Source organism: Xyrauchen texanus, chromosome 12 (genome assembly GCF_025860055.1).
Source record: "Xyrauchen texanus isolate HMW12.3.18 chromosome 12, RBS_HiC_50CHRs, whole genome shotgun sequence".
Lineage (NCBI taxonomy): Eukaryota > Metazoa > Chordata > Actinopteri > Cypriniformes > Catostomidae > Xyrauchen > Xyrauchen texanus.
The window spans coordinates 4,125,533-4,247,428 of NC_068287.1; the positions used below are offsets into that span (position 1 = coordinate 4,125,533).

The 121,896-nt window shown below is 38.9% G+C and overlaps 6 protein-coding genes across 6 annotated transcripts; 3 read left to right on the forward strand and 3 right to left on the reverse strand.

Annotated features, from left to right (window-relative positions):
- Window positions 1–16,694: 16,694 nt before the first annotated feature.
- Window positions 16,695–47,890, forward strand: otop2 (otopetrin 2). Its single transcript, XM_052139105.1, has 8 exons — window positions 16,695–16,699; window positions 42,759–42,860; window positions 43,943–44,337; window positions 44,513–44,649; window positions 44,740–44,798; window positions 45,236–45,384; window positions 46,149–46,960; window positions 47,232–47,890. Exons 2-8 carry the CDS (start codon window positions 42,817–42,819, stop codon window positions 47,400–47,402), a joined length of 1,767 nt encoding a protein of 588 aa, XP_051995065.1. The 5' UTR covers window positions 16,695–16,699; window positions 42,759–42,816; the 3' UTR covers window positions 47,403–47,890.
- zgc:112148 (uncharacterized protein LOC550424 homolog) lies at window positions 21,037–23,802 on the reverse strand. Its single transcript, XM_052139109.1, is given in 6 exon segments — window positions 21,037–21,212; window positions 21,301–21,429; window positions 21,521–21,646; window positions 22,790–22,879; window positions 23,502–23,613; window positions 23,711–23,802. Coding segments are annotated over 5 exon segments (420 nt in total). The 5' UTR covers window positions 23,550–23,613; window positions 23,711–23,802; the 3' UTR covers window positions 21,037–21,185.
- amn (amnion associated transmembrane protein) lies at window positions 27,326–28,579 on the forward strand. The gene is given in 4 exon segments (XM_052139108.1): window positions 27,326–27,740; window positions 27,743–27,802; window positions 27,805–27,951; window positions 27,954–28,579. Coding segments are annotated over 4 exon segments (966 nt in total). The 5' UTR covers window positions 27,326–27,328; the 3' UTR covers window positions 28,301–28,579.
- Window positions 31,622–39,290, reverse strand: ush1ga (Usher syndrome 1Ga (autosomal recessive)). The gene is made up of 3 exons (XM_052139107.1): window positions 38,179–39,290; window positions 34,625–35,075; window positions 31,622–33,807 (listed from the first exon to the last, which is right to left on the reverse strand). Exons 1-3 carry the CDS (start codon window positions 38,340–38,342, stop codon window positions 33,001–33,003), a joined length of 1,422 nt encoding a protein of 473 aa, XP_051995067.1. The 5' UTR covers window positions 38,343–39,290; the 3' UTR covers window positions 31,622–33,000.
- A 28-nt stretch (window positions 47,891–47,918) lies between the features above and the next one.
- LOC127652751 (protein HID1-like) lies at window positions 47,919–97,301 on the reverse strand. The gene is made up of 19 exons (XM_052139104.1): window positions 97,162–97,301; window positions 95,317–95,466; window positions 94,340–94,510; window positions 91,279–91,401; window positions 90,607–90,713; window positions 87,289–87,405; window positions 83,254–83,461; window positions 83,029–83,085; window positions 80,115–80,255; window positions 79,937–80,027; window positions 66,874–67,025; window positions 65,230–65,308; window positions 64,769–64,933; window positions 63,549–63,776; window positions 60,009–60,154; window positions 59,840–59,929; window positions 56,728–56,819; window positions 56,488–56,646; window positions 47,919–48,972 (listed from the first exon to the last, which is right to left on the reverse strand). The coding sequence occupies exons 1-19, from the start codon at window positions 97,225–97,227 to the stop codon at window positions 48,909–48,911; spliced, it is 2,406 nt and encodes an 801-aa protein (XP_051995064.1). The 5' UTR covers window positions 97,228–97,301; the 3' UTR covers window positions 47,919–48,908.
- Window positions 97,302–99,735: 2,434 nt separating this feature from the next.
- On the forward strand, window positions 99,736–104,907 carry LOC127653114 (protein FAM104A). Its single transcript, XM_052139644.1, has 3 exons — window positions 99,736–100,228; window positions 100,506–100,617; window positions 102,802–104,907. The coding sequence occupies exons 1-3, from the start codon at window positions 100,212–100,214 to the stop codon at window positions 103,033–103,035; spliced, it is 363 nt and encodes a 120-aa protein (XP_051995604.1). The 5' UTR covers window positions 99,736–100,211; the 3' UTR covers window positions 103,036–104,907.
- The last annotated feature ends 16,989 nt before the right edge of the window (window positions 104,908–121,896 follow it).

Genomic DNA, 121,896 nt, shown 5'->3' on the forward strand with positions numbered 1-121,896 from the left:
AGAGGAAAATGACTCACTGGAAATACGATTCATTAAACTGACTCAGAGTCGACTCCTACTTTTGAGAGACAATAACTTTTTTTATGGTGAACTTTCATATATAAAATTTTGCAGGATGTTTTTGTTCACTTAAATCTATGTTACACACTACATGAAAGGTAATTTTCAAAATTCCATAATAGGTGCCCTTTAATAGATATATCTTATGAAATGATTGTCTACTAGCAGTGATGTGCGGTGATGTCTTAAAGAGGCTAGGCACTGAGTTATGAAAGCCAGATTACCTGATTTATTGTTTAAGCTAATAATACGTAATAACAGTGAACGTTACGCACAAGCGCGGCATATCAAGAAATGTACAAATCAATGTTTTACATATAATATATACGATTTTGTTAATATATCTTCATAAGATATTATTATACAAAATTCAGTAGTCAAAGCACAGAACATATAACAGAACATAAGTTGTTTATTTATTTTTTATGTGCAATCTTCATCTTTATAACAGAAGATACAATACAACAATCTTCAAGATACAGTAAATCTTCAAATGTGTAACAGATTGTCACCTTAAAAACAGTCATTGCGTGGTGGTGAAACAAGCAATGCTATATAGAAATATATAGTTAGCATATTAATTTAATCTTTGTTTTATTGTTTTATTAGTTCATTAACTAATTGGTAACTCAAGTTAGGCATGTACGCTAGCTGTGGTGTAATGACGTTAGCTACGCAAATGTCCAGGAATATCTCGATTTTAATTGGTCCATGTCTGATACGTAACGGAGATGATTACGGGCATAACATATTTACGTCAAAAGGCACAGCAGATTTGTGCTTTTTGCCGTACATGTTAAAGAATACAGGATCGAAGTGCGCATGCGCAACATGGGTTTTCCGCTTGTCGTCTGCAATGAATGGACCGTAAAAGCACTGCTTATTCTACCATTTGTTTTTAGTTGATTATGCGTAACTGCTACATTTGTCATCATAACGTCTAAACAATTGGAATAACACACATATTGCATATATAAATCACAAGAATAAAAAGTAAAAATACAAATACAAGTTTATTACTTAATAATATGAATTTTGGCAGGGTAGGCAGTGCCTAGTTTGCCTACCCAGACCGCACGTCAGTGTCTACTAGCCTACATTGGTTGGTCTTTCAATATTTTCTCAGACAATAATGCAAATAAAAAAAAAATAGTTTTATTTACACTAGTAGATTCTTACATTAAATAAACTTTAAAAAAAACAAGCTTTGTCATCATTACAGCAGAAGTATCTTAGGAAATATCTTATAGATGTATCTTATGAAATGAATACCGAAAAGCCTACATTGGGGGCCTTCAGATATTTTCTCAGACAATGGGAAAAAAGGTTAAGAGCTACAGCTATAAATGACAGAATTGTCAAGAGACAAAACAGGTAAAATATGCACAGTCATGTAAAGTAAATGAGCAGCTAAGTAATGTACAATGAACAAAAACTTTCAGGTTTCATTTGGCCTGCATTATAAATGAACATACCTTGCTTAAAAATGAAAATACATTTGAATGGTTTCCTCTATAAGTAGCATTGCATGTGTATTGTGTTTTGGGCCATATTACATTAGGATTTAATGGTTTGTATTGGTTCATTTACAGAAATGTATTGTCTCTATTGGTATCCAGTAGACATAACATGCCACCAACAGAAGCAAAAACATTACCAGTAAAGACCCACAGGGTCCATTATTTTAGTTTCCATTAAAACCAGTACAATTCCCATTATAACCATTAAAACTATTTCTGTGAAGGTTTCAATTGTTTTGTTGTTGGTTTCTAAGCAGGGTAGCAACAGCAGCATTTTGCAAATTTTTAAAAAATGCATTTGTCACACCGCAGGACCTTTTAAAATCAACTAGTGAAGACAAAAATTGATTAAAAACTGTGGTGAATTTTAAAGAAAGTTGACTAGTTACAGAACTTAAAATATACACTTTCTCTTATACATTTGTATAAATTTCATGTACTCGTCAACTACCTTAACTTTTTCCAGAGGTTAGGGTAGAACAGGCAGAATAGCACAACGTAAAACTTCATCTCTGATTCACACCTGGATTTAATTGTACTATGACTCCAACCTACATTGAGCTTCTCAACTATAACATTTATCTCCTGCTTTTATTGCAGACATAGACATGCAGGGAACAGTTGCCTTGGACTGCACTTAAAGAAAGAAAAATGATTGTTGATCAATGTGGTCGTGCTATTATTCCAACATTTTTATATAAGCCTTAGTCAATGAAACACTCACCTTTTGACAAACATCACAGTGAATAGCAAAGGCGATTTCCCATCTCAATGCTGTTTGCATTTGCTTTTCTTTAGAGGACAATGTCGGCATTATTCTTTGAAGAAAGATAAGATCAAACTATTTTTGTTCCGTTATGTGACAATACAGCACAGTCATGGCCAACACTTTGAAAAACAGGCTAAATTTAAGCATTAAGGACCCTTTTTTTTTTCATATATAGTCTAAATTAAAATGTGTTTAGCATAACATCACTGTCACTAGTAATGTCTAAATGATTTTCTGTGAAGTTGCCCAATACGCAAAACAACGGATGCCAATAAATAAATGCATGTAGCACTGGACAGCCTTTTCGATTTAAATCTGTTACTAATATCAAAAAAATAAAAACCAATCAAACAAAAAAGGAAAAGATAATGAATGACTTAAAAGGTGGAAAACCATGTGTTTGAAAACTTAAAATGACACTGTATAAAGATTGTTGGAAAATAAACACTAACTTACTGGCCACCAGTAAGTTAATCAAAAAGTAGTCCAGTACAAATGACTAATTACTTCTCTAAAATTGTAATCAGATTTTCCTGATCTAGCCCACATGGCGGCCTACTCGGAAGCCGATAAGCAGTCCAGATCTTTCTCTCTCTCACTCTCTCTCTCTTGTTTCTCCTCCTCCTCTTGCCCCTCCCTCTCCTCCCTCTTGCCCTATACCCACTCCCTGGAAACGGGGAGTGGTGCAGCCCAAACCGGTGCCCCACCTTCGTGGGCTGCACTACACGCTGGCCCCCTCCCCTACCCCTCTCCGTCATCCTTCCCAGGTTGATGTCTTAGCCGCAACAAGTGCAGCGGGGAAGCCTGGGCCAGTCTGACGGAGTTGCAGGGAACTGAGACATGTCCAAAGCCGGTGTCCAGTAAGGGAGGCAGAGACATGCCACAGACTGCCCCCGATCAAGCAGGGACATACCGTATACTTGTAAAAATACATACCAAACCCTGATGGATTCAGGCTGTAATCAAACCTTGATCCACCACGGCTTGGGTCATGACAGGGCTTTGGGTACAAAACACAAGGTGATGGTGCATGTGGATGTTCACAAATATCCGGTAGTGACTACCCTTATTCAAATTCGGGGAGTTAAGCATAGAGTGGAGGCCATGGTTAACTCCCGTCTCACCAATTCACTGATTCCAAGTCCGTAGCCAGCAGCTCCAGCCGGACATCGGCCGCACATATCCGTACATTTCAATTATTAGGGGCCGGTTGTATCGTGTGATGCAGGACAATCAAACCCATGAAAATACAACCCAGTTATTAGTCCCGATGAGCAGTCGGGAAACACTTTTCCAGGCAGATCACCTCAATCCTATGGCGGGTCACTTAGGACCAGAGCGAACACTGTACCGTCTAATGACCCATTTTTATTGGCCAGGCATTCACGGGCATGTACTGCGGCATGCAGAGAATGTCAGTTGGTGAATCCACTGGCAACCCCAAGAGCGCCATTGCGCAATCAAGGCCCCCTTCGAAGGGCCATTAGAATGGCCAGCATGGATTATGCAACACAATATCCAGAAGGAGTGCCTCTACGCAATATCTCAGCATGCAGTGTTGTGGAGGCACTCTTCAAAATTATCTCCCGGTGGGGATTGCCGAAAGAAATCCTCACGACCAAGGCACAATGTTTATGTCAAGAACATTACACAAATTTTAGCTGGGCATTAAATCGATTCGCACCAGCATTTATAACCCACAAACTGACAGGCTGATGGAACGATTTATTGAAACCCTGAAAAATATTATTCACAAGTTCATGCACGAGGACGCTAGGAATTGGGATAAATGGCTGGAACCCCTATTATTTAAAGTCAGGGAGGTCCCACAAGCCTCCACAGGGTTTTCCCCTTCAAGCTCCTGTATGGACACCGACCCCGTGGGGTGCTTAACATCATACGGGAGGCGTGGGAGGAAGGACCTTCCCAAAGCAAGAATGAAATTCAATTTGTCCTTTATCTTTGAGCAAAGCTATACACACTGTGTCGGTTGTCACAACAAAATTTGCTCCAAGCTCAAGAGACACAAAGCCATCTGTATAATAGGGTACCCTATATGGGAATGGGGGTAATAGAAGAATCACACAACGATTGGGCCAGCCCGGTCGTTCTTGTACCTAAGAGTGACGGGTCAGTCCGGTTCTGTGTTGATTACCGGAAAGTCAACGCGGTGTCTAAATTTCACACGTACCCGATGCCAGTACTCAATTGACAAACTGCTCGATCGGCTGGGTGCGGCTCAATTTTATTCAACACTGGATTTAACTATGGGATATTATCAGATCCCCTTAACACCATTATCCCAAGAAACAGCCTTTTCCACACCGTTTGGATTACTCCAATTCGTCACTCTTCCACTTGGTTTGTTTGGAGCTCCCGCTACATTCCAGCACCTCATGGATAAGATTCTCTGGCCGCACACTGTGTATGCCACCACCTATTTAGATGATATCATAATATACAGTAATGACTGGCAGAGGCATATGCAGTATCTGAGAGCCATCCTGAGGTTGCTGAGGCAGGCAGGGCTCACAGCAAACCCTAAAAAGTGCACAATAGGGTGGGTGGAAGTACGGTATCTGGGCTTTCACTTGGGTCATGGGTAGGTACATCCCCATATTGATAAGACCATAGCAACTGTGGCCTGCCCACTTCCCAAGTCCAAAAAGGAGGTGGAGGGGTGGAGTGCCCCATGCTGTACATTAGTCGCAAGCTCCCTTTGAGAGAGACTAAGTACAGTACCATTGAGAAAGAGTGCCTTGCCATCAAGTGGCTGGTCCTAACCCTCCGCTACAACCTGCTGGGGCGGACCTTCATCCTCCACTCGGATCACGCCCTGCTTCAGTGGCTCCACCACATGAAGGATACCAGTGCGTGGCTCACTCGTTGGTACCTGGCACTTCAGCCGTTCAAATTTAAGGTGGTCCACATTCCTGGCCACAATTGGTTGTGGCTGACTTCCTCTCCAGGAATGGGGGTGGGGGAGCTGAAGTGTATATTTATCGTGAAGCTAAATTGTATGTTTGTTGTGAAGCTAAAGAGTATACTTCGATTGTGAAGCTGAAAAGCCAAAACTCCAATTGTGAAGCTGAAAAGCCAGAACTCTGACTGTGAAGCTGAAAACGCTGAATAAAAAATTACTTACCTGGACTGCCACCCCAATTCCCGCTTCCTTCTTGCTGGAACTTTTACACTTATCCAGTAATTTTTATTTTATCAAGAAATACAGAAAACATGACAGCAATATAATGTAAACATGTTCTATAGTAAGACACTGAATATAATATAAACAAAACTGTTACAAATCTAACAATGCTTTCTATTGGCAGATTTTCCTTCCCCTAAAATGATTACAGGTTAATTGCAGTATGGCTGTATAAGTTGCTTCATGGTTGTAATATGCACAAATATCATAAAAAAAAGAATTTGGTGACGCATTGTGTCTGATAAACATGAGGAAATAGCAGCAATGTTGCCACATATGGGAAATGTGGATTTATACAAAATAACAAAATGACTAAATGACAAAGGAGGAGCTGCAGGTGTTATACACTGTCAGATTGTTGCTTAGATTCAACTGAGAGTGAACTGTCAAATGATAAATATAATTCTAATGAAGATGTCTTCCTTAGAATTGACTTCAAAAGAGAGAGACTGCCTGACAGATGTAAACAGGATGAATGATTCAGTGGAACCACTACATAGTAAAATCAATAAAAATTAATGATTAATTAAAATCAAGGCCAAGTAATAATAACATCAATAAAAAAGTTTGCTGACTTGATAATATATATTAGCACTAAAATCATCCCTATGAGCAGTTGTTAACTTAAGGAGTCATTGGTACATGATCTATCCCTTAAAAATTACTTTTGAAAGTGCAGACTGATTACGTTTTATAAAGTTGTATTTTGAATTTGATAAAACCAGTTAATTTACATTCTACCATATGGTGATGCATATTTAAGGGTACCTGACAAAACATTTTCGCAGTGTATTAATATTTTTATTAGTTTAATTAGTTTGATTATTTTAATTTAATTAGCATTATTCAGAGTTGTGGAGCTAATAAAAGCATTCATGTTCTTATTTAACTTTCACCTATACACCAAGAAAATAAACTCCAACTAAATCACACAGAGCTTGTAGCAACTAGTATAACTGTTTACAAGGGGCACTCCTTGTACACAACTCCCATATAAGCATGAGGCTGCACTTATAAAAGCCCTCCTGTTATGGAAATCAAAGGAATTTGGCTAAACATTTTTTAAGTGGTCTGATTTCGCCTTGTCTTGTCCATCCAAAAAGTGTGCTCAAATCAGAAAGAGACATATCTGAACAAGTGTAATCACCTGTTGAAAAGCAGGGCACAATGCCGTCTGATCTCGTTTCCACAGAAGACTGTCACTGGTTCCACAGAAGACTGTCACTGGTTCCACAGAAGACTGTATGTCAGTGGTTCTCAAAGTGTGGGGTGCGCCCAGTGGGAGGGGGGAGGGGGGTTGTGTTCTCAAATCACACAAACAGAATTAGTGACAATACCTTCTCAGCAGGAAACCGATGGAGTGCGTACTCCAGGTAGGGAAGGAGGTATTGCCCCAAGTGAAGGAGTTCAAGTACCTCGGGGTCTTGTTCACGAGTGAGGGAGCGGGAGGCGGTATGCCGGTGTTAGCCAGATAATCGGGGCAGCGGGGGCGGTATTACACTCGCTCTATTCTAGTATTCAGCGACCGCTATCGGCCTTTCAATAACATATAACGTGGAGAAGGGCAGTTGGTGGACCTTTTGGTGTGGGCTTAGGCACATACCAAGGGACACCACATGGCTTTGGTCTCAGGTCTGTTTTTATTTCAGGAGTTATTAGAGTTTTCAGTTTCATTAATCGGGGTAATTCATTGTCCAGAGGTCCGCTTCCGAAGATGGCACTGTCACATTTTCACCTGATGGCACCTGTTACTTTTCTCAGTGCTGGTCAGTGCTTAAAAATGGTTTTATAGATTCTGCTGAGACGTATTTCCATTTACAAGAATTAATTCTTGCAGTTATTCGTTTTTATAAAAAATATCTATACAGTGTAAAATGTAAAAAAGCACAAAAGTTTTTCTTGTTTCAAAGGTGGGCTTGACCAAAAACTTTGAGAACCGCTGCCATGCCTTTGCCTAGATTTCTCCTCAAACTAATCCTAAACTAACCCTATCCCTTATTGTACTCGTGTACAGTGCACCCACCACTCACCATCCAAAACAAAAAAGCATCAACATGCACTTCCATAGGTTATTCAGGATGGACTACAAAGACACTCAATCATTAATCTTACAGTTCAGTCACAATCCTTTAGCTTTAAATAGGGATGTCAAATTAACGTGTGGGCAGTGGTGGTTCAGTGGTTGTGGCTCAGGGTTACTGACCAGATCTGGATTTGCACTGTTAAGGGCCTTGAGCAAGGCCCTTAACCTTATCTGCCCCAGGGGTGCCGTATCATGGCTGACCCTGCATTCTGACCCCAGCTTAGCTGGGATATGTGAAAACTAATACATTTCACTGTATATATGAAAAAAAAAAAAACTGTGTGTATAATGTGTGACCAAAATAAAGGATTCTATTCTATTGTAATTCAGTGCGATTAATTATATTAAAAGTAAAATTAACGCAATTAATCATGTTTCTGGACCATAATAAGGAAAATTCCTGAGCAATTCAAGCTTCAAGTACCACCTGTTTTCTCCATGGGGCAGCTTATGCGGAAAACAAACCAACCATTCAGTAGACAGCTGAGCACAAGGAAGCATTCTTTCGTTAAAAACACATCTTGATGGAGTGCAATTGAATTGATTTAAAATTGTAATCGATTGACAGCCGTAGTTTTAAACATTGCCCAACAACCTCTACTCATATTCATATATTCATGCTGTATAACCAGAGGAGAACTGGCTCCTCCAGCTGAGCCTGGTTTAGCCCAAGTTATTTTATTTTCTCCAACTAACATCTTATGGAGTTTTGGGCTACTTGCCACAGTCGGCCTTGGCTTGCTCACTGGTGGCATATGGAAAAATGTGAACGAAAGTAAACAAATAAACCTCACCCTGTGCCAAAAACATGACAATTATTTTATGACTTAAAAATAAACCATCAAATTGTCCTAAAGGACCAATCTCCACTAGGTTTGCAGTGCTTCCTTGTTTAGAAAAACTTCCTTTTGAAACCACAAGTTAAATAATCCAGAAATAGGTAAAATAGCATAGCACAGAAAAGTATTTATTTCAATCAAAGTCCACATATGCCTTCGATATCAAAATTAGACTTTTAACAGGTAATTTGAAATTTGCAGTCTCTCTGTACCTGGACAAACAATTATGACATCATCTTGCACTTACAGGTATGACCAGATTTTTGTCTAATCAAATGCTCTCTAGAATAAGAATGTCCCTCCCCCTAAAACAACCTGCCTTTGACAAGCAATAGCAAGTAGCAAATCATGATGCATAGCTGTAAAGGGACAAGTCTTTCGATATTTCCCTTTTAGGTTTAGCTGCAGAGGAACCCAATCGCAGGCAAGTCATGCAACAGAAACACTTTATTATTAGAAAAACAAACAAACTGGGAACAGGGAAAGAAAACAAAAGCCCAGACTATAGCCAACAGGAATGGGAAAACAAAAGACCCATTAGACGGCAAAACCAACAAACATAAACAATACTGAATAATAAACAAAAGTAAAAAAACTGAACAGGGAGCACTGGAACCAAATATGGCAGAACAACCAGAAACCAGTACTAACAACTGCCGACAAGGACCACAAAACAGAGAAATGTCAACAATCCAACACAGATAAGAAACCACAAGGGGAATATAAAGGGAAGAAAATGAGGAGGGTAATGAAGAGAACAGGTGAAGACAATGAACTAATAATCAGACAGATAACCAGGCAAATGAGGGAGTGGGGTAATCACAAAAGACACAGACAGGAGTGCACATGGCCATGAAAAAGCACAAAGACAAGTGAACTCACACAACACTAGTGTCAGGAATCAGCCGCAAAACTATTAACAAACCAACTGAATTAGTAGGATACAACAAGCACTTGGGTATCTTATCGCATCAGGTTCAGGCTTAATCATAGTAATAGACAAACTAAAGCTCAGTGGTTTGTGAGGAATAGTAACATCTGTCAATCTGGTTCATGTGATAACATGCACTGAGGTTTCTGCAGAGATCTGAAGCATTGAGTGTCTAAGCTGCAAACTAAGAGGGTCATAAAACACCTTGTGACACTGAACACGCCATGCACATGTAAAATTAGTTTGAGAACTAGTCCTCGAATCATCCTCGTAAATCATAATTATAATTATTTTACTCTAAATCTTAGGGAACATTTATGTGAATTAAATGCACATGCAAATAATGGCCATGAAACCACCGTCTGTGGTGATTCTGAAGTTACACAGGACTAAACAAGGATTATTGTGTCACGGAAGTGCCAGAGTGTTTCTTCGTAAACAGTACCTTCATCTATTGCATAATAATATATAATAATATATATTATATTACTACAATATAAAAGTTAGCTTGTTTCCAAACATAACAGGGTGAATGTAAATGAACCAAGACTAAAGTTAATCATAAAGAGAAACATTGAATTCCTTTTTCTATTTCATTATATTATTATGAACTTAAATATTTGTTTTTAGGTATGGCCTATATGAAGCTAAAGATTCATAAACGGCCTCATCTTAAGGTTTATGTCAGGGATGTCCCAATGCCATTTTGTTGAGAACAAGTATGAGTACCGATACTATTTACTACGATGTATTAGTTTAATCAAATGAAGTGCTTTTATACAGAACCTTACAGCAAAATCCAAAATACAACATTCAAGTTATTTTGGTCAAAAAACTGATTGTGAGATATTGCATAAATATAACAGAATTATTATGAATTTATTATTATTACTATTAGTAGTATTAGTAGTAGTATAACAGTGAATATAACATAACCATATACAGTAGTAAAATATTCCTGATATACCGTTTTCCATTTAAATTGAGCTTTTATTTTGCCGAAAGCTTTTATTTTGAAGTCCTTTACGTTTCTGTGTGTTTTGACAGTAGCTTCTTACCTCCAGAAAAGTAGGTCGCTATGTGACCCAATGTGATTATTAAACCTTAAATTCTGCTATTTAATTAAATATGTAGTCTGTGGTCAATGTTGGGGTGTTCCTTCTAAAGTCCACTATCATCTCCACTGTTTTTGTGATTCACTGTGTTGAGAATCAGGTTGTTTTGACTACACCAGTGAGACAGCGGTTGAACCTCCCTTCTATATACAGACTGTTTATCATCTTGGATGAGGCAGATAGATACAGTAGTGTCATCAGTAAACTTCAGGAACTTGACAGAGGGGTTCTTGGTGGTGCAGTCATTGGTATACAGTGAGAAGAGTAGTGGGGAGAGCACACATCACTGGGGGGCACAATTGCTGATCGTACATGTGCTGGACGTGAATTTCCCCTGTTTCACTGGCTGCTGCCTGTCTGTCAGAAAGCTGGTGATCCACAGACAGATAGACACAGGAACAGAGAGTTGGTGTAATTTAGTATGGAGAATAGCTGGGATGATGGTGTTGAAAGCCACCCTAAAGTCCATAAAAAGGATCCTTGCATATGTTCCTGGTCTGTCCAGATGTTGCAGGATATGATGCAATTCCTTGTCATCCACAGACCTGTTTTCTTAATAAGCAAATTGAAGGGGATCTAGAAAAGGTCCAGTTATGTCCTTCAGGTGGGCCAACACCAGTCTCTCAAATTACTTATTGACCACAGATCTCAGAATGACTGGTCTGTAGTCATTAATTTCTGTGATTTTGGGTTTATTTGGTATAGCCTTGGATGGTGGAGCGTTTGAAGCAGCAGGGAACCTTACTCTGCTAAAGTGATGTGTTCACGATCTGTGTGAAAATGGGGGCCAGCTGGTCAGCACAGGATTGTAGACAAGTAGGTGAAACACCATTTGGGGCCTGTGCTTTCCTTCTCTTTTGTTTCCAGAAGACATGGCAAACCTCTTCTCCACAGATCTTAAGTGCAGATTGAGTAGCAAAAGGTGGAGGAGGGGGGTTGCAGGAGATGTTGATTTTATGTGAAGTGAATGGCCAGTGTGGTTGTGGGGTGAGAGACTGGACCTTATAAATCTACAGTAATACACATTCAAATCGTCAGCCAGTTGTTAGTTCCCAACAGTGTTGATGGTTGGTGTCTTGAAGTTAGTAAAGTCTTTCAGGCCTCTCCACACTGATGCAGGGTCATTAGCGGTAAACTTGATTTTCAGCTTATCAGAATAGCTTCTTTTAGCCACTCTGATTTTCTTATTCAATGTGTTCCTGGCCTGAATGTACAAGATTTTATCCCAACTTCTGAAAGCATTTTCTTTGGCCTGACGAAGCTGCCTGAGTTCTGCTGTAAACCATGGTTTGTCATTGTTGTATGTTAAATAAGTTCTAGTAGGAATGCACATATATTTACAGAAAATGATATATTATGTCACAAAGGGCTCATCCCTTTTTATGGTACAGTAATATACCTTACCCATAATTTGCTCCATGCTATTGCTGGTGTGTGGCAGATGATATTATGAGTAAGGACATTCTCATTTTAGAGAGCATATTATTAGACAAAAATGTGTATACAGCCATGCAAACAAGATGAGTCCTAAACATTAGGTCTTTTTGGTCCAGAAAGACTGTAAAATTAAAATCTGGAGTACACTACCATATAGATGATGGATGACCTGTAAGCTAACACATATGTTAGAATTATAACTAATGCTGTTAACAATTATAATAATAACAATAATGTAAACAATTAACAAGTGCGGAAATACACTTGGAATGTCATGTGAAAATCCCTATCTAGTTAACTGATCATAAACATAATGTTAAACATTCACTTTTAAGCAAATAAAATGCATCAATGAGTAAATGTTTCAACATTACATGATAATAAATGACATTAAAAGACTTCTTGTTGTCAGTTTATGTACAAATATAACGGTTGCGTTGCCCTTTTAAGCAATCTTCCGAGCACCATGCAATGGAATGCCTTCCTTATCAGAATTAGGATATATCATGTAGTAATTAACACACTTAACACACTTCTAAAGCCTGAGAGATGTGGAATATGAAAATTAAAACTACCATCAAACATGCAATATGCATCTTTCCTGCATAAATGATTAACACACATGATAAATAATAATAATATTTGTCATCATATTCCATGTTCACACTTAATAAAAGCTATTTTTAATTTAACAGTTTTTACTTAGTGCATTTAAAACAAACGCAAAGACATCATTTTAGCAGTATGACATTATTTTTATTTGCATCTACTTTTTCAAAGAGTAGCCTATGCGCCGCGTTTGAGGAGATGGGATTCCGTTCCTACCGTTAGATCTTCCATGGATTTTGTTCATATATGATCATCATTGGGTCATATTTGGCCTTATATCTTTCACAGCGGTTCCACTTTGGAAATTCAAAACAGCAATAAGTGCGATTTCCTTGTGAATAGTTCAAATCCACCAACATCAGCTGCGGGTCAACTGGGTCTAATGGAGCAGACAATGACTGTGATTGCTGAAATAGCATGGACTGATTCATGAGATAAGGGATAAAACATGTTTAAAATTTTAGTTTTCATTTTTTAATAATGAATACATTTGAAATGTATATATTTGGTCTCAGCCAACAAACCATGTGGGAACAGGTTTTTATAAAAAAACGCATTTATTCACTTTATAACTTACATCTTACTTTAATATCTGTCAACTCCGTCAGATCCACTAAAAAGGATGCTATTTTAATTTGATCCATCCAACAAAGAGTGTAAAGTCTTTCATTATCTAATAATGATGTTCAGTAAAGGTGTTAAGTAATAAAATACAAAATTCTGTTTTCACACTATAGAGTTGACAAAATTGATTCCATCTTAAACATGTGTTGTACCCTGGAGCCATTTTGTTTTTTCTCAGTTGAAGCTGCCTAAATAACCTAAACTAAAATGCCAAAATCATCACAATGTGATGACTGTGTTGACATGTTTAAAATGTTGCATTTTAAAACGCTTTGTTTGTCACATTGTGACCTCTTGCTGAGGACAGGTTCATTACATGTGCTTCCAAGTACAGAGCATGCATTTAAAAAAATTCTAATGAAATTATTACAAAATATACAGTAAGTAATAAATGCCCTGAGTATTTACATTTCCTTTAGATTTAACTTTTTCACTATTTGTATAATCATTAATTTTTTGATTTGTAAACACAAAGAAGACTTTTGTTTGTAGGACATGTTTTGTCCCTTATCTCAAGAATCAGTGCATGATTCATGTCAAATTTGAGTTTTTCCTGATCTAATGATCCTGAAGAAAATGTAAAGAAACCCAAATCTCCAATAATTTGTTTTAATCCCAGAAACAACATATTTAGGCATTTTCAGCACAATTTGTGCAAAGTGCCCCTTGAATGCAGCTTTTTTCTGGGCTACTAAAAGAACCCAGAATTGGCAGAGTGGTGTGTTCATCTACAGTTGTAATGCTACTGACAGAGGTCAACATAGCTGGTGTGCAAAAACTGAGCCCCGCTCTGGGTAAAACTGATCATTGTGTTTCTACTGCCAGGTAAGTAAACTGATGAGCCAAAACATTTTGACCACCTGCCTAATATTCAGTTGATCCTCTGTGTGCCGCCAAAACAGTGCCGACCCTCCAAGGCATTGACTCTACAAGACCCCTGAAGGTGTCCTTTGATATATGACACCAAGACATTAGCAGCAGATCCTTCTGGTCCAGCACATCCCATAGATGCTCAATCGAATTGAGATCTGGAGAATTTGGAGGCCAGGGCAACACCTTGAACCCTTCATCATGTTCCTTAAACCATTCCCAAACAATGTGTGCATTGTGCATCCTTCTGAAAGAAGCCACTGCCATCAGGGAATATGATTGCCATGAAGGGGTGTACCTGGTCAGTAACAATGTTTAGGTTGGTGGCACGTGTCAAATTGACGTCCACATGAATGGCCGGAGCCAGGGTTTCTCAGCAAAACATTGCCCAGAGCGCATTACACTCCCTCCACCGGCTTGTAATCATCCCACAGTACATCCTGGTGTCATCACTTCCCCAGGTAAATGTCACACATGTACAAGGCCTTCCACGTGATGTAAAAGAAAATGGGACTCATCGGACCAGGTGACCTTCAACTGCTCCAAGGTCCAGTTCAGATGCTCACGTGTCCATTGTAGGTGCTTTTGATGGTGGAAAGGGGTGTCAGCCCCATATGCAGCAGGCTGCAATGCACTGTGTGATGTGACACATTCTTCCCATAACCATCATTAAAATTGTATGTGACTTGTGCCACAGTAGATCTTCTGTCGATTTGAACCAGACGGGATAGCCTTCATTGCCCTTGTGTATTGATGAAACTTGGGTGCCCAACACCCTTCCGCCGGTTTGACCACTGTTGTCAGGTACTCACCACTGCTGACCAGGAGCAGCCCACAAGCTTTGCCGTTTCAGAGGTGCTCGGACCCAGCCATCTGGCCATAAGAATTTGTCTCTTGTCAAAGTTGCTCAGGTCTTTACTCCTGCTCATTTCTCCTGCATTCAACACATTGACTACAATAACTGATTGTTCACTGACCATCTAATCTACCCAGACCTTGACATGTGGCCTTATTAGGAGATGATCAACGTTATTCACTTCACCTATGACTGGTCATAATGTTTTGGCTCATCAGTGTGTATGGAATACAAAGAAAATCGCTCTTTTGAAAAAGTCCTGTCAAAAATAGTTTGCACACTTAACAGTTTAAAAAATGTCACGTTTCAAGATAAAAAATGGATGGGAAATGCACCTGCAACTTTGTGCAAACAGTAATCATAGAATTTCAGCTTTTATTAAGTCGGTTATTTCACTACATTAACAATGTGTACATAAAGCTTAACAGTGTACACAAGATGAATGAATAGCACATTTAAAAAAAAGTCAGGTTGTTTCATAACCATTTTTTATGTAAGACCTGTAAATTTAATTTGAACTTATCTTGCACCACTTTACAATCTGATATTTCCAATGGATTTGTGCAGCTCATCACCATAGTGAAAACCCAAAGGTCCTGCAAAGGATGCACGCAAAGATAAGGATGCCCTTCAGATAAATAAAATATGCTCATCCAAATTGGGCACACCCAAAGAAATCTTATAAGACTGGCTAGAGATAAGCCATATCATCTCTGATCTGTCAACTGTGATGATAAGATATGAAAATTATCACATCTAAATTGTAAACAGTAACAGATCAAAAGATTGGAAGGACATCTCCATAAACCCAAAAACCCATTACATTTGCAAATACAGGACTCAAGGTACACTTTAAAAAGCATAATAACTCATTGTTAATCTGAAAATGCACAAGGACTCGATATAAATGCGCAAATGCAAAAGGACTCAATGCAAACTTGAAAATGCATAAAGACTCAAAGTAAATTTAAACATGCATAAGAACTCAATGTAAACGAGGAAAAGAAAAACGACTAACTGTTTGGAAATGAATAAGGACTCATTACAAACAGCAATAGATAGGAATGTCTCTAATATCTCTCTATGAATCTTATGCATTACAGTTGGAAATGCATAATGACTCAATGCATGGTGTGTTCTTTTTTAGACCTTTTAACAGAACTGCAATAAGGGTCACAAATGACTGATAAGTGTGGAGGCTAGTGTGCTTGCTATAAGGTACAACAGCCATGACAACTGAATAATGCTCTCTGTGCAACTGTCAATGAAGAAGTTAACATTATACAGTAAAGATTTAATAATTCTATATTTTAGATCATTCAACAGTAAAATTTAGATTGACAACAGTAAAATTAAAGTTGTTAAACCAGTTCAGATTGTACGACTGGAAGTGAGCTGTGACTGGCCTTTGATAAAAGACAGGATGACGCACTCGAAGAGTTATTGACTTTATGATGCAAGACATTGCTTCTTTTACAAAAATGAACAGTACAAAAACTGTTACAATGAAAGAACTTGACTAGGAGTGTATTCAAGGTCTTATAAACAACCTGTGTTGTAAAAGAGTAAAATGAGCTACCCAGTGAGATCACTTCTCGGAATGTCACCATTTGCCAAAGAGGTATACAGAGATTGTTGAAAGGATTTAATGCCGAGATTCTAAGAAATCTGACTGACCCTAGGGTCAAAGGTGGCTTTGAATGTCTACGACTCACCTATAAGAAGGCCTTTTATGTCTCTTAGGTGTGGATTTATACACCTGTTGGGACACAGAAGAGCTTGTAAGTAATCTATTTTCATTACTTGGTCCGGGTGTCAGATCATTTTAGCCTACTTTATTAAGACATATAACAGAATGCAAATTACTCAACTAATCAAATGTAATGACAGCTCTCAAACTAGTTGATTCATTTATTGGATATGCGGTGGCCCTAATGTATGTGGACAATTTTGAAAACTTAAGTCAGACTTATATTGTATGAATTTAAGCGGTTATTACAAATAAACAATGCTAGACATTTTCTCAAAACAAATAACACTTTTCATTTTGAAATAAAGGGGATGACTTCTAATCAATGATTTGGTGTCAAAGTTATTTTTAGAGGATGTACGAAGTCATTTTCCCTCAAGTTCACACAGGAATATGACACAATGTTTTTTGTCTTGATTTTAAACAATGTAAATATTGTTGTATCATTTGAAACCTCAGAAATGTATTTTGTGCGATTTATGTATTTGTGCTGAATGACTTTTAAAAACACCAACATTTTATTTGATTGAATTTGACAACTGCTTTAATATTTCATTTTCAAATGCAATGATTTTAAGAAATGTTTCATAAAAGTGTGAAGGTAGGGTCTGGAAGGTAGTTGTTTATAGGTAATTCTGCTTTTGACAGTGATATGGGTCCCCCATCCACACCTCTGAGAATTCAAGTTAACCAATGTGTCATCAACAGAAAACATACAGTCTTCAATATTTCTTCATGCTAGCACTAAAAAAGCACTTATTGAGTAAACCAGGGCTGTAAATAGGCTAAAATAGATGTGCATATGCTTTGTTGAGTTTTCAGTACACTTTTTGTGTGTTTACAGGATGCTTTTATTGAGTAGGTTACTTTTACACACATAAAATTGACTTTTTCACATTACTGGACCATAGTGCGTACACACTCAAAAGGGTCTTAGGTAAAACATTTATGATTCTGACAAGACAAGAAGACTTTAACCTCAACTTCATCCATAGCTGTGTAAAAATTCAACTTAATAGCCATCTTTGACCTATCATTAACCATTTTAAACCTGTTATAACTCAATAAAACCATTGTAGGGTTTACTGTAGATTTTCCGAACTCTGGTAGGATGGTCCTGGTTTAGGGTGCCAAAAAAACAGTTATTTCTTAATTGCTCTCAAGCAGTTACTATGCCTTCATTTAACATAGATTTATCTTAAAGATATCTATATAGCTCTTCACTATATGGATATAGTCTTATTTAGATATGACAGATAAATAATGGTGATAATAGATAAAAGCCAATTGTGCTGTTGTGCTGCATACAGTGGTTTATAAGTTGATTAAAGTGCAATTGTAGTCCGAAGAGGCAATTGAGTTGATACCATGATAGCAGTTGTTGTCCAGTAGCCACCTTCAATTGCTTATGACATTACCACTTACTTTTCATTTGATGTTGTGTGGTGGTGTGTACTAATCAAAACATCTCTCTTGATGTCACATAATTTCTTAGAGCCTTTTTGATGTTGGGTGTGGTGATGTGTAGTTCTGGTTTCCCATATCCCACAACTGTTTAATCATGCTTCGTTGTGGTTAGGGATCAACTCTGTCACTACTTGATCTGGACACACCTACTCATTCTTTACTATTATTATACACAATATTACAATTTTCCACATTTTGAAAAAAATTCATTATGCATTGAGCAACTTCATGAGGTGCATCCTGAGATGCTTATTAAACAGTATTGTAGGTGTTCCTATGTAAGCCGGACACCTGTGACTGATCCATTTTAAATAATAATGTTTTGTAAAGAAATTCAAATGTAAATTCTATTTCTTTTTGTCTATAAACTTATTTTAAGTATTTAAGCACAAGCCTTTAGTTAGAAAGGTTTTTAAGATCATGAGAAACATATATTCATGTATCTGTTTCAAATAGCCATGTTATTACCTGGTTGATGTCTTTGTGTCTAATGTCCACTCAGATATATATTGAATGTCCATCATCATATCTGTGTTTGATGTGGTCAAAGGACCCTGACAGGATGCAGGGCCAATAAGGGTTCTGGAGCAGCGAAACAGAGATCTCAAGAATTATGGAAAGCTTAAGGCAGCATGTCAGTAAATACAACTCATGTCTATTGATTTCCAAAGATATGGTTGAACTTTTCCACGGATTAAGATGCCATTGTCTTTTAGGTGTTTTAATTTTTGAAAAAGTTGTGAGGGTCAGGTAGGAAAAACACCCTGGAGACCAATGTATTTACAACAAAAAGTCCTAGGACAGACACTGTTGACACCCGTCTGCACAGCTCATACCTGCTGATGGCTTCAGGCTGTCTTGAATGGAAGCATCCAAGTGAACATTCTAAGGGTGTTTCTCAATGCTAAGAACACAGGGAACGAACTTGCGTTCTTTTGAAGACTAGTCTTGCCAAGCTAACTTGGAAGAACAAACAGGCGAGCAAAGACTTTTGTTAGCTTACAGCAGGATACTTTTGAGGGAAAACACAATGATATGTCCTTCGTCAGCCACCGTAGTGCCGCTATGACTTCAGGGACTTCAAATGGGTTCTTGTAGAGATTATGTTAAAACAACTGTGGTTCTATCCATAGATATCTATACATAGATACCTCATTAGCAGCTGTTTCTATGGATCACGATTCATCAGCGTGTCCGCCATATTGGATAGGTCAGAGCTGTCCGTCAACACATGAATGTAAATTGACAGTCTGTCTTTTCCAGACAACTTTCAGATTATCTGAATTTCCATAAACACTGGACATTATTTTAGATGATGAAAAGAAATCCCCCATAACAAACTGCAAATAATGCCCTCTACAAATACATAATACATTTACATTTATGCATTTGGCAGACGCTTTTATCCAAAGTGACTTACAGTGCACTTATTACAGGGACAATCCCCCCGGAGCAACCTGGAGTTAAGTGCCTTGCTCAAGGACACAATGGTGGTGGCTGCGGGGATCGAACCAGAGACCTTCTCATTAACAGTTATGTGTTTTAGCCCACTACGCCACCACCACACCATACTAAGGCAAACATGCTGAAAATTAGCACCTTGTCAATCAATTCATTACATGATGAACGGTTTCCACAGAAAAGCAGTTTATGCAGTGGTCTGAGGCTTCTTCTCCATTCTTTTACATTCAACAGCTCTCCATGATGGCCGTTCTAAAATGCCAAAGGGATAATTTGCCGATCTGGTCCCGGTCGATAATATGAAAATGTAGAAAACATGTAATAAACCATTAAAGAGTCACCTGGTCTCTAAAGTGACCAAACAAAATAAATTAACCAACTAACTAGATTCCTAACGTAGCTATTATTGTGCTTAAAATAGAACTTCCCTGGTTGTTTGTCAAGCACTACACGTTTGAATTAGCAGTATTTTACTATTAGGCTACTTACTTTAGAGGCACTTTAACTGGCTGCACATAATGTCACCTGATGATTGTGCTTTCTCAGGATTTATAAACCCATGAATGCTTAAACATTTACTATGACCTAGTGTTATATTGCACCAATCTAACAAAAGTTGTCGTGTGGAAAGTCATATTTTATTGTGGGCGGATGTCATTACTGATTTGGTCAAACTCCAGTTAATGTCATTATTGATTTGGTCAAACTCCAGTTATGGACTGCAAAACAAGTACAATAATGGCCTGTACGTCACAAATCTGGCAAGCTACTGTGCGGCCCGTGCCGTTGTGTAATGGTGAAGTATAAAATTCAGATATGGGCAAATTCAGATAAGCTCAAAACGTGACGATAACTTTATGAGAGCAAAATTCAGCAGATGACATATAATTTTGACTTCTCACCTATTTCAGATATGCCATCCTTAAACGTCTAACGGGGATATTAAATGGTTTTGACTCTTTCCCCTGACTAATTGAAATGTTTAACTGTTGTCAGCATACCGTACTTACCTGGATGTGTCAGTCTTTCTATTTTGTGGCTGAACAATACTATTAAGCGGTGCTAAAGTGCTTGATATACTCTAAATATTGATATGCTGACATATCATTTCTGGTTTCAAATGTTAAGTAATGTTTAGTCATTACTTATGTTTGTCAAAGTATCTTATTGGCAAGTCAAGGTCGTTGTGATATTAATAACAAATACATTTGACTCATACAGTCTAATACTATTGGTGCCTGATTTTCGAGAGTGGCACATTACTTTCTGAGTAGAACAACTGAGACATCTATTGACCAACTGAAGGAATGCACATACTGAGTGTGCACTGCTTCTTCACAGTATTGACTACAAGATATTTGAAGGCATTTTTAATCTTAATTATTAACAGTTTTTTATCTTTTCTATAAAAATGTTATACAAATGTTGACAGAAAGGAATATTAAGGGAACAAAAAGTGTACCACTCTAGAAAAACTGAAAAGCTTGTCAATGGAAAATAAAAGAACAAAGAATAATTATAATAAAAAAAATAATAATTAGGAAAAGGAAAAGGCTTCTTTGTCAATAAATTAGACATAGGCAGTCAAATTAGGGTCCTTCTGGTTTATTTAGTACCTGTAAGAGAAAAAAGAACAGTTAATATAAAGTAGTTTAGCTTATTGCGGAGCAGGCTGGGGCATGTTGAACTCAATATAAATGTTACCCTTTTGAAGAGCTGAAGACCAAAGTAGTTGGTTGCCACATTTTTCAGTTTGGTTCTACCACCAACTTTGCATCGCACATACCCATACAGGTTAGCCCACTGCAGGACAACTCCCATGATCACAACCACCTGCACACATTACAGGACGGTTACGTGTCACTTACATAACCGTTCAGTAATTTTATACAGCAAACTGACACGAGAGCGTTTCAACACTCACCTACCATTTTATGTTGAGGGCCAAAAGAGTGCTAAACACAAAGAAAACCCAAAACACCAGACACACTACCAGACCAAACCAAAAAATCCGTAACTCCGAGTTTGAGACAATGTTTTTACTTCTTTCCTGTGGGCAAATATCAACAGAGCATTAAAGCAATCGTTTGCCCAAAACAGAAATTCGGTAATTGTGTATTCACCCTCATGTCGTTACAAAGTGTAACCTTTTATTTTGACAGACATTTATTATTTAGAGACATTTTGGGAACACTTTACAATAAGGTTACATTTGTTAATATTAGTATCATGAACTAACAATGAATGATATCTATTTTTACAGCATTTATACATTTTTGTTATTGTTATTTAATATAAATACTATTGTTCATTGCTGGTTCATGTTTGTTCATTCATAGTGTGCTAAATACTGTTAACAAATACAAATTTAGATTAAAAAAATTAACATTGTAACTATTTGTTGAAATTAACATTAACCAAAATGAATAAATGCAGTAAGCGTATTGTTCATTCCAAGTTGATGTTAACAAATAAAATCTTATTGTAAAGAGTTACCGAAATTTTTAAGGATCTTCACGCGCTCATGCCATTCAACGATAGCTCATAGTGACCACGTCTGTGGTCAAAGCTCCAAAAAGGCAAAAAACTAAAGTACAGTAAACGTGTCATAAAAGCACACAACTTGTGCGCTACGTTCCAAATCTTCTGAAGTCATATGATAGCTTTGTGTGAGGAACAGACCTAAACTTCAATATGTTATTTTCAGTGGATGATATGTTTACATTTTGTTCTGTTTCTCACACCAATTTATCGAATAACTTCAGATCATACTGTGGTACGTATATAGAGCACAAGTCACATGGACTACTTTTGGAATATGTGTTATGATGCTTTTATGGTGTATTTTGTTCTTTTCAAAGAACAGTAACTATAACGATTCAATGGAAACAACATTAGGGTAAGTACTGACATGGCAGAATTCTTGGAAAAACTATTCCTTTAACATTTAAACATTAACATAAAACCCTCGGACTCAAAAGAGCAAACATCCGAGTAAAATAATTACACAACTCAATGCATGTTTTTGCAGACAGTGAATAAACATGATCATTAAACTTTAAACGACTTGTGATAAAAGCTATAAAGTTTGGTAATGTTACTTTCATCCTTAAACATTACTTTTATGGCATGCTCACCTTCCAAAGTGGCAAACATGTTTATTTCTTGCAGTATTGTAAAGTTGTTACCTCACCGTTCTGGATTCAAACATCCAGCGACTGCGTCCATCTTGATTTACCTGATTCCACCATCTCAAACCAACCAGCAGCCGCCCCGTCACATTCTAATATAAAACCGCAGGAGAAAATACATAATACAACTGTACATTATAGATTGATGGAGTTTGACTATTTCATATTCACAAAATCTTTTTTACAATAATAATTTAAAAAAATAATTATTTCAGCGTTATTTTTTGCCATGAAACACAAAATATTTTTCAAGAATCTTTGCACAGATCTTTAGTATACAACGACAGTTCACAGTGAACACAGATATGCCAACCACCATAAAAGTACAGTATCATAAAAACTTGACTTGAGTGCTATATTGCAAGTCTTCTGAAGTCACACAAAAGCTTTGTGTGAGAAACAAATGGAAAAAATGTCTTTCTGCCATAGCTTTCTAATCAAATACAGTGTTGGGTATTAACACGATTAATGTGTCCCTCGTCAACGCCCTGAAGAAAAGTGACTCATCTTCACACACGGCTTTTATAAGACTTTGTGGAGGATGAAATATACTGTCACTTTGAGCTGTCATTGAATGGCAAGACCTGCCTAAATATTCTTCAGAAATTCTCCATTTGTGTTCTACAGAAAATATAACAGCTTGCGGTTTGAAACATCATGAAGGTGAGTAAATAATGACAGGTTTGTTTATTTTTGGGTAAATGTAATGCTTACCTTTACTGTCCAGAAGTCACATGACAAAAGTAAAATGATAGTTACCATGTTGGCGATGAAACTTCGATTTAGTAACTCACAGAAGAGATGAAAAAAGCAGGCGAGAGGGTGTCTGTAAAAAAATTTAAATAATAATTTACTTGATTCATTTAAGATGATTGAAAAAATCATTGTAAAACAAGAAAGTTTTCCAAAATCCCCAAACTTACTTGATGTTTGATTTACTGGATGCACTTTCATCCTCATGGAATAATGGCACTTCACCCTGAGAATCCTTCAAAACAAACTATCTTACATTATAACTTCAAATAATCCAAAAGCTTTTTTTTCTTCTTCTTTATTATTCCTTCTTCCACAAACAATGTAGAAAGATGCACTTACAAAATACACACACAAAACAACATTAATATGATTGTAAGATATCTACAAGATTTCTTTAGAGAAAAAAAAGTGTAAACTCACTTGTCTGATCATTGTGGCACGGGTTTCTTGCTGACGTGTACGTCAATACAAGCATGTCCACAAAACAAAAGTCTTCCTCCAGGGGGCGCATAACGGCTCTTAAAGCCAAAATATTTGCACTCTAAAAAAGGCTGCATTTACACTGCAGGTCTTGATGCCCAAATCCGATTTTCTGACTATATCCCATTTTTTGGACGACACGCTTATCATCTTTTAAAAGTGACCCGTATCCGATTTTTGCATTTACACATACACTGCTGAAACTACCAAATGTAGATATTCTGACCCGGAAAATGAAGTAAAACAGCACGAAATGCAATGGATTTAAGACGCAAATAAAATTATCCAGTGGTTTGCTTTCCACAGTATTTTGAAAAGTCATCAAAAAAGTCAGCAAAACATTGGTCTCGTACAGCGGAGAAAAAAGAGGAGAGCCCTTGTTGCAGCCTGGGCGAATTTAGCGATGATCGCTGCAACATCGGTTCAAAGGGAGGTTTGGATGCGGCAAAGGACTAAAGACTGCTGGGATCGCGTTGTTGGAACCTGGGGTCAAGAACTGTGGATCAGCAACTTTCGTATGCGACGAGAAACTTTTGAAATGTTGTGTGTGCGGTTGTCACCAATGCTCTCATACGAGGACACAACATTTCGCCAGGCAATCTCAGTGCAGAAGCGCGTTGGAGTTGGACTATGGTGGCTCGCAACAGGAGCTGGTTATCGAACACTGGCACATCTGTTTGGCATAAGTGACGCATCAGTATGCCTAATAGTCTGGGAGTTTTGCCATGCCGTGCGAAATGAGATGATGCGCGAGTACATCAAGCTGCCAGAAGGTGAAGAGCTCCAAACCGTGCCTCCCCATATCTCGTGAAATGTCTTCGTAAATTGATTTATTTCGATAACAGCCCTGCGTTTTTGCCTGCACTGTCTCTTCGCCCCAAACACTCAAAAGACATGAAACCTCCGCATTGCTCCATCGCGCCTATGATAAGTCACGTGATCTCATTTGGTGGCGTCCACCTGAGTCGACGTCACTTTCATGACGTACGACTCGCATTTACTGGGGAATATCCGATTTGTCTGCTTACATGACACACGCAAATGCACGTATCCGATTCATATCCGATTTATTACCACATATGAGTGAGGCCCGAATGCGATCTGAGAAAATCGGAATCCATGCGGTTTTTTCCTGCTTACACGTTCTCCGGTCATATACGATCTGTGCCACATGAGAGGAAAAAATCAGATTTGGGTCACTTGAACCATGCAGTGTAAATGGGGCCTAAAAGTATAACATTTTAAGTATTGTTGGTGCACATTAAAGTTGTTTTGCACGCATGTTGCGGGCGTGCTGTTTTCTTGTGGCTTAAAATAGTAAAATAATAAAAAAAAGTCTGAACTTAAAGTCGGATATGCCAATCCATTTATTAACATAACGAAAAATAAAACATTTCTTCAATAATAAAGTTAACTCAAGGTAGTCTCCATGATTACACGCCGTGCCTCACGGTCAAAAACCATGCACCTCCCTGTGCGCCACACCTGCACTAATTAACCCGTCTTAAGTAGTGGCTCGTGGCAGAACAGCACCACCCCATCCCAATACACAGAATGGCTCCAACAAGTATATTAATTCAAAAGAATAGTATGGATAACAAATAAATAAAAAAGAAATTCGCCACATTTGTCATTTATTTAAAATGGTTATTAAAATTATTTTCAAATCATGGCAAATGGACTGTGATTGTATGGCAAGCCATTTAACTTTTATTCATTTCCAGGATATGAATTCTTGATATCAACAATTCAATTTTCACTAGTTAAAATGATAGTTATTGATATCAGGAATTCGATATCTACTAGTAACAATGGCAGTTTTTGATATCAGAAATTACATTTCCACTGGTAACAATGCTAATTCTTGATATCAACAATTACATTTTTACTAGATAAAATGCTCATTCTAGATATCAAGAATTGTATTTCAACTAGTAAAAACTATCATTCTTGATATCTGTAATTGTATTTTCACTAGTGAAATGTCACCATAGGCTGCCATTCAAAATCAATTGTTGATATCAAGAATTTATTTCTTGTTGAAATTTCAATTTCACATATCAGAAATACAATTCGTACTAGTAAAAACCTTTATTTTTGATATCAAGTATTCAATTGTCACTAGTTGAAATATCTATTCTTGATATCAACAATTTAATTGCTATTAGTAACCATGTTCATTTTTTATATCAATAATTCCATTTTCACTAGTGACAATGTTCATTTCTGATATCAGGAATGTGATCGTTACTAGTAAGAAAGCCATTTTAGATATCTGAAATTATATTGATATCAGAAATCAATTTTCAGATATCAAAAATTAACATTTTTACTAGTATCAATTCAATTGTTGATATCTAGAATAGACATTTTTACTAGTAACCACGTAATTCTTGATATCAAAAATGATATTTCTACTAGTAAGAAATACAAAGCTGATATGTGTATTCGGAATTATAACTAGTAAGAAATCAATTCTTGATATCAACAATTGATTTTGAATGGCAGCCTATGGTGACATTTCACTAGCGAAAATACAATTACAGATATCAAGAATTATAGTTTTTTACTAGTTGAAATTCAAATCTTGATATCTAGAATGAGCATTTTAACTAGTAAAAATGTAATTGTTGATATCAAGAATTAGCATTGTTACTAGTGGAAATGTAATTTCTGATATCAAAAATTGCCATTGTTACTAGTAGATATCGAATTCCTGATATCAATAACTATCATTTTAACTAGTGAAAATTTAATTGTTGATATCAAGGATTCATATCCTGGAAATGAATAAAAGTTAAAATGGCTTGCCACAGTGATTGGTCCATCCTGACACCAGTGGTCTGAAGGTGGATCACCCATGATATTGAAGCGGCCACCCACATGGCCTTTAATTACCACCATCCTGAGGTCTTATTGTCTGTCACCCGGAGATCTTGAAATGAACACTCTCGAAGTCTTTAATAACCCCACACCTTTTTTGTTCAGATGTTTCCATCAGATATAAAAATTAATAATAATAAAACAAAAATTGTAAGGAATGTAGTGGAATGCAGTTTTTAGCTTCTTTAGTGAAACAAACAACAGCAGCTCTTGTACATAGGGTCAACAATTGACCTGTTACATCTTTTACAGTTGTCCTAATGAATGTCTTTATTGTCATTGTAGTAGATGTTTTACTCACAAAATTGCTTTTGTGAATTATCCACTAAGTTTAGTAGCTTCGCCACTCATGTGACAGTCCCCTTGTTAGCGACAGACCAAAGGTCAATCTGTCTGTCTTCCTTCCAATTCCTCAAAGTTTCATGATGTCTCTTCAACACAACATCCTGCTTGTTCTTTGTATTTTACCCTTTGCTAATGTGCTCTACAAGCAATGGATTCCAGACACCAATTTTGAAAATGCAACCATCTGGGGTAAAGGCTCTATACCACGTGGCAGTGACCAAGTGGCATTTTTAGCTCAATGGATATTTTCAGTGTATGTAGAAAGAGCTCACACTGTCACTTGATTGAGCTTGCCAATGGACGGAGAACTGATTCTGGTGTCCGGAGCTGGATTTTCTGTTTGAGAGGGTGGAGAACCTGGTTGTGGATCTGGTGTTACAGCAGAGTTTAAAGACTGGGAAACTCTCAAATGGTTTGACCCATTGCTATGGGTGGCTGCCTCCACTTTAGATGACCTGCACCGAGGTACACATCAGTTTTCGGTCCATGAGGATGCCAGTTTGACAACGTTGTATTTCAGGAGGCCACCTCATTCTGTGTGGACATATCTTCGATTTGAAGAGTGTGTCTGTACCAGGAAAGAATTTCATCAGCAATTCTGAGTTCTCTCAGTACTTGTCATCCGCCTTCGGCAAGCTAAAGTTCCATGGTTCTTCATCGCTTAGTGCTGGCGGTCGAGGTTGCGTTGATGCCACTAGATTGTCTGTGATAACTCCAGAAATCATGACAAGATCTGCGCAAATGTCAAATGTGAGTCATTGGATTGCATGAAACCGCTTCACCCAGTGGGACATTGCTGCGATGTTTGTGGCACTGTTGTAAACGTTCAGTTCTCTTAAAATTTTACTTAAGCCATACCGGTAACGGCTTTAGCACCTCTTCTCTGCCTGCACAAGTATGAATCTATACAGCTGGCCATGTCAAAAGTGTCCAAGGAGCAGAGGCTATTTGGATTGATTCCTGTTGGGGCCACTGAAGATATTCAGGTCTTGCTTCTAGACCAGAAAAGGGGTCAGGAAGCTATAAACTGGCAGAATCTCTTGATTTAATCTTGATTTTTATCTCTTGATCTCGATTTAAATGTGACATGACTTTTTTATGACAGGGAAATAAATGCTTAGGCACAGCATGATAATCACTGATGTGTTTAAATCTGCACATTTGAATTCAAAGATTTCAGATTTGAATTATTATCCTGTTGTATAGGCACTGCAGGTGTCCTTCATAACATCTTGATTTACTTCTATTGCTCTGATGTTTAACCCCACCACCACAGTTGACCTCGCAGAACAGCCTTGTACAAGAGCACACCTATAATAAAATTATGAATTGACCCCTACCTACATGACCTACAGTATATGAGTTTGTACAAAGTGCAGCAATGAAATTCAGTAGTACTAGGCAAAAGTAGATAAGGTTTGTTAATATTTAAAAACAAAAAGTAACTGTCCAAAACAAGTGTCGAACCATTTTCTTTGACATCTCAAAATCTCGGATATAACCTGCATTAATTAGAGCAAGAATACTCAGTCTAATGCCACATTGGATGCAATTGGGTAGAGGTTTGTGCTTGCTTCATTCATTTTTTTGTCAAATTAAAACATTCCGTCCACTAGATGAAAAACAAAAACAAATTAAAATATTTTGTTAACTGAGATGAAAACTAAAAACTAACATTATTAAAAAAGCTGCAACATAATAAAATACACAATGCCTTGAGATAGCATTAACACTAGGCAGCTCTGGGAAATTTAACAGCACTAAACATATTTAAATAATATCAGTTAATTCAAGAATTTGGCCGCAAGTAAATATGCTGAAAAACTAAACTGAAACGTGAAAACACTTAATACAGAAACTACTTTAATAGAGTGGAAAAATACTGAAAACACATCTAAATTGCAATGACAAATAAAAAATTTAATGTAAATTCAAAATAAAATGAAAACTATAATAACCTGTGAAAGCAACAAAGTAAAAAGAGCCGTTAACATATTAAATCTCTTCAAATAAATGACAAACACAAAAATTGACAGAAGCAGCAACATAATACATTTATTGTTTTTAATAAGTTACATACATTTCATTACATTTAAAGTAGATGTATCCGTTATATAAAACATGGCTGTAAATGTTGTTTGCGGTAATAAATATGGAAGGAAGACATTTTTAAAAACTCATTGACTGCAGCCCTGTGCATGAACCATTTTGTTTTCTGACAATATTGTGTGCTTCAGTTCAACAAGAAACAACTGTTGTATTCAACAAAATGAGCGCCGCAAGTTAAAGCACCAGGATCGACAAAGCTAACTCACCAATGAGTCACACATCTCACCCATTTACTCATGTTTCTCAAACCGAGTTATGGCAAGACACATGCACTGTAAACATAATGTGCAACATACTGTGACCGCATAAACAAATGCAATTATCCTATACAAAGACTCCATTGCTACATGCACTATTGAATTCTGATTCCTTTAATCCATTTGTATTTCAAAATGTATAAAAAAAATGTTTTAGGTCACAGTTGCAGCTATCCAACAACTAGACAAACTGTAATTGTGTATGCAGCAAAAAATCATTTTCTTATTCAGTTTTGTTGTTGTTTTTCAGTAAAAATACCTTAACATACCTAAAACAACATACATTTCATTAAGAAACAAAATTGAGTGTTTTGTTTTTCAGAGAATACATCTTGAATCAAGTTTGCCCTATTGGCAAATCTACATATTAAAAAAGTAATTATTAATTGCCTATGGGGTAATAAAAAATGTACAGTGAGGAAAATAAGTATTTGAACACCCTGCTATTTTGCAAGTTCTCCCACTTAGAAATCATGGAGGGGTCTGAAATTGTCATCGTAGGTGCATGTCCACTGTGAGAGACATAATCTAAAAAAAAAATCCAGAAATCACAATGTATGATTTTTTAACTATTTATTTGTATGATACAGCTGCAAATAAGTATTTGAACACCTGAGAAAATCAATGTTAATATTTGGTACAGTAGCCTTTGTTTGCAATTAAACGTTTCCTGTAGTTTTTCACCAGGTTTGCACACACTGCAGGAGGGATTTTGGCCCACTCCTCCACACAGATCTTCTCTAGATCAGTCAGGTTTCTGGGCTGTCGCTGAGAAACACGGAGTTTGAGCTCCCTCCAAAGATTCTCTATTGGGTTTAGGTCTGGAGACTGGCTAGGCCACGCCAGAACCTTGAAATGATTCTTACAGAGCCACTCCTTGGTTATCCTGGCTGTGTGCTTCGGGTCATTGTCATGTTGGAAGACCCAGCCTCGACCCATCTTCAATGCTCTAACTGAGGGAAGGAGGTTTTTCCCCAAAATCTCGCAATACATGGCCCCGGTCATCCTCTCCTTAATACAGTGCAGTCGCCCTGTCCTATGTGCAGAAAAACACCCCCAAAGCATGATGCTACCACCCCCATGCTTCACAGTAGGGATGGTGTTCTTGGGATGGTACTCATCATTCTTCTTCCTCCAAACACGGTTAGTGGAATTATGACCAAAAGTTCTATTTTGGTCTCATCTGACCACATGACTTTCTCCCATGACTCCTCTGGATCATCCAAATGATCATTGGCAAACTTAAGACGGGCCTTGACATGTGCTGGTTTAAGCAGGGGAACCTTCCGTGCCATGCATGATTTCAAACCAAGACGTCTTAGTGTATTACCAACAGTAACCTTGGAAACGGTGGTCCCAGCTCTTTTCAGGTCATTGACCAGCTCCTCCCGTGTAGTTCTGGGCTGATTTCTTAGGATCATTGAGACCCCACGAGGTGAGATCTTGCATGGAGCCCCAGTCCGATGGAGATTGACAGTCATGTTTAGCTTCTTCCATTTTCTAATGATTGCTCCAACAGTGGACCTTTTTTCACCAAGCTGCTTGGCAATTTCCCCGTAGCCCTTTCCAGCCTTGTGGAGGTGTACAATTTTGTCTCTAGTGTCTTTGGACAGCTCTTTGGTCTTGGCCATGTTAGTAGTTGGATTCTTACTGATTGTATGGGGTGGACAGGTGTCTTTATGCAGCTAACGACCTCAAACAGATGCATCTAATTTAGGATAATAAATGGAGTGGAGGTGGACATTTTAAAGGCAGACTAACAGGTCTTTGAGGGTCAGAATTCTAGCTGATAGACAGGTGTTCAAATACTTATTTGCAGCTGTATCATACAAATAAATAGTTAAAAAATCATACATTGTGATTTCTGGATTTTTTTTTTTAGATTATGTCTCTCACAGTGGACATGCACCTACGATGACAATTTCAGACCTCTCCATGATTTCCAAGTGGGAGAACTTGCAAAATAGCAGGGTGTTCAAATACTTATTTTCCTCACTGTATATCTATCTTACTTCAAGGTATATTCTCATTAAATCAATATCTTACATAATTTGATCTAGTTGTGATGGGTTTTAATGATAAGATATGTTTAATGGAAAACAAAAATACTGTTTAAGAAAATTATTTTTGGCAGCGTACATTTTCTATTCAAGTCTCCTGTGTATTAGCAAGAACAGCAAGTGCTACACTAGATAAAAAATACCCATCATGTTATGTAGCATATCCTGAGCTTTGTGAGTTTAACAAAGTATTAAGAAATTTTTTTCAAATTATATACATATGTTATGTCTTAAATGACATTTTGTATAGAAATATGCAGGCACAAGCACAGGCATTTAAATGTATGCCCCACAGGGGCAGAATTATTACTGGACTAAGAGTGCGTTCAGTACTGCCGCTCCCTATACGCATACTACGCAGTCTGCGTAGGGCACCAACTCCCTAGGGGGCACAATCTTACCTTTGGAGGGCACCAGAAAGTCCAGCAGCTGCTCTTACTCGCACGTTTCAAGTTATTCAAGAACCAAAAGCAGTTGCGGAACACAGACGATCGTTTCACGCTCATATCACACGAACACCCCCCCCCCGCTTTTGCCACATGCCACACATGTAAAACTTTTGTAAAACTCTAATATCTTAAACACTATCCATTCATTGAGGTACTCTAAAGACCCCGTTTCCACCTGGTATGAATATGCGTTTTGGGTGATCCCATCACATGTGGTCAGCCCTAAATATAGGTCTAAAACGTTTTGTGATCAGATCATAGAAACCACATATGAATGTAGTCAATAATGCATGTGTCCACATAACCTTTGAGGTGTAAACGCTAATCCGTCCTGAAAGCATCCTTGCGGCAGTGAAGCACGACCCCTTACCTGTCAATCAACCGCTGTGCTAAAACAAGAGTTTAAACCATAATAACTGTCCGATCAGAACATTTTAAAAGGCGGATACATAAACAATCACGAGAGCTAAACGGATCTTCTTTAGTGTGTCTGATATGAACACAGAAAACAAGCAAGAACACTTAAAGCTCATTTAATACAGGTAATCCACTAAAATAACGCTTGACATGTTGCGTTTGTGCTTTGATTCAATTTCAACCGCATCTGGGAGAAACAGTGCATTGTTTTTTAGCGCTTTCTTTGTCTTTTCTGACTTTGTTGTGCTTTAATATCATACAGTAACACACTGACTTTGTGATTGATGTATGTCGTCATTAAACAGAGACCGTCCCCTCCAAATCCAAACATAAGTGGTCAAAGGAGATGCATTTAAGTGGCCAAGTGTAAACAGTGATGTGTCTCACCTGACCACATGTGATCGGATCACCCGAAACGCATCTTAATACCAGGTGGAAACGGGGCCAAAGACAGACTTCACAACTGAGTGTCCTCTATGCTCCCTGGGTTTTCAATAGTCTCCAATCGTTGTTGACAGGCACCTATGATCTTCTTGCGAGGCCCCAGTGGAATATGAATGCTCTTTAGGTCTTTGTCTGAGCAAAGCAACAGGGCCTTAAGGTCAATCTTCTCTTTTTTGAAGATAGGAATGAACTCGTTCATGCTTTGTGTGGCCAGAAACACTTCCAGTGGACTGGTGTTGGGCTCATTGTCATCATCCAACCCCAACTCTACCTCATCCCATGGCAGCTCCTGCACGTTCCTCTCCTGTAGGCTACGGGCACTTCCAATGCTGTCGTAGTCCAGACTAGGCGAGCGTTGCATCCGACTCTGCAGGCGCACATTATTGACCCGTTCGCTCCCAGCAAGACTACCTTCATCTCTGCTGCCAATGCCGAAGAGTCCGCCGCTCACATAGTTGCGTCGGAACACCATGGTGCCCAGGCCAGGGCGGTTGAAGAGTGAGTCGTGGCCTGAGTCGGTGCTGATCTCTGAGTAGTCCACGTCTTGTCCATGCAAGTCGGGCTCACTGATGGCATGTGAGATAGCATCCTCGTGGTCACTAGGGAACACGTTACGTATGTTGCGACGGGACCGGTCCTTGGGATTGACGTACGTCCCCTGCTTCAAGAACATGACATCATTGCCCAGTTGTAGGCCAGACAAAGAGTGGACACTCTTCCTGCCATCTTCGTAGATTTTGAAGGTCCCATCACCTAGCTTCTTCTTGTCAAGCTTCTTCTGGATCTTAGTTTTGCCCCTGGCTGTAGCATGAAGAGTAGCCTAGAGGAACAAATTCAACATCATCTCACAATGAAGCAGCAGCACTGTTGCTGCAGAAGCGCTGAGGTTAAATATCATTAGATTTGAGTATGTTGAAAGGTCTTCAGCTTCAGTAACTAGGGTTTTTCTCTTAACATCAAGGGCAAATGCTATTTTTTTTGGGCTGCATTGGTTTATTACCAGATCTACTAAAAGGTTCTGTTAAGGAAGCCCACAAAATTTGTGCTGAACGCAATTTGTATCACATAAATCTATATCTTGCAGGCAAGTTTTGAGTGCTAGGTTGTAAAGGAGGCAGAAAACTACAAAAATCTTGCATACTTTACTGGGACTGTATAGCATTGCTCCATAACTGCAATCCAGGCACCTGAATCAGCTCTTTAAATTCTGAAAATGTGCTTGACTACACTTTGTGTCTAGAGCTATGCCCGGTTAAAACATTCTACTCTATAATTTTACTGTATTTCTGCAGCCATGATCAATAGAAAATGTCTTTTCAACAAAATACGGTTTACCACCTGCTTTTCGTGTGCAATAACAATGACAATCAATTTGTGAATAATTGATAATAATAATAATAATAATTAGGTGCAATCTATAAAAAACCATATATACAAAGAAAGGAGGCAATATAATTAATTTAAATACGACGCAGCTCTATTTCAGTGCATTTAGCACCTGGGTAAACAAGATTGCGGGTGGTTATCGAATAAGACTTTTTTTTTGCTCTTAGATGTCACGTGTAAATTGCCGTAACTGTTTAATGAATTCACCCCCAAATATTTTTCATTTGAGAGCAATTCAAGAAAATTCTAACCTGGGAGTATGGCACACTAGTGGCAGTATTAAAGTGGTGTAACTTGCGACTCAAGGTGCTGCTGGCATAGCTGGAGAAGCTCATGGCATCAGAGACCGATGCTTCAGTTGACTCTCTCTGGAATTTGCGCTCCAGGCGCCGGCGGTGCTTTTGCTGCAATTTAACGCATTCATTAATGCGTCGTTCGGCATCACGAAATGCTCTGTCCTTCAGCTTGCTCACTAACTTGGGATTGAGGGCAGTCTGTTTGGCAGCGATAGAGTCCAGGTAGCGCACACAGTCCATGTGGTTCTTGGTGGCGGCCATGTCCAGCGGCGTGTGGTAGTCGTTGTCCAGGCACCACACGTTGGCACCAAACGACACCAGAAATGACAAGCAGTTGAGATGGCCTTTGGCGGCAGCCAAGTGGAGTGGCGTGTTCCCCCATATGTCACTCTTATCTGGGTTCCCCCTGAAAGTAGAGCCAGGAAAGATCCATATCAGGTGTGGCATCTAACTATGACCTCTGGGAGACTATCAACCAGAACCTATTTTTTCAAATTGGTACCACTTAAGTTACATATTACAGGTTATATAATACTTGCTATTTATTTTTATACTTGTTTTTTTGGGTGCAACTGGATAAGGCTTGTTTAAGCTGTCATTATGGCTTGTTTTAGACCCAAAGAATAGCAACACTGTCAAGCCTATAATTATTTGATTATGTATTCAGCACTGTCTAGTCATCCGTGAATGCCATTAGGATGCATAATTCTATGAAATCGAAACAAAATGTGATGCATATTACAACATCAACAAATGTCATCAGGAAAAACAGGTTTGTTATATAACTCATACAGTCTCAAAAATAAGCCTATTTAAAAAAAAATATTCATGGAATGAGGACGATATAAAACAGTAATCCAGGGTCATATGTGCATAATGTTCGTCCAGAGGACTGGATCTGTAATTTGACCACCTGCTTGAATAAGTGGTATCCTAACTCTTTGGGAGTCACCTTACTAGGAAGAATTATTGGGTTGCACTGGTGATGTCACACTAAATTCCTGCATTCACAATGCAACCACAGGCCAGACTAAGAAACAAGTATATCAGCAACAAGCAAAACAAATAAAATTATATTTGACTTTTTAGATGTTACCACTTGAATCACATTTTTAAGGGCACCTGACAAAACATTTTTACAGCGTAGGGCTGTTTATTGCCAACCACTTTGGCATACGATACACATTAAACACAACATGATTTTATTTACTACATCATGAGTCACAGCGCATTATCACAATATCATTGATTTACAATGCAACTGTGACTGAAACTTTACTTTTGTCCAGTATGACACCTCCTAGATGCAACTCTTTCAGATTTTCAGTTATTAAGACCTGCTTTTTCTTTAATTGAACTGTTGGAAATATGTTAATGCATACATACATTAAAATATTGATTTTTGAAAGACCTCAAGTACTGAAGAAATATCGTAATAAAAACGTTTCTTTATATTGCTATATTCATAGCCATAGCTACTTCAGCCTATTACACAGTGAAGTATTTCTGCCACAACTGAGCTGTATCTTTCTGTCTTATGTGGCTAGCTTTGGCTGAGCCCGATCAATATTTGATGAGAGACAGGTGAAGCCTTGCAGTAATGCATTATGAATGAGAAAAGCTGCAAGGTTTTCACAGTTAGCAAAGTGAGCTGTGTGCGCAACTGGGTCAAGCCAGAATTTGGATAATGACCCGGTAACCACCTTGACCTTGATTTTTGGCATGCCAACAACTTCATCATATGTATTTACTGTCCTATAATCTAAAAGATCCTTTAAGCCCCTTATAAAACCCAGTCAGATATGAACAGAGATTTCCACTGCTGTCCATGAGTTATGAACTGTCATTTAAAATCACTAAAAGAGGAGTATTATATAATATCAAACACAGATCAGCCACAACTTTAAAATCACCTGCCTAATATTGTGTAGGTCCCCCTCGTGCCACCAAAACAGCGCCAACCCGCATCTCAGAATAACATTCTGAGATTATATTCTTCTCACTACAATTGTACAGAGTGGTTATCTGAGTTACTGTAGACTTTGTCAGTTCAAACCAGTCTGGCCATTTTCTGTTGACCTCTCTCATTGGAAACAAGGCATTTCAATCCACAGAACTGCCGCTGACTGGAGTTTTTTTTTGTTTTTGACACCATTCAGAGTCAAATCTAGAGACTGTTGTGCGTGAAAATACCAGGAGATCAGCAGTTACAGAAATACTTAAACCAGCCTGTCTGGCGCCAACAATCATCTAATCAGCCAATCGTGTGGCAGCAGCGCAGTGCATAAAATCATTCAAATACGGGTCAGGAGCTTCAGTTAATGTTCACATCAGAATGGGATGTGATCTTAGTGATTTGGACCGTGGCTTGATTGTAGGCGATTGGATTGTCCCTGTTTCTTAACTTCTTCTAATAGCATGATTCATGATGTGACTGACTCTTGAAAAGTCTCTTTTGCAAACGCCGAGCATTATCGTGGGAAATTATGCTATAGGCATCCATCATTGCCATGCAATGCATTATCTTAATCACTAAGGAGGAGAAACAATTAGAGGATTAATTATGTTTACATGAGCGTAAGATGGCTCTAACTGTAGAAATGCAGTGCTTGCTTTGCTTTTTGTGCAGGGGATCACACGATAGCCAGTGGCTTTCAGCATGTCAAACAGACCGACTGCCCAATAAGGCCTTCTGAGCAGTGGCTGAACTTTTGTCAATTAAGCGCTCTCATAAAAGGGCCTGTAGGTCTGAAACCAGGTCAGATCTGATAAAAGCCTTTATTTGTCGCTGTTATCAGCTTTCAATCATCAGTATTAATGTAACGGCCTTAGATTGATTAATGTACAATTGGATTTTTTAGATAATTAATTAGTAATTTATAGTGGATTAATTATTTTGAGTAATTTACCCTACACTGATCCTCAGTGGCAAAACAACTCAGATAACATTGCAAATGAGTAACAGCTACAGAGAATAGCAGTCACTTACAATACATTTACAAGTATGCATTTGACAGACACTTTAATCCATATTGAATGGTCAATCCACGCATTTGCTAGGAATCAGTGCTCTACAATTTGAGCTATAGGAACACAAAAACTCAAAATATATAACTACTACAAAAAACAAAAAATACTACTTTCAGTCAGAATTTAGTTTTCATATTTGATGTTGCAAAATGCATACACTGTAAAAAGTCAAACTGAGCTTTTATACCTGATCTGAATTTCATTTTGTTAATGTAACATAATGGTTGTTTCGTCATAGTATAAAACATTAAACTGAGAAAACTTTATAGCCTACTCACAATATCAGGTGAAAAACACAACCGCTGTGATTATATCAGTATTATGATGTGACGACATAACGGTAAGCACAATGATGCGCAATGGGGGTTCACTGCGTAACGCTGTCTGATGCGATGCGTACACACAGAAACGACGGTTTAAACTTATGTTAAATCCAAGAACAAATCGTGGAAATGTGTTCTTGTCGCATTCGGTCTTACCCTCTCCCCGCGATCAGCCGCAGCGCGTCCAGGTTGCCGTGGTACGCGGCCCATAGCGTCGGTGTCATGCCATCCTCATCCGGAGCGTTCAGGTCCTTCTGCGTCGCTTCTTTCAGCAGGTCAAGGTAGCCATCGCGAGCTGCCTTGTGATATTTGTCATTCATGGTGATCCCGAACCTCAGCCTCCATCACTCTTTCACGCGTGCTGTGCATAGGCTCTGAACCCTGTCCGATCGAGCGCGCGCTCCAGGCACATGATCTATGCCAGGGCTAGTATAATGGTGGCCCCCAGATCATCTTTATCTGGCCCTCCAACTGTTTTTTTATGTTTAAAAACCCTCACAATCTGATATCAAAGTGCCCTCTTAGCAAAGGTTTAGCGCGTTCATAGGCAACCGCATTCATCGGTGAGTTTAACCGCATTCATCGGTGAGTTTAACAATATTGAAGTCTATCGGACTACCCTGCACGTTGAAAAATGACGCCAGTGCGTCAATAAGTGACGCCAAGGGGTCCTGGCCAAGCGTCCATATTAGGCGGTGGGCCGAGTCCGTCTATCTCGTTTAGTTTTTGATTTGATAGTTTTTTTATTTGTCTGTATGAATAATTCACAAAAAGATTACCGATTGTTTCCAACGCCAATTGTTGCACATTAAAGTATAAAAACAGATTTAATTTCGCTAGCTGATCACAAACGTTGGCCGGAGTGAGATCCAATCAACGCTTGTGTTGTTACCTTGTTGAATTGATTTGGCCAATCACGTTATTCGTTGAACCGGCGTCGCGTGACTCGCGTCAGTCTGAAGCCAAATGAGTCTACACAACCCAACCTGGAGAGACCGGTGTGTCTCGGCAAGACAACGTCAAGGTAAGATTTGTTTTACAATGATTATACACCCCTGTATCTTAATGCTTTTCATATAAGTTGTATTTAAGACTGCAAGCTATACTTCGTCGTGAATATATGCGTTGTCGTTGATGAGAACAGTAGCCACGAAAGAATGTTGGTAGTGGAGCAGTAAAGCTAGGTCTAACGGTATGTTGCTTAGGCTAATCCAAATCATTCGGTACATACACAATGAACTAAGCAAAGAGTATTCAAATACGGGATAATTACGGGTAAATATTTAAACGGGAAGACAGTAGGAAATAAGTTGACAGGTATGTCCAGGTTGGATTGGTTTATAGCAAGCTACCTAGGCTACAAGTAAACTAGACTAATTATCAGCTAAAAAGAGTGCAAAGCAAAACAAAGATACAACTTTATAGTGGTAGTCATGGAGTTATATAAGCCATTTATGGTTGATTGTCACAGTTTATACAATGAGGCAGTGGTTCAGCTACATCTGTCAGTGGTTGGGCTTCACCTACATAACAGAACAGGTATAAGATGGAATATGGTGGAAAAATATTTTATTTAAAGATGGCTGTTTTTGAGCTATTTAACAAAATTATTTGTGGTCAGAATTGCAGTAGTCTTGTCAAGCTCGTTTAAGATGGTTAGCATCTTAATACAAATGTCAAGATGAAAAATGTGATTTAAAATTATCTAGTAATGTGTGCTTTCTGTGTTTATTTATCTGAATATAATTCAGTTGTTTATCTAACACACAGACACGGACAGGACAACATCATATCTCTCCACACCCAAATGACTACAGAGGTGATCGTTTACAATCATCACATCAACAGCACCATGAATGGAGCAGGTCAAGATCACGGAGTTGCTTAGTATCCACATCACAGATGACCCATCTTGATCTATCGACACCACCAACAGAACCTGGCCAAGAAAGTCCAAAAACCTCTGCACTTCCTCCCACAGTTGAGGAAGGCTCATCTCCCACAAATCCATCCTCTTAACTTTCTATAGGGGAATCATAGAGAGCCTCTTCCTTCCACCCCCACCCTCCAATAACCTAAGGGCAGCTGATTGACTCTTGCACAAATACACTGGTAGTTTACACTATGATGCTGCTACATTGGTTTATTTTTTTATTTTTAAATTTGCTATGAACATTTGACCCCACTTACACACATATTGCACTGCCTTTTGCTACTTGTCATGTCATCCACTTGCACTGAAATACTATATTAATTAGGGATGAGTCACGATTTTCGAATATTCGATAAGTTTATTTTATTATAGAATATTGAATAGGATGTGCGGGATGATTGTCTTTAAAAAATCCCCATGTTTTAGTTGTGGTTATAAGTTGCAATCCTAAATTCACATAATATTTTTATAAATTTTATTAATATATTCTTAATATTTGTTGTTTTTGTTTCTATGTTTGAGCTTATATATCTCAATATTAATAACAGTCTGGTTAATTTTGAGTCTTGAAATGTAAACTCTCAAGGGTTGGCTTTCTAAATATATGTTGGTTATGTGTATATTCAGAATGACTTCTGAGCAGCAACCTTTTTATTTTGGGGATGTCATGAATGCATCACTTGCCAAAATTGGGGCTGACTAGTAAGGGGTTAAATGTATATAAATGAAACGTTTTATATAAAAATTATACATTTGATACAAACCTTCACTGTTGTTAGCTGCATTTTCTATCTTCTTACGTGCTCTTCTTATGTGTTCTTTGTTGGTGAAGAGCATGTAGCATTCTCTGTGAAATCCAACATTAGCCGGCACATCTTGGACGTCTTCGGAATTTAAGTTAAATGCCAATACGGCTTTTTCAGCTACTGTACTCTCTGTGGTTTGCAGGTTCACCCATAAATTTGTACATTGAACAATCTTTGCCCAACTTGTCTGGGAAAGGGGGGTTACAGGGCTTTTTACATTTGAGGCTAAATGGATAAAACACCTCATTTTTACCTCAGTATTACTGAACTACAGAACTAAATTTACATTTTTAATGATTTACAGCAAAATTGTAATTTCAAGAACGCAGCTTCCTGGTCATCTGTGTTCATTATTTACATTGGTTGTCAAGGAAACGGGAGGTTTTCTAACGTTATGATTAGTACGCCTGCTTATTTGCCGGTTTAAAAAAGTAAGAGTTTGTAAGGACATTTTGCGTCAAATGTGCAAACAACAAAGTTGGAAACAATGTCTGTAGTACTTATACGATTTTATTACATGACCTCAGCAAAAAAAGACTTACACAGCTGTGAGGTAAGTATTAAATTCATAATTTCGAGGTCCGGCCCACCGCCTATATGTGACGAGTTGGGGTGTGAGAATGTGTTGCTCGTGAGGGTGTGGCTTCAGCCTCATACTTACAATTAAACCCAGCTGAATATTTTTCCTTTACTTCTTTTAAAATGAGAAATAATTTGATCTTGTTCCGCAAATCCCCCTCAAAGTTTCTGAAACGTTCCGTGATATTTACTTAAAGTAATTTATTGTTATTTATGACCACACACAGCCTCCCTCTCTAAATATTCATAATTAGACTTATAACTCCCATTAATAGCCTTAAAAGATTATATTATAAAATGCCAAATAGATCATTGGTTCTTGTGCGTTCAAAAAGTATTGTCATTAAACCTTTTTACCTATTCATGCTGTATCATTTTTGAATATGCACTGTAAAAATGTATTGTTAAAGGGATAGTTCACCCAAAAATGAAAATGCATTCATTGGTTACTCACCCCTGTGTTGTTATAACCCTATAAGACTTTCTTTCTTTTTTTTTAACACAAAGGGAGAAATTGTGAAAAACATTTTGCTCAGTGATGTCATGCAATGGCAGTTTATAGAGATCACCTCTTCAGGCTTCAAAAGAACTCAAAAGTATAATTGAGAAGTCTAATAAATTACGTCATGAAACTCACGATTGTTATAAAAGCATACAATAAGATTTGGTGAGAAACAAACTGAAATCTAATGTATTATTTCATGAAAATGTTCACTGTCCGTTGATCAGGATAGGGCACGAGAGTAACAGTTCACACAGCGCCCATCATGACATTAACTATCCTAACATGCAGTTACAGCTCAATTAACTCAAAAATATTATTTACCATGATTAAATCAACCTGACTTAAGGGTAAGGCCAACAACTGCACATTTTATTTAATTTATTTTTTTTACAGTCTTTATGATCTATTAATTCGTAAATCATCATCTAATGTTTGTTAATGACTTATTAACTGGCTCTTTTAAATCATTTCTTTTTAAAGTAAATTCTTTGAGTGGCCCCAAAAGGCCCACTTAAATTGTCTGATTGTCATTGCATTACATAATTACAAAATTCTGTCCAAAATGAAGACAAAATATATTGTTAAATGTTGTGGTTGTGAGATGTTAGTAGAACATGTTCATAGTTCATTTAATGAAGTACATTTGTGGTTACTCGGCTGGTACACATGTGTGAACTTGAGGTAAATGAACTTCATGCAAGTTATGAGTATATTCAGTGAAGTTATTTCTGAGAAAATTTAAAGAATTATTCAATCACATAATTTGTCACATATATATCATCCCATCCCATCAGAGTGTCATTATGCCACAGACCTGCCCTGATGTTTCATTATTTATGTATTTACAGCATAGAGTATGTTATATGTCAGTTTTGAAACATTTTGTTCTAATAATGTGTATTTATTCTGACAGGTTGTGTTATCTCTGTGAATTATTCGCTGTGAGTTGTAGAGTGAATAAAATATACAACATGAGGTGGAACGCTTCACGGAAGTCCAGCAGCTCCTTCTCATGGTGAGTTAAGGACACTGAACGACACATATGAAAATCACTTGTTTTGTACTACTCTGTTCTAAGTCTTTTTTTAATATATATATCTTAAACCTGAATTGAACATATAGGTACTTGTTTTATGACATGCTCCATTTAAAACTATTTTAAACAGAATTATGTACATTTTAAAAGGGTTATGGCTTTATTACCTAATATTAATTGATACACTACTTGGTTCAATATTTGTACATTGTCACACTGCAAGACAATGTACAATGAACTAGTAAAGGCGATAAAAATGGTAAAAAAAAAAAAACATTACAGGTCCTGAGATATACAGACAATTTCACCGTAGAAATTAACATGTAAGTTTAAGTTATTACTCTGTAATAAGTATTACTATGGTTTAGTCTTGAAATGTTGTATTGTGGTGCTTTTAACGTTGTCGGCACCTGCATGATAAATCGCTTGTCTGTTAAATAAAGGTATTCATAGAAATGTAATACATAAGCATGAATAATGTTGCCTTTGATAATGAAACAATGCACAATTCAATTGTTCTTTATTCAAATATTTACAATTAAATTGGGAGAGGTTCAATATCACAAAGATTTTGAAAACTGATATAAGCTGAGTAAATAAAAGCTAAATATCTGTCAATGACTCACAGCTAAGTGTGTCTGATTAGTACTGTACGTTTCTATTGTCACCAACAATGGAACAGAACACATGCAGGTAGCCTTCCCGTCAAACACTGTTATCACAATAACTGAGAACTATTGGCTGGCTGTGATCCAGTGCAATCAAACGTAAAATCTTTTTAGACTTTCAATATTGCCGAGTAAGATTTGAGGATGCAGGTCCCTTTAGATGTGGGCTACACACAGTGCTAGACGTAAGCAGACGGTGATTGGTCGGACACTGATGCAGGTTCAAGTATTTATACACGTAGAGGAAGCTTGACTAGTTCTAGTTGTATTGCGGGACAGCTGTCCACTTGGAGAAGTTCTTTACGTGGTTCACACTCGTAATCCTGTTCAGTTTAAACGCTTCGATTCAGAGGTAGAGTTTCAAATTAACTTGTGATTTTATTTTGCGGCCAGCTCTTTGGACTTAAACAACATGACACCAAAGGAAGACTTAGAGGCCAGTGAGACCCAGATATCCACTATCCAACTGGGAATGCAAGGAGAGACACCACGGAATGGGCCCAGCCCGGAACAACCCCAACGTGGGTTCAAAGCGAAGGAGAAGGTCCGCAACTGGGTCTGGCTTCTATCTGGATTCATCTCCATGAACATTCTCCTTCTGGGAATTGCTTTACTGAGCGGAAGTGTTTTTAACAAGATCCAGATCTCGTCTGCTCACCTGCAGATCTTCCTAATCTTACTTGTCTTGCTCACCACCATATGGATGGTTTACTACAAAGTCCATACTTCTAGAGTACACCATGCAGTGCTTTACAAAGATAGCCATGCTGGACCAATTTGGCTGAGAGGTAATTCTTCATTCTTCCAGTCAAGCCAATTCCTGATTTGGCTGGTTGCAAATGGTCTTGAAAGCAAATTAATTCCATTAAATCAAAGTTAGACACATTAGGTTGTACACGTATATAATCAAGTAATGACAGTCTACAATCATGTACTTATATTCTACCCGTGTGTTTTCATAAGGTGGCCTGGTTCTGTTCGGCATCTGCAGTGTTATCATGGATATTTTAAAGATAATTTACTATGTGGGTCACGTACATTGTGAGTCACCTGTGAAGATAGCCTTCCCTACTGTGCAAGCCGTGTTTGTCATTGTCCAGGTAGGTTCCTATAAAAAAAGCTCTTCAAATATCATTGGGTTACATTTTCTTGTGTTTTAAATTTTAAATATACCCTCTTGTGCATTTCAGACATACGGCCTTTGGGTTCATGCCAAAGACTGCGTACAGCTACAGCAAAACATCACACGGTAAGTCTGACTTTCCAACATGTTGCAGATAACATTAAGCAGACTTGAGTAAATAACTTGAGTACTCAAGTTGTTTTAGTCAAAGGATTTTCTTGTCTTTGATATCTAGACCACGTTGTGTAGACAGGAAGTGAAAGGTGCTGGAAAAGACTGACAAATGTAGGCAAATGATCACACTCTTTCAGACATAATACTATAAAGGAAATTAGGCGTTTGTGAGCACAGGGCAAGTCCATTGACTATTTGTCTATTGACTATTTGGAATTGTGTGACATCTTGGTGTGAAGCAATGAACATTTGCACAAGTTAACACAAGGAAATGTTTGCCAGACTGATTTGATAGGAAACCAAGATGTGCCTTGAACGATGAGTATATATTTCTTAGAAACGGGAGTGCAAGCATCGCTGTAATTATAATATTTACACTATCTTTGTAGATGTGGACTGATGTTGACTTTATCGACAAACCTCATGGTGTGGATGACAGCCGTGACAGAGGAATCGCTCCATCAGACTGTGATTCCAACCGACACTTCATATAACGGTTCCTCTAACACTCCTCACAGCTTCAACGTCACATTACAAGGTGCATAATATAAAAGCATACTAGACAATAATGCCTTCTCATCAACTTGAGAATTGTGTACTTAAGGGTTTATTTTGTAAGTTGATTTGTGCCGCCCAATTTGCATTGATAAAGTCCTGATTTCTTGTTAAATTGAGCACAGGGTTGCTAACTATGCCATATTAGCCTGGATGTTTAGTATTTTGGCCGCAATAAAAGACAACCTTCTCTCCCGCACTGCAAAGATCCAAATGCCCACCCCCTTGTATTTGGTATTGAAGCGGCTAAATGCTCAAGGGGACTAAACCCCCAACCCTGGATCAGGCAGTGAAAAGTTCGGGGGTGTGGGGTGGTGGCGAAATACAAAATTGGGACCCAACAAAGCTAAAAATGCTCAAGTGTCTTGTTTTCACGTAACACAAATTTTGCAACCCTAATTGATCTGTTCCCGCCTGAAAAAAACCCCCAGCCTAAGTTAGCTGGTCTCAACTGGTCTCCCATTCTGGTAAGGCTGTTCTGTTGGCTGGTCTAAGAGAGGTTTTGAGCACTTTTCAGCTGAGTACCAGCTTGGCCAGGCTGGGGGACCATATAAAACCAGCTTAAAATAGTTAAGACCAGCAAACCATCTTAGGCCGTCTTAGCATTTTCCATGAAATAATGAGAGTTCTAGGTATCTGTAGATCTGTTGGTGGCAAAGACTTTACATTAGGTTTTCGTGATAAACCTTTGTGAGAACTTTCACACACGGAGCATTTCATTGAATTTCTTTGTCCTCTTGCTTTCAGTCCGAGATGAAAACACAGAGTGCAAGTGCAGCCACGATTCTTGCGAAACCTTTGAGAAGGCCTATTACTACCTGTACCCCTTCAACATCGAGTACAGCCTTTTTGCCTCAGCCATGGCCTACGTCATGTGGAAGAATGTTGGACGACAAATGGATGAGCACCATAGCCATAATCACCGCTTTAGCCTATGGGACGTTATGGTTGGTCCAATGGCTGGTATAATCATTCTGGTTGTGGGGCTTGCTACATTTGTGGTGTATGAAGTGGACATAGCCATGGAAGGCCTAAAAAAAAAGCAGTTTGCTTTGATAATGCATTACATCATGAACATAGTGGCCATATTTCTGATGTCCATTGCAACTCTGGTCGGTTGTGTCCTCTTCCATCTCGATAAGAGGGAACAAGTTTCGGGGAAGAACCCTACGCGGAGTCTGGATGTGGGACTGCTCGTGGGAGCATCGATGGGCCAGTTCCTCATCTGCTACTTTACTATAGTCGCTGTGCTAGCGTCAGGGGTAAAAGGACACGTGAATGGCCTCAACCTGGCATGTTCGATTCTGACCGTGATCCAGTTGTGTCTACAGAACGCCTTCCTCATCAAGGGTCTCCACCGGGAGCCATTCAATGAGACAGATGAGGCCACTGTCTTTGCAAATGTCAGGGCTGTGCAGAGAGAACCAGAAAGACGGAGCAGCTCTATTGTTCCGGCTCACGCGCTTCCCATCCCCATGACGCTGCTTCAGGGTTCGCTGTCCTGGAAGAGGAGGATCCTTAAGGAGATTTGTGCCTTCTTGTTACTCTGCAACGTCATTGTAAGTACCTGATCTCATATTCTTTCACGAGTTACTGTAAGGGGCATACACAGGACACATTCTTGTGTATTTTTGCATATTTTTTAAATACTGGTCCAAGACAGATGTCTTTTTCCATTGTATATCATCTTAATGGGTTTGAGTTTTAAAAGACTGATCTAATGAAAATGACATGACTGTGACCCTTCTTATTACTACATCCATAATAAACTTTGTCTTTAACACATCACAAATCTAAATTTTAATTTTGTACATTGTTTCTGTTTTGTAGCTTTGGATCATGCCTGCCTTTGGAGCCCGGCCTCAGTTTGACAACACTATTGGATTTGAAATCTATAAATTACAAACATGGTCAGCAGTTGTGAATATCGGAATGCCATTTGGGATCTTCTACCGTATGCACTCAGTGGCCAGTCTTTTTGAGGTGTGCCTTGCCTCATGAACATACTGACCACTCAAGAACTGTTCAACCTTTGTAATATATGTACATATACACTGATCAGCCACCTGCCTAATATTGTGTAGGTCCCCCTCGTGCTGTCAAAACAGCACCAACCCGCACCTCAGAATAACATTCTGAGATTATATTCTTCTCACTACAATTGTAGAGTGTGGTTATCTGAGTTACTGTAGACTTTGTCAGTTCAAACCAGTATGCCCAAGACAAGGCATGTTTTTGGTTTTTGGCACCATTCTGAGCAATTTTTAGAGACTTATGTTCTTGAATATCCCAGAAATACTCAAAACAGCCCGTCTGGCACTACACATATATATATATATATATATATATATATATATATAGTATAACATATTTTGTTTATCTTAAAGATAAATGTATTATTTATTTTTACATTTGTATTTGTGAATACAATGATGTGTATATGTTTATGTGTGTTTGTGTGTATATCATAGACCATGTTCAACTGAAATAATTTTTAATATGTGAATAATGTCACAATATCTTCTGAAATATGGCCTATGCCTGTTACAGGCATGTGACTGATAAATTACACTACAGAAAAAACATTAAAATACATACAAACACAAATGTCTTGGTCTGTTTCACAAACTCTCTTATAAATACTGCAACCAATGAATAAAAACATTCTGTTTACAGTCTTCGGCACTTTAAAGAATATGATTGAACATATGCAGAAAGATGACAACCATGAGCTTGACAACATTGAATAATCACATTTTCATATATTGAGACAACGATTGTACTTTAAACAACAAGCAGAATATTTACAGTATCTCATTAGCAAAATCATTATGCAGACAAAAATAGATATATAACATTTTTGTAGTATATTTTAATACTGACTAGCTATGTCTAAATAAGCCTTTGAATGATCATAATTCATTCAATTATTCCTGACATCACTATAGTGAAAACTGGGATTAAGTGTGGCAGTTATGAATCTGATAACGCACACATACACAAATGTTCTTACAGGAAACTAAAAAGAGAATGCCCTCCTGTGGTGACACTAATACAATCCAGATGTCTTTGTCAAAGCTTCTAATAACTTAAGGACTTTCTAGAAACTAGTCACTTAATTTCACAAGTTTCAAATACTCGTCCCAGCGCATAGCTCTATGAAGCTCTATAAAGCTCTATAAATAGCATTCCTTCATATAATAAGCACCTTATTCCAATAAAAACCACAGTGAAAGAGTTTCATACGTGGACTGCTTAAGCTGTTGAACACAGTATGATTCTACTATCAGAGTGCACAAGGCCTGCTTTATATTTAGATGCGTTATTTATCTGTACAGCAGGCAGAGCAAACAGAGCGTTGACGGTCAGTCATGGGCACTTCTTGTGGAGTCTCACAGTCTATGATGTGTAGCCTCTTCTCAAGGACAGTGGAACAGGTTAAAGCAAAATGACAAGCCAAGATGAATCTGCAGGGTTTGATGGACCAACAGGTTAAACTCTTCACTTTTACATCCGCTGGATCTCAAAGAGATGCACATCAGTGTCGTACCAGATGGGCGGATCCACGTTACTGCACAGAGAGGATGAACCAATGTAAAACTCATTTTTCATGCACATATATGCAACAGTGCTGTAGAAAGGTATTTGCCCCTTCTTGAGTTCTTCTGTTTTTGTGTATTTTTCACACTAAAGTGTTTTAGATCTTCAAACGAGATATAACATGAAACAAAGGCAACCTGAGTAAACACAATATACAGTTTTCAAACATATATTTTTTTTATTGAAGCAAAAATGATATCCAACACCAATATCATCTGAAAAACGAACTGCCCCTTTAAACTTAATAGCTGGTTGTGCCAAGTTTAGCAGCAACAACTGTAACCAAACTCTTCTGATAACTGGAGATCAGTCTTTCATAACACTGTGGTGGAATTCTGGCCCACTCTTCTTTGCAGAACTGCTTTAGTTCAGCCACATTGGAGGGTTATTGAGCATGAACTCTCTGTTTAAGGTCCTGCCACAGTATCTCAATTGGGTTCAAGTCAGGACGTTGACTAGGTCACACCAATACTTTAATTTAGCTTCTTTTGATCTATTCAGAGGTGGACTTATTTCTTTGCTTTGGATCATTGTCTTTCTGCATAATCCAGTGCTGCTTGAGCTCCAACTCAGGGACTGATGACCGGACGTTCTCCTTTAGGATTTTCTGGTAGAGAACAGAATTCATGTTTCTCTCAATTATTGCAAGTTACCCTGAAGCAGCAAAGTATCCCCACACCATCACACTACCACCACCATGCTTGACCGTAGGCTTAATGTTCTTTTTGTGGAATTCTGTGTTTGATTTACACAAGATGTAACGGGACCCCTGTCTTCAAAACAGTTCCACTTTCGACTCATCAGTCCACAGAACATTCTCCAAAAGCTTTGAGGATCGTCAAGGTGTGGTTTGGCAAAATTCAGATTAGCCTTAATGTTCTTCTATATTAGCAGTGATTTTCACCACACAGTATCTTTGTGATAGTGGAGTCATGAACAGTGAACTTTACTGATGCGAGAGAGGCCTGCAGTTCCTTGGATGTTGTCTTTGGCATTTTTGTGACTTCCTGGATGAGTCATCGCTGTGCTCTTGAAGGAATTTTGGAAGGTTGGCCACTTCTGGGAAGGTTCACTACTGTGCCAAGTTTACTCCATTTGGAGGTAATGACTCTCACTGTGGTTCTTAGAAGTCCCAGAGCTTTTTAAATACATAAGTCTGGGAAGGGTTATAAAGCTATTTCAGTCACCTTTTTCCTCATCATTTCTGGAATTTCTTTCGGCCTTGACATAGTGTGCTACTGGGTGAGATCTTTTAGCCAATGTAATGCTGGTTCATGAAAAGTTGTATTTAGGTGTTGATTTGATTGAACAGGACCCGCAGTAATCAGATCTGGGTGCGTCTAGTCCAGCTGAACCCCATTATGAATGTGGTTTCATAGATATGGAGATTTAGTAACTAAGGGGTCAACTAAATTTTCACACAGGCCCAGCTGGTATTGCATAACTTTTTTGCTTCAATAAATAACATTATCATAAAATTTGTTTTATTTTGAGTTTACTCAGATTGCCTTTGTTTTATGTTAGATTTATTTTGAATTTTTGAAAGAATTTAGTATGAGATATACAAAAAAAAAAAAACATAAATTATAAAGTAATTAATTAGTTTGACCAAAAAAAAAAAAAAAAAAAAAAAATAATGTCATAATAATGTCATCATTGAGAATAATGTCACTATGCTAAAAAAATTAAAATATGACTTTTTTCCCCCCTTTTAATTTAAGGTGAAATATGACCTGGACATATTTTTGAGAGATTTACCCAAAACTTGCTATGATAAAAAATTACTTTATGCGAAGAAGCAGCAAGTATAAACTTATGACAAACCATTTGAAAATCACTTTAAATGCAGGTTCATGTTCACTTTACACTCCTTTACCCTCTGTAATGTTTAGGGTGAAAACATGTTAGGCTATAATATATTAATAAATAATGTAATAATTAGTAATTATGATTATATATATATATATATATATATATACACACACACACACACACACACACACACACACACACACACACACACACACACACACACAGACGTATAGGAATTAATTAATAAAATAAGTATATATAATTATTATATTAAATTATATCATAAAATCTAATAATGAATTAATGAATAATAATCAATTTAATCATTCGTTTTAGAATATTTTTCCATCGGAAAAATGGGTACTCATTATTTAATCATGTTTGAGAGAGGCTATGCAATATTGGATCTATTTATAACTGCGGTCACAGGTATTGCCAGTATTGCCAAGACTACATTTCTCCGTTCGTACAGCTTCATTAACCTGCATTTTTAGCTATGACAAAACGCCAACCATGTCTCTCTCTGTCTCTCTCACTCATGCAGAATTCTACAGCTCATTGGACGCTTGTCGAGCTTAGCGTGAGCACACATTGAGCAAAGGATGTTGTACATATGATGAACTTAAGGATTAAACCTATATAAACCTGTTTATTCATTATTAAATGGCATTTTCCCACACATATGCAAGCGAAATGTACAGTATATACAGTGCAAGCACGTGACATTGGAGCAATCTAGTTTTGTCTCGTCACATCGTGCAGCTTCCTCACAACACAGCACCTTTGAAAAGACAGAAATAGCAAAACATGCTCTGTGTGTAATGCTAGCAGAACTATTGAGAGTGAAGAGAAACACTTAAAACAGCATTCATCACTTTGATGAACACATATTATATCCTTAATTTCCATCATCTGATGTAGGCTACACAGCTTTTTTCTCTCCCTTGAGAATTAGTCAAGTTTAATAATATTAGTATGTCATATGTACCGGTAATATACATAATATAACATAAATGCTATAATATACATGCATAATATTCAGAATAAAATTTTATTATCCATCTTCAAATATACATGTTCTTATATTCAGTAAACATCATAACTGATTTAGCAACAAGGTCCCCTCTTTTAGGATTTCATCTGTTCAGTTCATTTTGTCAACTTTATACTTGTGAGCATTGACTGTTAAAGGGATAGTTCACCCAAAATGAAAATACTGACGTCACTTCACATTTTCGCACTTATGCAAATCCATTCTCTGTGGATCTCAAAAGGAGATGTTAGGCAGAATGTTAGTCTCAGCATTTTATTGTATGGCGGAAAAAAGCTGTAGTGAAAGTGAAGTTTCAGTTTTGAGTTCAACTGAAGAGAGAAATGTATTTGGGGAGCAACATGAGGTGGTGAGAAATGGAAGCGCAGCGTAGTTCTAGCGGGAAGACTAGCAGCTGTACATCATTACACCTTAGCTAGGTAACTTCTAGCCAATCGCATGTAAACCATTGCTTTATAAGTCTGCTCACAATCAATCACATTGCTGTTTCAGTGTGCTAACATGGGAACCTCCACCACCCCACAATCACCAGTTGAATCCCATCTGCTGGAAGATTATTTTTTAATCAAAATAACATGAAATTTACAACTATAACCAGTAGATGGAAGCAGAGGTCCAGTCATTTGCCTGGTTGTAGCAAACAGATTTATCACGTTATGAACTTGGATATATATTTAGACATTATTAAGGATATTTAAAAAACTCACTATTTTTGCCAAAGTTTAGCATTTTTTTTATTTGAGGTGTTTTGAAATGTCAGTTTTTGTAATGATGCCACATTATTATTACTGAAACTCTGTTACAAAGAGAAGAGTTTGTGTTACCGGAGGAGTCACATGACGCCATGTGATGTCCGGACGTGGGAACGGCGAGCTCTGTGCACTTTGCTAGTTTTGATACTTTTAATGACAAACCGGTGAGATTTGATACACCCTGATCCATAACTGTTCTAAGAAGACAACATGTCAAAGAATTCAAAATCCTCAGGTTCTGGAGACATTAAAAGACACTTACGTGCACAAACTGACACCCCCCCAGAGGCCTTGGACCAGGGGGTCAATTTGGCCAGAGAGGTGAAAGAGATTTGGCGAGAATTGCTGAACGTATTGTCAATGTTGATGAAGGTCGTTGCTGACTTGGAGGATCTTGCTTCAATTAGACGATTGATCACTGCCATGGAGACGAAATTCACTGAGATGGTTACAAGAGTGGGGGATGTCAAGAAACGGATTATCTGGAGTCATCGGAGAGGGAATTAGCTGCTAATCCACCAGTGACCAAAGTGGATTTGGAGTGTGCCTGGGAAAAGTTGGAGGATATGGAGAATCGTAGTCGGTGGAACAATGTCCTAATTATTGGAATTCCTGAGGGAACAGAGGGTCAGAATATGGTGGAATTCCTAGACGGGCTCTTTCCTAATCGGTTTAACATAACAAGCCATAAACTGGAAACGGGTTCACAGGGTACCAGCTCAGCGATCTGCTCAGGGAGACACACCCCAATCAATTCTAGCCAAATCTCTGATTACGATTAAAGGAAGGCTTTCTTGGAAGAACCACAGAATTTTCTTGTTCCCAGACTTTGCGAATTCGACAAGAGAGAAGAGTGATTGATTCAAGGAATGCAAGAAACTTTTACATAAACGGCAGGTCGCTTTTGCACTAATGTTCCCAACTAAATTGAGAATAGATGCTGAGGATGGCCGTACATTATTTACATGTCGCAAACAAGCATTGTCCTTCATAAAGTCAATGGACTGAGTATATAATTTTGTGATAGTCGAGTGTTAAGCCAAGTGAGCTTGACTCACTGAACATTCACTTGACTGTCCGAGGAAACGGAGTGCCTTTTTTTTTTCTTTTTGTGCTTGTTCCACCTAGCGGCTGTAGTTGAATTTGAACATTCGTTTGACTGCCTGAGGAAACTGAACGGCCTTTTGTGTGTGTGTGTGTGTGTGTGCGTGCATGCGTGCGTGCGCGCTGTTCCACTAGAGGCTGGAGTTTGTTTTGTTTTCCTTCGGGACAGTTATGTGGATGACTCTACATGTTCTTTGTGTTTATCCTGCCTATTGGCTGGAATTTGTTTTATAGATTACCTTCTGTTGTGTATTCTGTCTCACAAAATTTGTATAGAAACACCGGACTTGAGCAATCCGATGGTAAAGTTGTCATGGGTGCTCTCATAGACGTACATGGACTGTTTGAGTTTGGAGGGATGGACGCCAGTTGGTGCTGTCGTGCATGGGGTTAATACGCACATTTTTCTTTTTCTGTTTGTTTGGTTGGGGGGAAGTTTGGGGTTTGATTGATGCGCTAATGTTCTAATGTGGTCTTTATAATTTTATTTTTGACACACAATACATTTTTTCTAATATGTCAAAATGTCAAATGTTAATATGAGTGGATTGTCTCTCTCCACGTGGAATGTGAATGGGTTGGGGCACCCCATAAAAAGAAGGAAAGTTATTTATTTTCTTAAGCGTAAGAAATATGATATAGTGTTTCTTCAAGAAATGCATCTTTCCCCACAGAAAGCTGAACATTTTGGGAAGATATGGGGGAGGCATGTTTTCTTTAGTGCTAACTCGAGTAAGAGCAGGGGAGTCATTACAATGATAAGTAAACATCTACAATTCAAATGTCTCAAACAGATTAAAGATAAATTAGGAAGATCATTATTGTTTTAGCAGAAATTCAGGGGCAAAGTCTTATTTTGACTAATAACACACCTAATGCTGATGATCAGGGCTTTTTTTTATAGATATCGATATAATATATATACACCTCATTATATAAGCAAAGTTCAAAAGGGGTCATGGTGGACCCCGACACTATATTAGGGTTAAACTATCTGTATAGATTTTTGCAGATATACAATAGTTCCAAAAAGCAACAACTGGCACAGATTAATCGGTGTGGAGTTTGTATGTTCTCCCTGTGTTTGTGTGGGTTTCCTCTGGGTGCTCAGTTTTCCCCCACAAGTCCAAAAAACATGCAGGTTAAGTGAATTAAGTGAAAAGAAGCCGAATTCATGGCTTCTTCCCCCAAGCAATCAGACTATTGAACTCTTGATCTCTCACGATACATATATCAGCACTAAACTTTATTAGCCTCAGACTGAACTCACATTTTATACTTCTCATAATAACACACTTTCAATTGACAATCGACAGCTGAATGTCAATACAACACATATTTATTTCCACTGATTACATGGAAGCGGGGGGGGGGCACCATTTGCAAAGGGGAAAAAACAACAACAGCTGATTTCAATAAAAACGCGAGTAGGGGGATGTGAGTGAGGTTTAATTTTATTTTCTAATTATTTTTGTCTCCTGCTACCCAACTCTTGCTCTCCTCTTTCAACAAACATGAAAGAACGGCTAAAGCATTTTGCTATTTGCAAAAGGAAACATTTAAGAAATACAGTTGAAAATAATACAAACAGCGAGCAGGGAGATGTGAGTTAAGTTTTATTTTATTTTCTAATAATATTTTGTCTAATACCTTGCCTTACACTTGCACTTTCTCTATAATTAATTGGCTGTGGCTCATTGTCGGTCTTTCGCTTGTCGGGACAGTGCACACACCGGACGACATCTAGATATCAAGCATTTCTGAAAACTGTCATACTGTCTGGGACTCATCTTGGCCTGTCGCAGGAGTGCACACAACAAGTCTGTTCATCGTGAGATCTGAGACTCCTCGTCACAGAGTCAAAATATCAAAGGAGACGAGCTTGAGTCATGTAGTGTACACTAGGTTTAAGCGTTAACCTTCTCACAGTGGAAAAGGTCAACTGTCTCAAACTCAGCCTTTGATCTGTGTGTGTGTGTGTGTCAGTGTGTGTATTTGTTCTGCACTGTGGCTGATATTATTTGACAAATTCTATAAAAAATGCTCTCTTATATGGTCTCACCTATTCATTCCTGTGTGTGATGTGTGTGTTTGAGCATGTGCATTGTGGATGTGTTGTAGTATCACACCTTCATTTATGTGTGAGTGTTCTGCATTGCGGCTGGTTTATTGATTTTATTTGACAAATTAAAAAGAAAATGCTCAGTTTTACCCATTCATTTACTATGTTTTTTTTGTCACACCACCACACCACCAGAATTCAGCCCAATGTTTTGGTGTGTGTATAGATAGCAAATGTAGGAAATGTTGCCAAACCGCATGCCACTGAGATGAAGGAAACCATGTTTTTGTAAAGAAGCAAAGTTCAAAAGGGGTCATGGTGGACCCCCACACTATAATAGGGTTAAACTATCTGTATAGATTTTTGCAGATATACAATAGTTCCAAAAAGCAACAACTGGCACAGATTAATCGGTAAACTGATATATCGTCTACTTCTATTTTACAAAAAGGTTAAAACACAAAATACAAACATTAAGAACACAAATATTCATAAAAACATTATTTGAAGTAGCATCCTTCCACATGTCCCAGACAGGTAAATTAACCAAGACTATTTTATAATATTGCCCATGTAGCTTTGATTGCATCATGAGAAAAAGGGTGTTATTACAGTTTTATTACTAACATAATAAAATGAGGTTTTATTACTAACAAGTCAGAACGGTCCCACCAAGAAAATAAACGTCAATGTAAAAGCACATACCGCAGGTAGATGACTCCCCACATGTACGTACGGAACCACGTGGCAGTTCCTGCATTGGCCTGATACTTCCTGATGAGAATAGGGTGTGGTACGGGCAGCAGACCCACTAGAGTGCCATGCTGAAGAAACTTTAGGATCTCTGATTCATCTGTCAGACCCCTGAGATCAGAACACTGAGTCATATTTCACTGCAGTAAACCAAACAACACGCAGCCCTCAACACACAAGCTCTGCTCTTACTTGTCAATGCAGATCTTCTCCACCTGTGGCACCAGCACCTGCAGCAAACGCATGATGGTCTGCAGAGGGAGTTTGTTCTTCCAGGACAGGACCTGTGACAGAGTCAAGACACTAATGATGAGAGCTTGAAGGCCACTAGCATCTGGCTCACTCTTAAAACAGTCTTCAACTCTCACTGTAATAACAAACAGACAATCACTGACGGGTGATGATCCTCACCGTTCTCATCTCCCGATCTTGCTCTCATTCACAAGCTGGCGCTTGACCACGCCCCCACCACCACAACATCGTTTTAGAAATGTGTTTTTATTTCAAATAGGAAAAAGGTGATATAGTTATAGTGAATTGAAAAAAGTTGCACACCTTATTACCAAGTGGCTCATGTTTTGTGGTCCACGATCACTATTTCAGTAGTGTCCTGCGTCCTGCAGGATATTTTCGTCATTACAGCAGAAACAACTTAAAATACGCCATCATTTTTGGGTATACAGATACGTGTAAGACATCATTAGAGACTATAAAGGGTCTACTTTTATTCGTGTACACTCACAATAACAACAAAACCTTGTGCTTTTGTAAAATAAAGAAAATAAAAAGGGTGAGCTGTCAGCAGTATCTGTGTTCACGAGCATATATCTGAAACCAGTCACAAAAATGAACTGAAACTCTGCGAATACTTATCACACAAACATGGAACATATGTCTAAAGAAAGCTTAAAATGTGTACTTTTAAATAAAACAATTCAAATTTAAAACAAATATTCTCCTGCAATGTAATCTGTATGAAACAAAGCGATTTTTTACTGGCTCAGCTAATAATCTCTAATGTGATCACACCCACCAGCAGAGGGAGCTATTCATAAGCTAATGTGCTGAGACGATCAATGCAAATGGTAAATGCCCCCGACTGTGAGGTTGTAAACACATTTCATTCATTTTTCTGCGTGTTTGCAACTATACACAGGCGAGAAAGCTCTAGGATAGTATGGAAGATTTAACATTTTTCCTCAGAAGAAGAGCGGGACTCCGATGAATGTTTGTATTTTGAAGAGAGATTTGATCCAGCCGAGGATACAATTTCAGACGAGTAAGTCATTTAGTTTTCATTAGTAGACATGCTATTTTATATGTACATGTAAATTGTATGCTGTATGATATAAATATGATATGTAATATGATATAAAAATAATATGAATGTTTAGATTATATTTTATCTAGTGTTTATGCTGCCTCGTTATCATCAACAAAGCTTGTGCTGGCAAATGTGTGTTCAGGTGTAAATGAGTAAAATACACTTTAAATATGCCCATATTAGAAAATCACCATCTTATGATTTCTGAAGGATCATGTGACACTGAAGACTGCAGTAATGATACTGAGAATTCAGCTTTGATCACAAATTGCATTTTACAATATATTCAAATAGAAAACTGTTCTTTTAAATTGTAAAAAGAGTTCAGAATATCAATGTTGTTTCAGTATTTTGGATCAAATAAATGCAGTCTTGGTGAGCAGAAGAGACTTCTTTTAAACGGTAGTGTAGGTCTAAAATTAAGTAATGTCTTTATGTAAAGAAAATATTTAGTCAGATTTCTTCTTTTAACTTAAAACTTGATTTTGATCATAAAGTCTCCTCACATTCATTCTCTATCACTCATTGATAGGCCCAGGGGAGGGGTCTTTGTATCCTCAGGTGTGAACACATCCATATTCATGATAGTTCACGCCTCCTCACATGTTAACTATCAACACTAAAATTGTCTTACAAAAGTGAAACTACTATATTGTTTTGTGTGAATGAGTGATCAGGATGGTTTTCACATAATTTTGTAGCAAAAACTCTAGATTACAAGATCCAGTTCTCAAAAGGCTTGTGGACAAATGTTTAGTATGTGTTATATGGCTTTATTTCAGTGACTTAAAATTGTATTTTTTTTTCAAAAACCATGCATAAACATTATTTTCCAGATACAAATACTATGTCAGCTATGTACTTCATTCTAGTACCTTTTAAAAATGATATCAATAACTACATTACATACTAGTGCAAATGTCCATTCCTTATATCAAAATTTAATTACTAATAAAAATGCTAATTTTTGATATCTGTTATTTGGTTTTCACTACTGGCAATCTCTGTAATGTGATTGTAACTAGCACAAATATTGCAAGCTGATCATTTGCAGGATATCAACAATTACATTTTCACTAGGAATGGAATTACTATAAGTGAAAGCGTCAGTTTTTGATTCCATTAATTACATTTGCTATCTATGACTGCATTTTCAGTAGTAGAATTTCACATTGATCTGTCATTTACTCCTGTTTAAAATGCAATTACTGACTCTTAATTAATTTCAATTAATTACAAGTTACAATAACTTAATCCTACAATAATTTCTTACTACTTGAAAATCGAATTTCACATATCAGCAAAAATGTTATATTAATAATTTTGTGGTTATTAGTGCAAATGTCCATTCTTCATATCAACAAATGAATTGCAACTAGTGTAAATGCTCATTTTTGATATTCGTAAATGTATTTCAGCAAGTTAGATTGTGTAATTCAGATGTGGATATCAGATTTCATCAAATTGTAGAGTAATTAAAGATAATTATAAAGACGTTTTTTCCTAGTTACAATCACATTACAGACATCTACATATTAACATTGCCACTAACATATTAACATTTTACAAAAAGTAAAAATTGGACTGGACATTTGCACTAGTAACAATGTAATTATTGATATATAAAAAAATTAATTTTTACTATTAAGTAGAGCAGTGCTGATATGCGAAATTGGAATTTAAACTTTTGATTTGTCAACTTTTTGTAATTGTTTTGAAATAAAGTGAATGTGGGATCATTGTGAAATTCTACTTGTGTAGAAATGCAGTTATAGATATCAAGAACTACAGTTTTCACTAGTTATGTACTTCTGCAAGCGATATCATTGTTTTTGCATATCACCAATTCATCACCTGCACATGATTTTAAGTCAATTTGGGTTTCCATAAAGCAGGTATATTTTTGTCCATTCCCCCAATTTCACACTGTATATTCTAGGAGATCACAGTGAATGAATGTGATGATGAAAGTCTGCTTACCCAGTCTGGTTTGGGATTCCAGTGGCTGACAGAAGATGATGTGCTGGACAGACGTCTCCTCGCCATCTCTGCTTCAGTGTAAAACACATCCTGAAAAGATATATCACCACTGATATCTCATTCATTTAATAAATATGACATGTACAGTGAATGCGTGTTCTCCTCTGACCTCATTGTCTCGTCCTGAGATTGACTCAGTGTCACTGGCTCCGGCGGTCCCGCTGTGTTCAGGGGTTTGTGGTGATTCTGTCAGAGGCACAGTTATCATGGTACCATCCTCTGAAACCTGTGACTTCTCCGTCAGTTTGTCGATGCCTAAAGAGAGTAAGTCAGAGAAGACTCTGTACTCTAGACTTTGTAATACTGAACACAAAATTAGCATTTTACCGTTTCCAGTATTCTCCCTGTAAATAAACAGGAAATATGCTGCGCTTACAAGCACTGATCCACGTTAAGATTTTTTTTTTTACTTTATTTTTCTTCTCACCTTCTGCTGACATCAATCACCAAGAGAACTACACTTCCCAAAGATTCCTGTGCCAATCATAGATACGATTTTGGCACTAATCCCATTTTGGTCTTGTAGTGAAACTATTATACACTGATGAGCCAAAACATTATAACCACTCACAGGTGAAGTGAATAACGTTGATCATCTCCTAACAAGGCCAAATGTCAAGGTCTGGGTAGATTAGATGGTCAGTGAACAATCAGTTCTTGTAGTCAATGTGTTGAATGCAGGAGAAATGAGCAGGAGTAAAGACCTGAGTGACATTGACAAAGGCCAAATTGTTATGACCAGAAGACTGGATCAGAGCAGCTCTGAAATGGCAAGACTTGTGGGTTGCTCCCGGTCAGCAGGGGTGAGTAACTGCCGACAGTGGTCCGAGGAGGGACAAACCACAAACCAGCAACAGGGTGCTGGGTGCCCAAGGCTCATCTATGCACGAGGGCAACTGTCTGGTCTGAACCAACCGAAGGTTTACTGTGGCACAAGTCACAGAAACGTTTTGTGATGGTTACGGGAGGAATGTGTCACAACACACCTTGCAACCCTAGGTCTGGCCTTTCATGTTTTCATGCCACCACCCTAAACATCATTGCAGACCAGATACACCCCTTTATGGCAATGATATTCCCTGATGGCAGTGGCCTCTTTCAGCAGGATAATAAGTGTTGCCACACCACACACATTGTTCAGGAATGGTTTGAGGAACATGATGAAGAGTTCAAGGTGTTGCCCTGGCTTGCAAATTCCCCAGATCTCAATCTGATTGAGCATCTGTGGGATGACCAACAAGTCCGATCCATGGGGGTTCAACTTCACAACTTACAGGACTTGAAGGATCTGCTGCTAAAGTGTTGGTGCCAGATACCTTCAGGGGTCTTGTAGAGTCCATATATTATTTTGAACATAAATAAGCCGCACCTGTCTATAAGCCGCAGGTGCCTACCGGTACATTGAAACAAATGAACTTTACTCAGGCTTTAACGAAACACGGCTTGTAACAAAAATAAATAGGCTTTAAGGAAACACGGTGTGGCAGCGGGGGCGTGGTCAAGCGCCCGTCCGGGAGAGAAAAGCGGTAAGGGCGCTTACACCTGAGCTAAATTATGTCTAACACCGGTGTCTAATTTTAGTAAGCATGGGGAGAGCGGCATAAAAAGGCAGCAGCCACAGAGCTGAGAGAGTGACACACGTCAGTCTAGTGTTGGCGCATAGAAGAATTGAGAAACTTTATAAAATTTATTGTAAACATTGCTGTGGCCATTAAAAGCCTTACCTGGAATGTCAAGTGCCCTGCTGAAAACTGTCACACTGGTGGTGTGGTCTAATGAAAGCTTCACGCCGCCAAAAAAGTGAGCACGTCACAGAATGTTTTTTTTTTTATATATAAAATTTGAAAGCGGGAAAAATCCATATATTAGCCGCGTCATTGTATAAGACGCGAGGTTCAAAGCGTGGGAAAAAAGTTGCGGCTTATAGTCCGGAAATTACGGTAGATAAACTACATTGCTTGACCAAAAATAAAATGCAGTTTGGATTGAAATTAGCAGATACTTAAGAGCCTATGATTGGATCATTATTGCAGTGCTTAATAATTTTCAGCAACAATTCTTTTAACTGATGCAGTGTGTAGCTTCTCATTTCTTAAACAACCATGTCAGAGTAGTAGTATGGCATTTATAGTAGTAAACCCTCAGCTTCACGGAAGAAATACAATCAGATAAAAATCTTGAAAGGTCTTGATCGGAGATCTCTAAAACGCTAGGTGAAGTCACATCGTATAAAATTGACAGTAGAACTCACGGCTATGTTTAATACTGAGAGTAAGAGCAGATCCACATGCACAATGTGACGAGAACTTTTATGTTTGGGACTAAACATCTGTGTGGCCACAAGAAAGCCACTTGTTAGTGAGGCTAATCGGGAAGAAATACAACTTTAGTTTGGTAGGGAGCATAAAGATTGGACTGTGGATTAATAGAAAAAGGTCATGTGGCCTGATGAGTCCAGATTTACCCTAAAACAAAGCGATGGGCGCATCAAGATAAGAAGGGAAGAACAAAGTGATACATCAGTCATGTATAGTGCCCACTGTACAAGCCTCTGGAGGCAGTGATCTGGGGTTGCTTCAACTGGTCAGGTCATGGCTCATCAATATTATGCAGGAATAAAATGAAGTCAGCTGACTATCTGAATGACCAGGTAAACCATCAATAGGTTTTTTCTTCCCTGACGGCACAGGCATATTCCAGGATGACAATACTAAGATTCATCGGGCTCAAATTGTGAAAGAGTGGTTCAGGGAGCATGAGGAATCATTTTCACACATGAATTGGCCACAACAGAGTCCTGACCTTAACCCCATTGAAAGTCTTTGGGATGTGCTGGAGAAGACGGACGAGTGGTTTGACTCTCCCGTCATCGATACAAGATCTCGGACAAAAATGAATACAACTCTGAGTGGAAATTAATGTTGTGATGATGCATAAGTTTGTTGAAACAATTCCATGACGAATGTGCGCCATAGTCAAAGCTAAAGGTGGTCCAACGAAATATTAAGAGTATGAGACTTTTTTTTTTTGGTCAGGCAGTGTAAGAGCTAACAGAAACATAACATGAAAAGTTTGCTAGTTTTAAACAAATCAAATGGCGAGTCCCATGCAACGTCAGATCTTTTACATAATATGTTGAATTGATATTCAATTAACTGTAGTAAAAGGAATTTTGGTAACACATTACAATAATGTTCTATTTGTTAACATTAATTAATGTATTATTTATCATGAACTAACAATTAATTACTTTTTTTACCTCATTTATACATTTATAATGCATTTATAAATAAAAAATTGTCATTGTTAGTTCAACTTAGTTCATAATACATTAACTAAAGTTAATGTATACACATTTTAATGAAAATAAAATTATTAGTATGTGTACAGATTAACATTTACCAGGATTAATAAATGCTACAAAGGTTTTGTTCATTGTTGGTTCATGTTAACTGTGCCAACAATGTCATTCCACTTACAAAATTTAAACATTGTTGTGTTGACTGTTTTCATCAAGCTAATAGTTATGTTATTTAATTTATTAAATATTTAAATCTCTCTCTCTCTCTCTCTCTCTCTCTGTGTATATATATATATACTAATAGTTTATTTGTAGTACATAAGTAAGTACAGTAATGAGTAGAGCTACCTGGCATGGCCACCAGACTGGTCTTAAGTGTGCCCGGCTCAGCGGGCACGGCCGGGCGAGAGCCCTCCATGGACATGGTTTCCTGTGAGCTGGTCCGAGAAATGGCATCAGGTGACTTCCTCTTCCTCTGCAGTGCCTTCTGGATGGAGGCGGGGTCAGACGGCAGGTTGGCCAGCTGATGGAAAACATTGCGCTTCCGAATGATGGCGTACACCAAATTACAGTTACCTGATTGAAACATTAGCAGAGGAAAGTGAATGTGAATTAAATACTGATCTGTTTCTCACCCACACTTAACATTACTTCTGAAGATATAGATTTAACCACTGTAGTCTTCTGGATTACTTTCCTGCTGCCTTTATGTGCTTTTGAAGCTTCAAATATTTGGTACCCATTCATTTGCATTGTATGGACCTACAGAGCGGAGATATTCTTCTAAAAATCTTCATTTGTGTTCAGTAGAAGAAAAAAAGTCTGGGATGTCACGAGGGTGAGTAAATGGGTGAACTAAACCTCTAACGTTAGTTAATGCATTAGGTTTCATGAACTAATAATGAACAACACTTTTTTGACAGCATTTATTTATCTTTGTTAACTCTTTCCCCGCCAGCGTTTTTAAAAAAAAGTTGCCAGCCACCGCCAGGGTTTTTGACGATTTTCGCTAAACTTTAATGGCCCGCAGAATATTTTCTTCCATGAATATATGAAGATGCTATATATCACAATAAAGATCTGAGCCTCTGCTTTTAGGCAAAAAAAAACGATTTTATTTTATCTTCATATGTTCTTTTTTTATTGCGACTTGAACAGAGGTCGGTTTTGTCAAAAAACAACATTTCAGACAAAAAGCTGATAAAAAGGCATGTTTATGTCTGATATTTTGAGCTTCTCAATACTCCACTTCTTCATGTTTGAGACGATCGCAGTCTGTTTCTTTGATCAAAGAGTTGCGTACTCTTTCAAAACATGCGCAGGGGTCTTCCTTACCGTATAACACCTAAAACACGGAAACCCGGAAAATTCCGTGTTTGGCGGGGAAGCGTGTTTTCATAAAACACGGAAAATTCCGTGTTTGGCGGGGAAAGAGTTAATGTAAAATATAAAAACATACAATTGTTAGTTCGTGTTAGTTCATAAAGCATACACATTCTTCAAGAATGTTCTTCAAGACTTTAGAATAAGTCTTGACTAGAAAAACATCATTGTGTAACCGATGTTACCATCAAACTGGTACTGAATGATGTTGTTGAAGGCCTCCAGAATGAAGAAGACCAGATGATGGTTCTGAGGAGCGGAGAACAGGAACCAGTTTGTGGAGAACGCTTCCAGAAGATGAAGGAGCTTGTTAGCCGCCACCATGGAAAGACTCTTCAGATAGGGAGACACTAAACAAAAACAAGGTGTTATGGGTGGGTTGAGCAAGGTAACATCATGTTTGACTGTCATGCAGAAACATTCTGGACAATGAAACGTTTGTAGCACTAATCTCATGATTACATTTAAAACACAGTCTATGTGTGCAATGTTTTTAGGTCTCAGGAAACTAACTAGAATTCTAAGAAAATTAAATCACCACACACTCGGACAACTCTATAAATTGGTCTGGCGCAAAAGCATACTATGAAATCTGAATCCAAGTAAAGCCCTGTGCAAACTGTCCAGTCAAACTGTTAATACTCACCATTCACCACAATAGTGAGCAGGCAGTCATAAAGCGGCTGTAACCGCTGATGGCCACTGGTTATTATCTTGTGGAAAACCTACAGAAATTATGGCAATACCAGAAAAAACTCTGTTAATGAAGTTATAAAAGCAATTTCAGCAGTTAAAGATCCACTCAGTATCTTTTGTCTTTGTGTCATCTTGGACGCACAGTGACACCTAGTGGCTCGGATGTAGCATCATTTAAAATCAATAGTTTTCAGTTTCAGATGTCATTGTAGAAATGTAGTATTCACAGTCAGTCATGATTACTTTAATCAATGAGTGAAAGTGTCAAATAACAGGACGGTTACTGAGATTAAGTGAGTAGTATTCAGCTGGTCATGTGATCATAAAATGGCCGCCCCCATGTGTGGACCCTCTCCATGTAGAATAAAACAGCTTTTATAATGTTACTGATATGACTGTGAGTCATCATTTTAATGTGAGTGCTCATGATTTCATACATGTATTGCAACATTCAACTTTTTTAAAGAGGAAAAAATTACTGAGTGCACTTTAAAAGAACTTTAAAAAAGATACATTTTAAAAAATATATGCTACAGAGATAGAGGAGCTGGGTTATTCCATGTCACCTCAACCAAATTTCAGAAATGTCCCCACCTGCACTTTTTGATTTTGTTCATACTTTTTCAAAAGAAACAAACATAAATGATGATGAAAGCAAAAATATTAAATGCCATGAATCAATATTTACTAACTAATCCATAATTTGCAGAGGGGGGTCAAAATAAAACATTTTGCATGATTTTGAAGCAACAGAACAGGTCAAAAAATAAGGATCCACTTTACAGTACATTAGGTGTCTTTTACTCCTATGTTCTTAAGCAGTTGATAAAATGTATTTATTATGTAAATACGTGTTGTTGCATTGTACTTACATTTAAAGTAATTGCATTTAATTACATCAGTAGTTATACTGGCAACCTTAACGCAAACCCTAAAGGCCTGTTCACACCAAATCTGCAACGATTTTGCAAAACTATCCTCTGACGGAAGTCCGTTAACACATGAATGAAAAACTATTTCACTCCTGTACAGTAGGTGGCACTGTTACAGTGTTTTATCATACCAGACTCCTCCCCGCACCTTCATATGTTGAAGATTAATATAATGAACGCCGTTAAAGCATTTATTTACCTAAATAAAACCCCTTAAACTGTGCCAAAACCCGGGAAGGAGGAGGGATGCGCTGTAGTAGAGTCCTCGCCACTACCATCCGCCCCCATGGAGCAGCCGCGGCCATTCGCCTGGGGGATGGAGGAGCCCGGCCACCTGAGAGCGGAGGTACGGCCCCTGTCGTCCATTAGAGGATGGCTGAGGATCAAGCTACGGTGTATCGGAGAACCGGCGAGTATTTAGGACTATTAAAATTACAAAAATAAGAGGACTTTTTTTACATTACAGTAATGAGAATTGGAGGGAAATTGTTTTTTTTTTTCCCAACTCAAAATCGATTTTCCAAAAAAAAAAAAAAAAAAGCTTTATATTGTTTATGGAAGATATAACTTTTTGGAAATGTTCTTCAGAGGTTTGTAAGACAAACCATATTAAAACAGGAAACTCAGTTGTTGTATAAAAAAAGCTGGAATGACTGTCTCACCACAATGAGCAGGTCAGCATGTGTGCCAGTGAACACAGGGATGTCCATGGTTACGTGGAGAGAGTACGGCTTATTCAGACGCACACCAAAGTTCCTCTCTCCACTCAACAGCAGCAGAATAAACACACCAATGTGCATGAGTCCGACCTGTGCTAAAGATCAACATATAACAACATAAAAAAGACATAAGCAACATTTGATTCATAAGATGAATATGCATTCATCCACTAAAAACACACAATGACAGCATGTTCAAATGTGATTTGATTAATAACATTAAAAAACGAAGTGATGAAAATGAAGTCATGTGCAAACATGCTCTGCTGCCAAGAGAAATACTGTTTAAGAAAGGGTGTTCACATTTAAGAGCCAGACTAAATAAATAAAAAATACTGTAAACATAGAGATCACCTTCACATTATATCTGTTCACTGTGTACCTGTACTGTTTTTGTCCATTTGTGATAGGATCTCAGCCCACCTTACACACATTTATTATAATCATAATTGTTTTAGAGCAAGTTAATTATTAAGAAGTAATTAGATACAGTGAGCAGAGTGTGCAGACTGTTCATTAACGTAATACAAATCACAGCTTTTGTGGTTTGATAATTGCATTACGTCATATAGTGATTTCGATTTTATTTCAATTAATGGTGAAGAACTTCCTACTCCACCAAAACCAAAGTAGCATGTACACATTTCCGGTCTTACTTCATACAGGAACGTAAGCATTGCCCTGTGACCCGAACGTTTGATGCAGTAACATCAACCATAGCGTGGTAGCAAATAACGAGGAAGAACTTCCAGGGATCTATAGCACTTACAGCTGAAAAGAGCCATCCGACTCGTAGTACTCTGCCATCTTTTTTTTATTTCAGCATTGTCCTATGACCCGAATGTATGATTTAGTAACAACAATCACAACATGGTTGCAAATTAAGGGCTGGGTATCGATACCGATTTTCTAGATTCAATTTGATTCTGATTCACAAGCTCTTGATTCAATTCGATTCCGATTTCATTCCATTCTTATTTAAAGGGCCATGACAAGGAATAACATTTTCCTTAATCTTTTTGACATATCGTGGTCATTTTTATTTATAGAAAAAGAGCATTTCATTAAACCAAGCTGCAAAAACAGCAAAAATCAGCATTGTCCTATGACCCGAATGTATGATTTAGTAACAACAATCACAACGTGGTTGCAAATTAAGGGCTGTGTATCGATACCGATTTTCTAGATTCAATTTGATTCTGATTCACAAACTCTTGATTCAATTCGATTCCGATTTCATTCCATTCTTATTTAAAGGGTCATGACAAGGAATAACATTTTCTTTAATCTTTTTGACATATCGTGGTCATTTTTCTTTATAGAAAAAGAGCATTTCATTAAACCAAGCTGCAAAAACAGCTTGTTTGGAATTCGTGGAACTAGTGACATCTGCATATGCAACGCCTAATTTCCGTCATTGCACAATTGGCCCGTCCACTGGTGCTCAGTCAATCACACAGGTGAAGAGGACAGATGGGGCCTCACATGGGAGATTCATCCAAAGTGGACATACACAGGACACCTTCATGTGCCTGTCAAGATTTAAATGTTTTTCTACATAAACGTGCACGGCTTTGACCGTCATCATACATATTGCACCCCTTTGAAAAGACAAGATATCAAGTTATAACTCTAAATTGGAGACCCCATTATGTCTTGCTGTTGTGCTGTTTTAAAAGCATCCTGGTCCATTTGTGCACCCATCTGTGCTAATTTTAATGGTAGGTCTTTTGTAAATATGCACTTGTTGGACGTCTTTGATCATTTTGATTCATTTTTGGCGATGTGAGCTGCATGTTAAGAGTGGTACAAACATAACTTTCAAAAACGTGTGTCATTCTGCTGCTGCCAGCGACTGGGAGAAACACATGCAGTCCTGTGTCTAAACAAACATGGAAAATGTGAGATGTTAAGACTAGCATCTCTGTTTTGCCTGTTGAAGCCGGTTGATGCAGCCCAACGCCACCACCATGCAATGTTTACGTTTGTGTATTCAGAACATCTCAGCGATGATTGTATGTTTTCAGCTCATATTATGAGTGTGATTGCTTGTGAACCAGTCACAGAAACTGTTATTGAACAGTAAACAATTGAATTAAATATTTCATATGGCATGACTATTTGATAGTTTATGGTGCTGCTTGAGTGAACAGTTTAATATATTCAGATGAAATGTGTTGGATGTGGGTTATATGTTAATCCTGAAACTTAGTTTTATAAATGTTGTGGTCTTGTGGAGTTTATTCATTTTCTTTGGATTTTTTCTTCAGTTTCAAATATGGCTTCATTGGAAGGGCTTCATGATGTTACCCAATCACAACAGTGGGCGTTTATACTGACGTCGTAAAGGGCCAGACATCTTACAATGGAGTATTTCAGAGGGCCAGAGACAGGGTGGAAAATTATTAAATATGACTAAATGATGACTGTTATTGTGTAAAATGTCTATACTAACATTATAAGTGGACCTCTGGGAAAATAATACAATTATTTTTTTTTTAAAAATTAAAAAAAAAAAAGAGTATGTCATTACCCCTTCTATTTGAGGAAATGTTATAAATGAACATTTAGCCTACACTGATGAGCCAAAATATTATGAACACATGCCTAATATGCTGTTGGTCTTCTGCTTGACGCCAAAACAGCACCGACCCTCTGAGGCAAGGACTCTACAAGACCCCTGAAGGTGTCTTGTTGTATCTGGCACAAAGACATTAGCAGCAGATCCTTCTAGTCCTGTAAGTTGCAAGGTAAAGCCGCCATGGATCAGACTTGTTGGTCCAGCACATCCTACAGATGCTCAATCGAATTGAGATCTGGGAAATTTGGAGGCCAGGCCAACGCCTTTCAACTCTTCATCATGTTCCTCAAACATTCCCAAACAATGCGTGCTGTGTGGCAGGGTGTATAAAAAATGTTTTTTTTTTAAAAAGAGGCCACTGTCAAAATGAGGTCCACATGAATGACCGTACCAAGGGTTTCCCAGTAAAACATTGCCAAAGCATCACAAATCCACCAATGGCGTGTCATTTTCCAACAGTGCATCCTAATGCCATAACTTCCCCAGGTAAACGGCCGTCCACATGATTTAAAAGAAAAATGACTCATCGGACCTGGCGACCTTGTTCCACTGCTCCAGTTCCGACACTCGCATGACCATTGTAGGAACTCTTTTGAAAGGTGGACACGTGGGCACTCTTGACAGGTCTGCGGCTACGCAGTCACATACGAAGCAGGCTGCAATACACTGTGTACACACAGAGTACTTTACACAAACAATCTCTCAGTACTTTACACAAACAATCTCTCAGGCTATATCACACTAAGGAACACAGCAGGCTTCCTTGTGTCAGACTCTCTCCCTCAAAGGTTCTGTGGCTGCCACTTTTATGCCGCTCTCCCCGTGCTGAAATGTCTAATGTCTAATAATGTCTAACAGGTGTTAGGTATAATTTAGCTCAGGTGTAAGCGCCCTTACCGCTTTTCTCTCCCGGACGTGCGCTTGACCACGCCCCCGCTGCCACATACAGTCAAGTCCATAAATATTGGGACATCGACACAATTCTAATCTTTTTGGCTCTATACACCACCACAATGGATTTGAAATGAAACAAACAAGATGTGCTTTAACTGCAGACTTTCAGCTTTAATTTGAGGGTATTTACATCCAAATCAGGTGAACGGTGTAGGAATTACTACAGTTTGTATATGTGCCTCCCACTTTTTAAGGGACCAAAAGTAATGGGACAATTGGCTGCTCAGCTGTTCCATGGCCAGGTGTGTGTTATTCCCTCATTATCCCATTTACAAGGAGCAGATAAAAGGTCCAGAGTTCATTTCAAGTGTGCTGTAGAGTATGAACGGAAAATCATGAACTCATTAATTCTGAATGCAATGCACACATTTTTACTAAGGGTCCTAGAAACCCACACTCTGATCCTCCCCATCTAAATCACCGGGTAGCGCAAGCGAGTCTGGGAGTTAGAATGCTTTCTTGACGTTTTTACAACCCAAACAGCCTCTCCAGAGACACTCTTGATATCGCCATCTACACACTGAAAATCTATACACACACACGTTCCTACCATTTAAAACCCAGAAATGGCTTATTTTTGGGGAAATATGTTTTATTCCCGTATGCTTGGGTATTTCTGCTGTTATATCAAACTAGTTAAGATTGTTTAGTTGTGTAGTTAAACTCTGAGGGCTTATATAAAGAGTCTAAGAGTACATATTCACTTTTAAGTGTACCAAATACAAGTTTCTTGGTATCAAATTAAATCTTACGACTCGCCCTAGCTGAATATATATATAAGGTTACATTAAAATGTATTCTGCTATGTTTTACAATCTTTTGAGTGATTTAAACCACATCCGGACCCTGTTGTAAATTAGGCAAATGTCGAGCCTTGACAAGACAAAGGGAACCATCTCGCGCCAAAACTGAGGAGCCTCATTGGGTCATTCCTCCCAAAGGAGGCGTGACCTCCCTACCTTAAAAGTCAGGATCTGGTGTGGAATCGCTCTCTCTTTGTCCTCTCTTCTCTCTTGTCTCTCTTACCCGTTTGCTCTCTTGCTTTCTTACTCCTTTTTCTCTTCTGATCCTCTTCAAGTTTTCTTCAACTTCTCTTTAAACTCTCGTCAGACATGTCTTTTGTTTTATTTGGCGTTTATCTCAGTCTTTTCCTTGTCTTCGGACAAAGCTCAACACTCTACGTTTTTGGAGCAGTCCGATATCTTCCGGGTGAAAGGACTCTCTCTCAGTTTCAACCGTTACTCCTAAGATGCTTTGAACTTCCCGTGATGGACTAATCATTCTGAATAACAAAGAACCCACTGTTAAAACTCCCCTAATCACTGAAATAGCACCAACTAGTCTCCACAGCACAATGCACTATTGACAAAGAGACACTCCAGCTATTGAAAAGCCCCCCCCTTTCCATGTGACTCGCCTCACACCGCGTGCTTTACCATGTGAGAAAAGCCATGTGAGACTTTGAACGTAAAATGTGTGTGTGTGTGTGTGTGTGTCTTTCAGTTAAAACCTAGAAATGTTTATTCTTAAGGAAATATGTGTAATCCCTGTACGTTGTGTATTTCTGATGATAGATCAAAACTAGTGGAAATTTGTTTAGTTGTGTAGTAAAACTCTGAGGCCGTATATTTAATAGCCTAAGAGTGTATATCCACTTTTAAGTGTACTAAATACACATTTCTTGGTATCAAATTAAACCTTACGACTTGTCCTAGCTGAATATAAATATAAGATTACCTTAGAATTGTATTCTGCCATGTTTTACCATCTTTTGAGTTATTCAAGCCAAAGCCGGACCCGGTCATGCAAATGAGCCTTGACGGGACAAAGGGACCATCTCATGCCCAAAATAAGGGAGACTTTTACGACCTCCAAAGGAATGTGCAGAGATTGCTGATTCTCACTTAATTCTTACTGAGAAGGAGAAATGAACCCTTGTAATCCTATATATTCTATATATATATCCATGTGATAAATGTATTGACGTGTATCTAATGTTCCATCTCATGATTTCCCTTTATGTTGTTTGGTCTATGTTTTCTTGCAAACTCTAATGGGTTAATGTTTCAGACTTTGCATACTATGGTTAACCGAAATCATATGTGTGGCACATTTGGTCTCTATAACTTGGTTTTTTGAAGATCGAAATGACTGTGTACATGATATGTCGATAACAACAACATATTAGTATTACAAGAATATTTCCTAGTTTCTTCATTGGCTACCACCCCTCCAGGGTGCACACCAAGGAGCACCCTTAGAACAAAGAGCAATAAACCAAATTCCCACCTGGAACTTCCACCCTTCTTATTGGTCGAGACAATGAGAGGTGGGACACGTTTTCTAAGGTTATAAATTGCATCCACACTGGCACTTCGTTCTCTTATCTTCTCCTTCTTCTTGGCTGCTCCCAACTCCCAACTTACTTCATCTCTCCTCCCCTCCCTTGGACTCCCCTGAACATTTCAACTCTCCGGAACTCTGCAACCCTCCGGAACACCCGTCGACTCTGCAACAGTTACCCTCTAAGACGCTTCGAACTTCCGCGACCAACCCATGCTCTGGAAGCACCGACAGAAAGCCTATCTCACGAAGCCACAAGGACACGACATACTTGCTCAGCGACACAAAAGTCCATTGTGCAATATTATTTCATTGAAATTCGAATGCGTTACAGTGTGTAAACTTCCGTGCTGGCTCAAAAAGGGTTAACTGTTGTAATAAGTTGGCTATCCTTAATAATCTCTTTATTTTCCTTATTGCTTCTAGTCTGTTTATTTTGTTTATTTTATGTTACATGTTAAGTGTCTGTTTGTCAAGTGTAGTGATATATCCTAGTTCCTTGTATTAAATCCAATTATATGCTTGATTGTCTGTGTTTGTTGGTCATAAAACAAAGCTTCTTTAATGTGCGATTTTAAGCTTCGAGCTGATATTATCAAAGTTAACGTGCTTTTGATGAATAAGCTTATAACTAAGAATAAACCTTTAAGAGAATTGATCAGGAGTATTTAGCAAAGCGGTTCGCTGGACGAACTGACTGGTTGCGGTAGCCTACGGGTCAATTCCATTGAGGGTTTAATTAAATTAATACAGCCTGTCTGCATATGATGTATATTCCTAATTAATTATAATTCGTTGTGTTTAATTATCTATATATATCTGAAGCAGACTTTTGGGCTACATAACCCCTGTTTTGGGGCAATTTAGAATGTATTGTTATCTAGTTCAAACCGTATGATTAATCATTGATTACAATCATTAATATTAATTGTACATTCCCCAAACCTGAACCAAGAAACCCTACAGTGCTATTAGCATTTGGAATCTGTTGCTGTCAACTCTCAATATGAGATCCAAAGAGCTGTCACTATCAGTGAAGCAAGCCATCATTAGGCTAAAAAATCAAAACAAACCCATCAGAGAGATAGCAAAAACATTAGGTGTGGCCAAATCAACTGTTTGGAACATTCTTAAAAAGAAAGAATGCACTGGTGAGCTCAGTAACACCAAAAGACCCAGAAGACCACGGAAAACAACTGTGGTGGATGAATGAAGAATTCTTTCCCTGGTGAAGAAAACACCCTTCACAACAGTTGGCCAGATCAAGAACACTCTCCAGGAGGTAAGTGTATGTGTGTCAAAGTCAACAATCAAGAGAAGACTTCACCAGAGTGAATACAGAGGGTTCACCACAAGATGTAAACCATTGGTGAGCCTCAAAAACAGGAAGGCCAGATTAGAGTTTGCCAAACAACATCTAAAAAAGCCTTCACAGTTCTGGAACAACATCCCATGGACAGATGAGACAAAGATCAACTTGTACCAGAGTGATGGGAAGAGAAGAGTATGGAGAAGGAAAGGAACTGCTCATGATCCAAAGCATACCACCTCATCAGTGAAGCATGGTGGTGGTAGTGTCATGGCGTGGGCATGTATGGTTGCCAATGGAACTGGTTCTCTTGTATTTATTGATGATGTGACAGCTGACAAAAGCAGCAGGATGAATTCTGAGGTGTTTCGGGCAATATTATCTGCTCATATTCAGCCAAATGCTTCAGAACTCATTGGACGGCGCTTCACAGTACAGATGGACAATGAGCCGAAGCATACTGCGAAAGCATCCAAAGAGTTTTTTAAGGGAAAGAAGTGGAATGTTATGCAATGGCCAAGTCAATTACCTGACCTGAATCCAATTGAGCATGCATTTCACTTGCTGAAGACAAAACTGAAGGGAAAATGCCCCAAGAACAAGCAGGAACTGAAGACAGTTGTAGTAGAGGCCTGGCAGAGCATCACCAGGGATGAAACCCAGCGTCTGGTGATGTCTATGCGTTCCATACTTACAGGCTGTAATAGGCTTGAATTTAAAAGGCTGGAGGGCTAGATACCAACGGGTGATCTGGGCGTTAGTATCCTTCATGCGGTGAAGCCATTGGAGTGGGGCGTGATCCGAGCAGAGGGTGAAGGCCCGCCCCAGCAGGTAGTATCGGAGTGTGAGGACCACCCACTTGATGGCCAGACACTCCTTCTCTACGGTGCTGTACTACGTCTCCCTCAAGGAGAGCTTCCGACTGATGTACAGCACCGGGCGCTCCTCCCCCTCCACCACCTGCTAGAGTACGGCCCCCAGCCCTCTGTCTGAAGCGTCCGTCTGTAATAGAAAAGGGAGAGAGAAGTCAGGTGCATGTAAAAAGGCCCCCCACAAAGTGCGGCTTTAACCCGCGTAAACGCCTGTTGGCACTGCTCCGACCATTGGACCGGATCTGGAGCCCCTTTGTTAGTGAGGTCAGTCAGTGGGCTGGTGACATCTGAATAATTAAGCACAAACCTTCTATAATAGCCAGCCAGCCCCAGGAACTGCCTCACCCCCTTTTTGGTCTTGGGTCTAGGGCAAGTCGCAATCGCCGCGGTCTTATCAATTTGGGGACGCACCTGGCCATGACCCAAGTGGAACCCCAGATACCGTACCTCCACATGCCCAATCGCACAATTCTTAGGGTTTGCCGTGAGCCTTGCCCGCCACAGCGATCTCAGGACGGCCCTCAGATGTTGCAGGTCCCGCTGCCAATCATTGCTATAAATGATAATATCATCTAGATAGGTAGCAGCGTAAGCGGTGTGTGGTCTGAGGATCCGATCCATGAGGTGCTGAAACGTGGCTGGTGCCCCAAACAAACCGAAAGGAAGCGTCACAAATTGGTGTAATCCAAACGGCGCAGTGAAGGCTGTTTTCTCACCGGACATTGGTGTCAAGGAGATCTGCCAATAACCCTTCGTTAAATCCAAGATTGAATAAAATCGAGCAGTACCTAACCGATCGAGCAGTTCATCAACACAGGGCATTGGGTATGCGTCAAATTTAGACACTGCGTTGACTTTTCTATAATCCACACAGAATCGTACAGACCCATTGCTCTTGGGGACAAGAACAACTGGGCTGGACCAATCACTGTGGGATTCTTCTATTACTCCCATCTCAAGCATCGCATTCAATTCCTCCCGAACTATTTTTTTTTTTGGGTAAACGATAGGGGCGGCAACATACGACCACTCCCGGCTCGGTCCTGATGTGGTGCCGTATGAGATTTGTATGGCCAGGTAGAGGGGAAAACACGTATGCAAATTCTTTTTGTAACTCGGAAACCTCTGTGCGCCGACGCGGTGAGAGGTAGTCTCCACAAGTGACCGGGACGTTAAGGTTGCGGATTTTCTTTACCTCTGGTCCGAACTCCGCCCTCTCCAGAACTACCGTGGCTAACGTCACAGAGGCCACTTCTTCCATCCATAATTTCAGGAGGTTGAGGTGGTATATTTGTCGTGCACCCCCTCTATCGGTACGTTTAACCTCATAATCGAGATTACTTACTTGTCGTGTGACCTTGCCACTTGGCGAGCAATTTAGAACTCGATGTAGGGAGTAATACAAGTACTTTATCTCCCGGTGCAAATTCCCTTAGCTGGGTACCCCTGTCGTACAGCCGGCGTTGACGTTCTTGAGCCTGGAGCAAATTCTCCTGTGTTAGTCACCCCAGTGTGTGGAGTTTTGCTCTAAGATTGAGAACGTACTGAATTTCATTTTTGCTGTTAGAAGGTCCCTCCTCCCAAGTTTCGCAGATGACGTCAAGGATCCCGTGTGGGCGTCGCCCATACAGCAGTTCGAACAGGGAGAACCCCGTGGAGGCTTGCGGGACCTCTGGTACTGCAAACAACAGGGGGTCCAGCCACTTATCCCAATTTCTAGTGTCTTCGCGTACGAACATGCAAATCATATTCTTGAGCGTTTTATTAAATCGTTTCACTAGGCCATCTGTCTGTGGATGGTATACACTAGTGCGAACTGACTTAATGCCCAACAGTTCGTAAAGTTCGCGGAGTGTCCGTGACATAAAAGTCGTGCCTTGGTCGGTGAGTATTTCTTTCGGAATCCCCACCCGGGAGATTATCTTGAAGAGTGCCCCTGCCACACTACGTGCGGAAATGTTGCTCAGGGGCACTGCTTCCGGATATCGCGCTGCGTAATCCACCAGGACTAACACAAACTGATGTCCGCGTGCTGTCCGTTCTAATGGCCCGACGAGGTCCATCACAATTCTTTCGAAGGGGATCTCGATTAACGGTAGAAGGCGCAATGGCGCTTTTGGGGTGGCCAGTGGGTTTACCAGCTGACATTCACGGCACGCCGCACACCACCTGCGGACGTCACCGCCAATGCCCAGCCAATAGAAACGGGCTATTAGACGGAGAAGTGTTTTCCGTTCCCCTAGGTGACCGGCCATAGGATTATAGTGAGCCACCTGGAAACATTTCCCGGCGGCTCCGTGGAATCAACAATTGGGTCACTTCCTCCTTGGTTTGAGCGTCCTACATCACTCTATATAACCGATCTTTAATCATGGCAAAATAGGGATATGAAGTGACGACACCCGGCCGGAGCTATTGACCATCAATTACTCTCACTTGGTCAAGAGCATGTTTAAGGGTCTCGTCCCACGACTGCTCTAGAGGGAAGTCCCCCTCAGGGAATTCCCTGAGAGGAGGGGCGGCAACCTCGCCTCTTCCCTCGTCATTCAGAGCAGCCGAGGACGGCCCTGGCTCCGCCTCCCCTGCCAGAGCATCACACACCGCACACCTCTTTATGCAGGACTCATCCGCGCAGATACCCTCTAAAATATCTCTAAAACTCTGCCAATCAGTACCAAAGATTAGCGGATGAGTGAGGTGGGAACTAACCGCTGCCTCCACACTATGGTTCCTTCCCCTGAATTGAATCGCCAAAGTCACCATGGGATACTTGTGAACATCCTCATGCATACACCTCACCCGCACCAATTTAGCTAAACCCAAAGCCCCGGGTTGAACCAAGCGTTGGTGGATGGTGGTTTGATTACAGCCGGGATACAGCAAAGCTTGGTAAATACCCCCCTGATCCTTACCGTAACCCGGTATGCTCCAGCCCGAGTGGGGGCAGCCTGCAGGACGTCGGAGAGCCGCACCACTGTCCCCACCTCCATCAGCGGACACTGATCCCGGAAGTGGTACGGGTCTCCACAATTCCAACAGGCCGGCCCAGGCTTTACGCCCGCACCTGTGCTGGCAGGCACCCCCACCTGAGGAGGAGAGCGGCTGAAGGACAGGGAAGGGTGGGTACATTCTCCGAAGGCCGGGAAGCTGGTCTCTGGTTCACTCCATGCCTGCACGGGGCAGGAACGGGCCCTGGGGAGAGAGCAGAAGGAGAGGGCAAAGGGAAGGGGTAGGGAACAGGGGATGACACAGGGGAAGGAGAGAGAGAGAGAGAGAGAGAGGGCTCATCCGCCCTCGGAATCGATGCCATGTGGTCCTCTGCAAGACGGACGGCTGCCTCCAGCGACGCCGGGCAGTGGCACTGGACCCACTCCGCCATTCTCTTGGGCAAGCGTTGGATGAAATGCTCCAGCACCACCTGGTCAACCAGTCCCTCGACGTCGCGATCCCCCACAAGCAGCCACCTCCGGCAGGTGTCCCAGAGCCGTTGAGCAAATGCGAAGGGGCGGTCGGGCTTCTCCAGCTTCATACTCCGGAAGAGTTGGCGACTTTCTTCCGGGCTCCGACCAACCAGCTGCAAAATGGCCTTCTTGAGGTCAGCGTAGGCCAGGAGGCTTGTTGCCGGTAGTTGCTGTGCAGCGAGCTGAGATTCCCCGGACAAGAGAGGCACTAGGCGAGCCGCCCACTGGCCGTGCGGCCAGCCCCAAATCCAGCGGTGCGCTCGAAAAGGTCGAGGAATGCTTCTGGATCCTCTGCCGCCCCCATCTTCTGTAACGTGGGTGGGGGCAGCGTGGCGCGAGTGTCCGGGGTCGCAGTTGTGGCTGAAGCGGCCTCCTGGCTGAGGAGACTCCGGATAGCAAGCCGGTCCTCTGCTTGAGCCCACATAATCTAAAAAAAAACGACGATCCTGGTCCTGCCGGAGCTCAAGCAGGGATTGTTGGTGGCTCTGATGTAATGCAGCGAGGGATTGGAGGACCTCCGCCAGCTGGGAGGACTCTGAGGGGCGATTCTTTTCCATTGCTTGGAATAAACTTTTCCAATTTTCCTTTCCCGGCTTTCAGCACCAGTGTGACACTTTCCAGCAAGGATGACACAAGAAGACAGTTCTTCAAGCTCAAGGTGAGACTTTTAATTTACACACATCCCAAACACACACAGTACTTTACACAAACAGGTAATATCTCAGGCTATATCACACTAAGGAACACAGCAGGATTCCTTGTGTCAGACTCTCTCCCTCAAAGGTTCTGTGGCTGCCACTTTAATGCCGCTCTCCCCGTGCTCACTGAATTAGACACAGGTGTTAGGTATAATTTAGCTCAGGTGTAAGCACCCTTACTGCTTTTCTCTCCCGGACAGGCGCTTCACCACGCCCCCACTGCCACACCATCATTAACATTTTCTGTGACTTAGGCTAAAGTAGACCTTTTGTTGTTTCGAACCAGACGGGATAGCTATCGTTGCCCTAACACATCGATGAGCCTTGGGCGCCCAACACCCTGTTGCCAGTTTGTGGTTTCTCCCACCTCTGACCACTGTCGGAAGGTACTCACCACTGCTGACCGGGAGCAACCCACAAGTCTTGGCGTTTCGGAGATGGTCATAACAATTTGGCTCTTGTCAAAGTCGCTCAGGTCTTTACTCCTGCCCATTTCTCCTGCATTCAACACATTGACTACAAGAACTGATTGTTCGCTGACCATCTAATCTACTCAGACCTTGACATGTGGCCTTGTTAGGAGATGATCAACGCTATTCGCTTCACATGTGAGAGGTCATAATATTTTGGCTCATCAGTGTATATCAGCTATAGGCTGATATAGAATGACATTTTTGAGAGAGAGGGGGTGGGTGGAAAATGGTCATTGAAAACTAAATTATGAGTGTTTGACTTAACATTGAAAGTGGAGGTCACCATTGAAACACCTATCCTGCCAGCACACTTACATTGGTCTGCCCTGGAATCATTCAGGTAATACAGTATAGGCACTAATATGTCCAACACATCACTGCTCTTTAGCACAAAGAACAGGAACTTCTGCAACAGGAGAGACAAGAAAAGAGTGAGTTATTCACTCTTCATTTGTTTTGGAGATTACCTGATTTAAGAAGCTTGATCTCTTACTTTGTTGATGTCACAGAGTTTCCAGAAAAGCACCAGCAGTTCCTGGTGAAACTGGATCTTTTTAGTTGAGTTGGGCAGGTATGTTTGAGTAAGAGGGTTAGTCAGCAGGCGTGCCAGACCTTTCAGCACAAAATCATAATCCTGCAGACACACAAAAAAAAATCATGGTATTGTAATTCTGCTGTGTTTTCAGTACATAATTGGTTTGTAAAGGAAATGCTTTGATTGTGTTTTCATTTAGCTGGCATGTCTTCTAGGCTAGTCTACGCTGCGCAAAAAAAAAAAAAAAAAATACTTGGCTTGTTTTCTAGCGAAGAATACATTCTTAAAACAAGACCAATTTAACCCTTGAGCTCTACTGCATATACTGTCTGCTGCCTTAAATAATGCAATCTCAAATTTAAAAGCTCACCTTACACACATACAGTGGACACATTTTACAGACACCCCATATCAAAATCATATTTCAATAATTCATATATATTATTGTACGTTTATAAAATTACTTCCTGCAAAAAGAGTTAATTCCACTAGATGGAAGTAAGTAATAGAAAAAATTAATTGTCTTCTATCACCTTCCATCAACATACAGATGTGAAATTTAAGTGGCGCTCTAACACAGCTGAGCTCTCACCATGTGATCGTCTATAGACATTCAGTCTATTTTGTGATCACACACAACTTCCCCACGGTTTAGTCGAATACCATGGCCTCTGAGTGGACTAGAAGCTTAATCTGGGCATCATTGGAATCTTTGCACAGTTTTATAATATTTCATCATTAATAGAGAACATATTATGTCCATGATTTGTTTGTCATGCTTTTTCTGCTGGACTGCAAATTTTGTTTTGGACATCTGACACATAGCATTGGATTATTTAACCAAGCAAGCTCACAGACAAGTAGAAAATGGCACATTTTGAAGAAAACTTTTTTGGACTGTTCTGTCAGTTTTGGTTATATGTTTGTTTGGTTTTACATGTCAGCACATGGCATTGTGTTTGTTAGCATGTGCTTCCCTGCCTCCATCTTTTGTTTTTCATTCTTTCAATTGTGTCCTCATTACTGACACACATGACAAAAACAGCCTAAGGTAAGAGGTGATTAGGGCTCCAACTAATGATTATTTTGATAATCGACTAATCTAACGATTATTAGAATGATTATTCGTCTATTTGGGCGATTATTGCAAAGATTAATCATTAGCTCTTAACCGTCTTTTTAGCTTGTGTCCTGACTTAATAGGTTGTATAAAAAGTGCTTACTAACAATAAAGAGGACAAAATAATCTTCTAAAAAAACATTAAATAACCTTCACTGAATTAAAGGGGGAAAATATAAATTGTAGTGTTACTGTTGCTAAAGCTGCCTAAACGTGGTTAGACACAAAATATTATTTAATTAGGGCAATATTATCTGCTCAGAATCAGTAATGTAAAGTTGACACTTTACAGTACTGATGGACAGTGAAAAACATACTGTGAGCTGTATTAATTGGCACAGAATTATTTATTAAAGGAACAATCTACAATGTCACCGTAAATTAAAAAAAATGCAAAAAAAGAGGGTACAGTTAACAAATCTGTGAGCTGTACTTGGTGAAACTAATACCTGATGGGGGCGATGCAGGATGTGAAGCAGTGGACCCTGTCAAACACACACTCTCGTGTCGGTTGTGATGTGTAATCTTCCATTGAAACTCCATTGATGGTACACCCAGAACCCTTGTTTTACAAATCCACCTCAATTTCACCAAGTTGTCATCTTGAAAATACTGTCCACAGATGAAAGTGCTTCCCTGTTTATCTTCTTCACATTTATTCGCCTGAACGTACAAGCTCATACAATGTTCAGCAACTTTTGGTAATTCATGGAAAGACAAATCTGGACTTTTTCTTTTAGAATTTGTGCAAATAGGAACACTGTAGTGTCACTGGTTATTACTGTTATTCCCGATCGCCACCATAGTTTACCCAACTATGACGACTTCCGCTTCGTGAACCCAACGGTGTGAAAAGGGTCAATTTGGAATAATAACTTAATTCATGATTGTTGTTTGTTTGTCCAATTACTTTTGAGCCCCTGAAAATGGGGCTGTGTATAAAACGTGCATTAATTCCAAAACCTTTACCCAATTTGGACGCAAATCCCTTAAAATTAAACTCACTGTACAAATACTTCTGAATGACACTGTATATTTATGTTATAAGGACGGGGATATTCTGAGTGTGCATAACAGCATATTCATTTTTGCTGTGGAAATAAGTACCGAGAATAATGACATTTATTTGGTATTGACTTCTGCAGTGTTTCCCAACTGGTACCAAATGGTTGTGTGTGATATTTAGAATTTAATCAAATAACTTTAATCTTTAACTGCACTTATGCATCGTGCGTGAGTGTGCAATGTACATTACATGATACAAGTATCACCAGTACACTGCTAGGTAACGTAGTTACCAGGCGTCCATGATTTTAGTGTTTTTTTTATTTTTGATGTAATGTGTATACACTGATGAGTCAAAACATTATGACCACTCACAGTACTCGTAGTCAATGTGTTGAATGCAGGAGATATGGGCAGGAGTAAAGACCCGAGCGACTTTGACAAGAGCCAAATTGTTATGACCAGAAGACTGGGTCAGAGCATCTCGGAAACAACAAGACTTGAGGGGTACTCCCGGTCAGCAGTGCTGAGTACATGCCGATAGTGGTCCGAGGAGGGACAAACAAGAAACTGGCAACAGGGTGTTGGGCGCCCAAGGTTCATCGATGTGTTAGGGCAACGATAGCTATCCCGTCTGGTCTGAACCGACAGAATGTCTACTACCTTTATGTTTGGAGTGGAAAGCAATTGTAAAACATTTGGCAACCACTGTATTACTAAGCCTATGGTGTCAATTCTGTTTCATACCTCCTCCCTATGAATTCTGGACAGGTAGTTCACGAAGAGGTTATTTGGACCAGCAGACTGTAAATAAAGAGAAGGATGTGAATATTTTCTTTCTATAAACCATTGAACATAATATAGTCATACTGTCTTTCCCATTGTCAAAGAAACACTTGATCCTTTAACTCTTGTTGACCTTTGCTTGCTGTGAGTGGCTGTTGTGTATATTAAAAGGTGTGGTGCGCTTACATCCTGGTCCTCTATGCTGGAGGGGGAAGGGGGGCGGTACGGCTGTGTGCCCTCGTGCTCCAGGGTAACAATGAGGATCTGAACGGCCTGCTCCACCAGCTGCTCGCGGTAGTCTGAGAACAGCAGGTGGTTGTAGGGGATGCCGTAACCCACCGGGTCATACGCACACACCACATTCAACAGCGAAGTGAACAAAGGAAGAGCATGTCTGCGTGGAGAAGAGAGTGCACATCTTTATGAGTTTACATTTGCTGGAAAGGTTTGCCAATGCAACTCCTGCAAAGCTAGTTGGTAGATGCAAGGGCATTTCTATGCATTTCCTTGGGTTTTATGGGTCATTGACAGGATATTACTGGGAATTGATATTTGGTTGATAGGGTGTTCTTGCTATGTTTTTTTATCATGTTGCTATACAATTGCTAAGGTGTTCTAGGTGGTGTTTAGCATGTTGATATGCTATTGCTATGGTGTTCTGGGTGTTTTTATCACTTGGCTATACAGTTGCTTGGGAATTCTGGGTGGTTGCTAAGGTAATACTATGTAGTTGCTTATGTGTTCTAGGTGGTTGCTGGGGCATAGCAATGTTTTTGTTAGGTTTGTCTGGGTGTTTTTTAGCATGTTGCTATGCACTTGCTAGGGTGTTTCAGGTGGTTGCTAGGGAGATGCTATGCAGTTGCTATGGTGTCCTGAGTGGTTGTGGCAAGGACTCCTATGGCGCATCCCTCCTCCTTCCCGGGTTTCAGCACCAAGGTAACTGGGTAAAAGGGAAAGGAGGAGGCGAGAACCGGCTTGACAATAAATAATAATTTAATGATTAACTTAAAACAAAAGACATAACACACACACACATACAGGACAGCTGCCTCTAGCTCTATCTCTCTCTCTCTCCCAAACTGCCACCTCCGGCCACCTTTACCCCTCTCGTGTGCTTGATTAGCCTGATTAGGGGCCGGGCGTGCATCACCACGGCCCGGCCCTGCCCTCCTCCTTGCCACAGTGGTGTTTGGCAAGTTAAAATGCAGTTGCTAGGTTGTTCTGGGTGTTTTTAGCACTTTGCTAAACAGCAAAGTTTTATGTTGCTATGCAATTGCTAAGGTATCCTAGGTGGTTGCTATGGCATTGCTGTGCAGTTGTTAGGGTGTTCTGATGCAATCAATCCGCATCAGTTCGGTACCTGACCCCTGTTGTTCAAAATAAACTGTCCTAGCGAGTAACACTCTCACTCTCGGTGCTGTACTGTTCTTCCCTGCCCCGTCTCATCTGCTAGATGTGGATGGATGTTATATAAAGAAGGTATAAGAGGGGGTCTGGGAAGCTCAGTGGTAAAGACACTGGCTACCACCCCCTGGAGTTTGCGAATTCGAATCCCAGGGTGTGCTGAGTGACTCCTAAGCAACCAAATTGGCCTGGTTGCTAGGGAGGGTAGAGTCACATTGGGTAACCTCCTCGTGATCACTATACTGTGGTTTGCTCACGGTGGGGCACGTGGTGAGTTGTACGTAGATGCTACAGTGGATAGCGTGGGCCTGCACACGCGCTATGTCTCCATGGTTACGCGCTCAACAAGCCACGTGATAAGATGCATGGGTTGATGGTCTCAGACGCGGAGGCAGCAGGGATTCATCCTCTGCCACCCAGAATGAGGCGAGTCACTACACCACCACGAGGACTTCGAGCAAATTGGGAATTGGACATTCCAAACTGGGAGAAAAAGGGGAGAAAATCCCCACCAAAATAGGTATGAGAAATCACAAAACATAATGTAACCAAATGCTACAATTTACTTAATAATATTATCTCAATATGTTAAATAACCATAATGATAATTAAAACTGTAATACAATAATACATATCCAGAACAATCACTTTTTCTCCCAATTTGGAATGCCCAATTCCCACTACTTACTAGGTGTCACGGTTACTCACCTCAATCCGAGTGGCGGAGGATAAGTCTCAGTTGCCTCTGATTCTGAGACTGCCAATCCACGCATCTTATCACGTGGCTCGCCATGCATGTAAACTTGGAGAATTCGCACGTGGATGCTCATGCTACCCTCCGTGATCCACACACAATTTACCACGTGCCACATTGAGAGCAAGAACCACTAATCGCGACCATGAGGAGGTTACCCCATGTGACTCTACCCTCCCTAGCAACCGGGCCAATTTGGTTGCTTAGGAGACCAGGCTTGAGTCACTCAGCACACCCTGGATTTGAACTTCCGACTCCAGGGGTGGTAGAACAACCACTTTTAATGTTTGAATCAATCATATCTCTCACGAAACACTGTGTGAAATGTTTATTTTTGCCATATTTTATTCAGTTGACATGTTGGAGTTGATAACAGTTTGCTTAATAATCTCATTCCATATCTGGATAATTGCTACTATATCATAGAGGATACATTGATATTGCTTTATGATTTAGAGACATTTAGAACCTTAAAAATGACTATTTCGATTTAAATAAATGTTGTTTTCTTATAAATACTCTTTTAGTCCAAGAATACTCTTGCAGCAATGCAGGTCTTTGGCATTAGAAGCTGCTATTTTAGGACCTGTGAGGAGGTGAGAGATTCTTTTTCAAAAAAGTAATGCATGGAATAGCCTTAATCTCTCTCTATAACAATAGACTTGAGGAGAAAATAGAATTTCAGGAGAAATGTGGGTTTGTTTTGCCTATTTTTAAAACCAAAATTTGACTTGCAACATGTAAGAACTCAATACCTCAGCAAATGGGGAAAAAAAATACTATATTGGATTTCCGCATGGTAGCGCAACCATTTTCAATTGTTCTAATAAGAAGAACATTTTCTTGAGTACCAGATTAGCACTTTAGACTGCTTTTGTGAGGAATAGGTGACACAGTAAATGTTTGCAATCACGAGTAAATTCAAATCTGGAATAAATACCACTTAAAACAAATATTTCAAACTGTAATAATAATTTTGAATGAATGATTTTGACAGTATTTTTGATCAATTTAATGCATCATTGGTGAAAGGAAGCATAATTTTCTTTCAAGAACAAAAATGTCTTTGTGTTCTTAAAATGGAAGCCTGTATACTAATATATATATATATATAATATAATTTTCATAAAGTAACCTGTAACGTAATTACTTCAGTAGTTTTTTGGAAAACGAGTTATTTACTCTTACTTGAGTCATAATATTTCTCAGTACTTCCACTTGTACTCAAGTGAATTATTTCTTCAGTAGCAGTACTTTTACTTAAGTAAAAAAAATCTGTACTCTTTCCACCACTGGTTCTAGGTGATGTTTTGCATGTTGCTATAGAGCTGCTAGGGTGTTCTGAGTGTTTAAACCAATAATAGAGTGTTATGGGTCATTCCCAGGGTATTACTGTCGTAGCTAAAGTTTTCGGAGTGGGATTTAGTGTGCTGGGTGGTTGCAAGGGCCTTAGAATGTGGCTGCTATGTGTAGTGAGTGTTTTTTAGAACAATGATATGCAGTTGCGAGGGTGTTCTAGATGGTTGTTAACGTGTTGCTATGTGGTTGCTTATGTGTTCTGGGTGGTTGCTGGGGTGTTGCTTTGTTAGGGTGCTCTGAGTGGTTTTTAGCTTGTTGCTATGCATTTGATAGGGTGGTTGCTAGGGAGATGCTATGCAGTTACTATAGTGTTCTTGTGTCTAGCATGTTGATATGTGGTTGCTAGGGTTTTGGGTGCTTTAGCACTTTGCTATACAGTTGCTAAGGAGTTCTTGGTGGTAGCTGAGTGGTTTTTAGCATATTGCTATGCAGTTCTTAGAGTTTTATGGGTCATTGTCAGGGTATTTGGGTGGTTGCTAAGGTTTTAGTGCATTGTAATGCCGTTCCGTGTGGCTGCTAGGGTATTGTGATGTGGTTGCTATGTGTTGTGAGTGTTTTAAGGGCATTCCTAAGAAGTTGCTAGGGTGTTCTTGGTGGTTGCATAGGTGGTGGTTAAGGTGTATGAAAATCAATATAAATGGTGTAGGATAATTACAACACCAAAGTTTTAATACTTATGGTTAGAGGGTCATAAGTAGCTTGACCTGTTTTCGGTGGAACAGAAGAATGTGACCCAGGGGTTGAGAATGCTGTTATCTGATGTTGGTGGTAGGTACATGGCCTCTGAGAAACAGGTGAGCAGTAACCTCAACAACTCAGTCCTATAAACAGAACAAAGATAAAACACACACGCACGCATACACGCACACACGCGCACACACACACAGAGAGAGAGAGGAATGAAATTTCAAAATGCAGCAGAACTGCTAAAAGGTCAAGGCTTTAAAAAGATGTTGTGTGGTTACTGATTAAAAGGTTGCCATGGAAACTCACATAAACACACATACCATTAGGAGTCTAGCTCACTGATCTATATATATAACTGGATAGCTCATGACGTCACAACAGTGAAGCTACTGCGCCGTCATCTTGGTATTCCCTAACGTTCTGTATTCCTATGGGTCTCAATGGGAAATCGTCTGTTTTGGTGAGTAATTTTTACCTATCCAGTCACATAAAAAAAACTGTTTTATGTCTGCATACACTGCATCACAATGCAATCTTCCTAAATATGTAATTCATTATTTATTTTGACTTTCATTTTTTCCCCCCTGATTATTCTAAATGTGAGCGTGTTATGTTACTCTTTATTGCAGCAGCATTACGTTTAGCGGCGCACATGTTACCTCAATAGAAACAAGTTTAAGAAACTGAGGTAAGATATCAGTAGACATATTCAAACATATTTTTAGCAGGCTTTAAAGTTTTTATTCTGAATACATAATTATGTTTTGTAGCTTTTGTTTACGTTGAACGTGCATTGTGGTTATTTTCTTAGGATAAATGAATATTAGCTATGCAGCTAACGTTAACTTAGGAAAATAACCACAATGAATAACAGTATAACTCACCAAGTTAGCTTTTTTGGTCAAGTTGAATATCTAATTGCAGATCAACACCGGTTACATATGATAACTTTAATGTGGGCTTTCATTAATTGTCTGTGTGATTTGTACTTTCTGCAGTGCAGGCCTGAATACGGTCCAGCTCACGGGCATCATTTATAAAGTGATCAATTGGAATAGACGAGGAGCAGGGCTGGACTGGTAATCTGGCCTACCGAACATTTTTCCGGTGGACCGACGCACTTTGGGGCCGATCAGGGTGGACTGGCCATCGGGAAAACCGAGCGGGCCGCAGTGTCGGCCGCGATAAGCTAAACGAGCCGCCGCGTTAGCGAACACTCTCCCCCAAAAACTTTTGAGCCAGTTATGTCAAATCCCGGGCCGATTTCTCTTTCCAGTCCAGCCCTGACAAGGAGCACATGGATATTGTTGAAGATAAACAAGGTAAATTTGCCGTTTGGATTTCAATAAACGTCGCACTGAATGTTAGATAAAACTGGAATTGGTTTGCAACAGGAGGAAGAGCTGTATGAGGAGACAGTTGTCAGCCTGGCTTCACTGAAGAGCTGTTTTAACAGAGTAAAAAATATGTTTTATTTGCAATGAAGATACTTTTGCAACATGCAGTATAAGTCTCATAAAATTACTGTGTTTCAGATAGTATGACATATATAACATTTAATATTAATAGAAAAGTTGACCCAAATATGTAAATACTGTCATCATATACTCAACCTCATGTCCTTCCAAATCCATGTGACTTTCTTTTGCAGAACCCCCAAAAATGTATTTTGTATTCCATATAAGGAAAGTAAATGGTGAGCAAAATAGCTTGTTTTGGTCACCAATGGCATTCATTGTCTGGACAAAAACATTTTTTAAAATGTCATCTTTTGTGTTTCACAGAAAACATCATACAGGTTTGGAAGGACATGAGGTTGAGTAAATAGCTGTGCGTAAGGTCTTAAGTTGGGGTATAAAGTTCAAGGCTTCGTAACTACTAGTTAGTTTGCAACTAAGTCGATGCTTAATTTGGTTGCTCCACCTGTTCTTAAGGCAAGTCTTAACTAGTAAGTTGTAAACTCTCCATAAAGTGATGCGTAGTCGCATACTATGACGTTTACCTGCATTGATCCAGTAAGCACCTTCATATTTGTACACAGAAGTATTAAAAATCCATGAACTTCAATTAAACAGGTAGTGCACAGAATCATCTTCATAGTTATTTTAACTGTATGCTATGTACCCCACCACAGCCTCTTTGAACATGGACAAGCTGGGAAGACATACAGTGATGTTTTTCTCTGTGTCTTCTGTTTCAGGCTGAACGTCACTGCCTAAAATGCCAGCATATCAGAAGATGCTGCCTCCAGTGTCACTGTGCTATCCGGTGGAGAACTGTTGCCACTAGCTCTGATGGCATGTCTTGCTACCATTGTTTTGAAAGCTGAATAATGTGGGATTGTTGTTAAATCCATTAGCAGATTTGTTCCCACATATCTGCAAATTTTTATTGTATTGTTCAGTTTAAGTCAATTTTTGTATGTACTTGGAAGCTTTTGTTATTGAACAAATAAATATGTATGATTTCCTTGAGTGTGCATATGTCAATAAACTTATTTCTAATTATGATTTCAAAGATCAGGGGATTGTTGAACTAATTAAATGGTCACAAGCTGGTATGTACATGTTCCAGAAATGAATGCAAATGGATAATTCCATTAAGTAAAGGTAAATTAATTTATGTGTGTTTGTGTGTGTGTATATATATATATGCACACATACACTGTATATGAACTTGTGTGTGTGTGTATACTATACTACATTTTTATATTTGGTTCTTCTGGATTTAATCTGAAGAGGTACTGTTTAGTTACAATATAACACAAAGCTAGTCGTTTTTATTAACAACTTTAAAATTTGTTGATTTTATCATGCACCCCCCAAATTAGTTCACATTTACTATATAATCTAGTCAAAAATGATTAATAATGTTGGCAAATTATGCAGATGTATAATTTGACAACATTATGAAGAATGAGCATCAACAGATTTAAACTATGAAGGCAGAGAAACTTTGCATCCTGTAACAATCTGCAGATGGATAACTTTGCTTTAAAAAGGGGTATTAATACACTTTGGTGTTGTATTTTTACTGTTGATTATTAAAGATTATGATCGTTATGCCCACTCTACATGGGGATAACGACTAATGTGTGTTTAATATGTACATAGTCATAAATTACAACCTGTGGGCACTTTAGCCGCATCCTTAAGTGAGTGTTGTTTCGCGGTTAAACGCTGCACATGCCACGATGCCCTCTGTTGGTAGGGAATAGTAAGATGGCCGCCAGAGCACTTCCGGTAGCTTCACCTACTGCTGGCAGTTTAGAATTCTATGAGCAATCCAGTTATATATATAGATCAGTGGTCTATCTGGTGTCTCAGCACACTCACCTGTTAAGATCATGGACGTAGTTGAGCGGTGGGGATTGAGCGAAGCCCACCCCAGCCTCCCAGATATACTCACAGCTGTCCAAAGACTGAATGTCCTCAACCGAGTCCTGTAGATGAGAGAAACTCAATCTGAGACTGAATTTATTGTAAGCAAACTTTACACAGGCAGACTGTGAGACATACTAAGACAGCATTATATGACATTATTGTGCTTCCAATGTTAACTTGTTAACTTGTGGGATTAGTTCAATATGTTTAATGGCGTTACCTTTTAAATGCAACAAATACATTTATGTAATTTGACATTAAAACCTTTGTTTCTAAACTACTGATTTCTAGATTGTTTGTGAATCTGTTGTTGTAAAAATGGCATAAGTGCATATTGTGAACATTGAAACATTGTTAATCATAGTATTCGACATGCCTAGAAATCATGGAAACAAGAGCTTTGTTTCTAGACCATCGGTTAAAAAGTCATTAGCTAAAACATACCTGAAAATGTGGACTCTTGGAAGGAAACTGGCCCCAAAATTGGCATCAGGATCGTATTACAGGAATATTTACATGGGTCAAGGGTTACCTATCATGAGCATGACTGGTACAGATGATGAATTATAGATCTAGTGCAGCATAACTCTATTATGACCGACAGAGGGTCATTATTAAACTCACAGGTCTTTCTCTCTTGTGACTGTGAACGGTGAAGTCCGGACAGAAAAGAAGATCAGCCAGTGCCAGTAAGAGAGACTCAGCCAGCGGACGAGCTCCTTCATCATCATCCTCCATATCATCCAGCTATACAGAGAGACAAACATCACTAGAAATCATTTCTGCAATTCATAATAAACAGATTCATTATATTATTCACTGAATATTATAACCACACTGTTTTACCACACAATGGTGATTACCACAGAAAATTATTTTGACTCACTCCTGTGTTAAAATAATACAAATGCCAAAGGAACAGATATATACACCAATCAGCCACAACATTAAAATCACCTGCCTAATATTGTGTAGGTCCCCCTCGTGCTGCCAAAACTGCGCCAACCCGCATCTCAGAATAACATTCTGAGATGATATTCTGCTCACTACAATTGTACAGAGTGGTTATCTGAGTTACTGTAGACTTTGTCAGATCAAACCAGTCTGACCATTTTCTGTTGACCTCTCTCATCAACAAAGCAACTTGTCAACAAACCAGCTCGTCTGGCACCAACAATCATGCCACGGTCGAAATCACTGAGATTACATTTTTGTTGATGTGAACATTAACTGAAGCTCCTGACCCGTATTAGCGTGATTTTATGCACTGCACTGCTGTCATACGATTGGCTGATTAGATAATCACATGAATGATTGTTAATGCCAGAATGGTGCCAAAAACAAAAAACATCCAGTGAGCGGCAGTTCTGCGGATGAGAGAGGTCAACAGAGAATGGCCAGACTGGTTTGAACTGACAAAGTCTACAGTAACTCATATAACCACTCTGTACAATTGTAGTGAGAAGAATATAATCTCAGAATGTTATTCTCAGAATCGGTTTGGCAATGTTTGGCAGCACGAGGGGGACCTACACAATATTAGGCAGGTGGTTTTAATGTTGTGGCTGATCGGTGTATATATCTGTTCTAAAAGAACACAAAAGTATAATTCAGAAGTCTAATAAATTATTTCATGAGGCTCATGATGGGCGCTGTGTGAACTGTTGCTCTCGTGCCTTATCATGAACGCACACAGGAGATCAAAGGTCAGTGAACATTTTTACTAAATAATACATTAGATTTCGGTTTGTTTCTCACCAGATCTTATCGTATACTTTTATAACAATCATGAGTCTCATGAAATCATTTATCAGACTTCTGAATTATACGTTTGCATTCTTTTGAAGCTTGAAGAGGTGGTCTCTATAAACTGCCATTCTGTGACATCACTGAGCACAACATGTTTCACAATTTCTCCCTTTGTGATCAAAAAAATAAAGAAAGTAATATAGGGTTATAACAACACAGCACTATATGAATCATCTCTTGATATATATGTTTTTACAAAAAAAAATTATATACCATTTTTTAAGATCCATTTGTGATAGATACATTATGTATGTAATAATGTTTGGCAAAACAACCATGAAAATAATAAATAAATAAAAGATGGCTGTTACAGTGAGGCACTTGCATTGGAAGTGAATGGGGCCAGTCCATAAATGCTACAATACACATAGCTTCAATTGAATAACAAGATGTTAACATTATACATGTAAACATGATTTAAGTGTAATAAAACTGCTTACAGCACTTACCGGTGTTATGTTGTCATGGCAATGAAGTTGTAATACGGATATAACTTTACACAGATAAGGTTAAGTAAGCAATTTTTTACACAAATGAATGTAATGTAACATCTTGTGTCTATACTTTTGAAACAATTTGTATTTTAGCATTTATGGACTGACCCCATTTTACTGTAACCACCATATTTGCTTTTTTTTGGTATTGCAATAATCAAATAATTATTTGATTTGAATATTTAAAATATGACCATGTAGAAGTTTTTAAACAACCCCACGTGGTTCGACAGGAGAAAACTAATTTTGGGGATACTGGGATGTGGTTTATTTCAATAGCAAATCACAAACACTTGATTCTTAACAATCAACACACTTTACTCTCTACAAAAAGCCTTTCATATTAAAAAAAGAAGAATTACTTGTGTTGATCACTTTAGCAAAAAAGTGTCCGCTTTTCCTGTTAATCCCACACTGCTGTTTTTGAATGCACTTCAATTGAGGTTTAAATTCACTAAAAAATTAAACTTCTCTCATTATTTATTCACCCTAATGCCATCCCAGATGTGTATGATTTTCTTTTTTCTGCTGAACACAAACGAACATTTTTAGAAGAATATCTCAGCTCTGTAGGTCCATACAATCCAAGTGAATGGTGACCAGAACTTTGAAGCTCCAAAAAGCACATAAGGCAGCAAAAAGTAATCCTTATGACTCCAGTGCTTTAATCCATGTCTTTAGAAGCAATATGATAGATGTGTGTGACAAACAGATCAAGATTTAAGTTATTTTTTACTAATAATATCACTTTTACATTCTTCTATTGTTTTTGGTAACACACATTCTTCATGCATATCACCACCTACTGGACATGGAGGAGAATGTACAGTGAAAAAGGACTTAAATATTGATCTGTATCTCACCCACATCTATCATAAAGCTTTTGAAGATTGAACCACTTGAATCGCAAGGATCACTTTTATTCTGCCTCTATGTGCTTTTTTGAAGCTTTAAAGTTCTGGCCACCATTTCCTTGCATTGTATGGACATACTGAAAAATCCTTCTAAAAATGTTCATTTGTCTTGTACAGAAGAAAGAAAGTCATACACATCTGGGATGGCATGAGGGTGAGTAAATGATGAGAGATGGGTCAACTTTTTCTTAAATGCTGCACACTTGAATATCAATCTGTATCCATGTCTGTGGAGTAAATGCCCAACAAGTTGCTAAGTTGGCAGCACCAAGTATTTATTTGTGAATATATGGGTTTTAATGGCAGAAAGGGCTTATGACATTGAATTGGTGTAGGTCAAAGCCCCAAACCTTGTCGTATTTTATCAGTCATGCTGCCTTTGAATTGAAGATTCATTTACTGTGAATTACACTGTCTGTTTGGTGAGAATGCATCTCAAAGTCTCACAGAAGCAGATATGTTCCTCACCCCAGCTCTGCCAGCACCAGGTATAGTGGACCAAAAGAACCCTCTCCAGTCCTGATCCTCAAAGATGTATGGCAGGATACGAGTGAGCATGCAAGCGCAGTTCAGCACGATCTGCTTGTCCTTTTCTGTGGGGCAGCCGGACTCTGCACCCTGAACTAACTTCTCCACTGCCTGAGCAACAACAGACAGACACACAATATATACTGCATATTGTCATATATCGGAGTGCATCTCAGTGTTTTAACAAAAATTTCAGTTAAATCCCATCACTAAAATCTTTTTTCCTTTTGTCCGGATCGAATAATTTATTCAAACATTACATTAAAAGACATTACAAAATACACTGCAATTCACACAAATAATGACTTGAATACACCTCTATTATGATGAACATGTTTCAGCTCAAAGTCATTTTGGTTCAATAAAGCTGACAGCTCTCCCTTTCGTGGTGTTCTGACAGGAGGTACACTTGAAACATGAAGACGTTTAATCATGCGTTTCTGATGGGCAGTCTCAAACAGGAAGTCCAGGAAGGGAGATAGGAAGGGGAAAGCGCCAACTGATTTCCTGTCTGACTAATAACACATGGTTCACACAATCACTGCCTACTATTGATGAAACACATGATCTAATGAACACATGCTAACACTTTAACTGTACGATATGTAGAGCACATTTTGAGTTATGAACTCAACCTAATTGAGACATTTTGGCTGTATATTAAATACAAAAATCCCTAGTTATCGCTGCAGTTTACAAGAATACACTATTTTCACTAGCATCATTTTAGGATCAGTCATAACATCTGGGATTGATTTCAAACATTTTACAAAGGCAAGCATAATTATGGAATTGTCATTTTACAGAAGTAATTTAGTCATTTGTAGTGGAAGACTTTTTCTGATTGACAAGTGATATACTTCATTCAGTGAAATGCAGGATCTGTTTCAGCACAGAAATAAAACAGCGACCGTTACCTTATAACACAGTGTTGCCAGATTGGAGGGCGACTCCTCCCGGACGGCACGGATCTCAGCAGCGGGCACAAGGGCGAACACGTCCTGCACGGTGGTGGCAGTGGCGCCCCAGAACTGATCCCAGAACGCATTATCTGTGGCCTCTACAGGCTGTAATTGGAGAGAAGAGAGTTTTGATACTTTAATGCAAATCTTTTCAGCACGCACACACAAACACACACACACACACACACACACACACACACACACACACACACACACACACACACACACACACACACACACACACACAGACACACAAGATATCTGTGATCTAATGAATGAATTCATGAGCTGCATTAATATTTGAAATGAAGTTACTTTTAATCATGTTATTTGATGACTGACACAGTAATGCTAATGAAAATGTATGCAACAGAAGTATTCTTTGATTTATTTCTTCAATTTGTATTGAGATTGTATAAGATCGTATTGTAATGACATATGATAATTGGATAAATTAAAGTTTATTAAAATATATATATGATAAATCGTAATTACCGAATCACATATTAGCAATTACAATGCACAAAAAAGCGAATTAAGAACACTGAAAAACTAAAAAACATGGCAGACAGGGATTCCCGGAAATTAACAGTAAATGTAATTTTAAAAAAAGAAGAAGAAAAGAATTAGATGAAACAACACTTTCAATAAAATATAAACAAGTGTGACCCATCACATAGGATCTTCTGGGAATGCCATATTATTGTTTTTTTACCTTAGTTTAACTGTAATAGTTTACAGTAAAAGTACATGTATTGTCAAATAAAATACCAGATTTAATCGTACATGGTAAAGAAACTAAGCAATTAACCATTTTTTACTGTAGCATTTTTACATTACTTTTCTGTTAAAACTAAAGTGAGTAATTTCATTTTGGAGCTTAAATGTGTTACAACACCTACAATACACTTTCCCTCTATATTTATACACATTTTACTATACATTTTTTTAAAAGCAATAATCTATATTAAAATCATGGCATTGCACTATATTAAATTCAACAAATAGTTAATGTCCATGTTATTTGTTAACTACCCATTTAAACGTATGCCAATATAAATATATTGCTGTATGATTGACAGTTAAAACCTAGACGTCACGTTTGGGGGGCGGAGTCTAACATCTGTCATCTTATTATCCCTCATATTACTTTTATTTTATGCTTTTAACATAGAAGAAGAAAAACTTAAATAATCACACCTGAAAATACCTGTTAGAACATCTGAAATGCAATGGCCAATATAGTACAGTTTCTGGTGAAATCAAATCTGCCAGTTGAACAAAACAACTTCAAAATACATTTTCTGAAAACAAGTCGTAATATATCATGCAACTGACTCTCAAGTGATTTTTCTTATTTTAAGGATGTTACTAAGATGATATTTCATTGAAAAAGCTCGTGTTTATGAAGAGTATTTTTCAGTTAGATCTTTAAAAAATATTTTATACACATTTTAGACGTCATTAATATACATGTTATATCAAAACATTATTATTACAACTATTGCTGTATTTTAATATAGTATCATAAAAAATGTAAATTAAAAAAGTTAATCACCTATGTATGAGTACAGCACGCATATATCCACATATAAAAACACAACTGTAATTTAGAAAATTACGTATTTGTAACCAACAAACACGCTCATATAAATTGTCAGTTGTTGTTGTTGATGTTGATGTTGTTTTTTGTGATTGTATGTGATGCGTGTGAGATGTTGCAGAGGTCTGAACGACGCAGTCCATCTGGCAACTCACACGCGCTCCTAAAACAGCCTTAAAATCACCGAAGACACAAACCTGTGTTTTTGTGGTCAGCTGTATCACCGCCTTTCTGAAATTCAGCTTTGAGTCAGTATTTCCCATGTTGATCTGATATGATGGTTTAATAATAAGGCGCTGCTGTAATCCCCGTCACCTCCTCTTCTCCGTGTGTCATCTGCGGAGGCGGTTATGGTGCGATAAAAACATAAACTTCCGGGATGCTAGTTTAACGTCCTACTATGGGCAAGGATCCTGAGCCTTGCTAAATATTCCCTCATAAATATTAATTAGGTTTTGTAACGTTCGGCCAGTAGGCGTAACGCTCTTTATATGGCTCTGGCGTAACGGTAAGGCAAACGATCCTAAGCAGACGCTAAGCTCGTGAATATTAAAAAGGTCATGTAACAGGGCGCTCAAAGAACGTTTTCAGGAACGTCAGATCTATTTAATATTCATGAGTCAAGCCTCTGTCATAGTACGATTGGTAAATTCTACACGCATTAGCCAGTTGCTAAGAAAACACTGTTTAAGAGGCGTTATCTTTCCTATGTGAACCCACCGGTCATGTTTTATAACATAACACAGAAATGTTAAATAGCCTATATTTGTCAAAGTAATAATCTTTCCTGGAATACACATCATTATATTAGAGATGAATAGTTCTTATTTACACCCTTGAGGTATTCATAAACTTGAGGTATTCATACTATTGCTGTTATATAGTCTGTACAATTGCATTATTTCCGGGCATGTAAAACACAGCTTCATTCCTGCACCCACATGAATGTGAAGCGCTCGTTTGTCTTGAGAACGCAGTGCGTTAAACTTTAAAGTAAACCTATAATAAAATAAAGATTTAATGCTTCAAAGAGATTTATCGTTGAATGGAAGGGTTTTATTATCTATAGCAGAAGGGATTTCAAGATCAGTGTATATATATTGATTTAGCATTAGACATGCCATTTAAAGTATGCAAGGAATTAGAAAAAAATATTATTTAATTTCATATGGAGGAACAGACAGCACTATTTGAAAAATAAAATGTAATGTAATAAAAAGAGTAAAGGAGGTTTATCTGCACTTAGTTATGAAACACTGAATAATACTTTAAAGGTTCATTAAATTTATGAAAGTAGAGAACAACATATGGCTCACATTTGCCAAATGTATTCTTTTATCAAATGGGTTTCATAAACAAGCGTTGGGGCCTGGTGTATAAACACAATTTCTCCCCAAACAAATATTTTATCTGGAAAAATAGAAGTATTCAATATAAAAATTAATCTCTCTTCTACAAAAGATGGTACAAAATTATATTGTTTTAGTTAGACAACTTTTATTTGCAGATGGCAATTTATTGTCTTATATAAATTTTTTGAGAAATTTGGATTGCCTGGTGACCCCAAAGTGTAGGCCTATGCTGTTTTGTTTGACGCCGTACCTCAACAAATTGAGCAATTTGTTAAAGCTTGTGAAAGTTATGTCTCTGAGATTTGATTTGTAAAAGACAGCATGTTTATAGGCGATATAGACATTCTCAAACATAATTTTACTAATCAACATATTCAAAATATAATAACAGATGAAACAGCTACTCACAAAGGTTTATTATGGACCTCTGCATTTAAAAATATAGACTGGAGCAAAGCATGAAACATTTTAGGAAGATTTTGTTTAAACAATAAAGTGAAAGAGGTCACATTTACAAACTTTAAATGGTATATATACAGCTAAAAGTGTACAAGAGAGGTTTCAATTAGATATTGATTATTCCTGTAATTTTTGTTCATTAGAAAATTAGTCTAACGTCCATCTTTTTTTTAATAATTTTGTATACACAAAGATGTTTTGGGTGGATATGGAAAACTTTATTAGAAATAAATCTGATATGCTAGTCGGGTTGAATGATTTTGACATCTGTATGTATCATTCAAATGTAGATAACAGTAAGAATGACTTTTTATTATTTTGTGGAAATTTCACTTACACAAAAATAAATGGTCAAGTTCTAAGCCAAATTTGATACACTTCCTCCTGGAAACTAAATATAGCACCTGTTTAGAGAACATTGGTAATACAAAAAGCAAAGAAGACTTGTAATGTTTTTCATGAATATAGAATATTTGAGATTTGAATGTACACTCTGTCTGTGTATGCGAGTGTGTGTGTGTGTGTGTGTGTGTGTGTGTGTGTGTGTGTGTGTGTGTGTGTGTGTATAAACTTGTGAGGCATAAAATAGGATATTTTTTATTTATATATATATATATAAAATAAAAAATCTCTAGCCTTTTGCTCTTGACTTGACTTGTTTTTTTTTTTGTTTTTTTTTTAACTAATACCCCCTTGTTGTTTGCTTTTTGTTGTTCAGTATTGTGTAAGGGATGCTTTTCTTTCATTTAAACCGACAATAATTGTATTGTTTCTATTGATGTATATTTCTTATTTCTCCCCTACGAGATCTTTGTATGTTTTTCTTCTCAATAAAATAAAATAAAAAAGAATAATAATAAAATAAAAAAAAAAACTGCTTAAGGACATCGGAAGTGACGTCACTGCTGGGTTACCCAATCCTGCGGCTTCATACTGTTGTTTCGCGCACGCGCTCTGGAATGTAAATAACAGCAGCCGCGGTGGATTGTTTTTTATCGCACAGATTCGTTCAATATAATAATAATCGCGAGATACTTACGGAGAGCGTTATTTCGTTTGTTCCGTTTAGGTGAGATCGACTGTAAGACGTTCACAGAGGGCAAACTGTGGAATATAACGCGTGATTTCACGGCTTGCGAAGTGTCAGCTAGCAGCTATGCCGGATCAGTTGAGACATCACTTGCTTGAGAATTAATCCAATACTGTCGCCTTTTCTTTGTTTGTATTGGATTGATAATTTTCCCAGTTCTCATTTGAACAGGGATGTGTATATTTGGTGCGTATGTAGCAGATGTGTGATGATGATGAGTGCAGTGTAGCATGACACAGCAGACTGTTGATCAAAACAGAGTTGATTCAGGAGCGCATGCTAATGAATAAAACCATCAAAGATAATCTATCTTTTTATCTGCTGTGGGATTTATCCAGGAGACATTATGCTAACAGAAAACGGGTGAGATGTCAGTGTAAACACGTTTATGATGTGGTCCTTTGCTGGTGTAGATAACACAGAACTTTAGAAATCTATACATTATAAATATAGTTCACAATTTATATTACAGTATATATTACAATAAATGCACAAGATTGGAAAAGTAAACACAGAAAAGAGCAAACATTATATGACGGTCGACGCAGTTGGTGGTGTTCACAAAAAGGATCACACAATGATGCTACTTTAGTCCCTATCATTTTGTTGACAGTCTTTGATCTTTAATCATGTTTTACAGGAAGCGTCAGCGTGCTGAAGGTGATGGTGAAGATGTTCAAATGCCTCCGGCCAAAAGACTGAGTTCAACTCTCCAGAGTACTGACACTGCCAGAGAATCATGGGAGTCTGAGGTGAGACAATCAGTCATCAGCACATCGTTTATTATCAAGATTATCATTTAATTGCTCAACCTTTGGGCACTTTCATGTCCCAGGGGTTCATTTTCATTTATTTCTCTTTTTTTTCCTATTATTAATTTGAGAATTGTGTCTCCCATTAAAACCACCACCACTAAAAATATTAATGTTAGTAGTCGACCCCACTAATCGACTAGTCAGTTGTTGGATGACTAGTTGATTAGTCGACCACCCTGGCACATCCCTATTTTACAGTTGAAGTCAGATGTTTACATTCACCATAGCCAAATACAATTAAACTCAGTTTTTCAAATTTTCCAACATTTAATCGTAGAAAACATTCCCTGTATTAGGTCAATTAGACTTTATTTTAAGAATGTGAAATGTTAGAATAATAGTAGAGAGAATGATTTATTTCAGCTTTTATTTCTTTCATCACATTCCCAGTGGGTCAGTAGTTTACATACACTACATTGTTAGTATTTGGTAGCATTGCCTTTAAATTGTTTAAAACTTGGGTCAGATGTTTTGGGTAGCCTTCCACAAGCTTCTCACAATAAGTTGCTGGGATGTTGGTCCATTCCTCCAGACAGAACTGGTGTAACTGAGTCAGGTTTGTAGGCCTCCTTGCTCGCACATGCTCTTTCAGTTATGCTCACATATTTTCAGATTGAGGTCAGGGCTTTGTGATGGCCACCCCAATACCTTGACTTTGTTGTCCTCAAGCTATTTTGCCACAAATTTGGAGGTATGCTTGGGGTCATTGTCCATTTAGAAGACCCATTTGTGACTGAGCTTTAACTTCCTCTGTGATGTCTTGAGATGTTGCTTCAATATATCCACATAATTTTCTCTCCTTATGATGCCATCTATTTTGTGAAGCACCCCCACAACATGATGCTGCCTCCCCCATGCTTCACGGTTGGGATGGTATTCTTCAACTTGCAAGCTTCACCCTTTTTCCTCCAAACATAATGATGGTCATTATGGCCAAACAGTTCAAATTTTGTTTCATCAGACCAAAGGACATTTCTCCAAAAATGTAAGATTTTTGTCCCCATGTGCTCTTGCAAACTGTATTCTGGCTTTTTTATGGTGGTTTTGGAGCCGTGGCTTCTTCCTTGCTGAGCAGCCTTTCAGGTTATGTCGATATAGGACTAGTTTTACTGTGGATATAGATACTTGGCTACTTGTTTCCTCCAGAAGGTCCTTTGCTGTTGTTCTTGGATTGATTTGCACCTCACGCACCAAACTACATTAATCTCTAGAAGACAGAATGCGTCTCCTTCCTTAGCGGTATTATGGCTGTGTGGTCCCATGGTGTATATATTTGCGTACTAATGTTTGTACAGATGGATGTGGTACCTTGGATGAACCAGACTTGTGGAGGTCCACAATTTTGTTCTGAGGTCTTGGCTGATTTCTTTCGATTTTCCCCATGATGACAAAGAGGCACTGAGTTTGATGGTAGGCCTTAAAATACATCCACAGGTACACCTCCAATTGACTCCAATTAGCCTATTTGCCTATCAGAAGCTAATTGTCTAATTACCTAAAAGCTTGACATCATTTTCTGGAATTTTCCAAGCTGCTTAAAGAAACTAACTTGGTCAATGGGGCCAATCTGTAAACATTAAAATACTCACAGTTTCAAAACTAACTTCTGACCCATTGGAATTGTAATATAGTCAATTAAATGTGAAACTATCTGTCTGTAAACAGTTGTTGGAAAAATGGCTTGTGTCATACACAAAGTAGACTGACAAAACAAAAGTTTGCTAATATGAAATCTGTGGATTGGTTAAAAAAAAACCAAAAGAGTTTTAATGAGTTCATCTAAACTTCTGACTTCAACTGTATATGTTTAATATATGAGATGAAACAACCTGAGAAAACTGTCCTGAAATCTTCTGAAATAATAGCATCTAATAAATATCCCGAAATATTAGCTCAGTTTAAAAGGTTACTCTGTTGTGAATTCCTCACTTTTAGACAGTTTAGGATATTTCGTTATTACGTGTAGGGCATCGCAACGCAAGTTACACATTCTTAATAGCGTGCAACTTGGTTCAAGTTTAGCTGTTCGTTACTTCCATTGTCTGTGCAGAAATTGTCATATTATTTGAACGTAGCTGCTATGATGTTGTGTTGCTAACCTGATCCAATGTTCATCTGCAGTCTTCCAGTAGTGAGAGTGGCATCAGCAGTCCAGAACATGCCGCTGGTGGCAGCAGCAGTCATTGTGGTCTGGACATTATTGGGCCCCACACTGGCCCCGTCCCCTGCAGTCCCGTCAGTGCCTCCAAGCAGTCATGCCCTGTGAACCTACTCCCATACCAGCACATCAACCAGGTCCTAAGAGAGGCTCATTTCCACAGCTTACAAAGCCGAGCTCAGTCCAAGCACAGGTGACTTTCAGGGACATGCTTATGCCCATACTGACCCCTAGAAGTCCATCATCGCATCCTAACTCAGACCTACTCTTACTTCTACATCTCTCTCCAAGAGCTCATGTTATGTATTTGGATTGAAAATATGCCCTGGTACTGTAAACTCGTCAAATAACTAGAGCACAAAAGTGTTCATTGAAAGCAATAACGGCTTGACTATGATGCAAACTTTTGTGATTTTACACTGTGTATTTGTCCTCTTAACAGTCAGCATTGAGAGCTGTACTGAGAATAGGTGGAGGAAACTCACAGAAACAAGTTACCTTTCATGGCAAATTCAGAAGAAGAAAAAACTTGGAAATTATATTTTGAGTAAAGAAAAGGAAACTCATTTTAGGACCATTGTGACATGTTCATGATATTTAAGCACCAAAGTCTCATTACTGTAATGCATCTGGATGTTTCACTTTTATTATTATAACTATTATTATTGTAACTCTCATTTGATTACTGTAAAACATAAAGGTAGTACAAGAAATACTACCACATTTTATGGATACTTAAAGGAATATTTTGGGTTCAATACATGTGAAGCTCAATCGACAGCATTTGTGTCATGATATTGATTGATTAACACAAAAATTATATTCCCTCCTTTTTAAAAAAAAAAAAAAAAGGCAAAAATGTTGGTTACAGTGTGGCACTTACAATGGAAGTCAATGGGGCCAATCTGTAAACATTAAAATACTCACCGTTTCAAAAGTATAGCCACAAGATGTAAACAGTATGCATGTAAAAATTATTTTAGTAGGATAAAATCACTTAATAACCTTTTCTGTGTTAAGTTATAGCCAATTTTACAATTTCGTTACCATGACGACATAAGCCGTAAACCTTAAAACCACCGTAAAAACAATGATTTAAACAACTTTACAGCTCAAACAATACATGTGTTTTAACCAACAAATTCATGCAAGTTCTTTTATAAAATTCCACGCTTCATATTTCTGTTTAAACCCTTCAAACATTGGCCCTGTTGACTTCCATTGTAAGTGTCTCACTGTAACACAGAAAAAAGAGTGACGAGTTGAAATCATTCACTGTTGATTGAGCTTCACTTGTATTGAACCCGGAATATTCCTTTAACTATAGCAAGATATCCTAATAATATATTATGATATATATAATTGTTTTCTTTTGCATTACAGTAATCTTTAGAACAATGTGCTTAGTTGTCACAAAATTGTAATGTCCTAAAAATAAGTTTCATTTTCTTTTTGCAGAATATATATTTGTTACTTTCTTTTGATTTGGGGTGAAATATTGATTAGTGATAATCTGAGACAGTGTAGTGGGGATTTGCACTCGGGATATTGTTGTTATTATCTTTCTTTTTTTAATTATTATTATTATAAGGATTATCAGATATTGATGTGGACCATACTGCAATTACGCTGGGCAAATGTAGGTGGGAGGCATTAAATGGCTGTAACCAAACATGCCAAAATACCACAATACACCTCTGGCTAGTTAGTGAACTCATTGCAGTGCTGTAGCTTACGTGTAAATCAGCCAATCAGTACAAAATTAAAGACCCTGAGCTGATGGTAACATGGTGAAATGGGTAAATCTGGGGGTTTTCCTTGTCATTGTGACATAGTGGCACTGAGTCCTTCAGAATCTGCTCTCTTGCCTCCCAGCTGACTCTAAAGCTGGTTGCTCACCCAGACGTCAGGTCATCCAGACCCTGTGGAGGTTGGTTTTTGTGTGCTGTTCAAACTGATTGCATTTTACAGATTGTTGTTTATTTTACTATATCTTTTTGTATTGAAAGATGTACATTACATTTTACATTCAGATCATCTACATTTCTAAATAAAGTTGGATGTTCTTAAGCAAATCAGTGTGTGTTTAACTTGCATGATGAGACTGACTAAATAAACTGACAGTATCCTCCTGAGATCCCACGTGTGACTGCTAATAATCATGCAAAAAAATTATAAATCTAGAGCAAATTGCTTGCCTAAAAATGTATGTTCTGATCTGTGGACAGCAAGACTACATTGTTTAAATAACACTTAAGATTTATTCATCAAATTGGTTATTATGTTTCCAGGTGTGTTGGTTATTCATGTTTTGAGACATTACAGACATTACTGCTGAAATAAATCATTCTGATACAAAGTGTTGGCCAGCATCATCCAATCACTGCCAACCATGTTAAAATAAAATTGTGTTATAACATCCTGAATCTGAAACTGATGATCATTGTCCCATGTCTGCCAAACATGTTCCAAACATCATCTGCAGCCTGAAACTGAACTTTTGATCAGATTTTAGGATTGAAGGCACTTTGCTGCATAGAGAGCTATAGGATGCTCCCTTGCTCCCTATTTAGTGAATGACTTAAGCTCCAGTGTGTTGTCTGTCTGCACTGGTCTCAGAACAGCTCAAAAAGCACTTTATTTTCATCCTAAGTCCATATAAAGCCCCTGAAAGCAATTGTTTACTCAATGTGATGATGCACAGTAAATGTATGATTTCTAATGATAAACTTGAGCTATTGTCCATTCTAATGTACATTGTGTTTAGCAGCATAGCGTTCTGTGATAAATCGCTACATTTTTTAAATTGCTTATCGGATGAAACTAGAGACTCTAATCTAATTTAAAAAACATCTTAGAGCAAATATACTGTACATAATTATTGTGATATATATATTGAATATCATCAATTTGCTGAAAAATATCTAGATATAATTTTTGTTGCCATATTGCCCAGCCGTAGTGTGAATAATTATAAGTGATAATAATGCAAGAGCCCTTCTACCAAGGTGAGCCTACAAGGTTAGCAACAAAATGCATAACGTGGCGGTCCCATAGACATTCTATGCGCAGTACACTGAAGAGGAGACAAGATGTGTGCGTTTGTTTTTATGGATGTCTATGCAGGAGATGCTTCCGTGTGCTGAATAAACTGCTAATGTCAGGAAACAGCTCATCTGTCTGCTAATCTTCAACATGCTTTACACTAAACACTCCTTTTTGAATGAATTATGGGTAGCATTTACTAGGATAAAATTGCTCTTTTATAAGAGAAGGTATGTGGTAGGTGTCAGTTTACCTTGTGCCCATTAATTAAGGTATCCGCAAATGGTGTCTTACTGCCGTAACATGCTAGTGGACCGTTATGCTCTTTAAACATGGAGGTTGTTGCTGCACAAAATAAAATAATCTATGATAATGCTATGTTCCAGTCGATGTCAGAGGTGGGAATATCATGAGCAAAATAGGTTAAAACCCTGCAAACAATTCTTCTTAACATCCTCTTGTATATTTATAGGTTATTGCATATATTCATACATTTTGTGCAGGGAAAATACTTGAAATCCAGCTCTATTTTATACTTATTGGTCGCCGCCATCTTGGAAATGACGACAAATGACGCTACTCGCTGAAGTTGGGGTTGAACGATCTACCACGACTTCACACGTTTGATGTCTGACTTCGGGCGGTGTTTCAATCATTATTTACAAGTAGAAGGTGTGAAAGAGTTTTCAGGAATGCACCATTAGTCACAGAGAGACAAAGGTGTGGACTAGAAAATGAGCTCTGAGTGCATCACCGGTTCTAGGGCTATACTGTAGAGTTATATTGAGTCAGAGTTCATCCTAGTGCTCATCCTAGTTTGTATGTGAGAAAAAGATAAAAAATTATCAATAAGCATTAGGACTGTCAAAGTTATTGCTATTAATTAATATTTTACTCAGTTAATAGATGGCTGTCTTGTCGGGTACTTCTCATGCACCTTACAGTCTAGCTGATCCCACAAAAGCTCAATGGGGTTAAGATCCATAACACTCTTTTCCAATTATCTGTTGTCCAATGTCTGTGTTTCTTTGCACACTCTAAACATTTCTTTTTGTTTTTCTGATTCAAAAGTGTCTTTTTCTTTGCAATTCTTCCCATAAGGCCTGCACCCCTGAGTCTTCTCTTTACTGTTGTACATGAAACTGGTGTTGAGCGGGTAGAATTCAATGAAGCTGTCAGCTGAGGACATGTGAGGTGTCTATTTCTCAAACGAGACTCTGATGTACTTATCCTCTTGTTTAGTTGTACATCTGGACATCCACATCTCTTTCTGTCCTTGTTACAGACAGTTGTGCTTTATCTTTGAAGATTGTAGTTACACCTTTGAATGAAATCTTCATTTTCTTTGAAGGCAATTTCAAGCATTGTATAGCCTTCATTTCTCAAAACAATGACTGACTGAAGAATTTCTAGAGAAAGCAGTTTCTTTTTTTGCTATTTTTGACCTAATAGTGACCTTAACACATGCCAGTCTATTGTATACAGTGGCAACTCAAAAACAAACACAAAGACAGCATTAAGCTTCAGTTAATGAACTAAATAGCTTTCAGTTGTGTTTGATATAATGGCAAGTGATTTTCTAGTATCAAATGAACAATTTATCATGATTACTCAAGGATAAGGTGTTGGAGTGATGCTGCTGTCTAGATTTGAAATGTCATTTTTCAAATAGTGATGGTGTTTTTTATATCAGTAATGTCCTGACTATACTTTGTGATCAGTTGAATGCCACTTTGGTGAATTAAAGTACCAATTTCCTTCTGAAACAGCTAAATCTGTACATTATTCCAAACTTTTGGTCACCAGTGTAAATTACTTAGGGTGGGTTGCACCAACATGGATTAATCTTAAATTTAGATTAAATCAAGGTTTATATTATAATTTTGTTGCACCAAACTTTAAACCTTGTTTAAAAATAATCAGGTTTACATTTTAACCATTGATTTGATCCCAATTTTAATTTTACAGTAATTCTGAATTAATCCTATCGCTCCAACACTTTAAACTCTTATTTAAATCTCAGTAAGGGATTAACTTTAAACTTGCAGCTGAGGTGGTTTATATATAAAAAAACAGACCTACAATTAAACATGAATGACTAGGTAAAGGAACAGAGGATGTGCCATCAGCCCTCTGAGAGACATTTATCATATTATTTATGTTTATTGTGGTCTAAAATATTTGGCCGCTGGCCGCAATGTGAGCTTTCAAATTCGGTGTGTGAGTGCGGCGGCTCGTCTCGATTACCAGCTTCCCCATTCTTTACATGCACTGGACAGAGACAGGTCTCTCGAGGAGTAGCTGTAAAAGGTAATTTCGGCATTTAATGAGAACAGTTACAAGCGACAGGTGATCAGTTTCTGCTCCCCTCCTTTCTTATACTCGTTTCAGTCGGCAGCCTAGGCTGTTCATTTCTGGCCACAATAGTGGTGCTGACGAGAGGAGGCGGTCGATCCCAGACCCGTGTGGTCCTTTTTTCTTATGATACCATATTTTAAAGCTTGTATCATTGTACACACTCCTGCAACATTTTCTTAACCTCCTTGATTGGCCCTGTGTACTAACGATCTAGAGCTAAGTCCAGAATATATCATGGTGGACAAAATTAATCGAAAACATTTTAATCTTGGGTTAAAGATTTAATCTCTTATTTGTTAAACCATATTTAAAATTAAGTGGTGCAACACAAATTAAAATAAAACTTGGATCAACAAATCCTGGATTAGCTCGAAACCCTGCTTAATTTAATCCTTATTGGTGCAACCCTCCCTATGAGTATTAGGTTAAGAAAAGTTATAAATTACAGTATAATAACTGATAATCTGAAAGTGTAGAGTGGAAAGTATGCCTGTGGATTGTGCAGAATTTTATTTTTAATTGGGGTCTGTATTGGAGTCAAAAGCTCAAACTGAGCTGGGGTTTACATTATTATTTTAAATTTATACTGAATCAGTGACTTGGTTTACAGCCAAATTAAGCTTTAGATGTAATTAATAATATATTGGTGTAAAACTAAATCAAGAATGAACCCAACTAAATGGTCGATGCTGATGTCATGCAGCTCTAATTGTCTTTCCAACCTGACGACCTCACTGTGACTGCACGGATCTCGGCCTGTCTGACAGACATCTCGGGCTGGATGAAGGAATACCACCTTCAACTGAACCTAGCAATCCATGTCTTTCCATCCAACCCTGCTGTTGAGCACAACATCACCGTTTAGCTGGGTTCATCTAAAATAACCCCATCCAAAACAGTCAGAAACATGGGGTAACCATCAACGACATGCTCAACTTCGCCGACTACATCTCAAAATCAGCCCGATCATGTAGATTTGTACTCCACAACATTAGGAAGATGATCATGCCACACAACTCCTTGTTCGGTCTATATCTTTTTGCCGGCCTTGTGGCATTCACAATCCGGCATGTGTAAATGATCCAGAAGCCAGCAGCACAGATAGTCTTCAACAAACCAGAAAGAGTGCATGTTACACCCTTCTTGTCTCTCTACACTGGCTTCCAGTTGCTGCACATATCTAGTTCAAGGATCTGATGCTGGCACACAGAACAGTCACTGGGTCTGCACCATTCATCCATCTTCTATAGCTGCTTTTCCTATGTAGGGTCACAGAAACACCCTGGACAGGTGGCCAGACCATCACAGGGTTGATGCACACAGACAAACACAGACAAACATTCACACTCTTACCTATGGGACATTTCCAGTTTCCAGTTCAATTGACTTGCATGTCTAAGATTGTGGGGAAACCAGAGCACCCAGAGGAAACCCACACAAACACAGGGAGAACACAGAAACTCCACACAGAAAGGCCCTGGGTGAGTGGGACTTGAACCAGGGACCTTCTTGCTGTGAGGCTACAGTGTTACCCACTGAGCCACCGTGCCACCGGGTCTACGCCAGCCTTCAAATGAGCAGCACCTTGTGGTACCAACACAAAGAGGCACAAAATCACTTTCCCAGACTTTCGGCTTCACTGTACCTCAATGGTGGAACGACCTTCCCAAAACATCCCTCTTTGTCTTCAAAAAACACCTAAAGAAACAACTTTTCTGTGTGCAAATAACCCTACACTCTTTAAAAATATTAATAAAAAAGAATGTTTGTACTCTAATCTCCGTCTTGGCTCATACTTTTCTTATATAACTGAAACTTTGTAATGCAGCACCTTTCACGTTACTGTCTATCGCATATGCTGTATCCTTCCTCATTTTGTAAGCCACTTTGGATAAATGCGTCTGCTAAATGAATAAATATAATAGTAAAACCAGTGTTTATGTCAAATAACTGTGGTTACTACAGTATAGTAAAACCATGGTTAATTGTCGTAAGGGCATTTTGGCTAAAGTACTTCCATCTCTGTTTTCGATTTGTTCATTTTTGATGGGCTCGTTCACTGATCAAACTGCACAGGAATACAATGACGTTCAAGGTTGATATTTTCAGACTTTTAAACTTGGGGAACGTTCAACCAGCATGTTCAACAGCACTCTTGTGCTCTTTTATATGTGGCAGTTGAGCTCTGCTGCATTCTGAAAAATCTGGTTTTGCAGAGGCAAGAGGAAAAATAGCTGTGAATGCGTAGTAAAAAAAAAACTCAGTGTGAGATGGTGCATTTATGAGGAATGGCCTGTGCTTCAAGGAGTTGTTGGAAAAGGTCACTTTAATTAAAGCACTACATGTCCTTGTCTTGTCACATTGCACCACATAACAGATTACACATATTAATGTGCCTCTGGTAAGCACAACTCCCTCATTAGAGAGTCTTCAGTATCCTGGCCTTCTTCCGCTGCAGGCTCATGATAGATGTGTTCAAAATGACCCTGGATCAGTTGATCAGTGTGCTGAGAGCTAACACACACAGCCTTCATTTGGAATATATTCTACTGCACTGTGATATTTTTTGATGATGCACTAAAGCTGGATTTAGTTATTTTCAATGAGCAGCTAGACTTTCACATTCTCTGTAGTAAATTTGACGCCAGTCAAGTATGTGAAGGTGTCGTGGGTGGTTGTCAGCAGGGCCGGATTAAGTTTTATTGAAAGGGCACATTAAGTTGAAAGGCTCTTACGAGTGGCTAAAATGAAAATTTCAGAAAATGCAATTACTTTTTTGCCACAAAAGACCTTATTCATAGAGAAAACCATTGTTCATCCGTGAAATATATAACTGGGGGGAAATCTTTCTTAACAAATAGATGATTGGCGAGCCAAAGGGGGTAATTAACACAATAGACAATTGAAGTCACATTGAGCTGCAGGTTAATGACTTTATTAACTGCCCTTCACCGGAATTGACAATGACCCCAATAAAGTCATTCATTTCAAACCTAAATGGTGTAAATCAGGACATTACATGCAGTACAATTGAATGTCCTCATCATTTATTCAATTATATATTTTCTATAAAATATTAAACTGAAGTGTGTAATTTGCCAAAAATAAACATTGTTTCAAACAGCTTTCCGAATGCACCAGTCAATGTTTTCAACTTGACGAATCAAAACAAACAGCTCCATATAGCTTATAGCACCACAGAGACACAGTGTTTAAATCTTTTTGAAAATGAACTTAGAAATCTCTTAACAAAAATAGTTACACACTTCAGCTTTAAACTGCCTTATTATTTAGTTTTCTTTTAGCACTAGATCAGAATAATTTAATAAATATTTGAGTGAATTTTAAATAATTTCTCTAATTTGGAGTGCCATGACCGGGGCATAGAGCCACTTCAAATGATTCTATGGGATCCCTCTACCTCTGATGCTTCAGGAGAACAGCAGATGGCAGCAAAAGTCTTACAGTTCAACATGCAGTTTAAGCAGAGTTTAAACAATGTTTAAATCAAAATTTGTATTGTAAAGCACATATAAGGGTGTAGACTGTGTGAAAATATACAAATGAATAATTTTCATGATTAATTAAAAAGACAGGTCAAATGCTACAAGAATGAACCAATGTGCTCTCTCTGAGGCCACATTCACAATAATCCGTTCATGTCATCGTTTTCTAAAGCTTGTGAGGTGACACTTATTGTAAAAACCCTTTGTTAAGGGTTTATAAATGTATTATAAATGCATTATAAATGTGTTCACAAATGCATTTTAAATCATTGGTATGCAGTTATAACAACATGCATAAAAAGGGTAACTTACATGCAATACTTACCAAATAGTGAGCCATTTTACAGCACATTTATGCTTACTAACACTTAGTAACCTATGTAAATGTACCTTAATGTAAAGTTTATCTCATATTATTTTACTCATATGAAGCATTTATTAAGGAGTTGCCAATATTTGACACCTATAAAGTTCAGTATGGGTTCATGTCATCAGGCTTTATTATATGATATATGCTGTAAATGAGCATGAAGAGCTTAAAAGTGTTTTTTCAGAGAACTTAAATTGGGACAGCACTCGGATTAGAACTATTATTTTGATGTCAAAGCGACAAGGAAAGTAATAACACAAGTTAGTCAAGGCATTATATAATAATAATATAATTGATCAATTGTCACACATTATACACTCACCTAAAGGATTATTAGGAACACCTGTTCAATTTCTCATTAATGCAATTATTTAATCAACCAATCACATGGCAGTTGCTTCAATGCATTTAGGGGTGTGGTCCTGGTCAAGACAATCTCCTGAACTCCAAACTGAATGTCAGAGTGATTTAAGCAATTTTGAGCGTGGCATGGTTGTTGGTGCCAGACGGGCCGGTCTGAGTATTTCACAATCTGCTCAGTTACTGGGATTTTCACACACAACCATTTCTAGGGTTTACAAAGAATGGTGTGAAAAGGAAAAACATCCAGTATCGCGGCAGTCCTGTGGGTGAAAATGCCTTGTTGATGCTAGAGGTCAGAGGAGAATGGGCCGACTGATTCAAGCTGATAGAAGAGCAACTTTGACTGAAATAACCACTCGTTACAACCGAGGTATGCAGCAAAGCATTTGTGAAGCCACAACACGCACAACCTTAAGGCGGATGGGCTACAACAGAAGAAGACCCCACCGGGTACCACTCGTCTCCACTACAAATAGGAAAAAGAGGCTACTATTTGCAAGAGCTCACCAAAATTGGACAGTTGAAGACTGGAAAAATGTTGCCTGGTCTGATGAGTCTTGATTTCTGTTGAGACATTCAGATGGTAGAGTCAGAATTTGGCGTAAACAGAATGAGAACATGGATCCATCGTGCCTTGTTACCACTGTGCAGGCTGGTGGTGGTGGTGTAATGGTGTGGGGGATGTTTTCTTGGCACACTTTAGGCCCCTTAGTGCCAGTTGGGCATCATTTAAATGCCACGGCCTACCTGAGCATTGTGTCTGACCATGTCCATCCCTTTATGGCCACCATGTACCCATCCTCTGATGGCTACTTCCAGCAGGATAATGCACCATGTCACAAAGCTCGAATCATTTCAAATTGGTTTCTTGAACATGACAATGAGTTCACTGTACTAAAATGGCCCCCACAGTCACCAGATCTCAACCCAATAGAGCATCTTTGGGATGTGGTGGAACGGGAGCTTTGTGCCCTGGATGTGCATCCCACAAATCTCCATCAACTGCAAGATGCTATCCTATCAATATGGGCCAACATTTCTAAAGAATGCTTTCAGCACCTTGTTGAAGGCGTTCTGAAGGCGAAAGGGGGTCAAACACAGTATTAGTATGGTGTTCCTAATAATCCTTTAGGTGATGTACATACATTTCTGCAAATACATGGTGAAATTATTTATTTTTCACATATCCCAGCTAAGCTGGGGTCAGAGTGCAGGGTTAGCCATGATACGGCGCCCCTGGAGCAGATTGGTTCAAGGGCCTTGCTCAAGCGCCCAACAGTGGTGTCTTGGTGGTGTTGGGGCTTGAACCCCTGACCTTCTGGTCAGTAACCTAGTGCCTTAACCGCTGAGCCACCACTGCCCTATTACAGTAGAGTGGGTCAGCCACTAATCGCAGGGTTGGCGGTTCGATTCCCGGACCACACGACTCCACATGCCGAAGTGTTTTTTTCACATTCGTTTCCTGTTGTTTAGCAGGGATTATATCTTCTTTAAGGACTTCTTTGTGACAGCAGAGGCTCAAATGTGAGTGTTGCCACCCTGTGGACCCACAAATTAGTGCAAATAATATAAGGTACATGTGCATCAAAAAATCATGTGCATTCACTGCTCAAGCACTCTGGTAAGACACGAATGCTTTTCTCATTAGCAAAGTATACTTTAGGCTTTAACATGCGTTCTGCATTACCATGGCGAGAAAGAAACCTCAGCACTCAAGGGGGCAAAAGAGTTATCTTCAAAAATCTGTTAAAAATTAAACTGGATGTGTTATTATTCTGGTAATTTGGTATAAATATATTGACTTTAAATTACTTGCTCAGCAATATTATCTACAAACTGTTGCTCCGCCATGATAGTAGTTGAGTTGAAAGAGAAAACTCACCGCAGGAGCTGACAGTTACTAGTGGTCTTGCTATAGCAGCCATTGCGGCAACGTTGAGAATGCAACATGTAGATAACTTAAGTTAAGAATTGCAGTCTAACACATTTAAGAATGCAACAACATCTGAAATCGAGCTTGCGTTGCAAGATGCATCTGCGGTCCCGTAATTGCGTAGAGTGTGTTTCGGCACTTAGGGTGGGCGTGGCCTCACACACAAAGATGCAATTTGGTGTTACCTGGACAACACGCAGGTGTGTCATGGTGAGATGGACAGCACAATGACACCAGCTCATGGGGGGCATAGAGTTAAATCATCTGCCCTTGTTCTGGTGTCTGGTGCTCATACAGTTTTTATTTTTACCATCCACCATAAAAATCTGGGTTAGACTCAAGGCCTGCCGGTCCTTGTCCCTCTTTTTTAACGGGAAACTGCAGCCAGAATTTGGACTATAGAGGTTTATATGGTCTGCGTGCATCTTTCCATCACCCTTGAATGACATTGAGTGACTACACACAGCTCTGTCCACTGTCTCTGCTCCATACTAGAGCTGTTTAGGTAGCTGTTGAATAGTTTTGGCCTGCTATGAATCTGGCACAGACGCTGTTGATCTTCCATCATAAGCCAACACACTAACATCTGATCCATCAGTGGAAAACAGCTCTCTCTGGCCTCCTCCACCACAACATTCCTGCTAACGACTGGCCACTCATGTCATTAAAGCTGCATTACCTTAGCACAACTCTATACGGTGAGGAGAGGAACATCCTGGGAAACCACAGGGGAGAGAGGTGCAAATGCAGCCTGCTGTTAGATGGACACATTAATGGCTAAATGCTCTGATTGCGAAAACTCTATTCCCATATCTAATGAACAGTTCTGGGGAACTTTCAGTCCATTGTATAGAGCTCATTCATAATAACTTACATTAGTTCGCTGGAGGTTATATATTCACTCTCCACCGGATAGCAATGAAACACCTTAGCTACGCAGCAAATGTGAAATATCCAAACCGGTCTCATAGGCAGATACGGATATTTAGCCAATTACCTTATATTGTCATCAGATCACTGCTTTACTTATGCTTTAAAAATATACACAGAGGTACATAAGCTTTTTTTTTTTTTACTCTTCTAAAAATAAATAATTTCAATTGAACATGGATTGGATCTTTTGAACATATGGCCAAAATATAAAAATAGGTTATTTTGTACTTCTAAAACATTTTTGCACTCCCATTGAACATGTATGTTTTGTAATATGATAGAAAATTAATAATTCATACTATGCAAATGTTGTGCAATTCCACAGAAACGTCAACCACATCATGGAAAGATAAAAAGATTTAACCAAAGGAACAAAACCATTTAAATGATGTATTATCGTAGTATAATGGATAAAGCCATACAGACCACTAGAGGGTGCCACTTGCTTAAACAGCACTGAGTGAAACACTGACAGCAAGCTATATTTTGAAACACAGCCTTTTTAGGTTAAAGGAATAGTTCACCCAAAAATGAAAATTCTCTCATTATTCACTTGACTGTCTTTATTCAGCAGAACACTGAAGAAAAATTAAGATTTTTAGAAGAAGATAGAGCTCTGTCAGGTCCTCATAATGGAAGAACAATGGCGCCAGCACTTTGATGGTCCAAGTCACATTTAGGCAGCAAAAAAGTAATCCACAAGACTCCAGTCTAATGAATGTCTTCTAAAACGAATCGATAGGTTTTTGTAAGAAACAATCGATAATCAAAACGTTTTTAGGTGGTGCTCATCAACAAGCAATTTTACCCTGGTACGGTAGGTGTTTCAACACACATTTGATTGAGAAGAAATAACCAATTGTGAAGTTTGCAAAACAAACAAGAAAAGAAAACGATTCTCTAGCAAGCAGATCGAAAAAATAAAACAGATACATGCTAAAAACCCTGAATGTTACTAATTAAATGTCATGAAATTTACCAAGAGAGCAAGCAATAAAACAGTTCTCACCCAACAAAACCCATCCTAAGTGTGAGCCATTATTAGATACTTTAATACTGCTAACGACTATTAAAACAGCACAGAAATAAGGATTTAGTTTTTTGGTATTCAAAGGCACATGGAGTACACTGCAAGTCACAGTCATAGTATTAATATTATTATAAACACTTAAGATCCATAAAGTTGTTTATTAAAAAGTGATACAAAGGGAAAGATGGCGTGACATATATTATATTACAGATATAAGTGAACTCATGTAAGATCAAATGCAAAGGTCAAACAATGCAGCAATATGGAATAAATAATGAAGACAGTCCACATAATATCAGATCATATTTAAAGGGGGTACAAGGCAGTGATGAAGCAATATCATTTACGTGTTACATATTTCAGTATTTAAGACATTTGATGCAGATGAAATAAAAATGTCTTCCTCGAGTTACTTATCGGTAGTCGAAGATGCTTTCTGTGATTTAGCGCCACCAGTTGTTCTGGTCACTAAAGTTTAAAGTGATCTAAAGTTTAATTTGGCAGGGCGGAGGGCGGGGCCATGTCGTGATCCTACACACCCATTCCCGTATTAGGCTAATTAAGCCTCTGAGAGGGATAAGGGTTGACTGCGGAGGATCGTGTGGGAGAGAGAGATAGTTTACGGATATGTCCGTCGTGTGTGTTTGTGTCCTTGTTTAAAGTTTATGAATTAAACTATTATTTATATTGTCAAGCCGGTTCTTGCCTCCTCCTTTACATTTATATTATTGGTCAGGGCTTTTCTTTGCAGGACAAGAAAAAAAACTAGTCTAACTCACCATAACAAAAAGCTTTGCATTGTCACTGCAAAATTCAGTGCGAATGTTCGCTCCATGTCAGAATGGCTCATTAGGAATCTATTTTTCCGATTCAAAATGTTGATCACGGCGAGAAATTGCGCCAAACAGTCACATTTGGTGTGCAAATGCCTTAAAAGTGAGTAAATGATGAGAGAATTATCATTTTTGGGTGAACTACCCCTTTAAGAGTGCCATGTTAAAATCCTCAACTTCTTTCACATCTATGGAATAACAAAAGGAAATGGCCTGTTGTGCTTACTGTATTTTGAGTGATGTGCTTTATTTCCTTAGAAAAACAATGTTTCTGTTTTCAGATGTCCGCTGGTTTGGGCTGATTTACAGGGTTGTGATGTGCACTGAGGGTGAAGGGTCATTTCTACTATTTCTACTGTCAGCTAGATGGAAATAAACACAAATAAATGATCAGACATGACAGATTTGGTGGTAAACAAAACACTTATTTTATATAATAAGTTCAGCAGACTTTAGTGAAGCTGTTGTATTGTCCATCTCAACTCTAACACTTTAAGTTCCTTTCTGTTTTCGGTTTGAAGCCTGATGCCACGGAAAAACCTTTTAAAGTTCCACAAAGTTCTTTAGGAGGTTTTTACAGGTCAATTATTTGGTCCGAAACCAAGTTCAATTCCATCCCCATCCCACTTGATTGTAGTTGGGTCCGAATCGCTGTATGTTTGCGTTAGCAGTCTCAGAAGTACGCAACCTGGATGCTGCATATTTGCTTCATGGGCACTCAATTTCAGAAACATCACAACACACAACTACTTTTGAATGGCTGTTAATAAAGAAATATATGCAATAGTTATGTCTACTAACAGAGAATATTTTTCTGATTATATCCAGCCAAACTCTGGTAAGAACAGATTGCTTTAATACCAATAGAGTGCTAAAATCCAGCTCCAGAAGTAAAATCCCATTCATATTCTCCACAGGCAAATGTATTTTTAAAGATAACTTATAAACCTTTAAAGACAGACCTACTATGAGCTACCTGGTTTTTAATCGATGGTATATGCTTTAGACGTTGACCGATATGTTGGATTTACCGACTAATCGGGTCGATAGTTGCATTTTTCAACCATCGACTATCGGAAAAAATCTACTTCGATATTTTTGGTTTCATTTCTCTGTGGCCGGCACTGGATCGTTCTACTGTCTGAACTTGGTTCAGCAATATAAAAGGTTAAATAAAAAACAATCAGTTACTCCTCATGGAGTTTGTTTTGCAATGTGACTAGGCTTTTTATAGAAACGGACTCTTCAAAACCAGATTTAGAACATCGACTTGAAAAGCCAAGGTACGTACAATACATGTTATCATTATTGTCGTGGTACAATGAAATATTCATTTAAGTCAACCAAAGGTGGTTTGATAATTCATTTGTTTATAACTAATCGCTGCACTGGAGAATTGCATTGTGGACAATGTGGAGAGGATGCTAAAATTTAAGCTAACATTAGTTGTTTGAATAGTTAGAATAATGTTACTGTCACGATTCCCTTGTTGTCTGCCCCGTGTTTTCTGTTTCACTCGTCACTCGTCACTGATCACATTCCATTTCACGTTTTCCTTGTTGTCTGCCCTGTGTTTCACTTGTCTGTCTAAAAACTACACTTCCCACAATTCCCTGATCTCATCACTGCCATCTTTGCATCATTGTTCTCACCTGTGTCTCGTTTTGTCATCATCATGTCTCCTGTGTATTTAAACCCTGTTGTTTCTTCATTCCCCTGTCGACTGTTGATGTGTATGGATGTTTGTTCTTCTCCCTGTTCAACCTGTTGTCCCCGTTCGTGGTCCCTTGATGTTTTTGTGCTTTTATTTTTATTTTCCCATCGTGGATGTTTCCTTTGTTCCTGTTTTGTCTGTTTTCATGTTTAATAAAAAACAACTGCATTTAGATCCTCACCCTCATCTGCCTTTACCTGCTCATCGTAACAGAACAGTCGACCAACAATGGATCTAGCAGGGTTCCTCACGGAGCTGACACAGGCGGACTTGTCTGTCCGGGAGTTCTCCCACTTCTTCACCAGCGTGGCGAGTTACACCGGCTGGGATGACCACACTCTGAAGGTGGCGTACCGGTTTGGTGTACCCAAACACTGATGGTGGGAACTCCCGCAGACCGGAGACTACACTGGGCAAGAGTATGTGGGTCTCATCATAGAGGAATTCGCTGCCGGGGAGCCACCTCTCCTGATCCCGGCTCCCGCCTCTGGGCTTTCCTCTCCAGCCACGGTGAGTGAGCCAACCCCCACGCCTGCCGTGGTCAACGAACCAGCGCTGCCGCCCGGAGGAGGAGGAGAAGAAAGGCCTCTGCTCTCCAGCCTCCGCCAACCACGGCCAACCAGCCAATGCCTGCAGCCCCGACCGTCCCCGAGCCAGCGCCTGTAGCCTCGACCGTCCCCGAGCCAGCGCCTGTAGCCTCGACCGTCCCCGAGCCAGCGCCTGTAGCCTCGACTGTCCCCGAGCCAGCGCCTGTAGCCTCGACCGTCCCCGAGCCAGCGCCTGTAGCCTCGACTGTCCCCGAGCCAGCGCCTGTAGCCTCGGCCGTCCCCGAGCCAGCGCCTGTAGCCTCGGCCGTCCCCGAGCCAGCGCCTGTAGCCTCGACCGTCCCCGAGCCAGCGCCTGTAGCCTCGACCGTCCCCGAGCCAGCGCCTGTAGCCATGACCGTCTAAGAGCCAGCGCATCTCGAGCCTTTCAGGGCTCCGCCTCTCGAGTCTCTCGAGCCTCCCAGGGCTCCGCCTCTCGAGTCTCTCGAGCCTTCCAGAGCTCCGCCTCCCATGTCTCCCGAGTCTTCCAGGGCTCCGCCTCCCGAGTCTTCCAGGACTCCGCCTCCCAGGGCTCCACCTCTCGAGCCTCCCAGGGCTCTGCCTCTCGAAGCCTCCCAGGGCTCTGCCTCTCGAGCCTCCCAGGGCTCCGCCTCTCGAGTCTCTCGAGCCTCCCAGGGCGCCGCCTCTCGAGCCTCCCAGGGCTCCGCCTCTCGAGCCTCCCAGGGCTCCGCCTCTCGAGCCTTTCAGGGCTCTGCCTCCCGAGTCTCTCGAGCCTCCCCGCACAAGAACAATGTTTGATTTTTTTTTTTACTACAAAGTTTCCCAAACTTTTCTCTGTTCTGGCAAAATTTACTTCTGTCAAAGCTTCACAGTTTTATAACATTATTAGCAAAACAAAACATTGAGCATGGTAAAATATATACGTCTGACATATAAATTTGATATTCATGAGAGAACACCATTGTTATATAATACAGTGTGTTCATGTGAGTGCACATATCATATATACAAAGCCATTCTAAAATTACCATTAAAAAGACAAGACTTGGGTTGATTATATTTATATCCCTTTCTTTTCTTCCTCCCTGTCATTCATATGACAATAAAATAATAAATATTGTCAGTTGTATTGAAGCACCGTACAGTCACTATTTGGCTATGTAAGGCAGTGTTTTATGTTACTGCTGAACAACAAACACATTTGACCTTTAATATTTTTATTAATATTTCCATTAATTTCAGATGACAAAGGCTCTGAAAAGGTACCAGTGTGGGAGAAATGTATAAAGTATTGCCACTGAAAGTGGTACTTTCTAAAGTTCAGCACTATTTAAAATTAATTGTAAAGTTATCATTCATATTTTACATTTAAAAACGATTAACCTATCAGCCTGTTTTCTCACCTTAGTTATAGGTATTGGCAAAACCCACTATCGGTCGACCTCTAATATGCTTCTGCTAAAGCATCTGTCTGGATTATTTCAACTTAATTTTAGAGTTGTGTTTAATAGCATGGTTTGTGGTGATGAACTACACTACCATGATCTCAAAGAGAGAGATCTACCAATCAAAGAATCACGATCAACAAAGCACACCAAAAGAGCTCTGCAGTGACTCTCTCCCAAGATGCACTGTGAATGACTCAATCAAGTCAGTCATCCTACACTCTCAAACTGGTTATATATTTGTATTTGCATTTGCATTCCAAATGTTTGGAATACATTTACAGATTTTGCTCTTATGGAAAGAAACTGGTACTTTTATTCACCAAAGTGGCATTCATCTGATCACAATCTATAGTCAGGACATTAATAACATGAAAAATTTATATTAGAGTTTGATAAAAATATTCAGAACTTCTTAATCTACTTCCTTCAGAGTTCTCATCAAAAAATCCTCCATGTGCAGCAATGACAGCTTTGTAGATCTTTGACATTCTACCCAGCCAACATTTGTATGTGGGGCCCATATGGGTATGAAATGGGCTGAAAAATGGGCCCCATGTAGGATTGTCCGCGGGTTACGTTATGGCCCCATGTTAATTACCCAGCTGAATTTCATGTAGGATTGCACTTGGTACTCGGTGGGACCTATGTGGGCAACATGCACAAGACCCATCTCGGTCCCAGCTTTAACCCAGTCGACATTTGTATGTGGGGCCCCTGTGGGTTTGAAATGGGCTGAAAAATGGGCTCTGTATGGGATTGTCCGCGGGTTACATAATGGCCCCATATTAATTGCCCAGATGAATTTCATGTAGGATTGCACTTGGTACTCGGTGGGACCTATGTGGGCAACATGCACAAGACCCATCTCGGTCCCAGCTTTAACCCAGTCGACATTTGTATGTGGGGCCCCTGTGGGTTTGAAATGGGCTGAAAAATGGGCTCTGTATGGGATTGTCCACGGGTTACATAATGGCCCCATA

Bases quoted from the DNA above. Each gene is read 5' to 3' on its own strand.
- ush1ga (XM_052139107.1), bottom strand. From the start codon at position 38,342: ATGAATGACAAATATCACAAGGCAGCTCGCGATGGCTACCTTGACCTG. The intron at 35,076-38,178 runs GTAAGACCGAAT...CTCTACTTTCAG, and splicing joins CGGCTGATCGCGGGGAGAGG to GGGGAACCCAGATAAGAGTG. The intron at 33,808-34,624 runs GTTAGAATTTTC...TTGTTCCTCTAG, and splicing joins CTAGTGTGCCATACTCCCAG to GCTACTCTTCATGCTACAGC.
- otop2 (XM_052139105.1), top strand. From the start codon at position 42,817: ATGAGGTGGAACGCTTCACGGAAGTCCAGCAGCTCCTTCTCATG. The intron at 42,861-43,942 runs GTGAGTTAAGGA...TTTTGCGGCCAG, and splicing joins TCCAGCAGCTCCTTCTCATG to CTCTTTGGACTTAAACAACA. The intron at 45,385-46,148 runs GTGCATAATATA...TCTTGCTTTCAG, and splicing joins CTTCAACGTCACATTACAAG to TCCGAGATGAAAACACAGAG.
- LOC127652751 (XM_052139104.1), bottom strand. From the start codon at position 97,227: ATGGGAAATACTGACTCAAAGCTGAATTTCAGAAAGGCGGTGATACAG. The intron at 63,777-64,768 runs GTAACATCGGTT...TGTTTCAATCAG, and splicing joins CATTCAGTACCAGTTTGATG to GTAACTGTAATTTGGTGTAC. The intron at 48,973-56,487 runs GTATGTGCTTTT...CTCTCTGTGCAG, and splicing joins TGGGGAGTCATCTACCTGCG to TAACGTGGATCCGCCCATCT.
- LOC127653114 (XM_052139644.1), top strand. The intron at 100,618-102,801 runs GTGAGACAATCA...GTTCATCTGCAG, and splicing joins GAGAATCATGGGAGTCTGAG to TCTTCCAGTAGTGAGAGTGG.